The 144,179-nt window shown below is 45.4% G+C and overlaps 1 protein-coding gene and 1 non-coding gene across 2 annotated transcripts; one reads left to right on the top strand and one right to left on the bottom strand.

Annotated features, from left to right (window-relative positions):
• Window positions 1-23,537: 23,537 nt before the first annotated feature.
• On the bottom strand, window positions 23,538-140,685 carry GFOD1 (Gfo/Idh/MocA-like oxidoreductase domain containing 1). Its single transcript, XM_054591887.1, has 2 exons — window positions 139,726-140,685; window positions 23,538-28,275 (listed from the first exon to the last, which is right to left on the bottom strand). The coding sequence occupies exons 1-2, from the start codon at window positions 139,976-139,978 to the stop codon at window positions 27,356-27,358; spliced, it is 1,173 nt and encodes a 390-aa protein (XP_054447862.1). The 5' UTR covers window positions 139,979-140,685; the 3' UTR covers window positions 23,538-27,355.
• On the top strand, window positions 81,553-81,615 carry LOC129085825 (U7 small nuclear RNA). The gene has a single exon (XR_008530760.1). It is a non-coding gene; the product is annotated as a U7 small nuclear RNA (small nuclear RNA).
• Window positions 140,686-144,179: the final 3,494 nt, after the last annotated feature.

The following is a 144,179-nucleotide window of genomic DNA, read 5'->3' as shown; positions in this document are numbered from 1 at the left end:
ATAAATTCACAACTATTAACAACTGAATCTAAAAAACTAAGTGAACAACCAGAACAGAAACAGAGTCATAGATATGGAGATCATTTGGAGGGTTATCAACTGGGAAGGGGAAAGAGGAACGGGGGAAAAGGTGCAGGGATTAAGAGGTGTAAATTGGTAGGTACAGAATAGACAGGGGGATGTTAAGAACAGTATAGGAAATGGAGAAGGCAAAGAACTTACATGCATGACCCATGGACATGAACTAAAGGGGGATTGCTGGAGAGAATGGGGGGTACCAGATGGAAGGGGGTAAAAGGAGAAAAGTTGGGACAACTGTAATAGCATAATCAATAAAATATATTTTTAAAAATTTCCAAGAGGGTGGAGATCAAGCAGGGTACATGTGAGAGAAAGAGTGAGGCTCCAAAGCTGCAGATCTCAGAAAGAACCAGAAAAGCACACCTCTGCAAGGTGTTTTCGTTTAAATCAGGAACAGATGTTGGAATTTGCCAAGTGATTTTTCTACACATGTGGAGAAAAATCACATTGTATTTCATATGTACTTGTTAATATGCTGAATTATATTGATTTTCAAATGTTAAACTGCGCATTCTTGGGATAAACGCTACTTAATCATGATATATTGTTTTTATATATTGTTGGATTTGATTTACAAAATTTTTCTTTATAAATTTTGTGTCATTTTCCTGAGGAATAATGTTCTGTGGTTTTTTTTTAATTTGTAAAGTCTTTATTTGGTTTTAATATCAGTTTAATGCTGGAACAAGTTGGGAAGTGTTCCCTTTTTTCCTATTTTGTGGAACGGTCTGTGTAGAATTAGTATTATTTCTTCCTTGAATGTGTGGTAGACTATATCAGGGAAACTTATTTGGGACTAGAGTTTTCTTTCTGTGAAGGTTTTAAACTATATATGCATATCTTTTTTCAGATTTTTTTAGAATTTTATTTTTAAATCATGTTTATTCTATTACAGTTGTCTCAATTTTCCCCCTTTGCCCTCCTCCACCCATCCCCCCTCCCCACAGTCAGTTCCCACTCTGTTGTCCATGTCCATGGGTCATTCATACATGTTCTTTTTTTTACTCCCTTCTTCTTTCCAGCATTGTCCTCCTTCCCCATCCCCTCTGGTCACTTTCAATCTGCTCCATGTTTCCTTGCCTGTGGTTTATTTTGTCCATTAGTTTAGTTTGTTGAATAAATTCCACTTACAGGTGAGATCATATGGTATTTGTCTTTTGCCGACTGGCTTATTTCACTTAGCATAATATTCTCCAGTTCCATCCATGATGTCGCAAAAGGTAGGAGTTCTTTCTTTGTTTCTTTTTTTTTAAAGTGCAGATTGATTTTATTTATTTTTTTAAATACCAAAATTCATTATAAAATATTAAAAAATTTTAAATCCATTATAAAGTCTGAGCAATCATGACACCTGCACAGAAATAATCAAGTAGATCAATGAAATGAAATGAGCATTCTAGAAATAAATGTATATATCTTTCTAACAAAGTAATATATGATTAAATCGGTATTTCAAATCAATGGGGAAAATAAGGCTTATTCAACATATAAGGTGCATGGATCACTATTACTTGAAAGAAAACAGTTATAGAGTCCTATTTTACATATTATACAACAAATGTTCAGGTGAGGTAAAAATCAATATGTAAAATCTAAGGAGTTTTAGGAGAAAATACAAAATAATATTTTCCTTACCCTGAAGTAACATATTCAAACCCAGAAGCTATATTGTAAAATATTGACAATATGACTATATTAAACATTTAAGACTATACAATAATATTCATGTAAAAAAAGTTAAAGGACAAGTAATAGAATAGGAAAGTATTTGCAACACATCTATAAAAGGGTTAATAGTTTTGTTTCAGGGGGAAAAAAATCTACAAACATTTAATCAAAAAATTGATAAAGAATACTAAAAAGTCATTTAAAGCTTTTAAAAAAATAATAGGAATAGGCAACAAGTATACAAAAACAGGTTTAGTTTCAACAAGTAATAAAGGAATGATTAAAATAACACATCATTGTCACAATCAGGTTAATAAGTATTAAAAATATTGGTAATATCAAGTATTGGTGACTGTGAAAGGAACAGGATATTCATAGGCTCTTTATCTTCTTAAAGCAGTCCCTTTACCATATTTTGCAATGCTGGTTTGATGGAAGTGTATTCTTTTAGCCATCTTGTGTCTGAGAAGCTCCTTATTTCACCTTCCATTTTAATTGAGTCTTGCTGGGTAGAGCCGTCTTTATCAGGACTTTTGCTTTTCATTACTTGGAATATTTCTTGCCATTCCCTTCTGGTTTGTAGTGTTTCTGTTGAGAAGTCGGCCGCTAGCTGTACCAGGGCTTCCTTATATGTTACTACCTCTTTCTCCCTTGTTTCCTTTAGGATTCTCTGTCTTTGATATTTGCCATTTTAATGATGATGTGTCTTGGAGTGGGCCTCATTGGGTTCCTCTTGAATGAGACCCTCTACGCTCCCTGGACTTCTGTGACTTTTTCTCTCCTCCAATGAGGGAAGTTTTCCATCATTACTTTTCAAACACGTTCTCTATCCCTTGCTCCTCCTCTTCTCCTTCTGGTATCCCTATTATACAGATATTATTACGTTTCAGGTTGTCTTGCACTTCCCTCAATGCCTCTTCATTCTTTTTGAGTATTTTTTCATTTTCGTGCTCTTTCTGGGAGCTTTTTTCTACCTTATCCTCCAGCTTGCTGATTCGATCCTCAGCTTCATCTAGCCTGCTTTTGATTCCTTCTCCTGTGTTCTTCAATTCAGAAATTGTATACTTCAATTCCTCTTGCCTATTATTGATAGTTTCTATGTCCTTTTCATGTTGATACAGTTTGATAAGTTCCTTGTAGTTTCCCTGTAGTTTTTTGTAATTCTCTCTGAGCTCACTGAGCTCATTGAGCTTCCTTAGAACTGTTGTTTTGAACTCAATATCTGAGAGTTTACTTTCCTCTATTTCATTTAGTTCTCTTTCTGGGGATTCTGCCTTTCCCTTCAACTGGGGAATGTTCTTTGTCTTCCCATTATTTGTGAGACTCTTCTTTTTTGCTTCTGCTTCTTAAATTGATCTGTCTTGATTTTCTGACTTTGTGGTGTGAACTTCTATGGTAGGAGACTGCTGTTTTTCTTTCTGGATCTGCCTTTGATGATGTCAGCTGTTGACCCTGTCTGTACTGAGGCAGTCCGTTCAAGACTTCCAGGAATCTGCTGTCCGCGGATGTCTCCTTCAGCTGTTAATCTAGTCACTCTGCACTCAGCAGGTTGTCTTAGAGACACCACAGGATAAGGCAGAGTCCCTCCTGGGGGGCAGGATTATTGGGCCCTCTCATGCTGCCGCTCAGAGGAGTGGTCTTCCTGAGACAGATGGCTGCTGCTTTATGGGAGGAGAAGTCAGCACTGGGATCCTTCCAGCTACTTTCTCTGTTCTCTCCCCAAAGCCTCCATCTCCAGTCTTTCCTCAAGTGTTTCTAGACCACTCTGTGCCCCCTTTAGCCAGGGATCTACTATCTGGTGCTGTCACTCTGTACTAAGGTGTCAGGTTTTAGCACTACCGGGCCTAGGCTGAGCCTCCTGGGGGCAGGGCTATTTGGTTCTCTCACACCGTTGCCGCTCAAAGGAGTGGTCTACATGAGCAATATGGCTGCTGCCATCTGGGAGATGAGTCAGCACTGAGATCCCATCTGCTACTCTCTCAGTTCTCTCCCCAAAGCCTCCTTCCCTGGCTTCTCCTCAGGTGTATCTAGCCCACTCTGCTCCCACCTTTGCCAGAGCCCAGGGTAAGCGGCTGCAAACAAAAATTTATGCTTTGGCCCTTTAAACGGCTCTTCGTGTCCCCATTTGCTCCTCTCTGGCAGAGAGCAACTTTGCTGCTTTTTGCAGCTGGCTGTTACCTGTGTACTTTTTGGGCTCTAGTGCTGCAGGCTGGAGATCCTCACTTATGGTTTAGACCCCACTCTTCTCAGGGGGATCCAACTGGCCATTTCAATATCCTTCCGGTACGCCCACTTGTGGGCGTCCTGCCTGCCTTCTCAAGTTTCTACTACACTCCTTACCAGATAGGTTGTGCTAAAGCTGATTCTTCTGTCTGTCCAAGGTTAAAAGGCTCCTCTCTCACTGTTGTTCAGTTGTTTCCTCCAGGTGATTTCTCCACAATTTAGTTGTAATTCCAAGCTGATCCTGGGAGGAGGTCAGTGTAACTTCCACTCACTCTTCTGCCATCTTGATTCTCTATATATGCATATCTTTAATATAGAGGGTTATTCAGGGTATTTATTTCTTCTTGATTAAGCTTTGGTAGTTTAGGTCTTTCAAGAGACTTTTCCAATTCATTTAAGTTTTAAAATTTATCTCCATAAAGTTCTTTATAATGTACCCTTATTATCCCTCAGTGACCATGCGGATTTGTAGTTATATATTCTATACTGATGTCACTTCTCATGCATGATACTGGTAATTTGCATCTTCTCTCTTTTTTTCCTGATCAGTCTGGCAGGAGGTTTATCAATTTAAGTGATCTACTCAAAGAACCAGCTTTTTTATTTCACTGATTTTCTCTATTATTTTTCATTGATTTCCACTCTGATCTTTATTCTTTCCTTTCTTTGGCTTTCTATAGTTTATTTTGTTCTTTTCTAGATTTTAAAGATCAGAGACTTCTCTTCTAATGTATGTGTTTAGTACTAGAAATTTTCTCCTAAGTATTATTGCATCTCACAAATTCTAATATATTGTGTTTTCATTTTCACTCAGTTCAAAATACTTTCTAATTTCCCTTTGATTTCTTTATTGACCCATGGGTTATTAAGAAGTGGGATATTTAGTTTTCAAATATTTGAGGAATTTTCCAGAGATCCTCTGTATTTGATTTTTAATTTAATTCCAATAATTCAAATATACTTTTTATCATTTGAATTATTTTGAAACTGTTGAGAACATCTTGTGAAATGTTCCATGTTTTCTTAAAGTGTGTCCTGCTATTGTCAGGGGAGGATTTTATGCATGTCAGTCAGGTCAGGTTGGTTGATTCTGTCAATTGTCTTGTACATCCTTATGGATTTTCGTCTACTTGTTCTATCAATTTTTTTCTCCACCTTTATTGAAGTATAATTGACAAATAAAATTGTATATATTTTAAGTGTGTGGCCTGTCTCAGACTAGAATTTCAATTTTGGTGTTATTTTTATCTTCTGTGCCTGTAACTTTTTAATGTAAGAAATAGTGTTATAATAACTGTCTTAACGTCCTTGTCTGGTAATTTTATCATATGTGTCATTTCTGGGTCAATTTCAGTTGATCCATTCTTTTTCTCATTATGGGTAGTATTTTCTTCCTTCTTTACATGCCTGGTAGTTTTTTAATGGATGCCAGACTTTGTGAACTTTACTTTTTGGGTGCTGAATATAATAGTATCCCTGTAAATATCCATGAGCTTTGTTCTGAAAGGCCATTCAGTTACTTGGAAACAGCTTGATTCTTTTCAGTCTTGCTTTTAAGATTTTCTAGGTAGAACCAGAGACATGTTTATCAGGGCTGATTATTCCTCACTACTGAGGCGAGACCCTCCTGAGTACTCTACCTGATGCTCTGTGACCTATGAGGCTTCTCAGTCTGGCTGGTGGGAAAAGGCACTGATTTCCTCCCAACCCAGTGGACACACTTCTCTCTAATCCTTTTGGGTGATTCTTTCCCCAGCTTCAGATTGTCTCCTCTGCTGCATGCATTAATCAGTACTCTGCTGAAAACTTGAAGGGGATCCCCTGTAGATCTCTGGAGTTCGCTCTCTGGGCAGTTCTCACAAATACTGTATCCTATGAACTCTAGCTGTTGTTTCCCTGGTCTCTCAGTTCATTCTCCTCAACTCAGGGAGAACATCGGGCTCCACACAAGCTCTACTTCCCTGCACCACAGCTTAGAGAGATTCTCCCAAGGCAGTAAGCAGGAGGAACCATAGAGCGCACACCTCATTTGTTTCTCCCTTTCATGGAATCACTGTGTTTTGTTGCCTGACATATCCAGTGTCTTGCAAACCATTGTTTCATACATTTTCTCCAATTTTTTTTGTTTGTTTTAGGTGAGAGATAAATCTGTCCTTGTTGTTGTGCATCATGGCTAGAAACAGAGGGCCAAATATTATTTTTAATCATCACTTTTTTTATTAACTCCCAAAATTTCAACAAAACATTTTGTCAGAAAAAAATTTTTAAAGGAATTTACTGAAGTAATAATGCATTTGATGAAAGCAACCTGAGAAGTATATAAATGCTTAGACATTGAGACACTGTTTCCTGGAGTGGTAAGAGGGGAGGCTATAGAGGAAACAGCATGTAAGCTGAGTAGTAAAGGGTTTTTATAGAAAAGAGGATATTTTTAGACAAACAGAACGGTAGCCGGCTTGTAGCAGCTGCATGGGTGTCATGAGAGATAAGGCTGGAGAGCAGGAAAGGTCAGACTTGGTCAAACTTGGGCCAAGTGCAGACAGTGGAGAGGTGGCTCAGGTTAGAGAGAAACTTAGAACAATGGATCTCAAGGGCCTGTAATGGGGAGAGACTTGGAGACAGAAGGGCCCCTCCGCAGGTGCTGAAAAGACCTTGCAGTGAGAGGGAGGCGTGAATTGGGGAAGCTGAGAGAACATGAGAAGTCACAGTTAACTTGGGACTCAGGTTTGAACATCTGAGATACGGAGGAAGTCATTAAGGAGCAGGTTGGGGATCTTCCCATGTTCAATGGCAAGTAGGCTGAGCTTGAGTGGCAAAGACCTGGATTTGATGCCAGTGTCCAGAAGCAGTTATAGGTTGCATGCCATATAAAAATGCAAAGCTATGACGTTAAAGGCAGTGTGAAAAACAATTTCTAGGATATTCAACCCAATCCTGAACAAAGTACCTATTGATAATTACCTCCACGTGAGGTTAGATTTTTGCCCATCTTCTGGCAGAAATTCAGCTGCATGTAATTTTCAATGGCAGCAGCAGAGGGCAGCAAAGGTAGGTGGTTGGGATCTTCCTCACACTGAACTAAGGGGAACTTCATTTCCTAATGGGCACTTAGTATTCTGCCTCCAACAAAGGATGGTAGGTATTTCCAGATGCTGGCAAGAGAAGACTGGCCCTGGCTTGCCAGGTGAACCACAGATCTGTCTTCTTCTTGCAGATGGAAATGCTGAGCAAAGCAACAGGCATTGCTATTCCCTCAAGTAAAAAAGAATAATAGTAGCTAAATTTATTGAGCGCCTACTGTTGTAAGAGCTGTGTGCCATTTACTTGTCTTAATTTGAAGAAGTTGGTATTTTTATCACCATCTTCATTTTATAGGAAATGTGTTCAAGTGGCTACAACTTGTAAATGTAGATAATCTGGCTTCAGAGTCCACATACTTAACCGTTATATTCTATTACCTCCCTGTGAAGTGTTATTGTTATTAGAGTGTGTGCGCGCGCACTTGCAGATTCGTACATGCCCATTTGCTCTTTGGTGTGTAGGGAATTTTGTAGTTTGTTTAGATTAGGGTAAAATGGAGAACTTATAGATGTTTTGATCTTTAAACAAGGATGCTTTGGTTTGCTGGAGCAGAGCTATTTAGAAGGTGGCCCCGGGACCAGTGCTGGTCAAAGTACTATCTGCCATGGGTCTGCAACAGGTTAAGTACAGAAATTTGGAGCAAGCATTTAGACACTCGTAGAGCAATTTGACAGTAATTTTATGCCTGTTGAAGCTAATAATAAAATTTGAAAAATTGGAGATTTATATGTTGTTTGGCTTTTTATTTCACTTTTCTAGTAATTCATATTTATTATATTTGAGAAAAGTTAAGTTCACAGCAAATTAGAATTTTTTTTTAAAAAAAGCTGGTTCTTTATCACAAGCTTCCTTGAAAAGCACTGCAGTAGAGTTCATGACAGAGACATAAAGGTCTATAGGATTTTAATATGTTCCTTTTAAAGAGCAAATGAACATCCAAGACGACTTTTAAAATATGGAGGAGCTACACCTTTAAATCCTCCGACAGCTCCACTGATGATCATGATTAAAATATAGTGAAGAGGGAGAAGGTGGAAGGGGAGGAGGGAGGTGGGCGTAGAGGAAATGGTAGGAGGAGACTGAACAGGGAGAAAAAGAGGATGGAGAAACTTGATTAGATTTAAGAAACAAGATCATCCTCACTCCTTGGCGTTAGGCCAAACTACTGCAATGAGTACAGGAAAAGCACAAAAGTATAAAGAACAGATGGAGTGTGGAATATTTTTTGAAACTTACTCTTAGGTATTGCAGATGCATCTTTTGCATATACATTTGATACAGCAAAGGATCCTGAGATCCAAGTCATTGATCAATCTTCCACGCTGCTTTTCTCCTCATCACTTATCATGAAAAATGCCTGGTTTTTCAGCTGAAAGACAAGCCCTTGGCCTTACTCCAGATCTGACATCAAAGAGTAGCTAATTAGGAATAAGGGGGGAAAAATTCTAGGAGAGGTAGCATTTCTCTGAGAAAAACAAAAATCAAACCAACAACAATAACAACAACAGCTTTGCAAGGCCTAAATAAAACTTAAAAATGGGGTGGGGTGGGGTGGAGTTTGTTAGAGTAAATTAGGGGGAAAAAAATGCAAGGTTCTCTCTTCACTTGCAGGTGCTTCCTTCTCTGAGGAAATAAAGGGGGAAATGCTGAGCTCCATCTTGACTCGGGAGTACCTGCTTAGCATATACATGGGGTAGACGTCCACCACACAATAGGATTTGCCAGGAGGTTTCCCCCAGTTCCCCTCAGTCTTACGTCTTCTGCCCTGTTCTGTACTGAAAAGCCATTTCTTTGGCTTAAGACCCTTTACTATTAGAAAGCAAGAGCCCTAGAAAGATCAATATATTCAACCAAATCAATCATTTGTGTCCTGGTATGTATGAGTTTATCAGATCCTCTCCAGAAAGCATGATTTGATAGAACTTGATAGAAGTGGCCACAATGAGCTGGAAGCATTCATTCTTCTTTAACAAATATTTTGAGTTGCTACTATGTACCAAGCACTGGGAATATTTATCCCTACCCTCAAAGAGCATATAGTCTACTGACAGAGACACAAATGTATCCAGAAAACCACACAGATATCTGATGCTTTAATGTGTATGCTAAGTGGTGTGTAGAGGTCAGAGTAATATTTGTTCACACTGGGAAGGATCATAAAAAATGAAGAAATGGGAGATTTGCTCTAAAAGCAATAGGAAAGCATTGAAGGGTGATGCCTAAAGGTGGCACAATTGGTACAGAAATGGGAGCCTGAGCTGCTGTTCTCGGATCTTGGGATAGCTCTGGAGGATGTCAGGCTGTTTTGGCTCCATTTGAGCCTGTTAAGACTGATTAAGGGTGGTTTACTTTGGAAAAATACATTTGACTTCCATTTCCCTATAATTCAGCTCAAACCCAATTTTTAATTCAAGTTCAAGTCAGGTTTGGCTTCATTCAAATCAGTAATTGTCATTTTCATAACACAAAACTCTCTGGCAACAGGGTACAGACATATTTTGGCTTCTCAATCTGCTAGTTAGGCAAACAACTTTTCAATGCCTCATTTGTCTCTTCTGTAAATGGGGACAATGGAACTATTAATCTCATAGGGCTATCATGAGGATTAAATAAAATAAATATGTACAGGGCTGTAATTACCATAATTACTTATGCGTGACATCCATACCCAGTAGCTTGATCAACTAAGTGTCGCTGGACAGGGACCTCTTCTCTTACTCCATGTATACGATGGGCCCAGGGTTTGGGGTGAGGGGGGTTGGAAGTAAGGAGGAGCGTGTGGACCCGGCATGAATTCACCGAGAGGCTGGAACCACTGACCGGACCAGAGATGCTCCCCAAATTAGAAGCAGGCACTTAAGAAGAGACTTTGGTACAAGCACAAGCTTTTCACAGGAAAAGAAAGTAAATTTCTGTTAGTCGTGGAATGAGTGGAAGTGTGGCCACAGGACACAACTTTTTGTTGAGGACACACACCAGATTTTCAATTTTCAACTAATGTGACTGAGCTCCTAGTATGTTCCCAGCACTTTCCTAAGTGCTTAGGATATGTCCTGTAAATTGATTGATTAATCAATTAAAATACAAAAAATATTCCTACCCTTACAGGGCATACATTCTAGTGGGAGTAAGTATACAATAAACTATATATATATATAATGAATAAGTAAATTTATTTTTTGATAAGAAGAAAACTTAGAGGAGGGTAATTGCTGGTTAGATATTTAGGGTTTAGGTTGCATGTCTCTATTTGTTTGAAGAATGACAAGAAGGCCAGTGCGTTTGGAGTGGAGCAAGAGTGCGGCAGCGCGGTAACGACCTTAGACAGAAAGGTTAAAGGGGGGATGGTGGGATCGGATTGGTGACTGAGAACTTTAGCCTTTTCCCTGAGTAAAAGGGGGAATTTGGGGCAGGAGAATGATATCTGACTCACACTTGTTGCTATGTTGACAATGGCTTTCAGAGGGACATGGGTAGAAACCAGTGTAGGGGGCCACTTTGAGTGGTATCAGGAAATGTAGCCCCGCACAAGCTGCGGTCTGGGAAAGGACCCGTAAGTCTCGGCTGGAACACCGGTGATGCTGGAGGCAGGCAAGACCCAATAATGACTCCAAGAGGTCCTGGGGAAATCCGAAGTAAGTTACACACCTTGAAGCATGTTTTGTTTCTCCCTCAAACTCATTTAATCTTATACCAAATAACCAACTCAAGGCTGGGAAAGAAATTTACAAAACTCCTGGACCCTGACCCAAATCCCACCTGGCACCATAATGTTTACTCAATCTGGACACGAAGCAGTTTGGTGTGTTTCTGCGTTGTCATTTTTAAACATCTATTCTCTGTAAACTTAAGCTACTGATGTAATAAGATTACCTATACATTCCTGCTCCCTATCCCCCACCTGAAACCCTCTCGATAAAAGCCGTTGAGCACGGGGGGCTGTGGGCATTCCCCACTGGAGGGAATCACAATCCCCTTTCTTTGACAGACAACTGGTGTCTGGAACGACTCATTATTTCATCCACTGTGAATCAGAGGACTCTGGGACGGAGTCCCCCACAAACCAGGATACCTGTTAAGAGCCATTGCAGAAATTCGAGTAAGGGATTGTATTAACCACGTTTCTAGCTTCTGTAACTTTGATGTTGTAACATCTGCTTTATACATATACGCCAGGCACACCTCCTTCTGGACAACCTGAATATGCCAGAGTCAGCACATGTGTATCTCCTGTCTCCCTCATTGCCCTCTGCTCAGAAGGACTCCTCCTTCTGGGGGTAAGCTTTTCAAATACAAACCAACCAATCCAGAACCCACACCTGAACCGCCTCCCTTACTGTGTTCTCATATTCTGGGCCACCGTTCTCTGCCCTAATTATCCCAGAGCCTGGTACCAGACAACTAGGGACAGCCCCTATGCCCAGAGCCCACCGGAACTATTAGCACTAGCCAGCCGTAAGCTTGCTTACTCTACCTTGCCTGTTCTTCCCCATGGAAGCCACAATAAAGGCATTTGCCCACAATTACCCCCTCTCCCGCAGCCTCCTGCTGACCCCAGTGCTTCCGCATGCAGCCTCCTGTAAGGTCAAGTGTGGCACGCCTCCTCCTCTTGGGACCGCAAGTCTAACAAACTATCTTTTCAATGGCAGTCCTTCCTGATCCTGTTAGCCTATTACAGCTCAACTTTTCTATGAATACACTATATTTTAGAATAGGGAAAATGATGATGACTGGAACAGGGAAAGTAGCATAGATAGGGGGACAAGTGGTCAGATTATAGAGATATTTTGAGGGTAGAGCCAGGAGGTTCTCCTCAGCAACTCTGCATGGGGAATGAGAGAATGTAAATCAACAAGGACTGGGAGTGCTGGGCCTGAGCAGCTGGATACGTGGGGAGAGAGCAGGGTGGGAAGCCTGGGGACACTAGTTCAGTTTTGGACATTGTAAGTTTGAGATGTCTATCAGATATCCTAACGGAAATGACAGGTAGATGATTGATCACAAGTTGGAGTATACCAATTATCAAGTAATTGCTTCTCAGCTCCAAGCCCACCTTTCATTGCCAGATCTGTGACAATAGAACCTAACTTTATAAATAATTTTACTTTGCCCTCTGGCATGATGCCAAGTTTCTCAGCCTGTGCATGGGACGCTGCAGGAGGAAGGGGGGTCCTCTTCCTGACTCCTGTGAACTCTTTTTGGCAGGCGCCTGCAGTGTGCACAGTGTCTGCAGTGCCCAGCTCCTGCCGTGGGCACAGCCGGCGCCTGGCAGCCAGCAGCACTAACCACCTCCTCGGGGACAGCTTTCCCTGGTGCCCTCTCATGCGGCTTTGCAGCAGGTTCAAGGTGCAGCCCCAGCCAGCAGACAGCACCCCCCAGCGCCCAAGAGGGTCAGTTCTCAGGGAGTCCCACTGATGCAGCAGCTCAGCAAACTCCGCCATCCTGTGAGCCACCGCTGTACCCTCTCCAATCTCAGCCCTAGGGTATGAATGGGGGTCCCCTCTTCCAGATTTATTTCCTCCTTGGGCTCTCCATCTCAGTCCTAGGGGTAGTGGCTGTTCCCTATAGCTGCTATTCCTATGCTCTTTAGAGTTTTATTATACTAATTGCTAGCCAATCCTCCATTACTCCAGTCCCCCGTTACAATGATATTAAACTATCCATGATCAAATTACTGTGTGGTGTCTGTCTCCTGCCTGGGCCCTGATTGAGAGATGGGGTTCAGCTGAGGCCCAGGCAGGAGAGAGAAACTTGAGAGTTGCTAGCATGTAAAGGCTTCTTAGAGCCATGAGATGACCGACATAGTGGGTGGATGGAGGAGCAAAAAAAAAAAAAAAAAAAAAAAAAAAAAGATAGATGACACTCCTACATTAAAAAGACAAAAAAAAAAAAAAAAAGAAGACGGGGGGGGGGGGGGGATGAATTTGCATAAAAGACCAGGAAGGAAAAACCACTGAGATAGAATGAAAATCAAGAGATTTAACTGGAAACCAAGTTTTAAAAGTATACCAAAAAGGAAGTGATCAGCTGTGTCAAATATTGCTGATAGGTCCTGAAAATAAGACAGGGAACTGACGGGGCAAAGCGGGTGTCAGTGATGACACAATATTGATGAGGGCAAAGTGATTTTAGGAGAGAACAGGAGAAGAATTGGAGAGACAAAGCACATCAGCAGAGAAGTAAAGAAATGGGCGACAGCTGGGTGTGGAGGCAGAAAGGATAATGGTGTGGTAGCAAAGGAACAATTGCTGATTTGGTGAGAAGGGACACTACCCTTGGCAAGTTTTTTAACCCTTCTGAGTCTGGAATATGCAACAGGCGGTTAACAATAGCTTAGGGTGGTTATAAGGAATAAATGGAGGTAGCTTCACACTTCCCTGGCCAAACAGATCCCGATCTCATGCCAACTTTCTATGGACAAAGCTCTCACCCACTTCTCCCCACTCCCTAAAACTGCCCTCAGCAAGATTCCATATTGAAAAGGACCTGATAAATAAAGTATCATTCAGGCAAAGTAAAAAAGCTGATTTCTCCTAGGGTATTTGTACTTTAGGAAGTGCAAGTCACTAACCAGTAGGGTTTCAGGTACAAATAGGATAGAAGAGAGAAATTTTGGGCTCAGGCAGTTCCAGAACCCTCAAACCATATAAGCCAGGCCAGTTTTATTTCACCACAGCGAGAACAGAACCAAGGCAGTTTCTATTCATTGTAGAATTGTACGGCGAGCTTATCACCTAAGTAACCTTGAAAAGAGGCCCTGTGTCCTGACCAGTGTGGTTCAGTCGGTTGGGCATTGTCACACAAAGTGAAAGGTCTCCGGTTCCACTCCCGGTCAGAGCACATGCCTGGGCTGTGGGTTCGATCCCCAGTTGGGGTGCTTATGAGAAGCAACTGATTGATGTTTCTCTCTCATATCGTTGTTTCTCTCCCTCTCTTTCTCCCTCTCTTGCCCTCTCTCTAGAAATAAATAAATAAAATCTTAAAAAACAAAAAGATGTGACACACATATTATAAAACCAAAAGGATAGAGAAGTCTTGGAGGTGACTCTGTCTCCACAGGTTTTAACAACAAAAGTTAAAACATCCCCTCAATTAGAAAAAAAAAATGAACCAAACACCCAACCAAAAAACTAAACAGTACTTAAAAATCCCTTTTGTCATAAAGGCTGTAGGAACTCCAAGAATTCATGTGTGGACTCTATACCTCGAAACACTCACCTACCTCCCTGAGAAACTTCTGGGTGTCTTGGCGGGACTGCACACCTGGGATTCAGAATACAAGTCTCAGCAGCAGACTTGTAAGAGAATAAAAGGCACTCATCTTGATCAGAACAGCCAATAAGAAGCATGATGATTGTTCTTGGACAGCTTCACATGAGTCTCCCAAACTCAAGCTGAGAAAGCGCTAAAGGGTTTAGAACCTGTACAGCTCACTGGCTGTGAAGGGCTTTTCCCGCAAATCTCTAGAAAAGGAGGATTCTCTGATTATAGCAAGGCAGTAGGGGGTGGGCACAAGAATCGAAGGTGGAACACCAGGGTATAGAAACCAACACCATTGTGCCCACGGTGACCAGGGCCACAGCTGGCAAGGCCTGGCTGTGTTCTCTGGACAGCTTCCTGGGTTCCTTTTATAGTTTTTCTTCCTGAAGGATTCATAGATGTTACTAATTTACTTGGCTATTTACACAGTATTGTTGATACAATATCATCTTGAAACAGATTAGGATCTTCCCTCAGTCTCGTAATCTCATTACTTACTGTTGGGAGGTGGGACGTAGAGGAATGCAAAACTATTTTGTTTTCTAAGAAGAAGAAAGTGAGTATACCAATAAGAAGAAAGAAGAGGAAGGAGAAAGAAGGAGGAGAAGGAGAAAAAGGAGAAAAAGAAAGAAGGAGGAGGAGGAGAGGAAGAAGAGGAGGAAACTGACCCAACAATCAACCCATTCACTTTCACCTTCCTGGCCTACCTGACTTGTTGGCAGTCTGTATGTTGGTGGGTAGGGTGAATGAGCTCCATGAAGACTGATCATAGGCTTATTATTGTACAATTTTTTCAGAGACAGAGAGAAAAGCAAAAGAGGTGTTAGGAGGAAATGTGGATTGCAGGGTGGAAGTGAAGGTAGCGGATGTCCTGGAATGTGAAGGAGTCATCAGGTTGAACATGGAAGTGGGCTACTCCCCTGACAGAGACTGCCTGGTGCCCACAGGGACACTTTAGGGCAGAGGGAGAATACAAACCATTATACGGGCTTCCTTTTGGGCATCTGTTTGCCTGAGTACCAACTTCTTTTACACTCAACTCATACTTGTAAATACTGAAAAAACACAAAATTGACCAGCTCACCATATTTTCTGCCCATCCTTGAGGGGACAACTTTAATAGTAGCAATTATATGCTAAAGACAAGTTCCAACTCTTTAAAAGCTCTTAGAATCTACGATTTTATTTTTCTGCTAGAAAAAACCTTAAAAGACTATCAGCTGTCTCTTTGACTTGAAGAAAGGAAAAAATTATCACTATAGTTCCTGTTTTAGAGATAAGGTAACTGAGGCCTAGAAAGATGAGAGGATTTACAAAGCCCTGCAGCTAGTGAGGGGCGAGGAGGTAGAACTCCAACTCTCCCCTCCAGCAAGGCTCTGTCCTACATCCTGTGTCTCTCTGGCTGACGCCTGATCATGATGAACTCCAGGGAATAAATTACTTCTGCCCTGCAAGGAGGCAACGGGGAACAAACATGTGGTTACTTACGAGGCTGCCAAAATCTGCAAAGAGAAAAGCATGAGTGGTTTTGAACCCCAAAGGTCCATTAGAGTCGCCTGAACAGCTGCGATTGGGCCCCTGGCGGAGGAGTGAAACCAGAACCTCTAGGACTGGAGCCAGGGTGTCCGAGGTTTGTGAACGCCACCCCTCCCCCACCAACCCAGGTGATTCTAAGATGTAGCCAGGGCCTGGAGCCACTGTTCCAGAACAGTGATTCTTAAAGGGTGATGGATGGAAGACAAAGCCTCAGCCTAGAGCGTGTGGCAGTGAGCCTGCTCATCCTCACCAGGAAAGCATCCTGGGCCACCCCAGAATTCCTGAGTTGGTCGGTCTGGGCTGGGAATGAGGGTTTGCATTTCTAACAAGCTTCGGAGGTTGTGCTGATGCTGCCTAGCCAGGGCCACACTCTGAGAACTGCTGATCTAGAGACAACTCTTCAAACAAACTATGCTTGCCTGGTCCCCAGCCTACAAATCTGTTAACCACCTGAGAATGGACTTGAGGTGCACAGGTGGGGAAGAGGGAGATCTGATTAAGGATCCAAGCAAAAGCGATTGCAGAGCATGTGACTCCCACTGTAGCTGGTGCCATCCCTCAGGCGTCCTGGAACAGGAAAACGTTGCCAGCTAGCAACTCAGAATATAAAACCATAATTGAAAGTTGATTATATTTCTTTTGTTACCTGAAAGTAAAATCTCTTGAAACTGGTACTAGAACTAGTTAATATTTGGAAAACAGCTTTACAAAGACTAGAAACAGTCCAATATCAAGCACCCTGGCAAGCCAGCAACTGAGAGCAAGAGCTTTATCTTAAAACAACCAACTTGCCAGGAATTTGGGGCCTGTTTTGACCTCCATAAGGCTTGTCCTGACTGCTTTACTTTACCTTATAGGGTAATTGCCAGGAAGTCAGGCACAGAATGAGGTCTGAGAACAACCTGATGATCTCACAGGAAAGGCAGCAGGGAATTAAAAATACAGCTGGGCCCTGGCCAGGTGGTTCAGTTGGTTGGAGCTTGGCCCCATAGACCAAAAGGATGCGACATCAATACCCGATCAGGGCACACACAGAGGCAGCCAACCGATTTCTCTCTCCCCCTCCCCTACCCCCAACTTTCTCTCTTCCTTTCTCTCTAAAATCAATGACCATATCCTCAGGTAAGGATTTAAATAACAACAACAGCAGCAGCAGGAGGTGTGGGAGCCCCTCAGTTCTCTGAATGCAACAGCCAGGGCTCTGCTGCCCCCTGGATTCCATGTCCTGACATGTCCTGAGGATGAACCATGCCTGGGCCAGGCCAGGTCAGGCCATAATGACTCAAAGGAATGATGTGCGAGCACATAAACATCCGCTGGAGGGGACAGTGAAATGGAGTTCACGAATGCAAGACAGGCAGTGCCAGCAGGGCAGGGGGAGAGGGGTACACAATGAGACAGAGAAGTGGCTATTAGGACTATGCAGGAATTAGAGTATTGGGAACACTCTCCAATGAACTTAGGAGATAAGTTCAGAGCCATGTGTCCCCACACCAAAGCCTCCTCCCTGAAATGCTGAAACGTCAATGTCTGCAATGACAGGGCGTAACACTCTAGGGACAAAACATGCGGAAAATTCTAATCTCCAACAGAGTGTCCTCACCTGCAGGACCCTCCTGAGAAAACACAAACAAACCCAGGAAGTCAAGCCACTTGAAAAGAGGAGGTATTGAGACTTAAAATTGTGATTATAAGTGATTCGTTAATAGAATCTGGAGATAAGAATTTGGGTACCACAGAACTTTCCCAAGTCACTAAAGCGACTCAGTGCCCTCAGGCTGCCCAGAGCCAAGGGCATCATTTCCCATGGACTTCTCTATGAGCCGCAGGTGGACAAGACGCTGGGAAAATCCGCCTGGGGCTGAAGGTTTTATGATACTGTACTCTGGACCAGCGTTTGTTCCCTCAGATCTGAACTCCTTCAGAGTCTGTGGATCAATGGAGTACATCAAACCGTACAGAGGCACCACCTAGTACTGAATTTCAGGGGATTTAACTTATCTGTACATGTCACTTGTGAAAAGGTTTTTTTCCAAGCCTTTTAGCTGAGTCAAGGACACCAAAACACCGGTTAAAAGAAGTATAATACAAAGAGGCTTTAGCACAGACTTTCGGGTGTTTGTGACCAGGCTTGAATTGTTTCACAAGCCCTGGCCTAATTTCCACAAAGCTTTCAACACTGAGGATGAAAGGCATTCCAGAGCCCAAAAGGAGTCTATCCTTTCCCAGTGCTGGACTCTTGGTGGTAATGCCAGCTGTCTGCCGACTGCTGACAGGCTTAGGGGAGAGCCCTTTTAGGCCATTAACACTCTGTTAACAGCCACCCATGGAAAAGAGATCAGTTGTTTCCATAAAGAAATACAAATCATCATTTTGCTTTTAGATCCCCCAGAATAAGAGGGCTTGAATGGTGGCAAAGAGGCACAAGGCAGTAGATGTCCCCAAATGTCAGGCTGGCTGGTCTGAGCAGAATACAGGGGTTGGGGTGGGGAACTGCAACTTAATTACCTGGGGAGCTTCACAAAGAGGGAAGAAACAGGACCGATCTGAGGACTGAGCCAGGACCAGATAGCGGAGGCCAGGGCTAGAGGCAGCCGATGGGCATCCAATCCTGCTGGGCCTGGCCTGGGCCTCCTGGGATTTCCTTCAAAAATGCTCAGTGAAAGAGGAGAAGAGAGATTGTAGTGATGGCCTGGAGAACAAGGTCTCTGATAGCCAAGGAGCGGTAAGAGACCCTGTGTATAGGCGGGGGGAGTGGGGAGCGGAGAGGAGGCTCCGTGGCAGATTCCTAAGTGAGAATGAAGACTTTGTACAATGGGCCCAGGAACAGACTAATGGGCAGAATGAAATGGCAGATGTTGAATCCTCGAAGACTTCAGGCTTGAGGGCACTGCAAATAAGAGAAGCAGCAAGAAAGAAAGATGGGGTCCCAGGTGCCCTTGGAGTCCGGTGCTCATTTAGCACAGTGTTTGGTATTGAAAGTTTTCTAGCAAAAGCCAACAGTTTGATACCTTTGAACAGCTTTACAAGTGAATCAGTCAGACTTTTTGAAGTTCCTGTAAGAACTCCTCCCTCATCCCTTCTCATCTGTCCTCCTCCTCCTCATACAAGCAGTTCTCAGCACACAGATTGGGCCTGCCAGCCACAGAGGAACCGTATTTCAGATATCTTATGTAACATTTACTTATCTTCTGAATCCTCCATATCTTAAATGCGTAATTCTGACCTTTCGTGTTTTTCCCCCTTCATTTATATTTACCCTTGGCATGTTGCTTCTCAGCCTTTTGGCTAAGATCAAGTGTATATTTACCCTTGGCATAAACTACCACTTTTGCTCCTGCCCTCTATCCCCTTCCTGCCCCACCTTTTACCCCCAGCTTCCTTTTTGTCCCCATATCTTCTCTCCTTCTTGCTCTCTTGGTGATATATATATATAGTGTTCGCACTTCATAGCCCATTGGTACACAGCTGTTCCTTTCAGGCTACCTCTCTTTCCTTCGTGGTGGGACCCGAAGGTCGGGCCCAGACCCCTTAGCCTGGCCCAGTGAAGGACACTGGCTTTTCCAGGCTCACCTGTTGGCCCCTATATCCCAGACAAACAGCCTCAGAGGCCTAAAAAGACAGTGGGGGCTCTGGCCTTGCACCCTCCCTGTAGTCCTCCATGTCTGGATGCCTTCTTGGTCGTGGAGTTGGAGGAGTCTGGAGTGACTCATCACTCCAAGTGAGCCTCAAGCAGTCCTGGTCTGACTTCAGCCTGATTTAGACCCCTCTGTGCAGCCCAAAAGGGAGTTTGTGACCTGTGGGAGTTCAGGACTAAGGACTGCCTGAAACCTTGTGGGCTTTGTGGACATGCACTGCAGCCACTGAAGGCATCTTAGAGTTCCTCCTCCCCATGTGGCCATCAAAGGAGGTTACACACATATATGTTCCAGATTGTAATTCAGGGATTGAGCCCCAGCAATGTACAAATCATTGGTCAAGAAATGTAGTTACTCTATAATTGTCCAGGAAGCATACCTAAAAAACACTTAGCCTTTCATATTCACTCATGGCTAAAGAGGGAGAGTTTGGTTTGATCCAAGGTGATCAGAATCTGGGTAACAGGAGGAGAGAAAGGTGTTCCCGTAATTAGGATATTTTAGAGGAAGTCCAAAAACCAACTTAGATACGGTGAGTTCATCTTGCAGAGCTGTGGCTGAACTCCAGCCGTCCTCGTAGCTCAAGTCATCTCAGGAATTTACCCAGTGGGTATAGACTGAGATAGGATTCAAGAGGAAGCCAGAACTTGAAGGAACAAGGCAAAGTATTTTGAATGTTTGGCATCAGCATTTTTGTAAAAATTTTGGCTCAAGTAGACTGTGATGTGATTTACCTGGTTGTGACTTGGTCCAACCTCTGTGAAGAGGTTTTTTGTTTTTTGATTTGTTCTTTTCATTTCTGTTGTGTACACTTTTTGGACAGTCTGCCAGCAGGGGGCACTGCTACTGCTGAGTGCATGTAGGGGCTGCCTAAGAATACCAAGCACTGGTATCTTTCCTGCTTGGGCAAGGTGAAGGTAAGTAAGTGTGGGTTAACAAAATGGGACCCTATTACTTTGAGGTGAAATTATATATATTTTCATCTTTATAAAATTCTGCATACTCTATATATGTGTGATTCATTCTCATAACAATGGTAGCAGTCATTTTATTTTTCAGATTAAACCACCCAGGCTTGTCACAACAGAATCTACAAATGCACAAGATAACAGGAGCAGGAGATAAAAGAAACTGGAAAATGATTCTGTGAACTTGTGGTGGGGTGTAGGGGGAAAATGTAGTGGGCACAGGACACAGGTTTTTCTTCGTTTGACTAGTAAACAACCTGAATGACTTGATTGCCTATGTTCTATTTAAACAACACTTCAGAGACTAAGAAAGCAAGGCTGATCATATCCTGTGATTTAGCAGGAAGCAGTATAACCCCTGGTTTACAAAACAAGAAATGGTTTCAACCTGAGAGAAACCAGCATTGCAAAGAGATTCCAAATCTGTGAAGGAACAACTAGCTTCTGGATGAAAAATGTACATATATGCTTAGGAAATGGTCTATCACCAGGGGCTGGTTCCTGAGCCACCGTGCGGAGAAAAACTCAGAGAACTGAGTTCCTTGTACTTAACGCAGATAGCACTTTTGGCTTTGACACTCTCTCCCCCTTGCTGCCTTCTTCAGCACTACTCTGAGGTTCATGACAGTAACACAAGGTGGATAATGTTACGTGTGCACTGTAATAATCCATGTGAACATAGCAGCTGGCTGCAATTTACTGCCTCAATGAATGGGCTGTGTTCTGAATGCATTAACATCAGAACCTGCTTGTGAAGTAATGAATAACAAGATCATCTTTTGTATTATTCCTTCTCATTCTTAACTGTTTTTAAATGAAGGGAAAGCATGACCAGAATTACTTGTGTGCGTTCTCTAAGACAGCACAGGGTGGAAATGAAAAGCCCCCCCTTCCTTGAGACCTCATGTCATGCAGATTTGAAATTAAGCTGAGCTGGATTCAGGATGGTGACCGTTAAACACTGCTAAGAACAAAGCAATAATGTTCTTGTAAACAGTCAACCAAACCTGTAAGAAAATGTCTTTCACAGCTTGGTGTGAGGTATTATGTTAAGGTGGTAAATTAATAGGGAATTCTCAAGTTTGCTCCCCAAGCTAAAATCTATGTTGTCCTCTTATCTTGGCTAGACGTGCTTTCTCTCTCTCTCTCTCTCTCTCACACACACACACACACACACACTCACACACACATACAGCACCGCTATCATTCCAATCCCCTTTCTTGCTTCAGATTCCACAAACTGGCCAGGTATCTAACTTATGAGCTAGAGCACCTGGATCTAATAAACAGATAAACAGCTGGAATTGTTCTTCTTTTCAATCTTTATTTGCTACTTTCATTCCTTTATCCTACCAATGCAAATTGTGGAGGACAGCAGGAAGCCACGCGTGAGGTGGCACGTGCCAGCAGGCTGAGTGATGCTAACCCGGGCACCACAGAAGTGACAGTGGGCATAGTGCCTGGGCCTGGGGAGCAGGCTGGGAGCCCCGGGAGCCGGGGGCGTGGGAGGAGTGGGGGTGGGGAAGGGCCGAGAAGCAGGGGAAGGCCACCTCCCACAGTTTGGCTTTTAAAACATGAAGCAAAGTTGTATTCTTTGTCCTTTTGTTTCTTTAATAACAAAAAAACAAAAAACAAAAAAACCCCAAAACCTTCTATAACTTATAAGCTATTTTTTGCTATCTACATTATATAGAAAATATAGACTCTGTTTATTTTATAACACGCATCTTTCCCTTGATAAATAATTCTTTAAAATATCTGGTATACATGCCTTGACTCTTTATACATAAGTTTGGTTTTATACATATACATACATATATACTCAGCTTCTTTTAAAATCAACTTTCTAAGTTGATTTTGATTGTAGGTGATGCAGCAAGCCACAGAGTTGGGGATTTTCAAAATGTCATTGGCCAATTATCATAGACGGCCTTGGACTTTTCTCTTGGTAGTCTGAGTAGAACATTGGAAAATGTCCTTCTTCTCTTTGCTCAAGGACTTGGGCTTTTTAAGTTCATTTCTTTGTGACTCAAAACTTAGTGATACATTACATTTCTACCTTTACACCCTTTTAGCTCTCGTCTTGTCTCATAGCCGCAGCTGGTGAATTTGACCTGTGGTTGTAAATTAGGTTTCTGATTCCATAGCCTTGATTCTGGTGGCATGGGTGGGGGAGGTGGGATTCAGAATTGCTAACGGTGTCCTGGGAGGAGAGTAAATCCAGTTGCATCTGAAGGGACTTCAGAGCCCAATATATTTAGTTCCTTTATTTTGTATCCCCCCTCTCCAGAGGTTAAGTCACCTCTTAAGGTCACACCAAGTTTTAGTGGCAGACCCGGACTAGAAGCCCAGTTTTCTTTCTCTAAGTCACATCCTGCTTCACACAGCACCTTCATAGCTCTCAGATGGGAAGAGGGAGGCTCAGAGAGGTGAGGCAACCTGCCCGAGGCCCCAGGGTTAGGTTCTGGAAGAGTTGCAATTAGAACTCAGACATGCAAATAGACTGTATTCCCTGAGTTGTTGCAGCTGAATCAATTTTCTAGAAACTCATTTGTCTTGAATGTACTCATAAAAACTAGCTGTTTAAAATCTCCCATTGCGATTGTAATGTGAACAGCTCTAATTTGTATGGTCTCTGGCAAGGATGGGCACATAAATTCAGATGTGGGCCTTTGGGATCTCCCGGGGCCAGTTCTACTTACACCCGCCACCCCACCTCTTCTAGCCGCAGCTCCAGCTTAGGGCTCCTGCTCCGTCCACCGCTGACTTTTTTTTTTGTCCATCAAAACCCTGAAATTTATGGGACAAAGTCTGTGACATTGGAGAGTTCGTTTAAAAAAACTTTCAATGCCATACATTTCAATATCCTTTTGAGAACAGGGAGGGCAACGAAAGAAGAGCTGTGTGCATCTGCAGCGTGGCTTTGCCTCTTTCCCAGCCGTTGGCATTCCCACCCTTGCGGAGAAATGGGCAGATGGGGAACACTGGTTTCAGGGGACATCCCTAACTGACTGAGTCAGGCTTCCGAGACTTTTCACAAGACAAGACCCCCATGCCCCCCCGCTTCCCACCCCTCCGTGCTGCTCTAAGAGGTGATGGGCTCAAGTGCTCTCCCTGTAGTCAGGGCTGCAGCCAGTGCCACATCGGGGTAACCATGTCAGTTAACAGTGGAAACTGGTGGCCGACCGACCTTTTTGGCCCTCACATCACAGTCCCTATTTGCTGGAGCCCTTGGGAGGACCACTAAAGCGTCTGCTCTCGGACTACCGAGTGCTCTTGAATCCACCGTGCCCCGTTCTGTTTACACCAGCAGTGAGTACAGGAATAACAAGACCGTGTCCTACACAGTGGGTCTGCGCTCAGTGTGGCAATCAAAAGCTTGCCAGGGCAGGTGGCCAGGGCGTCCAGAAAAACCGCAGTGTCACCCTGTCTCTGCTTAATAGTGGTATGACTCTGGGCAAGTTACTCTTCCTTTCAGAGACTTGATGATCTCATGTGTAAAATGGGAATAACAATACCCAATACTAAAGGGGTGTTTCTATGGATTAAATGAGATGATGTACTTAAAACACCCTGCACACCACGGCTATCAAGAAATGTTGGAGCACACAGAGTACTCAGACGGCTCTCTGCAAAGTGAAAAGGGCCCTGGGAGAAGCTCACCTTGTGTTGGAGCTGACCAAGACTGCTGCTGGGGTCTAGATTCACAAAGGTATTTGCTGCCAGGTAAGCTAACAAGTGACTGTGGTTCCGTGCTGCGCCTCTCCCATTAAAGGGTGAAATCGTGGAGAAGCTGATGGCGGTCAAGGACTCTCTCCAGAAGAAAACACAGAGAATCCAAATAAGCCCAGAGCATGTCCACACACTGTGGATGCCCTGGAAGAGCACCTGGGCGACCTTCTCTAACAGAATCTGGAATTCGGGACACCTGCAGAAGCAACCAGTGGCATGAGCCAGAATTTCTAGTAGCAGAGGCATCCGCACAAGGATGGGAACTAATCAGGGACAGGAGACTAAATGTGATGGCCCTAAAGTGGAGCCTCCATTACACTGGCTCCTAAGACACATTAAATAAAGCAGAAAGAGCAGGATTACTGCTGGGACTTAGTGAGGGCAAAGTCAGCTGATGGTCCCCAGACCCCTGAGGGCACCATTAGGGGCTGGACTTTGCCTCAGCAAGCTCTCCTGAACGCTTGAGATTTTAGCTTTGTATTGCAATTAAATCTTTGCAAGTGGTAGAACAGGAGCAAAAAGATCACTGCAGAAGTATCTTAAATCCATGTACTATTATTTTTGTATAAAAAAACATGAACTACCTTGGTCTTCTCTCATTGCTGCATCTACCAGCTACATGCATGTCAATAGATAACAACTGAATACACGTAACTATTTCTCATGCTTTTTAAAAGAATATATATTTTTCCTACATACCCTAGCCTCAAATAAGAATTTTTCTTTAAGATACTGAATATTTATCACAGAGCTCAAATGCCTTTGGAGCAGGGGGCGGAAAACCTCCCAAGTGTTTTGGTTAAGTACAGAAACTTAAAATTGAAACCCCAGGAAAATCCCTACTTAGATTATAAAAGACTTAGAAAAATGAGACCCATAGAGTCATCTAGTTTCCTTTTCCTTCACTCTTAATCACAACCTTTCAGGCTAGCAAAGGAAAAAAAAAAAAAATTCATTCCAGTTTCCACAAAAGCTCTCCAAAGGGCAATTAGGAGAGCCTGAACTGAAACAGTGCAGGGCATGACCCTCTGCTCAAATTATTACTGGGAGACTTCCATTCTATCAAATCTCTAGTTTTGAACGGATAGTTACAAAAGCTTGGCATGTCATCATGAAGTCTGAAGAACAGATCAGGGACTAGAATGTAGCATGCAGAGTTTCAGCTGACTAACCTTACCGTGTTGCAGGAAGGCCCCCGAAGTAGGGTCATTGTTTCCGGGAAGGCAATCCTTACTCCTCCGTGCTAGTAAATGACCACCATTCCCATGATGTTTGGACACCCACACTGCGCCTATGGGCAGCCTGGGCTTCATAGTATATTGCCCCTGGGACAATGGAGGATGAAATTGATTGTACTGTTTGTTTTCAGATTCTGCCTACTTGGAGCCTAGGGGTGAACTCTCAGCCCCTTAAATTACCCTCTATTTCTAACTGCCAGTCACCTGAAAAGAAGTCTAAGCCTCAGTTGTGTGGGCTGTGAACAGAAGTTGTATAGATTTATAAGTGCTAGTCTCTATATCCAACCTTGATAAATGTCTTCTGTAGGATGAAGGATTAAGAAAGATAAAAGGATAATTCCCCATTTCAAAATGTATTTGACTTGGTATTTCTTTCAAGACCAGTCTTGAATTTTTAAGAGCAACTTTAGTGACATTTGGTGGCAACGAGCATTTGCAAGCCCGTGTGTGTGCATGCGTGGTTGTTCTTTCTGGCACTGCCTGCTCTGAGCCTGCAGTCTGCCATCTCCAATAAAAGCTCTGTAAGCAGAGGGTGACAAGACAAGAGAGACAAGAGACCAAGGAGTAGAAGAATGTGTTTTTTGCAACATTAGCTTCTCAATCCTACATGAAAATACAGCTGAGAGGACTCTAAAACCCCATTTTAGAAACACTGAAAATTATGTTCCTTGTTGTCCTTTTGTTTTGTTTTGTTTAATGCCTATTAAAATATTTTTAGATATCAGAATCATGAAAACAAAGGAAAAGAGCCTTGACATTTTTTTTTTTAAGGGAAAAGGGCTATGTCTGAGTGGAACTGAGGACTTCCCTTCCATATCCACAAAGCTGCATGAACTGCCTAGAGCCCATTCCTAGCTTGGTAGGGGCGACGGGTGTGGAGCACAAATCAAGTCCAGGGCCAGCTCTCTTTTTCCCTTGTGCTGGGGAACTCCCACTGCAACCCCGGGGCACGCAGCTGTCCCCTGTTCTTGAGGGCCACATATGAGCTTGTAGTCAGACCCACACCTCCCACAGTCTCTTGGGCTCCACCCACGGAGCCAGATGAAAGAACCACCTCAGTGCTTCAATACCGAATCCCTCTTACACTCAGTTCTACTCCTCCATAAATAGTGTTATACGATGGCTTCTTGCAGTTTTTTAATTGCTGACAAATTCAAAGGGATATGTGATTCTCTGCCTCGTCTATCTCCATGCAGGTTGTGCTCTTGCTCCCTCCTTTTGCCTTAAAGAACCCATCTCTCTGCTGGCCATTCCTGGCACTCCCTTGCCCCACCTCAGGCCAGGTGTAGGGCAGTGCGCCAATCAGGAAGACGCTCCCTCCTGCTTCCTATGAGGAAGACCAATCAATCGAGAAAGCTGTACACTTTACTACCGAGTACTTTTTCCTTCAGATACTTAAAGTGGCTTCCTGGAACTTGAATTTTCTCATTAGCCCGTTGCACCCCCACCTTTCCCCAGACTAATGGGCTTGTGTGGACATGTGAGGATGTGCCTTCTGCCAATGTGGGGGGGAAGGGAGGATGGGGAGCCTGCACCAACTAAGCTTGATCTCACAGGAGCATTTGGCTTGCAAAAGAGGCCAGGGTGAGGGGAGTGGATGAGGTGAGGAGGAAAGCCGTCCCTCCTTGCTTCCATAGTAAAGGGCAGCAGAGGCAGCCAGACCTCCTACCTCTCATACAAATGCCCAGCAGGGATGCTCTCAGACACGGCAGGCCCTCTAAACACTCTCAAGTCTCAAGCTATATACTCAGCATCCTAACAGTCTTGTTTGGGGCCCCACACCTGGGCTGGGGTTCGCCTTCCCAGAGCTCATTTATTCCCATTGCCCTTTCACCTCCCCTCATTCCTGAAGGCCACCTCTCCCCAATGGCTTTCCCCAACTCTAGGCCCCAGGCAGAAGCTCTAAGTTCCCTTAGGTCCCCAGACCACGCTAACAGTACAGGGACATCCTGCTCCTGCGCATGGCTTCGCTGATCAGGTAGGCAGGGCTCAGCTCCGGCTCCTCGGTCATAATGGCAATGTTCTGCCACTCGCCGGTCTGGCTGGACCTCTTGATGGTGTCTACAACACACAGGGCATACAGGCAGTCGTCAAAGGTGGCGGCCATGGTGAGCGGCCGCCCGTCCCACGTGCGCCGGTCGTCCTGGTCCTGGAAGGCCTGGCGCACGGCCTGCATCATCTTGATGGTGCCACGCAGGTAGGGCGAGGGGATGTCGCTGAACGCCTTCTCGGGCAGCAGGGAGTTGCTGACAGGTGTGGAGTCCTGCAGAAGCAGCTCCTGCTCCGGGGCGCTATGGCGCTGCCCGTATAGGTCCGTGCCCACCGCCAGCAGGCGCCCGGCTGAGCCCACCACGGTCACATCCTGCTTGAACTCACCGGGCACGTTGAAGTTGAGGGTGACGGTGCAGCACACCCCGCCCTCCAACACCATCTGGAAGGTGCAGAAGTCGTCGCTGGTGATCTGGCGGATGCCCTTTATGTGGTCCGTCTGCTTCACAAAGGTCTTGAGCAGCCCGTGGACCTTGACGGCCTTCTGGCCGGTGAGGAAGGTGAGCAGGTCGATAATGTAGGTGCCTACCGAGTGCAGGCCGCCTCCGCCCATCAGGTCATCACAGCTCCAGTTGTACTTCTTGCCCAGCAGGCTGCCGCTGTGCACCTGCACCTCGCACACCAGCAGCTCCCCCACGTAGCCCTCCTCAATGAGCTGCTTCATGCGCACGAAGGCCGGCAGGAAGCGCAGCACGTTGCCCATGATGCTCATAAGCTTGGGGTAGTAGTGGGCAGCAGACATCATACGGAAGGCGTCCAGCGGCGTGGCCGTGCGGTCGCAGATGACGTTCTTGCCAATGCCTGCGGGAGGGAGGAAAAACAGCTGATCAGGGCGCTGGATGGGGAGCGAGAGTAGGGCGCTGTGTCCCGTAGATGTTAAGTCTTGGAATGGGAATCAGATCAGATTGGATATCCTTGAAAATATTTTATAACATCTTTTGTTTATGCAAAAATAATATATTCCTTATATTTCAATATTCTCTTTATATCCATTTATTAAATTGCTAAAGTGATTACTTAATTTTAGTATTAAACCATCACCATTGATATAAATATTGATTTATTTTAATATGTTAAGTAGTCAATATTTTAGAAATATTTTTAAAAGGTTTAAATGTTTAAAATATAACAAAATATCTCATTTAATACTTAATGTATGTAAGTCTATAATATTTTATATACCAATGTTAGTTATAAAACATACTCAAAATATTTCAATATAAAACATGAGTTCTATTAAAGTATGCAATGTAATCTTTTTAAATATAACATAAAATATGTCTTATTAAAATTATCTTACATATGAAATGCTTTAAGTTTTATTTTTTATGTAAAATAAAATTTTATTTAAAATGTACTTTTAAAAATATCATATATAGAGAAAAGAATATTGTCTCTGTCTGGACAAAACCAGAACATATAAGCTTAAATCAAGGCCAAGGTCAGTCTGATTGAATATGAGGAAAAATTTCTTAATGATAATCCTTCAAAGGCCTATGCTTTTAGCTACTCCCCCACAATTACCAACAAAGGATTACCGTTTGAGTATTGTCTTGCTTGCTTGCTTGCTTGCTTTGCATTATGAATTAAGTCTTGTAGTGGTGTTAGTTTAATGTTTTGTAACAGATGTGTTAGTTTAATGTTTTCTGCCTCCTTACAGGAAGGGCAGGTACTATCTCAGGGGTGGACAGTGGCCAGTTTCTCCTGGACTGCCATCTGTCTCACCAGGAGGTTTCGTTAGTGCTTTTGGCCAATGCAGTTGATGCCAAATAAGAATTAGGCTTATGTGATGACCATAATGAGTGCATAAATTACAGGTAGATGCAAGCCTTTGAGGAGACTAAGTGATTCTGGGTGTGGGGAAAACAAAGGGCCAGGGGGAAGGAGACCAACGGAGAATGAGAAAGGGACTTATTCTGCAGAAGCCAAGAGTCAAGGAAGAAAAACAACTCAGCTGAATCTGGAGAAACAGTCAACTGAAATTCAAAATAACACAACAATAAGAGAATCATACGAATTTTGTTAGCAAGCCAGACTAAAGGATGCTAGGTAAAAAGACTTGGGGAGCTTCTGAGCCAAGAAACGTGCCTGCGGCAGGGCTCTGTTGTCCCATAATGCTCTCTCTGCACATAGACCCTCTACAGGGGACCTGGACACTCCAGCCACAAACACGGGAGACACCTCAAAAGCAATGGGATGAGGAGACACACCCCCCGATCCCAGTTGTCCTGGCTGTATACGCTGGACCTGACAAAACCCATGAAATCTCACAAGCTGAGCTGGGACAGGGTTCTGTGCATGTTCAGTGATTGTAGGTGTCTGCCCAGTACGGACACCTGCACAAGGCCACAGCCTGGCACATGGCACTCTCATTTTCCCTTTGGAAGAACTAGTCAACAACAGATGTGGTCAGAACAGACTGTAGAAAAGAAATACAGTTGGTGGCTATCTATTTCCACATGCACACCTAAATATGGCCCTGAGCGAAAGGCCTGGAGGCTACACGGAGACCACATCTCCTTGTCTTTCTCTTGCCTTTCTTGCATCTCCTGATCAGGTAAGCTGATGGCTTTCCTGATGACCATGAATGAGCAATAAGAAGCACTTTGAACTTTTAGCAACCAGGTTCTAACAGAGGGATGAGGAAACACTGGTGTAGATTATCAGAAGTGCCATGCACCTGCATAATCTAATATTCTGATAATATGATCCTGTAGGCATTAGGCTCATGTAACACCAGCTCAAGCAAGCAGGAGCAGATTTACATGTAAACGAAGTGGTAGGTCACTGCAGGGACAGGGGACAAATGCTGTCAAAATCTGCCTCATACCTTCTCCTGTGGCCTTTTGTATACCTACAGCTCAAGGTCCCCAAAACTGGACCCCTTGACTGCCATCTTCTTGTTACACTCTATTGGTCATATTAAAGGCACATGAACAACTTATTTTTTTTCCTGTTATAAAAACTATAAAATAAAGTAGTAAGAGAAATAAACTGGGAAATTTAATTCATGCCCACCCCCAAAACAATCAATGAATGGGTAATTCATTGCAGCTTTGTAAATGAGAAGATTCTGAAGAAAGCTACACTCCCTCTCCAGAGTATGCAATATGAACATACACGCAGAACTGCCGCATTCCGAACTCGCACATGACTCCCCCAAGTTTCTGAAAAAGGCGTCTCTTCCTTTAGGCTATTTATTCATATTGTAGTTTCACACTACATAGTAAGTTCCTCAAGGATAAAGGATAAAGGTCTTCCACTACAACCACAGCACCTGCAGGTGTGTTGTGTGTTTTGCAGGAATTCAGTGAGTATTGTTGATGCCTTCCGCTGGGCCCCACCTCTCTACTCACAGTCTTTTTTAAGTCTGCACTTTATAGACAGGTCTCAGCAACATCTTAATTTGTAATATCTTCAAAAGTCAAAAGAGACTTCTAGGAATCTATCATAAAGAAATAATCTAAAATGTAAGCATAGCTTCTTGCCCAGAGATGCTTCTCATACATTATTAAAGCAAAAAGCTGGGAATGATGCAAATGCCCAATGCTAGAAGAATAGGTAAGTACAGTGTAGTACAGCCATATAATGGAATATTGTGCAGCCACTGAAAATGATGCTTATAAAGACTTTTTAATGGCAAGCAAGATGTTTATGATGTAATGTTAAGTGAAAAGGGCTCTATTCATACACATACAATGATCTCAACTCTCTTTAATTTTTAAAAATTGATTGGAGAGAGGGAGAGAAACATCAAATTGTTGTTTCACTTTATTTATGCATTCATTGGTTGATCCTTATATGTGCCCTGACCAGGGATCGAAGCTGTGACCTTGGTGAATCTGGACAACGCTGTAACCAACTGAGCTACCTGGCCAGGACTTCAACTCTCTCTTAAAAACAAACAAAAAACAAACAAACAAACAAAAGAAAAAGAAAAAACCTGGATGGGATTACCTCAAAATGTTTACAGTGGTTAATTGATTAATAAGATTATAACTAATTTTTATTTTCTTCCTGACATTTTCCTATATTTTCTAAGTTTTTACTTTCATAGTTAGGAAAAAAACAATTTTTCTTTTTTTGCAAGCCCAAAGGGAACATGAAGACCTGTGAAGGGCAGTGTTCGCGTAATGGCAGGAGGGCGCTTCAGAGCTTAGGATGGGCAGGCATGGGAGCTCATGGGCGGGCCTGTCCCGGTACCTGTGCCCCCACGAGCGGGTGAAAGCACCACGGACGCTGAGCGTAGAATGTTTCAGAGGCTCAGGCTACGTTGCCAGGTCTTCTTGCTCCAGTTCCTCAGGACCTCTTCATGATCCTGGTGAAAGCTATCTATGGTCTCTCTCCAGAAGATGAACTCAAACATACACACAAAACTCTATCCACATGCCAAGCCCATGTACATGCCCCCTCCCCCTCCCCCCTCCAGGACCTGGGGAACAGGAATCTCCATCAAAAAGTTTGGATAACTTCTTGAGACCTAAATGATATATCGTTAAAAATGGGATAATGCTTCCAGTTTTAGAAGGAACCCCAAATGCAGAGCTAGCAGACCCTATGCAGGTGTGTAAAACAAAGTTTGTTTTCTCTCTGTTCTGGAGAGTCCTATCTCAACCCCACCTCCTGGCCAGGCTCCTGCAAAGCCCACTCTGGAACCCCCAGGATCCTTACATTCTCTCTCCCAGCTTTTCCCCACCCAAATTTGCCCTACCAAAATCCCAAGGTTTTTAGCAGTTTTAACAAGAATCAAGGGCTTAGGCTAAAAAAATGCAATTCTATTTTTGTCATTGTTGTTGTTTGCTTTGTTTATGTTTTATTTTAGCTTTATCAAGGTATAATTGACATAAAATTGTAAGACATTTAAAGTGTGCATTTTTGTGACTTGATATAAATTGTGAAGGGATTCTCCCCATCTACCTAATTAACACATCCATCGCCCCTCATATTTGTATTTTGTGTGTGAGAACATTTAAGTTCTACCTTCTTAGCCAATTTCAATTATACAGCACAGTGTCATCAACTGCAATTACCATGTTTAACCATTTAATTGCAGACTTGCAGTCATCAGACACTGTGTGTGTATGCAGGTGTGTGTGTAGGTGCACTAATGTGGTGCAGAGCATTTTCCTTACCCCTAAAATCACATGCGACTTTAACAGGAACTTACATCGTCTAGGCAGAGGGTGGACATACCCTATAACCCTGGGTATGTCAGATGCTGTTGAATATATGCTGAATTTGTCCCCAAGATGACACCTGCCTTCAAATTGTGTCTGTCAGCCTGGGATTTGGGAGTTTAGTGCTCCAGAAAAATACAAGTCTTTGGTGTCTTCATGATTCTCATGTGCCTTAGCACAATGCCTTTGTTGCCACTACCAGAGAAAGTGCTGGAATGGGCCTGTTAGAGAAAAGCACTCTTTCTATTTGTGCTGGGAAGGAAATAGTAAGAGCAACATCTTCAGTCTTCTCTCAGCACATGGGTCCCTTTGATAGGAAGGTAACGATATTCCACCACGGAGACAGAACCTGAGGAACACAGTTTCTCAGGGAGAGAAGGTCAGGAAGAGAAAGTCAGGGAGAGGCGGAAGGCCCCTTTATGATCCTGCCACTAAGACAGCCATGGCTGATTCCTAATGGGAAACCAGGAGGGAAAAACTACAACTCCGGTCTCTGCTCTGCATTCACAAAGAGGAGACTGTGCTTTCTCCTAGGCGGGCCACCTTTACCCCTTGCATTCACATACCTTTCAAAGTGTCACGGAAGACACACTCCCTTTAGGTTTTGGGTTCAGATTCCCTGGTGGTAAGACATTGTGTCCTTGTAAGGCCAAAAATCCAAAACTTTGGGACCTCAGACAATCTAAGAGAAAATCATGCCACGGAGAATCGGGCCAAGGGCTGTGAAACACATGGACTCAAGTTTCACTCCAAATAAACAGGCAGTACAAATGGAAAGCAGGAAAAAAAATACTTAATGCCTGAGAAAAAGTGTTTTGTGTTTTGCCAAGCCCCAAACATTTCCCAAACAGTTGCAGAGTTTCAGCAAAGTCCACTGGCGCTCACGATGATGTAAAGAAACAGCGGGAGCTTTGCGGGCATTTGGGGGCTGCGGTGGGTGGCAACAACCCTGCTGATGCTCTTGCAGACTGAGCCATTACGCCCTCACGCCACACTCAGCTCACTCGACCGGGGCTCTGTCCCTGCTCCCAGAAACGGATGTCTTGGAATCTGGCCACATTTGTCAAGGCTGTACGGTGTGACTACAGGCAGGTGGCAGAGAACATTGCAGGACTGGCCTGGGCGTTCTGGGAAGTCTTCAAAGTCCACCTCTAGGGAGATCGTTTACCCCTTTCATGAGAACATAACACTGGGTCTTTGAGCGGGGAGGGGGCTTTGGGCTGGACCCAATTTGATTTTCCAAGACAAGAATCCCCCATCAACAAATAAAGTGAGAGCTCCCTGCCTATAAAATGGTGGAATTCTAAACTTCTTGCCTATGCCATGGGGAGAAATGAGATTGACAGGCAACTTCTAGAGGGTAAAACTGCAATGTGCAAGCCAGTAGGCCTGCTCTTTGTCAGAAGCTTTTAAATTAAATAATTTCAGAAGGAGCTTTAGTGCCTCATGGGGAAATGGAAATTTGGCTTCCTCCAAGCCTGCTGATTGTGCTCTCTGTAACAGAGCCAGAATGTCCACGGCCCTCCTGAGGAGTTAGTGCTATCATAAGGACGTCTCAACCAAATGACTCTAACGCTACCCTCAAGCAGCTGCTCCCCTCAAACCCTCCAAGTTCAGGGTCTCCGAATTGTGGGTGAGCACTCCTCTGTATCTTTTTCCAGAGATTAGGGCATTATTCCATCCCAATAGGTCCCTCCCCGCAGGAGCTGGGAAAAGGGGCCTCCTATTGACACTTCTCAGGAAAGACACACGCTCTCCCGCTCTCCGCTGTCCTACAGAGCAGCCGCCCTCTTCTGTCCTTTATCACGGAGGTTATCCTGGGTACCTGGAGTAGTGCTGCTACAAGCCACCTAGAGTCCTTCCCTAGCATAATCAGCCTGGAACGTCAAAGCATCCCTCCCCGCCAGCACATTTCCAATGACACACTCCCTTATCTAATCAATGGTGGGAATCTGTGTGGCCAATGCTGCTTTCCCACCAGTTCTTTCCCATTATTCCACTTGTGATGACAGTCCTTTATCTTCTGAAAGCCAAATAGATCCTGGTCCCTCAGGCTGGCTTGCAGCTGTCCTGGTAGATTGGCAGAATCTCACAAGAAGTCCCATCAGATACGACTTCCTATTTTTTCCTCCCATTCACAGAAGGAAGAGGCCTTCTCTGCAATCCATGCAGGGAACTCATTATCTTCACTTACACTCTATTCCTTACATTTCTGTGCTGGCCACAGGACCAAAAAATGAGTAAGAAAGATGAATAGGGGCTCATAGTCAAGTAGAGGAGACTAACCAGAAAATGAGTGATTATGGGAGCTAATAGATTATGGGAGCTAATTAATGATGTGATGTAACAGAGGGATGAGCGATGAAAGCACGAAGGAAGGGCTGGGCAGCTGATGTGGGCACGGCAGGAAGCTTTGCTGGAGGGGCGACGTTGGAGCAGGGCTCTGAAGCACGGTTAAAAGTTTACCGATTCATTCAGTTGCTTCACGCCCCATTTTAAAAATGGCGTTTAACCCAGGGCCTGAGAAACTGCTAAACTTGGACTGTTTACAAAAATTGCACATATGTATCCTGATAATCAATTTTCTGGACTGTTACAAAAATTGCACATATGTATCCTGATAATCAATTTTCTGAGGGAGAGGTTCATTAGAGTCTTAAAAGAGTCTATGATTCAAAGAAGATCAAGCAGAATTCGAGTTTAAAGGGAAGAAAGAGTTAGGAATCTTAATAGGGCTATTTACAACAGCTCCTTCCTGAACCCTGAGGCGTAAGACATTTCATCAGTTTCACTTACTCGCTGCCACACTCCATTTAGTCCAAATGTCTCTTTCTTCCCTTACCCCTCACCCAAACCCTTTTATATCCCCTTCATTCCCACTTCTCCAACATGCGTGTTTTCTTTCAGCTTAGAAAGTGCAAGAGAAGAGGCAGCATCAGTAGGGGTGACTTGTCTGAACCCCACTCTGGGCCCTCTGGGTCTTCTTCCATATAAATTAGGAGGAAAGCCCCTTTGGGGAAACCCCTCGCCCTCAATCCCCTGAGATTTCCTGATGAACAACCTCCCAACTCAAACCATGAATCTGATTTCTTCACGATAACAATGACATAATGTAAACCAGCAACAAGCATTCATAGGACACCTTGCTTCATGCCAGAAGATGCTGAGTATTTTACATGCACTTCGATTTTTTAGTGTACACGACCCCATGAGGCAGGGACTGTCCCCAACTCACAGATGTGGAAACTGAGCCTCTGAGCAGGGAAGCAACTTGCCCACAGTTGTACAACTCAGTGAGTAATGGAGCTAAGATTTGAACTCTGACTCTGGTCAAGCCTGGTCTTAACTTCACTCTTACTGCCTTCTGGCCACCTTGTCTTAAGACTCGCTAGCTTATTCTTTGTACCCATATCTAAATTGTATACAACACTCAGAGACAACGTTCATCTCCCTGAATCTCTACCATTCTTGCCAGCTACCTGTACCTGTGCACACATATGCAATGCCTGCCACCCGTTGCACCACGGGAGGGTCAGAGGAGAAATGCCCCAGCATCAGAAACCAGGGCAGAGGGGCCCTGGCCCGAGGCTCGGTTGGCTGGAGCACTGTCTTGTATACCATAAGTCTGCAGTTTCGATCCCCAGTCAGGGTGCATATGAGAGACAACCAATCAATGTTTCTCTCTCCTCTCTCTCCCTGTCTCTCCCTTCCTCTCTCTCTCTAAAATCAATTTAAAAAGTATATTCTCAGGTGAGGCTTAAAAAAAAAAAAAGGAACCAGGGCAGTGGGGCTGGGGGTACCTCGGGCGCAGCTGCTCAACGCCAAGAGTCTCAAGCAGCTTGATTAAGATTCCATTCTACTTTCAGACCTGAGATAGAAATGGGTCAGGGTGACCCTTATTTAGCCCTTTGTCAAGGCCCCTGATGCCGTCAGTGAGCTCTGAATGGGGAACAACCAAGGAAAGGAAGCCGGCACGGCTGACGTTGGCGGGACTGGATACTGAACTGAATCAGGTTGTCAAGTGTTTTTCAATAGCCAACCTGCCCTTAAAGGCCAGCCAAGCCTTTTTATGGGCTTTCCCCACTAGTCAAGCCCGTCGTCTGAGCCCTCCTTTTGCACAGAAATCCCTCTCAGGGGTTAAATGCTCTCAGATGGTTTCATGCGCCTTAGTATTATCTAGTCATTGAGCCCATAATACTAGTAACAGGACAGTACTCCAGAAACTCTCATCACTTCCAACTTCTTCATTGATACATCCCACCCATCTCCACTTGTTAAGAATGAGAATCTGATGTTGGAATATCACTAGCCAGCTCCCCGGGAGAGAAAAGAAAGGCTTGCCACTTCTAGCCCAGGGGACACCAAGCATAGAGATTTAGAAACAGCAGGTAGGCATGTGGGAGCCAGAGACCTTCCAGACTAGTGGCCAGCTTCCCAGGCAGGTGGCCTGAGGCAGCCCTTCTCTGCCTGTGGGCGGCACGAGTAAACCCAAGTGTGAGGGGGCAGGGAGGTGGTGAGAGAGCTCATGGGAGAACAGAGGCCCGGGGTTGGATGCTGTCACTACAGTGGTCAGGGACTTGGGGACAGAGAAAAATGGCCTAGACTGTGGGCCTCTCGGCTGAGACCGGCTATGTTGGTCCCAAATAGCCAAATGACACCTTAGTGGTCATTATTCTGGGGAGTGGCCTAAAACAGCCCCTCCTGAGCCTACACCACCATTCCAGCCCTGGACAAGCTGGGGTTCAGAGGATAACACAGGGCCCAGCGAGCATAGCCAGCCACATAAGGCGCCCTTCCCCACGGAAGCAGCCACCTTCTGCAGTGAAGGGGTGCAGAGGGCAAGATGCTGAACAGCTGGGACACCGCAGTCATCTAAAAGAGACTAAGCCACTTCAAAGAAAATGACTGCGTTAGGTGAGATACCAAATTGGACTGTAATTCCATCCCCTATCCATCCACCCAAAGATGGGGGCCTAGAATGGTGATCAGACAGGCTGCAGAGAAACAAAAAAATCTGTACTTTCTCTTCCTAAGTAGAGCGTGAATTTTCGACACACATCCAAAAGGGTGGGAGCCTTGTGTCATCTCTCAAAGCCCCTACATAGTCCAACAAAACCTCAGTACCTGTTGATGGCAAGTCAACACACCTGATATAAACACTATCCTCACTGTGCAGACAGTATGAAGGACAGTGTCATTTAAACTAGGCAACTTCTCAAAAAAAAAAAAAAAAAAGTAGGAAACTCTCTGTTCAAAAAGGGCTATGCTTTAGTGTACGGATCACAGGTATATTTACCTAGCATATATTCTTTTTTAAGATTCAGGATATTTCACACGGTATGAATTTTTTTGCCTCTCTTAAAAAATGGGGAGATTCAGAAACTTTGGGTTTCTTCCCCCGAGCCTCCGCATGACCACTGTCGGTCAGAGTTGAACAGTGGCTTTCACAGTTAGGTGGCAAGTGCACCTCCAGTATACCGCAGTCTCCACCAGTCCCTACTGCAGGGCTGTATCAGACTTCCATTGCTGCCATAGAACTACCACAAACGTAGTGGCTTGACACAATACCCACTTATTATCCTGAGTTCTCTAGGTCAGAAGTGCAGGCAGGGTCTGCTGGGTCTCTGCTTACGGTTTCAAAAAGCCACTCTGGGAAAGAGTGTGCTTCTAAGTTCACAAGGTTGGTGGCTGATTCAGTTCTTTGGGGCTGTAGGCCTGAGGTCCCCTCTGGCTGTCTAGCTTCTGGAGGCACCTGTACTCCTCACAGGCCATTCCATCTTCAGGCCTGCAGCGCAGGTGGCAGTTCCTGTTGGGCGAGGAATCTCTCCAACTTCCTCTTTCGCTACCAGCTAGAGAGAACTCTGTCTTTAAAGGACTTCTGTGACTAGACTAGGCCCACCCAGATCATCTCCCTTTTGCCATATAACTTAATCAAAGGAGTGACACCAGGGGGCGAAGGTCATCTTAAAATTACTCCAGTCCAGTCCACCCACGTGGGCATGAGGCATGAGTTCCAGAAAGCCCTCTAGGAGGAAAGTTCTCACTCAAGTACTCTGCCAACGTAATGTGCCTCAGGTGTGTGTGGACTTCCCTTTCAAACCTCCCTTTGTTTCTATGTTCTTTCAGTAGTTTTTACTCCATCAAAAGGAAGAATCAGTGAGGTACTCTAGACTTTTAAAAACCTAGTACCAGTCTCCTTGTTACCATGGGGACTGTGTTCCCAATTCAGGGTTCCCTGTAGGCAGTGGTCATGGGAACAGCACTGGGCAGGGCGGAAGCCTCGGTCTCCAGGGGCAGAAAGGAGCACAAGGAAAGGCTGCAACTGTTATGTATCCACCAAGTGCCATCCAGGCTTCTCACTGTCTCTATTAAGCATCACAGCGGCACCACTATCCCCATTTGTCCCAAATAGGAAGCGGAGGCTAAGAGATTATGACTGCTCAAGATCACAGATGTGTGTCAGGTCCCAGTGGCAAGCTCAGGACTGTGACCCCAACGCCCTGTGCTTCCCACCTTCCATCCAGGCAATTGCTGGGAGCGGAAGGGTGGGAGCAGGATGACACGACCAAGCGCTTAGCGCCCCCAGCCACGTTATTTTAAAAAGCCCCAAACCATTTGGGCCCCACTGGACCCCAGCCCTGCGCTGAAAAGGACTTTGGGAAGGCAAAGGAGGGAGGACAAAGCTAGTGAGCTCTCGCAAGAGGGAAGGGCTGGAGATCAAGAAGGGCGGCAGGAGGGAGCCCCCCATCCTCCAAAGTGGGAGAACCAGAGTGGCTGTTTTCATTGAAAGGCAGGCACCCAGTTGCTCCACATCTATGGCAGCGAACTGGTCAGAGCAACTGAAGAATCTTACCAGGAGGGAGGGTGGCCAGGGAAACAGGCCATTGTGGTGCTGGGTTCCCCCTGCGAGGGCATAAAGAATGCCCTGCGAGGAGGGACCCCAGCCTCCGGCACACAGGCACCTGCATCTTGGTAAAGGGAACAGGGTGGCAATGGGCTCCCCACACACTTCACCTCTAGGAAGCAGTGTGGCAGCAGCAAAACCCCCACACGGCTTGCCCGCCTGCCACCCTTCCCCCGCTGGAGCCCCGGAAAGGAAAGCAGCCCAAGGCTCCCTGCTTCCTCACAAAGAAACAATGAAACTCCCCGCCTACTCCCCAGCCAGAAACAGAGGGGAAAAAAATAGCTGTGAGGCAATCATCAACTCAAAAGCAGAGCGTTCTTCCTGATTTGGCCAGACAACAGCAATAAACCACAGCCACAAGGCATACCAGATTCAGGGTTCCTGGATTGTTACGGTAATTCGGTAATTCGTAACAATTCACTTCCCAAAGCACTTGCACCGGCATCATCTCTGTAATTTAGGCCAAGTCTGTGATAAGGTGTAGGGAGTGGTGGGAAGGTGGTCATGGGGAGCCACTTAGAGGGAACCTAGAATTAGGTGAGTTCGGGGCGTGTAATGGAGGAGATTTGTAATTTTCAGGGGCCATGCCACACCTGAATCTCCTGGCCCTATCTGGGAAACTCCCCACCTTGTAGTTTCAGTGAGAGGGAGAGCTCCTTCCCACTGTGGAGGCCGAGCAGGTTGCTTGCTTTCCCAGTAGCCTTTGCAGCGGAAGCATGGGCACACACCTGGATCCGGCCCACCAGGGACACCCCCTGGGCCTGGTACACAAGGAAAGTGTCCAGTGGAGAACCCAGGCCAGCAGTGGGGACAGCAGCCTCCCGTTTCCCAGGGCTGTGGTGCTATGATGCCAACAATGGCACCTAGGGTCCAGTGTCAGCACCGTCGCAAGAAACAGGGCCTGTTTACGTCAGCTAGGTTTCCTGGTGGGATCTGGGCTGTGATTCCAGCTGCTAAACTGTTCTTTGTTCCTCTTGTTTTCCAAGTCCACTTCCTCAGCCTGCCTAATATTTCTGGGATGAACGAATGTCCTTTCAAAAAAAATTCCATTCTGCTAAAATAAGCCAGGTAGTTTCTGTTGCTGGCAATTAAAAGACTTCCTGAGGGCGAGAGGTTTACAAGCTTCTGGGCCCCTTTCTGAAAAGACTGACTTGGGCCCTTAGGTACTGCTGAGTGCCTATTAATAAAGCAGCCCAAGGTCCAGCAGGATTTATGGGAAAGGGAAGTGGAATGGGGGGGTGGGGCATGGACTGATGTTCTGATTCCAGCATTTGGAATGTGTGACCTAAGCCATCTGACGTGGAGGAAGCTTAGATCCCTTATGTATAAAATTGGAATAGTACTTTCAAAGGCTACTGGGGGATAAAATGACAGATAGTCACCGTCCCAACACATGAAACGTGCTCAGGAGTGTCTGCAGAAGTCAGTAACGATCCAAATAAAATCTACTCACATCAGCTCTCAGAGCTACAGAATTCAAAGCAAGTGGGGGGCCAGGGAGGTCAGCGCAAGGCAGCATGGCGAATAGGTACGGTGTCAAGACTTGAAATCAAAATGGGATCTAAGTCTGGCTTTGCCACTGATTCCATGTGCAAAATCCATCTGTGAAACAGAGCTGATTTCTGGCCCTGCCAGCTCTGTAAGGTTGCTGAGAGTATAAAGTAGTAGTATATAGAAAGGCTGCTGGAAGACAGAAGCCTATAGCAAGAACAAAGTCACTGCAAGATGCAGCAGCAGCAAAAAAAAAAAAAAACCACACACACAAAAAACAAAAAAAGCCCCAAAAAACAAAAACAAAACCTCCACCTGAAAAAAAAAGAAAGAAAGAAAGAAAACCAAACCTACTGCAGTACTCTCTTTGTGAATGAAAACAAAATGCAGAGCCTAGGAGTACCACTTGGGGTGCTGATTCACTGGACACCACACACACCCCAGGCAGGGACTTCTGCTGGCATTACTGGCTGTACAGAGTGACAACAGGGATGCCAGGCTGGGCAAATGTGAGGCAAAGGTCGGCTGAGAGGTTCTGCTTAGCACCTCATCAGTTGTGTCTAGTAAACAACTGAAGCTCAGCTAGTGACGGAGGCTGAAAACTAGAACCTGTCCTGAGAACCAAATCTCGCCCTTGGTTGCTGCTGCTATTTTGAAAGATCTGTGCAACCATCATCATTAGAATGAGGATCCTGTCAACAGAGCTCAGAGCCTCAGGAATGGGCAAGGTGCAGGGAATGGGGGGTTGCTGGGGAGGGGGCGCTGTATGTGCCGAAGGGTGAGCTTACAAAGCACCTGGCTGAACGCAGAGATCCGGGCTTCCAAGCGCAGCTCAGAACCAGCAATTTCTTCCCTCCTCCAGTCTCTTCTCTTCATGGGGCAGTGCTCAGTTTTTCGTCCTGGGACCAGATGACAACAGCCTGTCCTGAGCAAACTGAAGGCTTCAGCAAGCCCAGCTATCCAGGCTGAAGAACTGCTCACCATGGGTACAGACAGTCCTACTGCCCCAGGCTGCTAGCTAGAACGAGTCTTGAGTCTTGAAGCTTTTTTGAGGGGCTGAGGGGAGCAACAATTTGCAAACTCTTTTTAAAGGAAGAAACATAGTTGGCAGGAACTCCCAGGAAAGTGGACACACTGAGGTCCCAACTGCCCCAGCAACACCAGTTGAAAGCCTATGGACTACTTGGTGACGTCAGGGGGCAGCAGCCCCATTTTACAGGTGACGAAATGGGCTAGGGTCAAGTCCAAACACTTTTTCTTACACATTATACTGTGAGGCCCTGCAGGAGGCCAGGATACTGGTGCCCAGGAGAGGAAGGCTCTGAGGGCACCGGCTCCTGGCGAGAAAGCCCCAGCAGGGCTGTTAGGGCTCCCCGTCCACCCTCAGGGGGCTCCTGCAGGGAAGGGGCCGTCGCTCGGACTTGCAGCAGAGGGCTCCGTGCGGGCACAGCACAGGAACAAGTCTGGTCTGGGGCTCCTGAACTCCTGGTCACTCATCAGACTCACACAAGACTCGCGTGGAGCCTGGGGGGAGATGTCCAGTGTCTCCGACACAGGGGATGTCCTAAAGATGTGCCAGATACAGACGGAGCAAGGGTGAGGCCCAGGCGTGGCTTAGTCTCTTTCACAGCAGGGCGGGGGTGCTGGAGCACCCGGGACTGGCCTCCGCCCTCAGTGAGCAGTTCTGCAGCCTCTCAGGCCCTCCGAGCAGAGAGGCCGGCCTCCACCAAGGGGCCTTAGTGTAGCCTGGCCCGTTCCCTCTTGGCAGGGTGCCATCCTCCACCCTAGCCCAAACCCACGTCCCTCGAACCAACGCCCCTCCCTGGGAAGAGCTTGTCATGCTCCATCACACTCAAGTTTAAATGCCCACCCAGGAGTAAGAGTAACAGCACCAACTCTTACTGACTGAAGCACCTGGCAAAGTGCAGTTGCACTTTCTAATCCTCCCGATACCCTGCAAGCCACTGTCATTCTCATTTCACAAACCACCAAGCCAAACCCTCAGAGTCCATGCCCCATTTCGCCCCCAGCTAAGCGGTAGAGCTGGGATTCAAACCCACATATTCTGGCTCCCTGTATCTGTGGTTCACCTTGAACAATATGTTGCAATTCTAAATGCAATTCCACAGGCAGTAAAACATGACTGCAAAGGTATCAAGTTGCAATCACAGCTTTTCATGTAACCTTTGATTTGATCCACAAACACTCAAGGGACGACCTCAGAAGAAATGGGACAGGGGTGCCCCAGCCTCCTACTGATATGGGATTTTCCTCTATTAGTTTCTGTGCTTTAGAACCTTGGCCCCCAGCCTGAATGTCTGGGCACCCAAGGCGTCTGGGGGTCCCCGCAGCGAACCTCCAGGGGCACTGCAGTGTATTCCACATTTTGTGGAAACACGGTGGTACTCAGCAACTGCTGGGCACTGCAGGAACTACTAGCTGCAGGAAGTTCAGTTTCAATATTGGGCTGCACTACATTCCTTTCAATAACATCCTATCTCTGTGAAGCTTGGTTTTTGGCAGTGGATTGTGACAAACAAAACAAACAAACAAAAGTACCAGACAAAAATCAAGGTAGGCTAGGACATGAGGCTGGTTGTGTTCTAATTCCAAGGTTTGAGAAGCTCTCAATGTCCAACAGGAACACATATCCTACTACAATTTATCCTGATTACTGAAGAATGAAATACACATATTTTTATTCTTTCAATTTATGTGTTATATTTTCAAGTATCTGTTATGTTGTTAGGACCTAAATACATATTACTAAATGGAATTGCTAGATCTTTCTTTAGGCCTAGGAGCACCATGAATAGAGAATGTTGGGAAACTTCTGTTCTAGAATATTCTGTGCACTCCCTTCCCTCATCCATAATTACAAGTTCTTTAAAGGCAGGAGCCACCCTACACTGACTGGTAAATACTTCGGTTTCCCCTCAACGGAGTACTTGATTTGCTGCAGATACTTTTTAATACTTACACATAGTTTATAGTAAAAGACTGAACCTAACCGTGAAGTCCTTAAACATCGCTAGGAGTGTGAGTGATTATGGGAAAGGACTGACGCTTTGGCTCCCAGGTCCCACCCAGTGAGGGTCAGAGACATGTGTAGCACCTTCTTGACCCCAAGCTCACTGATGCAAAGTAATAAAATTAACTGCCTCTTACGGGTTTTGAATTCAAAGGAAGATACAGAATTTAGGTCTAAGTCACTTCAAACTTCTCTGGAATTAGGAGACTTCTCTGACCACGAGGTTGAGATTCTGTGTAGTTCAAGATGAATCTATTGTCACATTACAGATGCCCATCATTCTTTCCAGTCTCCAAAGGTGGACCTGCACCTCCAGGGTTCTCAGCATGCAGGGGAGGGGCAGAGCGAGGCGGGGGCCGGGGTGGGGCGAGCAGCAGCAGAGGCCAGGCTCTGGACCCTGGGTGTCTCCGGCTGGAGAGCCCCAGGAGGAGGTACAGGCGCGCCTCTGTATCTGCTGCCCAGGGAGCATTAGGCGAACTGGTTGCTTAGTAGCAGCCGTACTGCGCTGCCAGGGGAGAGCAGAGGGGTGTGGGTCCAGCGTGAGCTTGACATTGCAGTCTCAGGCACGTGAGAGTCTCCTGTGTGAGGATCTCAAGATAGGACTGGCAGGAGAAGATCCACCCAGCCACCTGCTCCCACGCAGCTCTGGTCCTAATAAACTGCAGATGCTATCAGCAACCCCAAAGTGACTTTGGAAACCATGTGCATGGAACTGTCTTTAGAACTGGCAAGTGGTCACGGTGGGAACCTTCTGTAAAGATCAACCATTCTGCAACAAGGAAAGGTCGCGCTCTTGCTCGGGGCTGGGGAAAGGGAGTTAAGGGATGTGGGATCCAGAGAAAACTCACATCCTGCATTTCTGCTAGGCCAGGAAAGGACACAGCACAATCTTTTTTCTGTTCTTCCAGTGCATTAAGATTAAGCAGTCATCGAGGTTTTACAAGTAGAACTGGCCAAATTGTGCTGTTAGCTCAATGAACAACTGAAGGCCTTTTGTATACAGGTTAATTCTGTTGGGGAGGAGGAAGAGAGGTAAGGATTGCATGCGTAATACAGATGAGGGGCGAGTGAAGCACAAACCCTAAAAACCTCTTCAAGGGCTTAAAGCCCAGAGGATGGAGTTGGTTCAACTTAAAGCCTCCTAGAGTAGAAAAACATTAAATAACAATATCTAACAATAAATAATAATGCACAAGAATAAAGTCACTAACTGTTCCCTCCTCAGTCATCTCTGATCCACAGAAAAGGACTCAGGTCTATGCAGCGCACCTCTCCTTTAGATTTCTTTTCATACCTATTTCCCCTCAAGTACCAGTTTAAAGACTTGTTATCCTTATCTTATGAGTTATGTTAGGCCCATGAGTTTGGGCAACTACCTTTCCTTTCTCCAACAGCAGCTTTGGTGTTCATGGTCCTCTGTTCTCCTTTTATTCCCAGACCCTAAACAACCATTACATTCAAAGTCCCAGGGAGTCTCCATTTTGCCTAACACCGCCCTCTTAAACCCAGGCAAATAATTCTACACTGCACTGGTGCTGGATGCTCGCCCAGTGAATCAGCAGCTCTAGAGCTACTGCCTGGAAAGCTGGCTCAAGGAGGTGCCCCTGGCCTGAGAGGAACCTTGTTCCCCTCGGAGGACACAGGAATGTCATTCACCTGGCAGAGCCTGCTCTCAGCGGCCACCATCCACTGCTCCCCCAGTAAGCATCAGCCCCCCGCCAAAGCATTCCCCCCCACATACTCTATGCGCTGCCCTCCACGGTGCTTTCCCATGGGCAGCGTTCACCTCCACACGGACCTCTACTTTTAGAGGCTGAGAGTCAGCACACGTGGGCCTGAGGAGGGGGACAAGGATTGAGACTTTCTGTGACTCCTGTTCCCACACCCTAGTCCCAACTCTGCCGTGACCCATTTTCTCACCTGCAAAGTGAGGGGACTAGGCTAGAATGGCGCATCCCAACATGCTTCTATGGAACACTAGTTCTACGGCGTGTTCACTGTTGTGCCAGACACAGACCAAGGAAGGATTCTAGCTGGGGTCAAGACTTTTGCAAAGTGCTTGTTAAAAATGTTAAGTTTCAATTCTGTGTTCCACCCATCCCCATTCCCAGCCCAGATCTCATTTCTCACAGTTCCAGGAGAGATTAGGCGTGCCAATGACCACCTTCCTCTTGCATGAGTCTGTGTTACATGGGCAACATGAACAATTAACTGGACTGGCAAGCGCCCTCTCCATAAGGAAACGGTTTCTCTAACATGATACTTCCTTGAGCTATCAGTGTTTACGTGAATCTCCAAGGAATCCAAACATAAAACAATCCCCGTCCCGTTTAGATTCCCGTTTAGATTTAAGCATGTTGAAGAGAAGAGGGAAAGCCTGGTTTGGACCAAATGTTCTACAGGGTACCTCCAACTATAACAGCCCATGATGTATGTTCTTTATGTGGTGCTTTGCTCCCTAAACAGCCAATACTCATTCTTTTTGGGAGTGTAAGGACAGGAAGTTGAGGGGCTCAGAGAGGTTCTTCTGCTAAGTCAGGGCTATTTATGGTGCTATCAGCTGGCCCTCCACGTGCCTCAAGAAAGAACTTCAGCAGTTCTAGAAGCTATAATTCACAGAAGGTGGGGATGTGAAAGCACTTGAGAACATGCTGGGGAGCACATGCTACCCACTGTCCCTTGCACGCTCACCTTCAAGTTGATGAATATAAAGGAAAGAGAGGTATGGTAAACTGCTCAGAAAAAATATCTCAGCATGTAAACAACCAGACATGTAAACAACTCATTGTGAAATTCGAAGAGGTGCTTTTGCCAACTGCAGATATGCAGTCAATAGTCTAAAGGTCCACACTGTCATACTGTCTTTAAAAAATTTCTAACATCCCTTTCCAGTCTTACTATTAATCTTTTGCCAACATCAATACACACACACACACACACACACACACACACACACACACACATATACAGACACACCCACCCACCCACCCTTCCTCTTTAGAAACTTACAGCACTTGAGACTGCCATGCCTTGGCCATGACTTACCTCTCCAAAGGGATTCTCGACTTTCCCCCTAAGTCCTCAAGTTCAAACAGGTTTGGCCTCACTGGGAACCTTTCTAACCTCATACCTTTGCTCCCTTCATTGTGCCAACACCCCTTCGAAGGTATAACTTAAGTCCCATCCCTTCTGAGATATTTTTCCTGAGAACTCTAAGCCTCAGGTGTCTCTCCTTCTCTAACACTTGCTGTCTGGGTCAATTATAACTTTCTGAGACTTTATTGTATAACATCAGGAATTCTCGGTCATATATTTTCATGTGTAATATTGAAGTTCCCAAACAACTGTGAGCTCTATAACTGTGGGCAAGTTCCTGCAAACCTCCTGGGCTTCAGTTTATTTTTGGTTTATATAAAACAGAAGTAACAATAGTATCTACCTCAAAAGGTTACAAGGATTAAATGAAGTAATGGCATGTAAGCTACTTAGCATAGTACCTGGCATAGTAAGTATATAATAAGTGTTAGGTATTATTTAAGCAGATGGTGAAGCCCTTTTGAACAACTAGGAACCATATCTATTTCTTGGTGTCCTCTAATGGCCTTGCACAATGAATGATCATCTCCAATAAATCCTTGTTGCTTAACATCTACACAACAAGGGAAAGAGAAAAGAATCAGAGAAGGGAAGGTTGAAAGGATATTTAATACGGTTTTCAAGGATATAGTTAATTTTACAAAGGACATAATCATTAGATTTTTGTTTGTTTGTTTCCCTAAGGCAGAAGATTAGAAATGGACTTAAATTTCAGTAATCTTAGCTAGAACTTTCTGATGGTGCCAACGAAGCCAAGTAGAGAACCCTAACACAGGTAGGGGAGCCAGACCAAGGACAGAGTCTATTTCAAAGCTCTACCACTTATTTGGATAAGTAACTTCACCTCTCTAAGCCTTAGTTTCTTTATCTCTCAAATGAGATCATAATGGTATGAACTTCATTGGAGAGCTGTGAGCACCATCTCAGCATGGGGTCTAGAACATAGTAAGCACTCAACAGTAGATATTCATGATATAATGATGGTCGTAATGTTATTGTACCAGTGGATGTTGTGGAGTTTGTTTCTTTAAAATGGTTAAAATAGTTTCTTTTAGTAGATTGTTGGTGAACAGTTCTTCCCATGGATCTAGGGGAATACTTTAAGTCCTAAAATTCGTTAGACCAGGGACCACACTGGTGAGGCAAAACAGCTCTGTTGACCACGGATGCTGACATGTCTCCTTGCTCATTAAGGATTGCTTCTCGACTTCCAGTTAAGAGGGAGGCGTAGATAAACACAGCTCACCTCCTCGCACAACCACATCAAAATTACAACTAATCTATAGAACAACTGTCACTCAGAACCAGAAGAAATAAAGCTGAATGGAAGTCCAACAGCTATACAATTAAAGAAACCATATCCATCCAGGCTTGTAGGAGGCGCAGAGAGGCTGAGATGCCCAACAGGGTGGTCCCACACCCACATATGGTGGATAAAAATTCAGGAGGGGAGGGATATCTCGGGAGCAAGGAGTCCTAGCTCAGCACCGGGCTCCCCAGTCCAGGGTTCCAGTGCCAGGAAGATAAGTCCTTATAACTACTGGTTATACAAAACAGCAAGGGATTGAGTCAGTGGAAGAAACTTCTGGAGCCCCAACCAGTTTCTCTCACACACGGAATTACTCAGACTCACTCTCTCTGAGCTCCAGCCCTGAGGTAGCAGCTTGAGAGGCACCAGTGGCTTATGGGGAGAAACTGAAGTCTCTGACATCAGGGTGAGAGCCAGGGGACAGCTTTCTTTCAGACAAAAGAGCAGGAAGAAGCCATTGTTCCTTTTCTGAGCCCTACCCCGACAGAGCCACAGAGCCAGCAGGCGAGTTCCATATCTAAGACTCCATCAACCTGGCTAACATGGTTTACCCTGCTCTTGTGATTCCCTGAGGCTCTGCTCTGCCTAACTTATGGGGCCACCCAAGCTGTTAACAGAAGCTTTTCCATATGAATGGTTTGCCCCGACCCATGCTTCACCTCTTCATAAACCCTCTCAAACAAGCACAGCCAGCCCCAGCAAGCCCCCAGCACCCATACTTCTTGCTAAATGGCCCCAGACCCAGCACTGGCAGCAGCCAGCCTAGGTCCACAGCTTGGCATCACCTGGGAACCTCCAAGCCCAGCACAAATAGCAGTCTTCTCAGATTCCTTTATAGCTCATGCTGGGTGGCCCCAGACAAAAAACAGGTGGTGGCTGACTTTGGCCTGCACCACCTTGGTAATCCCAGAGCCTGCAGACCCCGTGGACAGTTACAGACCAGATCAGAGCACCACTACCCTGTTCCTGAACATCTGATCCTCCACGGAGTATGGAGGTTGGTGGTCAGTGGTCACAGTCAGTCCTTACAGCTGATTGGCCTGGGTAAATCCCTCCCACTGACCTGCAAACAGCAATCAAGGATCAACTCTAAGAGTAGGCTGTACTTAGCCCACATAGAGGGCACCTCTCGAGTACCTAGCTTGGGTGATAGGGGAGGCTGTGCTACTGCAAGACACCTAGAACATTAGGCCACACTAGCAAGACAGAGTTATGGGAGTTTTACCTAACACATAGAAACAAACACTGGGAGGCTGCCAAAATGTGGAGATAAAGAAACATGGCACAAATGAAAGAACAGTTCAAAACTCCAGAAAAAAATGACTAAACAAAATGAAGATAAGCAATCTATAAGTTCCAGAGTGCAAAACATTGGTTATAAGGATACTCAAGAAACTTAGTAAGGACCTCAGCAGCATAAAAAAGATTCAGTCAGAAATGAAGAATACACTAATTGAAATAAAGAACAATTTATAGGGAATCAACAGTAGAATGGATGAAGCCAAGAATCAAATCTATGATTTGAAACATTAGGAAGCAAAAAACAACCAATCAGAAATCCTCTGCTAGGTGGGAGGGGGGTGCCGGCGAATGAGTGAAGAGGTGAGGGGATTAAGAAGTACAAACAGGTGTTACAGAATAGCCATGGAGATGTAAAAAAGAATAAAAAAAAATGTGGATAGTGTAAACAGCTTCTGGGACAACTTCAAGCATTTCAATATTCGCGTCATAGGGGTGTGAGAAGGAGAAGAGAAAGAGCAAGAAATTGGAAATCTATTTGGAAAAAAAATGAAAGGAAACTTCCCTAATTTGGTGAAGGAAATAGTCATGTAAGTCCAGGAAACACAGAAAGTCCCAAGCAAGATGGATGTAATGAGGCCCAGTCCAAGACACATCAAAGTTAAAATGCCAAAGGTTGAAGATAAAGAGAGAATCTTAAAAGCAGCAAGAGAAAAGCAGTAGTTACGTAGAGGGCAGTTCCCATAAGATTGTCAGCTGACTTCTCAAAAGAAACTTTGCAGGCTAGAAAAGACTGGCAAGAAATATTCAAAGTGATGAAAAGCAGGGACCTATAGCCAAGAATGTTCTAGCCAGGAAAGGTATCATTTAGAATCGAAGGTCAGATAATAAAGAGCTTCCTAGACAAGAAAAAACTAAAGGAGTTCATCATCACCAGGCCCTTACTACATGAAATATTAAAGGGACATATTTAAAGAAAAAGATCAAAACTATGAACAATAAAATGGCAATAAATACAGATCTATCATCAGTTGAATCTAAAAAACAAACTCAGCAAACAAGAATGGAGACAGAGTCACGGATACAGAGAGCATTTTGATGGTTGCCAGGTGGGAGGGGAATGTCAGGGAGTGGGTGAAGAGGTGAAGAGGTGAGGGGATTAAGAAGCACAAATAAGTAGTTACAGAATAGCCATGAGGATGTAATGTACAGTACAGGAAATAGAGTAGCCAAAGAACTTATATGCATGACTCATGGACATGAACAACAGTGGGGGGGATTACCTGGGAGAATGGAGGGTACTTGAGAAGGGGAGCAAAGGGAGGGAAATTGGGACAACTGTAATAGCATAATTAATAAAATATAATTTAAAAAAACTCAAAAAAAATAGAATTGCTTCTTCTGGTCAATGTGTTTTGCCCAAGTCCTCCAGATAACTGACTCTTGTCCTCGCTTACTGGGGAAAAAGGGAGAGCAGATGAGGCGGATAATAAGAGCAAAGAAGTCAGGCAGCTTTCCAGGGAAGAAAAGAGGTGAGAAGTGACAAAGGCTTTTTGTGGTAGCATTCCCAGGCTTACTCTCCTTGGGGAAATGCCCCTGGAGGCCAGTCCAGTGGTATGTAACGGCAGCACAGCTCCAGGGCTATCCATCTGAGGTGAAGCAAGGGGGTCCCATAAACATAGTCTCCCCTCTCTCTCATTTGTCTGGAATATGGTGACACCAAATAACCATGAACCTAGAAAAGAATACAAGGTATGTCCAGAAAGTATCCAGCCATGCACTGTGACAAATAGAGACATTTGTTGAGGAAGATACAAGAGACAAGAAACATCGTATATAGGTAAATGTAGGCACCTTGGGACCTCACACAGTTCTCTCAATTGCCATCAGCTAGCCCAGCCACCCTGTTGTATTTTTCTTAATCTTATTGATGGTTTGAAATCTCTTCCCATTCAAAGGTGATTTTAGTTTTGGGAAAAGCCAGAAGTCACAGGGTGCCAAATCTGGGCTGTAGTAGGGCTGGGTCACCTGGGTGATTTGAACTTTCACCAAAAAACTCTGCATGAGATGTGATGCATGAGCTGACACATTGTCATGATGAAGGTGCCTGTCACCAGCTGTCCATATCTGTGGCCTTTTGAGTCACCTGAATGATTTCCATGGAGGAATGTTCAAGCTTAACACAGTATAAGATGCAGATTTGTTGCTCTACTGACTCAGTCATTTAGACTGTGACAGCCACACAGTACATATGTTCACTCAACAGCATCTATTACCCCTACTGACTAAGTACAGTGAGGCTGTCATTGTTCACACCTGTACATTCCAGTCTACTCTCCTTGGCTGCCAGGTTATAACGATGTCATGCAAACCATTCTTGTTCTATTAATAACGGTTGGACTTTTTCCAGACAGACCTCTCATGTTGATATGCCAAGCCTTGCACTGTGTTCCTGCTGACTGAGCCAACCCTTATAAAGGAGTTCCCAGAATCATATTAAACCAATGGGCTGAGACTTGCCCTGTCCCATTGGAGCTGTGCAGCTATATCCTCATTTGCATCTTCACCAGTTACAGTGGCTCCATAATGACCAATCAAAATGTGATTCCAACCAATCAGGAGAGTGCTCTTTGACCAATCAAACATTGTAAATTTGGACTCCTCATTTCCATGAAAATGGACCAGTTAGGGACCAGAACAGGCACTTTCTTTATATGAGCAGTTCTCCCCTTTGTCTTAGAGCAGCACACTTTCAGTTTCCACAGGAGGGTATATTTGCAAACTATTGACCTAAATAAAGTTTCTCCATTTACTGCCCGCCAGATTAGGAACTCCTACTGGCACAGGATTGGGTACAGCAAAGTTATGTTGACAATTTACTGAAGTATCTCTTTTTAATAATGCCAACCAGTGCTTGAGTTTCCAAATTAAAAAAAAAAAAAGGATTCAAAATAACTTGTGGTGGGAAGTAATTATTTATTCAATTAATCTGAACTCTACAAAATAGTACATTTTTTAACTTGGGTAATTTTTTTTTTCTTGGCTAGTTTCTTAAAGAAGTAATTTACAGGTACTTTGCTAGCCAGCCAACTGATAAACATATAGCCTTTTTTTTTAAAGATTTGCTTTGTCATTAAACATTATCTTTTTTGTGATTTTATATAAATTTTATATTTCTCATCAAAAATGAGAATGCTCTTCATACCTGATGTGGAAAATTAAAAAGGGCAAGAAGTAGAATAACATGTATGGTATAGAAATAAGAGCATAAATGTTTATTTGCTTGGATTTATGTCCAGAGAATATATCTCTGGAAGGGAACACTGATAACCAATGACACTGATTATCTCTGGGAAAGAAAGTAGGTGGCTGAAGGCAAACGACAGGACAGAGCATTTTCACTGTATCTGCTTTTGTATTTTTTGAATTGTGAATTGGGTAACTGCATTACCAATTCAAAAATGAAGAGACAAAACTACACTTTTTATTCAAAAAGGACAAAATAACCCTTATAATGCCTTTGGGAGGAGGTAGGGGCCTACGTTTCGGGGCGGGGGAAGGCGGGCGTTGAGCAAGGCACGGGCCTACCCAGCAGCACAGCAGTGTGGCTCTCTGCCAGGAGATGCTGGGTCTGCAAGAGTGAGCCTATAAATCACCAGATAAAGCACATAGATCATGGTCTTGCCTCTGATAGGGGACTCTTGTTTTTCCTTTCTTGTAATACAATAGATTGATGAATTGTTCAGAAATTCAGACACTGCAATCTCATGGGCTAGTTGGCTTAGAAGTTGGACAGATGCCAGAGCTGCCCCTGAGCAGCTGTGCCAACTCAAGTAAGAGAGTTAACCTCTCGGGGCTTTAGCTTCCTCATCATTAAAATGTGGATGGCAATATCCTGAGGAACAAATCAAGATAACTTACGTAAAGTAACTGGGTGCCAGTACTCACCCATAAGTGTTAGCCCCTTCCACTTGAGATAAAGACCCCAGAAGCCATTGCAGGGGGAGGCTCCATGAGCCCCATGGTCTATTTTTCCGCAAAAAAAAGACAAGAAAATCTTCCTTGGCATAAACACCAACTGCTCCTACCTGAGTTAGTTCTCAGCCATACACAACGAAAGCTGCGGACCCTCCTGGGGGAGGTCCTGCTCAGGCGTGCGCATTTCTGGTCCAAGGGCCTGGGGCACTTCCAGGTCCAGTTTGGGGGTTGTTCATTTCAGAGAGATCTAACCTTGGCACTGAAAGCGCCAGCCACCAAGCCTGAGGAGAGTAAGGGGCAGGCAGAGGGTAATGTGGGAATGTAATCCTAGTATGTCACTACTGAGTACCCTTTCTAAATTTGCGGCAGTGGGTTTTAGAATTTGGAAGCTTAAGAAATAGCATTTATATGTTTAGTTTGTTTTTCATAACCATAGGAATACTCATGAGGCCATCTAACATGCAAACTAAGCTAAGAAATAGTGTCAGTCCTACTTCAATGTGGCTCACTAGGATCCCCACAATAATTATAGGCATCGTTCATTGAGCTCCTACTGTTTGCTGGCCACATGCTAGATGCTTCAATCTTCTCTGCCAAGTTAGATTACTGCCTCCATTTTACAAATGAGGAAACTGAGGCACATATAACCTGTGGGGTCACAGAGCAAACAACTGAGTCAGAATTTGAATTCACGTCTGAGTGCCCACAGGCTTTGAAATGCAGCTCTTAAAAGTGAGTGCCACATAGAGCAGCTGAGCGCTATGCTGGCAGCACTGTCACCTACAGGACAGGTGGGCCTTCCCAGCAGTTGGTGACAAAGATTCTGTGTCCTCTGGTGTGATAGGCTGAATGTCCACATCCTAATCCCCAGAACTGGTGAAAATTGCTGTTATATGATGGCAAAAGGGACTTTGCAGATATGATTAAATTAAGGACCTAGAGGTGGGATGAGCAGCCTGGATTATCCAGGTGGACGTGATAATAATCACAGGGTGCTGAGGAAAAGGAGGCAGGAGCTCAGCATGGTTGTTTGGAGCTGTGTCGTGTAAGCAAGAGGCTGGAGTGATGTGAGAAAACTGTCACCAAGAAATACAATCAAGGTGGTGTCAAGAAGCTGGAAAAGGTAAGGAAATGGATTCTCCCCTAAAGCTCCTAGGAGGAAGGCAACCCTACTAGCACGTGGAATTCAGACTCGTCTGCTCCAGAGCTGTTAAGAGAATAAATCTGTATTGTTTTAAGCCACTAGTACTGTGATAGTTCTTTATAGCAGCAATGGGCAATTCACATGCCTGGGATGTTTTGTGTCAGAGAGAGGTGAAGTTTCCTAAAAGGCAGCAACCGCAGGTGTGCCACGATTCACTGAAGGATCCATACCTGCAGAGCCACAGAGAGGCCTGTGTGAAGAAAAGTGTTCCGGGAAAGACAAGGACATCCACAACTGTCACTTACTGTACTCACAACCATCACTGGGGACCGCAGGGCCCCGCAAAAGCTGGCCCTTGACGGAAAACGGAATGTCATGCTTCAGGGCCCTCGCCTCTCCTTCTGAGGACAGCCAGCCCGCTGTGAGAAGTGCGTCCGCACCCCTGCCGTAGGGCTTTCCACTTCCTCTCTCCCTCCCAGGCCCTACACGGCCGCTTGGGCAGCCTCTGCCAGCCTCTGCCAGCCTCTGCCATATCCTGAAGGGGTGGAACCAGAGTTGCATCATGAAACCCAGAGGTGGACTGCAGGGGAGACTGAGGGCCCTGTCACCTCCTGGAAGGGCGAACAGTGCTTTTCTCTGCTTCCATGCTGGAGGCCAGTGCAAGACAGGAGGACGGGTGGAAACAAGAAATATACTCGGCCAGACAGCAGTGCAGCCTTAGGTGGTCGGAGAAGATGGCGGTGTCCTGCAGCAGGTATGCCAGGAATGACAGCTGGTTAACGTGGCATCTCCCTGGAGTGTCCTTTGACTTGACCATTGGGGAAGTGAATATTTTTATATTAAATATAGATTTTACTAAAATAAACAGGCCCATTTGGAACCAAATACAAATCTTACATTTATTTTTAGAAGAAATTTCTGACTATAGGCCATGTGATACTCCCTCTGTCTCCCAAAGTATGCATTCCCTTTTCTCTGTTCTTTACAAATATTTCAGAAGAGAGTGTGAGAAACCTGGCTGAGGGGAAAGTGCCAATCCTGGAGCCTTCTCCACTGGGTTGAACTAGCACAGCTGGCAAGCGATGCGCTGTGTAATATTAGTTATTATATCGTATATTATGTTATATAGTATAGATGATGTATAGTATATATAACATATGACATACTGCATAATGTTATATAATATAAAGATATATAACATAATATACAGGGTCTGGCACAAATAATGCCCCTTTTTATTATCAAATCTTTTACTACAAAATCATAAGCATGTAATTCTGTAACATAACAGTGTTACATGCAAGCACACCATATGACATTTCAGGTGAAATGTTCAAATTAAAACTATAAATTATTACACCCATATTATTACCCTACCAGCCACACTCAAGCAGGCGCTACTGCTGCCGGAAACCCTGTATCCTTTTTACACATACATTAGGTTAGTCACTTCTCCGGGCCTCAGCTCCCTCATCTCAACAGTGGCAATGAGAACTCACTCGAGGTTTGATGAGCAGGCTTCCCCGCACTCGCACTCGGAAGGAAAGGCTTTCAGAATCCCAGAGCCTGGGGGCAGAGCATGACTCTGTTGAGAAGGGCGCCCCTCTCAGCCGCCTGCTCTGCCTCCTCGAGGAGCATCTGGGGGTTCTGAGTCATTTTTGGAAGGCTCTCTATTTTTTTAAATTTCATTTTTCAATTACAGTTGATGTTCAATATTATTTTATATTAGTTCCAGATGTACAGCATAGTGCTTAGATAATTATATAATTTACAAAGTGATTTCCCCGATAATTTAAGTACCCACCTGGCAACATACATAGTTATTACAGTATTATTGACTATATTCCCTATGCTGTCCTTTACATCCCCATAACTTTCCTGTAACTAGCAATTTGTACTTCTTAATCCCTTCACCTTTTTTACCCAACCTCCCAGCGCCCCTCCCGTCTGGCAATCATCAGTCTGTTCTCTGCAGCTATAATTCTGTTTCTGGTTTGTTTATTCTTCAGATTCCACATATCAGTGAAATCATATGGCTTTTGTCTTTCTCCAACTTATTTCACTTAGCATAATACCCTTTAGGGTCCCTCATGTTGTCTCAAATGGTAAGACTGAATTTTCTCTTATGGCCAAGGTATAGTCCATTGTATATACGTACCACAGCTTTTTTATGCACTCATCTATTGTTGGGCACTTGGTTTGCTTCCATATTTCAGTTCTTGTAAATAATCCTGCAATGAACATAGGGTGCATGTATCTTTTCAAATTAGCATTTTGGGTTTCTTCAGATATACACCCACAAGCAGAATTGCTGGGTCATAGGCAGTTCCATTTTTAATTTTTTTCAGGAATCTTTACAAAATTTTCCACAGTGGCTGCACCAATCTGCATTCCCACCAACAGTACACAAGGGTTCCCTTTTCTCCACACAAGGGTTCCTTGCCAATAATTATTTGTTAATTTATTGATGATATCCATTCTGTCAGCTGTGAGGTGATATCTCATTGTGGTGTTAATTTGCATTTCTCTGAGGGTTAGTGATATTGAGCGTCTTTTCATATGTGTCTATTGGACAGCTGCATGTCCTCTTTGGAGAAGTGTCTATGCAGGTCCTCTGTCCATTTTTCAGTTAGGCCGTTCATTTTTTGGGTGTTGAGTTGTATGATTTTTATCCTTCAATTTGTTTATGTGGCGTGTCATGATAATTGATTTACAGATACTGAACCAATCTTGCTTCCCATGAATAAATCCCATTTGATCATGGTGTACGATCTCTTTAATGCATTGTTGAATTTAGTTTGCTAATATTTTGTTGAGGATTTTTGCACATATGTTCATCAGGGATATTGGCCTATTCTTTCCTTTTCTTTTTTTGAAATGTCTTTATTAGGTTTTGAAATCAGGATAATTCTGACTTTGTAAAATGAGCTTGAAAGTCTTCCCTTCTCTTGAATTTTCCTTTTATGAAAGGAAAGCTGTTAGTTGTTCTCTGAAAGTTTGGTAAAATTCACCTGTGAAGCCATCTGGTCCAGGACTTTTGTTTGTTGGGCGTTTTTTGATTATTGAATCAATTTTGTTGGTTATAATTGGATCTGTTCAGATTTTCTGTTTCCTCTTGATTCAGTCTTGGAACATTGTATATTTCTGGGAGCTGGAAGCCTCCGTATTGACTAAGATGTCACGGACACCGGTTCACCCACACCTGCTCTTTGTTTCTTCTAGCGCAAAGCACGAGATAGTTCACAGTAATGCTGGGCATTTGAAAGAGGAGGGCTGGACAAGCACTTTGGGAAACAGGCATATTTTTAATAATGTAAAACATATACCTATCCAAAGCCCAGAAATGCCATTCCTAGAAATGCACTAAAGAGAAATGAAAATATGTATCTACCAAAAGACATGAACATCAATGTTCATAGCAATTTTATGTACAATAGCCCAAACTGGAAACAACCCAATGTCCATTAGCAGCTGAATGGATAAAGAAATTATGGCATATCCATAAAATAGAACACTACTCGCAATGAAAATAAATGAACCAATCAGATATGCAGCAATATGGAGAAATCTCAAAAATACTATGATGAGTGAAAGAAGCCGGATGCAAAAGGGTACATATTGTACTATATGACTCTATTTATGGGTGAAGCTGTAAAATAGACAGAAGTAAGCTCTCATGACAAAAGGCACAACAGTATGTACCTAGACAGGAGCTGGGGCTGAGATAGTAAAATATGGACCACAAAGTCAATGCAGGAAACATTCTGGAACGATGGAGATTGTCTATATTTTGAGATTGGGTGGTGTTACACAGGCATATACACTTATCAAAACTCATTAAACTATGCACTTAAAGTGAATGAATTTTATGATGAGTAAATTATACCTCAATGAAGTAAAGGGGGAGAGAGAGAGAGACCAACCTGATGCTTTTGATGGCATGTTCCCATCAGGGGAGGCCAGCCCATTGTTTCTCCTTCTCCTAAAATCCTCCACAGTTATTCACACACACTAAGAAGCTGAGTTTTATCCTGAAGGGGTTATATCTAGGTAACCATGGCAACACTGATTTTTGTTTTAAGGACAGACCTCTGGCTTTCTGCTATATTGGAGAGACTAGCAAAGACTTGATGGAAGGTGGAGCTCTAGAATAAACACAGCTCGAGCTATTACACTGAAGTGTGCACAGTCCTTGGGCTGATACCCAGCCAGCACACAACCAGTGCAATCCCATTGGAGGTGGAAAGCAATTACAACATGCATTTTTCAGTTGGTCAGTAGGTGCTGCCCTGAGATTCCTGGGCATCCTCCCATTACCCAAGAGCCCTCCTGTCTCCCTAGGGTCCAGCACTTAAAGGGTTGGCAGCCGCACAGCCAAGACCTGACTCCAGCTCCAAGGCGGCCTCTGTGCAGACGGGTTGATGCCTGGCCGTACTGGATGGGGAAATATTTTCTATTGCTCCCATCCACCCCCGCTGCAGACAAACATAAATTAGGAGTAATACATAGCACATAGTGTTTAAAAGAACATACATTAGAATGGAGTGCTGCCAATGGGAAAAAAAAAACCCTACGAAAGTGGGATGTTTTCAGGCATGTGCCGTGTAAATCTCTTAAGAGATCGTTTTCACTTGTAAGCCCTGCTCTGACGCTAAATGCAGACGTGTGCCTCACTTCCAGTTTGACATTTTAAACAAAGGGAAGGGGGAAGACTGTTGGAAGAAGAGAGAGAAAAGGCACATCTGGTGATTGGGGAGCAGGGATGAGAAGTTGGAGCATGAAAGGCCCAGAGTGAGAATCTCTTCTGAGGGGCTGGGGGAGTCTAGTTCTCCACCCTATTAAATAAAATGAGATAAGAAGAGCTCTCTGTCACTCTTTATAACAATTAGTCATTGACACTCAAGTACTGGCGGTGGGGACAGGAAACAATGGTGTTCTGTCCAATATCTTCAGCGAAGATTATCTCTCCTCAACAGGTACCTGGAGAGCCAACAACAGCATCACATAACTTGTAAAGATCAGTGGCTCTGCTGCTGGAAGAAAGAATTTTATTTCCAAATTCATCTACGAAATGAGGTGAGAGGGATGTGAGGCTCATTTAATGAGGATTGTCTGACTCTAGATGTTAGCCTTGGATGAGGTTAGAGATGCACTGTGCCTGAATATATAAATTTAAATCCTCAACAGATGAAAAAGAGACAAGATGGGCCATTAGAAAGTCAAGAAGACTTAAGAGATACCATTGCCAGTTATAAGGGCAGGGCATTTTGCATCCTGATTTAAGAAATTCAACCATGAGAAGATATTTTACAGACAGTCAAAGATATCTGAATCTGGACTGAATAGAGATGAGAACCGGGAATTCTTATTCATTGTTATAGGTCCAGTAGTGGCACAGTGGCTAATTGGAAGGGAGGGAGAGAGGATGGATGGGAGGAGGGAGGAAAGAAAGAACTTGACAGATGCTAGGTAATTACAAATGGAATGTCATATAAGTATTTTGGATGAAAACATGAACAATCCGAAAATTAAATTAGGAAAATAAGTCTATATATAACAGCATCAAAAAAGGATAAAATACTTCAGAATAAATTTAAGAAATGTAAAATTTGTACTCTAAAAACTAAACAACATTGCTAAAAGAAATTGGAGAAGACTTACATAATTGGGAAGACATCCTTTCTTCCTGGATCAAAAGACTTAATATTGTTAAGATGCAACACTACACAAATTGATCTACAGATCCAATGTTAATGCCTATCAAAATTCCAGGTGCCTTTTTTTTTTTTTTGTACAATTGATAAGCTGATCCTAAAATTCATATGGAAATGCAAGGTATCCAGAATAGCAAAAACAGTATTGAAATGTAACTGAGCAGGAAGACTTACACTTCATGATTTCAAACTTACCACAAAGTTACTATAATCAAGATGCTGTGGTACTGAGAAAAGAATAGACAAATAGATCAATGCCATAGAGTACAGAATTCAGAAATAAGCTCCCACACTTAGGGTTAACTGATTCTCAACAAGCGTGCCAAGACCATTCAATGGGGAAAGAATAGTTTTTTTCAACAAGTCATGCTGGGACACCTGGATAGTCATGCAAAAGAATGAAGCTGGAACTTAACTTCATGCCGTAACTCAAAATGGGTCAAAGACCTAAATGTAAGAGCTAAAACTACAACACTTTTAGAAGGAAACATAGGAGTAAAATTTTGAGACCTTTTGTTGGTGGATGATGACAAGCAGCATCCAAAATACAGGGACTTGAACTTTAGTTCTGCTACTAACCTTTTTTTTTTTGAAGCAAACATATCTTCAGGATTTTATTGCCACATTATAAAACAAAATATGAAGCTTAGAACTGGATCACTTGGCCCTTTCTCTTATCTCCTTCCAGTTCAAAAATGCTTGCATCTCATAATAGCCAACATTCCCTTAGCCCTGCAGTTACGCTCAATGCATTCAAGCCTCAGCACAACCTTCTTTGTAGCTTTAGCCTCTTTGTGGAAAATGGGCTTGTCTGTCCACTGTAGCCACTCTGCTTCCTGTGATAACTCTGCTGTCCCTGTGCATACCTAGGATCCTTGCCCTTCCTGTACTGTGTTACTTTGTGGGGTTGATGCTAGCCACGCTTCTTACAGCAAGTCTGGTGGGTTTCAGTAATGTTCAAAGTTCTGCCACATTCTTGCTATGGCCAAGTGGGCGGCTTACTTTCCCTAAGCCTCCGTGAAAATGAAGATACAATCAAACTCACAGCTATAAGAGGCAATACTATTTCATCATCTCCCAGAATATGAACTCAGGCAATATGAGTTCATTTTAGCCATGTTCTTAGTAAAAAAAAATAAATAAATAAAACATATAGGCTACTGACTGGAGCCTATATGTAAATTTAGGTGCAAAATTCAAAATAGTGTCATTTCAAGATTTAAAAAAGAAATTCCAATTTACACAGCTTGGTTTGAATAGTCTGCAAAGGGTAATTTTCATGAGGTCTGTAAGTGTAAAATAATTTTTTTTAGAGATCTAAAGTTCCCAAAAGTAGCATGCTGGAGTTCTCTGGGCCAAATTCCACTGGAAAATATTGCTATGGAGCTCCCAGCATTTTAACAATTTTGAATTTGGGTGCCTTTATATGGGGTACCTCATCCCAGAGAAACACAAACCCCACCATCCCTGTTGTATAACCTCAGGCATATCTCGTTTGTTTACATCATTGTCTGATTCCTGAAGGTGATTACGTTTCTCTTGTCTGTCTCAAATTCTGTAAAATCTCTTTGTTGGCCACCCAACTTTCTTCTTACAAAAGCTTGGAAAGCCTCTTCCTTTCTCTCGAAGACTTTTCAAGTTGTACAAGGTTTTTAAAACCCTTTAAAATATTTTCAATAATTTAAAAAATACAGCTCTAAAAGACTTTAAGAGATAACACAGACCACCACTGTCCCAACAAAAAGCAAGCTACAAATGCAAACCACATATGTAATTTAAAATTTTCTAATACCCACATGTATTTAAAAAAGAGGTATAATTTATTTTAATAATACATTTTATTTAATCCACTATATTCAAAATATTATCAACACAAAGCCAGCATAAAAACTGAGATACTTTCTATTATTCTTTCAAGCTAAGTCTTTGAAATCCAGTGTGTATTTTATACTAATAGTACATGTCAGTTTGGAATGGCTACATTTCAGTGCTTAATAGTCACATGTGGCTCATGGTTCCTGAACTGGACAGTGTAGATATAGAAAAACAATGACAAGCAATGTAAGAAAAGATTTTAAGGGACCAGCGAGATTATACAGGAAAAAAAGAAAAACAAACCATCTACATTGTAAACGACTGAAGTGGCTGATTCTGAAGCTTCGCTGGTTATGGTGGTAACAAGGTCATTTTGAAGCTTGAGGCTGGGTAAAGCTGAGGTCACATTTTATCAGTGTAGACGGGATGAGTGGATATTTAGGGCTTTTACTTCTGCTGTTGTTTCTACTTCTGTTTTTCCTGTTCCACCTGTACTAGGGGTATAATAGGACAGGGTTGAAGAAAAGGGAGCAAAGAAAAGTAGAGATGGGTGGACAGGTCGCCATTCCTAATATTATCTCTGCTGCAACTGATCAGTGGCCTGAAGGGTCCTGGGGCACGAGGAGGCTGGGGAGGATTTTTCATGATGCTCCCAACTTCTGAGGCAGCCTTCTCTATCTCCAAAGAACAGGCCTTCTGCCTCTGTTATTCAGTGAATATTATGTTCCTTTTGCTGTGATATTTTGGTTCTTTTTGGCAGGAGGTGGGATGGGCAGGGGTGGAATAACTCACAAATGTTCTTTGAACAAGTAAAGTACAGACATCTGGCCCTGGGATTTTGCTGGCTCCAGGGACATCACTGTAAACCCACTAACACTAATTGCTTTCACGTCTGCTCCCATTCCTGGTGGAAATAAAATGCCTCTCTGGCTAATGGAAAATGGCATGTCCGTTTGCTGTCTGTTTACCATATTACGTAAGAGCTCTGTGTACACTATCCCTCCCCCACCCCCCACCCCCCCGAAACCCTTCAAAGGACATTTGTACAAAGCTTGCAAGGGTTCCACACGTACAGGGTAACAAGGTCCAGAAAGGATGCCTGCATCCTACCAGGACTGCAGAACTCCTCAGTCTTAGATGAAATGGTTGGGAGAAGGCAGAAAAAAGATGGGGGGAGGAGGGGCGCAGAAAAGGGAAGGAATCCTACTTGTTTTTAATACTTGCTTCCAGGAATATTTTGGATCTCCCTACTTGACATTAAGTGCAAGAATCTGAACCTTAACTTCTGAATTCAGTTTGACTGCCAAAAAAGGAAAAAAACAGGTCCAGATGAAATTGGGATTTAAGAAAATGGGACTCTCAACCCACGGGGCCTAGTACGGTTGTTTTTAAAATGATTTACAGAACTCACTGGGAAGGCTTCTTCAACAGTCCTGTTCCAGCTTGGCTGCCTGGGTTTACACCAGTGTTAGGACTTACTACACAGCGGGGTAACAAGTACCCTACCTCCCCGCGGGCCCCTGGCAGGACTGCATCTAACACGCCACTCTATCTCCAGGGCCCAGCAGAGGTCTCCGCAAGTCCTAGGTGTAGCACAGAACCCCGGCTGTCCCTCCCCTCACTCCAGTGTTTCTAGTAACTAAACCATTTATTTTTAGCTGGACCCATAGTTGCGAAGGCTAAAAACCACATTTCCCAGTATCCTCTGCAGTTAAATGTGACCATAGGACTAAGTTCTGTCCAAAAGGATATGATAAAGTGATATATACGACTAAGAAGCTTCTGCTGGCACATTTTTCATTTCCCTCCTTGTGTGAATTCTGATGGGGTGAGGCCACATGAGCCATGTAGGCAAGGACAGCACCTACGGGTGGTGGAGCAACAAGACAGAGGGTCCTGGATCCCAGACACTGTGGAGCTGCCAGGCTGCTTTCAAAGGGACTGTTACGTGAGAAATTAATTCTTATTCTGGATCCAGATTAGAGTAGGAAAATTACACGCTTAGGATCGATTTGTTGAAGAGAAGAAAGGAGGGCACCTTTAAAATAGATAACCCCACTGTGATGGTTATTTTATGTGTCACCTTGACTGGGCCACAGGGTGGGCAGACATTAGGACTAACATTATTCTAGGCCTATCTGGATGAGGTTAACGTTTGAATAAGTATACTGAATGAAGCAGACTGCCCTCCCTAATGTGAGTGGGTCTCATTGAATGAATTGAAGACCTAAAGAACAAAAAAGCTGAGTAAGAGGGAACTGCTCCTGCCTGACGGTTGAACTGGGACAGCAGTTTTTCCTGCCTTTGGATGCAAACCGAAATATCGGCACTTCTTGAGCCTCAAGCACGCTGGCTTTCAGACTAACACCATTGGCTCTTCTAGTTCTCAGGCCTTTGGACTTGGACTGGAACTATACCATTCGCTCTCCTGGGTCTCCGACTTGCCAACTGCAGGTCCTGGGACTTCTCAGCTTCCACAAATGAGTGACCCAATTCCTTATAATAACTCTCCTCTATTGTTCTTGGCAACCATAGGTCCAGCTAACAGTTAATGGTCTGTTGCTAGAGAAGTAGGGGAGAACTGATTAGGGGGAGGAGAGAAAGAGCTAGGGATCTGTGCTACCCCTATGATTTGCCAAGACCTGTGCTGGCACTGGAGGATGAATGGTGTGCAAGATGCAGTCCTGCCAACAGTCAGTGAGGATATAGACAAGGCATTGTATAAATCGCACCGTATGCATATGTATACTATCGGTTCTGTTTCTCTTGACAATCCTGTCTAATACAATTCTGGAGAGCCAGCCTCTGACTCTTCCTGCTTCTCTTGCTGAGAAAGGATCTTATATCCCTAACTAGACTATACACTCCTGGGCTGCAGAGGTTTACCTTCAACACCTTCTTTCATCTCCCCCTTCCCTCGACATGCTGCCAACTCCAGGGCTGGATGCAGAGCAGCACTCTTTGACCAGAGTGACTTAGACACTTGAATAAAAGGATCATGCTAAAAACAAAGCCCCTTGTCATGTCTCTTTGGCATGTCTCTGAAACACTCTGTCATAATGGCTGAGAAAACTTCGTAGATGGCCAAGTTCAAATCAAAACCTTCTTCAAATCAAACATTGGTTTCTGTGTAAATAGCTTCCACATAGCCATGAGGTTCTAGATAGCAAACTTTCTGGGAAATGGGAGATCAAACGGGGCTCAGAGGATCAGTTCTTACAATAGGATTGAGTCAGATGGTTTTCCTGAGTCACTCCATTTCATCTGGGGAGAACTGCAAACACAAACCCTTTGTTTAACATAGATGATGATGAAATAAATAGGGTGACTCTAATTCAACCACCTCCTGCCTCATACTCACCCAACCAACTTTCCAAGATTGCCCAAGCAAAGAGCAGAAATCTGCAGAATATCTCTTCGTGGGCCAACTCCCAATGGTTGGGAGCAGTTGGCTTTGCTCCCAGAAAAACTGTGATCTGGCAAAGGTATGTCAGAAATGTACCCCTCCCTACCAAACACTGCAGAAGAAGAGAGTGGCTAAGAGCCGTAGGAGTAGCCTATGTCCTCCATGTATAAGGTGTTTATGAACTGACATGTTCTATCAGGAAACAGCAGCCTGATCAGAACACAATTGAACATGACCTTGGGCCCCAGCTGTGGCAGGCAGAGGTTAATTTCCTCTCCTCCTTAGGGCAGGACCCAGTTCCAATTGTCTCACTTTGCCTAATTAAATTTTCTGCACAATATAGCAAGCGTCTTATCTTGGGCAGTGAGGCAAAAGTTTCCCCTGGTTCCTCCCTGTGATTTGAAGTGGAAGTTTGATAAGGGGCACATTTTGCTTCAAAAACAAAACTAAACTAAAAAAACAGCATTAATTGGGAACAGAAAGTACTTTTTCAACTGGTGGCTACTATTCCAGTAAAAATTTATATTGAAAGTACTTTTTCAACTGGTGGCTACTATTCCAGTAAAAATTTATATTTGCCTGTGAGGACCTCCCCATGTAACCTGGCAGGGAGAAACATTTAAAGCAGCCAGGTAGAGGAGCGAAGGTGAACAACTTAAGACCCAAAGGAAAGTAGGCCAGTGGGTTGAAATAAAATCCGGCCACAAGCAAACGGGAGTTTAATACACAGGAGATCATCTGAGGCAGCACAGCCCTCGGGCCCTCTACCCTCAGTGCTCCGGTGGCCAGCAGTGCTCAGCGCTCACCTGGTTAACAGCTGCGTTACAGGAATAGACGGGCGGATATATTTGTTTACTTACATATTCATTATTTTGGAATGACTTTATAGCTTTTTAGAGAAATTACACATATCACTTTTTCTTAAATTAAGCAACTCAGAAAAATCTAAAGAGGAAACTGAAACTCTAAATCCCACCCCCGATCAAGCATCCACCAAGTTAGGTGACTGTAATCCAGTTACTTCTTTACGCACATATACAGCTGGGACGATGGATAGAATTATAGGAAGAAATAATTTTAAAGGGAGTTTAACACATACTATTTTTAATAAAGAGGGTTCCATTATTTGAACTGAACAGATAGATAAGAACCTGAAATGGAATGAATCTGCTGAATTTCTGAAAAGACAAAGATTTTTAGTCTGGCAAGATTATGAAGGCAAGCTGAACATAAGTAACATCACAAAGCAGGTAACATATCTGTGTTTGAACAGACTGTTAAACTCTTAAAAAGGGACCTAGAGATGGGTAAATCTGATGACAACAATGAAGGTGGAAAGAAGGGTGTTAATCACCTAATATGGTGGCAGGGGGAATAATTTGAGAGCTCCGATTTAGTATCGGGGACTCCCTGGATGGACCAATGGAGATCTGACCAGCCTGGATCAAGGAAGAAAAAGAGAAAAGAGAGGAGGAGGAAAGTAGGAGAAAAATACATGCCTCACCTGTATCGACACTGAGAATTAAAACCTTTATCTCCATCCCCTGCCTCAGGCAACTAACGCCACATAATTATTCACAAAACAAAGCAGTTTAACTTTAAGAAGTCTGTGGGAAATGCGTTCAAAGGAACCAGGACCTCCTACGTAATTGTAGGTAAAGCCTTAAGTTTTCATTAGGATGAACCCAGGGCCCTACAAACAGCCCAGCAGTCCTATAAACAGGCTGTCATTGCCTCAGTGGTCACAGCTGGGTCAGAAGGAAGGAAGAGCAACAGAAGGAAGGCCTCAGGCAAAGGGACACCTTGAATCAGGGAAGCCGGACTCTAAGCGCTCTTTGGCCTGTTGGACATCAGCGGTCCACTGTCATCCAGTTTTCACTTGTGGCCTGTCTTCCGCAGATGCAGTGAAGAGTGTCACCCAGAGGACCTCCTTCCCACACAGACACCCTTCCCCAAGCCGCTCAATGACATAACTGCCAGGGAGAAACTTGGAGAAAGTCTTGGCCTCGCAGGCTGCGGAGAGTCTCCACACATGGACTCAGAATGCCCAGGGCAAGTTCTAGCCCCACTGCTCCCTTGCTGTAGGAGCCCAAGTCCTCAAGTTCTTGTGCCTCTGCTTCCTCATTTGGATCAGGGGGAAATACTAGTGGCTGGCCTGGAGCCAGTGCAGGGCACAGAGCGGGTGGTTCACACAGAGGGCTGAGGGCAGTTCCAGTACATAGTAAGAGCCATGATGACCATTACTAGCACGAGCCCAATAAGTGTTAAGGACTACATCATGTCCCTAAAAATTCATACGTTGAAGTCCTAACCCCCCCAGTACCTCAGAATAGGACTGCCTTTGGAGGCAGGGTCTTTAAAGAGGTAATTAAGGTAACAAGTCATGAGGGTGGGCCCTCATCCTCTCTCACTGGTGTCCTTAGAAGAAGAGATTAGGACATAAACAAGCACAGAGGGAAGACGATGTGGGGATATGATGTGGGGACACGGGGAGGAGGCAGCCACTTACAAGCCAAGGACAGAGGTCTCAGAAGAAACCAACCCTGCCAACACCTTGATCTCGGACTTCCAGCCTCCATAACTGTGAGACAGTAAATTCTGTTGCTTAAGCCCCCAGCCTGGGGTTCTCGGTTACAGCAGCCCTAGCGCACTGACAGGCACGCAGGTCTCAGGTTATTTCAGCAGAGCTTCCATTCACAGAGTGTGAACCAGTGTGGAAACAGAGCCTGTGTCATGTCTGATTAGTAATATCAGTTATAAATCATTTCAAATATTTTTGTTATCTGTCCCCTCCCTACAGTTACTAGTCTTACCCTAGCCGTGCTGACCCTTGGGGGAGAGAATCAGCCTTTGGCTACAGAAATCAGCGAGAATGTCTGCTTTCTGCCCCTCCTTATCTTGCCTTCCCTCTGGGCTCACAGGTTTGGGTGCTCTGTGTTGTCTGAGCACCTCTCCCTCCTTCCTTTGAAACATGAAAGTTGTGGCAACCAAACACAGTGAAGGCGTGAGGGGGGCTCCTCTGCACAAAGCCATCACCAGATCCTCATCTGAGAACCCCTCTGGGGGCCTGTCTGTCTCAAAGGGTGTATGCGTCTGAGTAATATGACAGGGTTGTTCTGACAATAAGCACACTCACTCTTTCTTTGCTCAGCACAGGTCAGTCTTTCAAGTGGTCTCAGTGGCATCTGCTATACACACAAGAAGCCCAGGGAAACGTGAACGGGGAAAGAAGCTGAACCAGAACCTGGAGGAGACCCAGGCCAATGGCCCGCCCCCTTGGCCCTGTCACTGAGTTAGCCTTTGCCAGCACGTTCCCCTGGAAGGTCTGCACGCGAAACTGTGTGCCACTTTTACCGGACATTCTCTCCCTTTTGCGTTTGCTAGCCACGCAATTCACCCAGGGTGCCCTGACCGTTTCACACTCTCTTGGGCAGCAGGAGGAAAAAGCAGAGGTGCCTTGTCAGTCTTAAAAACCTGCCTGAAGACAGGCACCAGGGGGGTTATGTCATAGCTTGCTAGGGGTTGTTTAGCCTGCCACTGGTTTCCATACTCTCTCCTGCCACAAAGGCACCTTAGCACGGCCAGTGGTGGCATGTACAATGACTAGTAATGAGCGTGCACCCCTCGTCCAAGGATAATAAAAAAGAAAAACAACAACAACCAGGCCTGATCCAAGAAAAACCAATGCAATCCTTTCTAGTGGAAGGTATTCACAGTGGTGTTCAGCTCCAGAAGGGCAGGGAGCTCTCCAATGGCTGTAATTTAGCTCTTTTCTCTACTCATTTAAGGTAAGCCAAGGGTAAGGCAAGCTGAAAAGAATGTCTGAGCATTCTTTGCCCAAAATGGGAAAAAATAAATAAAATAAAAAACCACTCTGAGGCATGCATTGCCCCACTTCCCTCCAGGGCTGCACCAGGTCAGCTACTACACAGGACCCATTGAGCAGCCTGCACCTCTTCTCAAACAAACACAAGTGCAAACCCACTCACAGCAAACCAAATGGAAGCAACCTCGCAGATCAGGCCCCGAGGCGCTGCTGAATAAACCAGGTTCAACCTCAGAGCTCAGTTCAGCTCTGTATTTGAACTGAGAAGAGCAGTCACCTCAAGAATTACACAGCACAAAGATGCCTAACAGAAAGAGGCCAATATAAAATGCACAAGGTGGCCACCAGAAACCCCAGAAACCAGGATCTACAATCTACAGGTGATGTTTTCCTCTGCTTGACAGTTGCGAAAGCAAACCACATTTGTTCTAGAGAGATAAGAACTTGTTAATACTGGACTACTACAAGTTTTATCTACCTGTAGAAGGCTGACACTTAAGAGGAGTAACTCTGTCCCTTAGTCATGCTAAGTGGCATTAAGCCACTTACTTCTAAGCACTTACTAACAAACATGCCAGGTGCTCTGGGGGAAACCAGAGAAAAACAGAGCCTGGGCCCTGTTCATACACATCTTGCAATCCAGACAGGGAGAAAAGAAATGCGTATTTGGAAATGACTCGAGATGGCAGTAGGGTCACCCTGGAAGGACTGCCAGGGTATGTGACATAGGCATCTGCTCTAAGAATTCAGAGAGTATCAGAGTCAGCCAAGCTCCACCGTGAACCCAACCCACTGAACAAAATTAGCCAGCAAAGACTTGAGAGACCGAGAGCTGAGCTGCTTGTCCTGAATAAGGAGGGTGGTGCATCTGGTAGCTCGGGGTTCTCACGGCTGCCTCTGGCAGGACCTGCTGCCTAGCACAGAGCTGAGGAGAGCAAGTCCGAGCGCCACGCTTCTTGGCTTCAATTCCTGGCCCCACCACTTGTTCAGTGTGTGACCTTGGGCCCCTCACATGATCTTTCTCTGCTCCCACAGCCCCATCTGTGAAACAGAGACCAATAAATAGTACTGACATCATTGGGCTGTTGTGGGAAAGGCTTCGGCACAGTGCCTGGCACACAGTAAGTGGGTGACGGATGTTAGCTTTTATTATCATGGGCCAGAACTTCTAAAGGGGGTTGCCCTTGGTGAACTGCAGCAATCAGGAAATTCAGGCTAAGCCAAAAGACAGCTCAGGTAGCAGAAAGTAACTAATTTTAAGCAAGATTTTCTTGGGCGAAGAAACCCCAAGATGCCCATGGATTTGGTGTTAATGAGAAGAGGCTGTAACTCAAAGTAAAGGCCACTGTAACCCCAGCTACTGCAGTGGCCAGAAACAGAATGAGGCCAGCTGTTTCTGCCGCTGATTAGCGGCTGCTGCATGCAGGCAGGGAACAGAAGTAGGCACTGAAGGGAAAGGGAAAGCACATCAGTGTGTGCTGCTGTCCCAGAACACCGAGCGGTGAGGGAGGAGCCAACTGCCGGCGGCAGGGAATCACCCTTCACCCTTCACTGCTTAGATTCGCTTCAGGCCACTCCCCAGCACTGTGGCCCTTTTAGGTGAGGATGTTGCCGGACAGGGGACCTGGCCCTGAGCGGGTCTGCCTAGAGCTAGCCAGTAGTGTGTGGGTCCTTGACTTCATGTAGGAAAGATTTCACTACGTGAGTCCAGGTGACCGTGAGGGTACGTTTATTAAAGCTGGGGACAGTGAAACAAGAAAGGGCTTAGGATAGAAGACGCAACAGGACAGCCTAGGCTGGGCTGCCTTAGCTCACTGGGAAGTCAGAGAAAAGGGGGCCTTGGAGACAGGTTCAGAGGGATTAGCCTGGGACAAGCTGCAGCTGGGCCCTTGGTCTCTAGAGTCTTATCCGTCTCTTAAAGGTAGGACTCTTAGGGGAGGTTGCCGCGGAGGGGTTCAGCAGAATATTCATCAGTTCTCCAGGTGGGCCCTTTCAGGGTCCTGGTCTCCACCGATTGACTGGTCAGCGACAGGGCAGAGGGTTATCAGTCACTGTAGCCGGTCCTGCTGCTTTTCTGGGTCTGGAGCTGAAATACAACTGAAGCCTAGATGTTATCTCCAGGGAGAAGAGGTCACCTTGGGGGCAAGATCCTTGTTTTCCCAGTTTTGCCCTCTGCCAGGCACCCGGAGCCTTCTGCCCTGGTGACCCTCTGTGACTGGCTGCAAACTTCCCAGCTGGTTTGTTTGGTTCTCTGTCTCAGTTTCCCTATTCCACTTGCCAAGGAACTCTCCTGGCTTCTTACTATCCTGCCTCAAGAACACTTAAACCCAAACACCCAACTTTTCTCATGTCCTCTTACAGGTGGTCCCCTCCCCTCTTCCACCTTTTCCTGAACTTGCACATATAGGTCTTCTCATGAGACATTTCCAGAACATGCTTGACTGACTGTGGGAAACAGGACCTTTCTTTGCCAGCCAGTTTGTCCTGCCCTTTCCCCACTGAATCACTTCAACCCTGACATACCCTCTGAGAGAAGACAACCCTCGCCTTGTGTTGGCCACTTAAACTCAGAGCATAAAACAAAGTTCTCAGAAAGTGGATGTTAGTGGGAGTAGGGCAGGCCTGAGGGTAGCTGCATATTTCCGATGCTTTCGACCCGTATCTTTCCTCAAGGTGAGGCATCTGTCCATGTCCTGGATGTGAGGGGGATTTGCCTTAATCTCCACAGGGCATCAACACCAGGACAACTCTCTGTGGGTTGGGATTCAATAGCAAGGCAAGTTGATGGCTCATTTTCCCATCAGATGAATATCTGTTTGGACTGTGGAGATGGCTAAATGAGACAATGAACACAAAGCACAAATTTAGATTTTGGCACACGATGGCCATTCTCTTAACCAATTATTAGCATTTTTATTCATATGGCTACTCTGATTAGTGTCCAGTTTTCTGTTCATTCATTCAACAAATACTGGCCGTGTTATTCCAGCATTAATCATGTGCCGGGCACACAGTGGTATAAGATGGCCATGGTCCGGGCCTCATGGAATGTAGGGTCCAGTGGGAGGACAGCTGATAGACAAGTAGGCAGAGAGAGAGAGAGATCCTTTCAGGTCGGGAAGGCTATGAAGGAATCAAATGGAGTGAGTGACAGAATAACAAGACGGATCTTACTTTAGATAGAGTGGTCGGGAAGTCCTCACTGAGGTGACATTTAAGCTAAAACCTAAAGGATGAGAAAAAGCTAGACAGGTGGAGAAAAGGAGCAGGGCACCCTTGGCAGAAAGAACAGCACGCACGCCCTGGGGGGGCAGGAGAGAAGCTTCATGGGTCTGAGAAATGAAAGTCAGTGTGGCTGGTGTGCCCTCGCAAAAGGGCACGTGTCATTGGGTGAGGCGGGAGGGTTGGGCAGAGGCTAGAGCTGCAGGCCTGGGAAGGAAGGTTGATTTTTATCCTAAGGGTGATGGGGAATCTTTGAAATGTTTAAATCAAGAAATGTTACCTCATAGAGATGTGTCACATTTTCTTCAGTTCACAATAAACATCTTCTGTCTACCCTTCACTGAGCACTCACTATGCGCCGGGCTCTGCACTGTGAATTTTAATGCAACACCCAGGCGTCGCATACATAGCAGCAGCGATGGGCTATGGTGATGGCGATGGGGGTCAGAGAAACGTGGGCAGAGCGGAGAAGTATATACGAGGTAAGAGGGAGATCAGGCTTTGCTGACAGAATGAATGGGGCCCAGGGGAGAACCCGGCTCAGACACTGCCACTAGCTTCACAGACTCTTCCGTCATCATTGGCATCATCATATCCAAGTCATAGTGATCATTTAACCAAAGAACAAGATGAAATCAAGTAGACAATTTCTTTTTAGGGCATCTACGACATACACACTTTACTTTGAAAGACAACGTGTTCAATGAGGAGCACATGGTAGACTGCTCTGTACTCCAGAGTATCCTAGTACTCCATGCTCAGGTACTCGTCATACTCTGGAGTACTCTAGTACTCCATACTTGGGGACTCTGTTCTTTACCTACTTCCAATGGCTGTCTAGAAATAGGTGCCAAAAGAACCTGACAACTGCTGACTGGCCCAATTGATTTAAGTTTGCTCCAAGAACAAAGCCAGAGAACTAACCTGGAAACACAAAGTACTGGTTCTGTTTACCAACGCAGCAGGGCCGCTAGGACAGGCTGCACCACCTAGCATGGAGGGTTTCCCACTGCATCACGCAGCCTGTCAGACAAAGACCCAGAACAATGTCAGGCTCAAAACGGCAACACAGCCCTGAGCTCAGGGACGGCTCTCATCAATGCAACAGGAAAAGAACTGCCGGAACATGGGTTCTTTCAGCCACAGCATGAATAAAGCTACAAGTTGCCACATGATCACTGAAACAATAATGCATGTCTGGACTGGAAACCTGCTGGGAAATGATTAAGCTGAAATAGTATAGTCCTGCCCCTCAGTACAGAACACATGCATTTGTTCTAGTAAGAATGCACTCTGGAAAACATAGACCATTTTCACCAACATAAAAGTGAATTTCTCAAGAGTATGCAGCAAGAGTACTTAGAAAAGGAAAACAAAATAAAAGCAGAAAGTAACTTTCTAAAGGTGAATCCTTGAGTCATCCATCCTCCTATGCCTGGGGGAACAGACTAACTTGTAGGTAAGAGGAGAGAAGGGTGTCAGGCTTACGTGACCTGGCTACAGCCTGGACTGAGACTGTCATGTCATTTTTGGAAGCCAGCCACTCGCTTGCTCAGTAAAACCTTACACCAGAGCCACTGCAGGGGACAGGCAAGACTATAAATCACAACAACACAGAGAATGGAGGGGAGAAAAAAAGAAGGCTGGGACTGGAGGAAACAGCCATTTCTTGGGTGGGCAATTGTCCTTCTCTCATTAATTTCTCTTCTGAGATGCAGAAATCCAAGCCAGACAGTCTGGTTGACACACGGCTGATCAAATTACATCCTTGTGCAGGATATGCAGCCATTAGAGATGATTTTCATTGCATGAAAGAAGATTTATGTTCTCTTCCTTGCCTTCAGTTTCCTTAACAGAATGAGTCAAGTAGCACAGCTTCTGATATCTTGCAAATAATGAACGCAGAGGCCCTAGAAGGGGGCACCCGGGAGCTTGCCCTCAATTCAGACATGGGCCACCACTTGAAGGAATCTCTCTCATAAAGCCCGGAGTACTGGTTTCATCAGTCACCTCTGCTCCTTATTTCTTACTCATACTCTTAGAATTGTAAGATGTTAGCACTGAGAGGCATCTTAGTATCAAGCTGCCTAGGACTCACATTAAAGATTAAGAAGCAGTTTCAGCAAGCGTGAATGCTTGCAGGCACACATCCGGCAACTGGAACAAAAACTATGGTCTCTTGGGCACTGGTCTAGCGTGGGCCTTCCTGTCACACTGGGAAATGTTTATCAGCCCTTTTTATGAATATTATCAATAATGCAAAGCCCTAGAAGGAAGTCAGACAGGTGCTGAGGCTGACAGACATTGAAATGCATCCTGATGATTGTCTGTTCAGTGTTTCCTAGTCAGACGGTGTCGTTGTGGAACTCCAGCAGGTGGTTCCTGGTTTTGTGGTTTTTTTCTTAAGTTTCCACCCAGCAGAAGGCTTGGCATAGAGGAAAAGAAACAGATGGTTGTCATATTGGACTGCCAACTGCATTTCCTGCTAAAGAAAGAACTTGAAAAGAAAGATTCGTGCCAATTTGAGAGGTATGCATCTTTCCAGAAGGAGATGGATGCTGGGATTATTAAAAGCTGTGACTGAGCCCGGGCCAGTGTGGCTCAGTTGCTTGGGCATTTGTTCCATCAACCGAAAGGTTGTGGGTTTGATTCCTGGTCAGGGCACATGGCTAGGTTGTGGGTTTGGTCCCTGGTCCAGGAGTGTATCAGGGCAAGTACAAGAGTCAACTGATTGATGTTTCTCTCTCTCTCTCTTTCTCTTATTGATGTTTCTCTCTCTCTCTCTCTCTCCCTCCCTTTCCCTCTTTTGAAAATCAATAGGCATGTCCTTGGGTGAGGATTTAAAAAACAAACAAACTGTGATTGACACCTGCAGGTCGAGATTTGAAAAAAAGAACAGACTACATTAGAAGCTCCTACTCTTCCCTGGGGAAGGGAAGAATGCCAGAGAGCTGTCCTAGCCACCAATGGCTAGAGTTCTACTCAAAGGGATGGAGCAAAGGCAAATGATAGCTGACCTCCCTACAACGTGTGCTCCCAAATGGGCCATCTCTCATTCCCACAGCTACCACCACCTTCTCCCGCCTGGACAGTGGCAGTAGCTGCCGTTCTCCCTGCTTCCACCCCTGCTGACTGCTAAACCAGGGCTAGAGCCAGCCTCTTAGAACAGGACACCAGATCACATCACTCCCCTGCTATCAACCCTCCAAGGACTTTGCAGTACCTCTGACACAGAACCTGGAGTCACTTTACTGTGACACATGGGGCCGCCCATGATGCCTCCTCCTCCACAGCCCCAAGTCACCCTCCTCTGACTTCTCCCTCTTCCTCGTTCTCTTCCTGCCCACAGGCTCCCCGCTGTCACAGAACACGCCAAACAAACTCCCGCTCCTTCTGTGCTTGCTCTTGCTTCCACCTGGAACATTCATCTGTGACTGTCCCCAAACATTGATGTCTCGCTCCCTCACTTCCTTCAAATCTCTACTGAAATGCAGAGAGCACTTCTCTGACCACCCCAGGGGAGCCAGCACCTCCCTCACCTCCCCACCCATCGCTCTCCATCCCCTCCCTGTTCCGCTCTTGGACACGGCACTTAGGGCCAACCGAGGAGCTGCAGTCATTCCTTTAGTGCTTCTCTCCCTTAGTGGAAGCTTTGTGGCGAACTCCATGGGGCAACAGCCGGCCCAGAGAAGGCACTCAGTATATGCGTATACATGTTGGCTAGCCTGGAACTACACCCGTGTATTTAAACCAGGTCTGGGCGGAGAAACCACAATTTCCAATAGAAACCCAAAGGTCAGTTGGGCCTCTGGTTTCTTTGTATATAGATTTGTTTCCAAATATATATCCTCCCATCTGTCCACATAGCCCTACTGAAAGGTGACAAGCAAGCTTCAGGGCATGCCATGTGGAGCCTGGCAGGGAGACCCAGGGAGAGGGAACAACGGCCAGCCTCCAAAGGGAGAGGGCCTTGTGCTGCTCAGGACCCGAGCATGGCCCAGACTCTCAGGCATCTCTCAGAAGATCCCATTCCACCCCATTCTGAGACACAACCAGCTTAAGACTGGACTGCTAAGGAAGTTGAGTGGAAAGAAGAGCAGAGGAATGAGGAGCTGCCATGAACCGGGACACACCCCAGACTCCTCCTGAAAACATCCCAGCTCCATGAGATAAAAAGACATGTGTTCTCCCTTCCTAATGCAATGCCTCTGACTTGCAACATGTGGAAACCCAGGAAAAGAGATGCTGTCTTTTTTCCTAAGTCTCTAGAATTAACTTTGACAGGTATTTATCATAACTTTTGGGATTTCTGTTGGGGCAGCAGTCTGACACCTCGACTTCCACAAAGGACTGCATTCTCGGAGCCTGTAGGAGGACGGAGGCACAGGCATGTTAGCCTCCTTCATGTGGGAGTATAACATGGCATGAAAGCAATACTGCGATGTTTTAATTCCATGCCCAGTCATTGTGCTTAGAGGAATCCACTCTCAACAGGATGTCACAAATCAGGCAAAAAGTTATATGCAAAGATATTCATCTAGGCACTATTTATAATAAAGGAAAAGCTAGAAACAACCTAAATATCTAAAATAAGAATAAATGCATGTAAAGTTCTTAGCCCAGTGCCTGGCTCACAGCAAATATTCAATAAGCAGTAGATATAAATTTTTATTGTGAATAATTAAAGTGTGGTACATCTATAACATGGATCATTTTTTAAGCTTTTTCTCCCCGTTGCTGTTGTCACATGCATATAAAAATCTGAGTAAAAGAAATACTTAAACAATTACTTTTTAGCAGGAGACTGTACGTCCACTTGCATTTTCAGAAAAACCCCATTAATCTTTTTCTACCGCTATAACCCCTGTATTTGCCAACTGCACAAAAGGCACACGTCGCCCATGAGATCTGTTCTCTCTACCTAACTATTGCATTATTAGTCTTTATTATTCTTGTCTCTGAGAGGCAGGTGAAAAAACCTCATTCTGTAACTCAATCAGCGTTTTCAGTATTGAGTATCGCGATCTGAGCGCCGGCTATGCTGAACGCCAGAGGAGGGACTGCTCAGACTATTGGGCTGGAAGCCTCCGCTGTTTAAGGGTCTCTTCCGAGAGTCCAAAAGGGTTTGCCGGGCAAGTGCAGCCTCCCTCCAGAGCTGTCAATCAAACAGATGCAGCAACCTATTGCAGACAGGTTAATTACTCGTTTCTTCCCCAGGGAATCACCAAGGGGCAAAAATCTGAAATTATGACCAGTAATTCCTTTGAGGAGAAATATATGCAAGCGAGGAACAAAAATAAATCAACAGGCTTTCAGAATACTAGGGATTGGCTGGGGCCCCTTCCCCTTTTCACCTATGTGTTCAGACAGATAGACTCACACACACAGACCTACTCACACACTCATATACATGCCAAACACACATGTATAAACACGCACTAAACATGTGTAAATACATAATGTGCAAACACACATTCACACACAAACATGCACAAGCACAATGTACAGGCAGGTACAAACACATATGCACAAACGCTCATGTGTTTGATTGACACATGATCTCCCTTTCCTCTAATGACTCCCTTCTCCAATTAGGGCTGCAATTCAATCCTAAATTCTGGCAACAACAAAAAAACAAGTTCACTTTTATGGTCTGTGATGCTAGGTAAAAACCCCAAGTGGAAGCGGAGGCCCATGGAACACATGTTCCCCAGCTAGATTCTCAGAAAAGAAAAGGACTTTGCAGCCACCGTATGGCTCTAAGGAACCTGGGAGAACACCAACCCTGCACAGGAAGACACTGAGGTTTACCAAGTGATGCTTAGAGTCCCCAAGATGCTAACAGTGAGTCTCCATTCCCTCCACAGCTCCAATCCCAGTCGCTACCCAGTATATACCTCCTTCATCCTCCCATTTCCCAACTTACTCAGCATTTATTTTAAATACTGCCTCCGCAAGACAGAAGCAGACACCCCAAAAAGCAGAGATGCTTACATGCTGACACTTTGACCCTTTGCAGGCAAAATCACTCATTGTTTCAAGTGAATGAGAAGGGGGAAAAAAGAGTGAAAGAAAGAAGAAACCAGCCATTCCTTGTGATTCAGATCATTTCCATCTCAGAAGGAAACATGTGTTCACCCAGATACCAGTGGGCTGGTTCCTTTGTTTAAACAAAAAGACTTTCCTGTAAGCCACAGGGAACCAGAGAACAAGGATTCTTAGGAAGAATTTTCTCTTAGTAAAAGCAGGAGATGCTTTGGTGGGAATGCCTTACCATGGTTTGACAATTCTAGAAACTCAGCTAACAGGGTAGACTTATGTGAATGTGTGTAACTAGGGATTTCACCTCAGGAACTATTTTAAATCCAGCTTGCTTTAATTGGCTATTTCTTCTATACCTAATGCCATTTTAAACATATCCTCCAGAAGGAAGAGTGTGCAGGGGAATGAACTTGGCACTCACAAAGCACCAAGTGTCCAGGGTGCCATGACATCCCTTCACAGTTGGTTTACAAATAACTAGAAAGCCAACAAAGCAAATGCTTCTAAAAGTCTATTTCACTTCCAAAAGAAAATAATGGAATGAAACCCCAGAGAGCATTACCCTTGAGAATAAATCTAAGGTGCGCAGCACAGAACCTGGTAGACAGAAAACAACGAAAATACCAGACCCCTTACCCCAGCATTCATTTGGGACCAGACTCCCAATTACAGCCGAAGTTAGTACAGGGTTCCCGTGACATGGACACTCCTGGACAGGATAGGTCCATTACTGAGCACCTGCTATGTGCAAAGCACTGAGCTGGCCACTCGCTGTAACTGTTAGACCCACTTTACCGCACAGAGGAGGATGCTGAGGGGCCCAGGTTAACGAGTGGAGGTCATTCAGCAACTAATTAGGAGAGTTGGAACTGAGCTCATTTTGATCAAGAGTGTGTGCTCTTCCGACTACATTCCACTGCCTCACCTGAAGGAGCTTCCTAAGGTATCTCAGAGATGAGTCCTTCCTCAGAAATCCTTTTTTACCTACCTCCCACCCAAAGTAGGACTGTCCCCAGCAGATGGTCATTCACTCTTTGTTGAAATAGGTATAGTGACGATGGGCTCAGAGAGTTGCACTCCATGCTTGAGCCGTGATCAATGGTCAAAAGTTCCATCTCTACTCTGGGCTGAAAGCTGCCCTTGAATAATTTTGACCACTGGTCCTCAGTATGTTCAATACCGTAACAGGTTTTGCAAACATAATGAAGATGATGTTGACAACGATGACAACAGCGGCAGCATCAATGTTCAACTTAAATCCTCTTTACATGAAGGCAGATGTGAATGGTTTCTCTTTCAAACCTAATACCCCATCAAGTATATATAGAATATATCTGGATGTAAACAAGTGAATACTTAAAATATTGCGTCATCCAAATGATGGAAAATCATGAAACTATTAAAATCAGGTTTCAAAGGATGCTCCATACCATAAGAAGATGCCCACCCCATACTGTTAATGAGAACATTGTACAAACAGCACAATTTTTAAAAATCTGTATACATAACAATAATAATAGTTACCTGTGATTGATGCAGAGGGTTTTTTTTTTAAAAATGTCCTTCTTCTATATTTCTGCATTTTAAAATTTTATAATTTTACAAACATTCTGTTAAAAATAAAATTTTTGGACTTATCTATTCAATCTAGAGAACTACCTATGAGAACATCTCATCTAAAGATTATTATAGCAATAATAATAATAATAATAATAACCACAGAAGCTCTACATCTCATGTCATACTTTCCAAGCAGTGTTCTTAGGGTTTAAATAGAACACACTGAATCCTCACCACAACCCTTTGAGTCAGGGACTATCATTGTCACCATTTTACAGATGAGAAAACTGAGGTCAGTGAAATTAAATCACTTGTCTCAAGTCCCAGAACTAGTAAGAGGCACAGCCAGGACTTAAATCCAGGCAGTCACTCCAGGAGACATGCTCTTGTCACTACTTCAGACCTGATCTAAGACAGACAGGATCTGAAAGAGTGGAAAATGGTTTAAAACCCCACCGCTCCACTTCCAAGTATCTACATAAAAGAACTGAAAGCAGGATCTTGAAGAGATATTTATACTCCCACGTTCACTGTAGCATTATTCACAACAGACAAGTGGTGGAAATGATCCATCAATAGATAAATGGATTAAAAATGTGATAGATAGATAGATAAAGTATTATTCAGTCTTAAAAAGAAATGAAATTCTGATACATGCTACAACATGAGTTGTCCTTGTGGATGAATCTCGAGGACCTTATGCTAAGTGAAATAAGCCAGTCACAAAAGGACACATACTATGTTTTTCCACTTACATTACGTACTGAGAGTAGTCAAAATCATAGAGAAAGTAGAATGGTGGCTACCAGGTGCTGGAGGAAGAGGGAAATGGGGAGCTATTGTTTACAGTTAGCGGGCTTCAGTCTGATAAGGTGAAAGGAGCTCTGGAGACAGACAGTGGAGATAGTTGCACAACATTAAGAAAGTTATTCAATCCACTGACCCACACTAGCCAGGGCTCTACAGCATTCATAAGAAAGTTATTTAATAAAACAAATAAAAAGAGAAAGTTCTTTAATACCACTGAAATGTACACTTTAAAAAGTTAACTTCTGTATGATGTGTATTTTACCATGATAAACTTGAGGGGGGGAAAAGTCTATTTCACTTTCTTATTCACTTTCTATTTCTTATAGCTCTTTCTGAATTTGTCAAGTAGGTCTTCCAGGTCTCACCAGAAGACCCCCCCATGCACACTTAAAAATTTTGGGGGGAAAAAATGTTAACGAAATCAAAAGAAGAAAATTGTGAGCTGTTCAAGCCCCTTGTGGGGTCACTCAGAGAGATAAACCAAAGCTGTAGTCCTTGTTCAGGTCGAAAGGTTTCAAGGTCTTCACTCCACACATCTTTTTTTTTTTAATGTATTAAATATAGACTTTATTTTCTTACTTGAGCCACAAATCAGCTTACTGACCTTTACAGAAATATATGCAGCATAATGAGGAGCACTTTTATCCAGGAAAAAAAAGTAAAGGAGCTGAGTGAAACATTCTTGAGGCATGACTAACTAAAAATATTAGATCAAATAAATTTTGAAACATGCACCTGAAGAGTAAATTTGTATTTAAAGGGTTAATGCCACCTAAAACTGTTGAAGCTGGCCCCTGACAAAATCTCATCTTCCTGACAAGTTCTAGAAATTAAAATTAAAGAGACAGCCACATCCATTTTCATTGAATTGCGAGCCAGAGAGATCAAAAGGCCTGGGCCATTCTGCTCACACTGCTGACAGAAGCGGTCCAGTGTGGGAAGCCGGTGAGTGAGGCGGAGACGGGGTCTCCAGCTCTGTCCCCTTCTGCCTGCCTCTCATCTGACTCCTACAAGAGAGTTCTGAGCCAAGAAGGCTGCATACAAGGCAGGCCACAGGCCCGGCCGGCCTGCACCTAAAATACAGAAGACATGAGTGCCAGGGAGCCACAGAAGCAGCCATCAGTGGGGCTTGGTGTTCTACACCCCATCCTGGGTTTATCCTGCCCTAACCCTTGCTGTGTGACAAGGTGAAGTAGAAGCTCTAACTGGGCTGAGACACAGACTTGCCCGTCTTCCAGAAAATGACCTCAACCTCTCCTCTGACCTCCTAAAGGCAGCCAAAGTACACTGCCTGCCCCTCTGAAGCCTGGGAAGTTGCCGTGGGCCCTCTGGGATGCTGAATGAATGCCCCACTGGAGTTGCGCAGGCACTCAAGGAGGGAAAGTCACACAAGAGCCCAGGGCAGCAGAAGGAGCAGCTCCCCTGGGGGCCAGGAGCAGAGGTCTGGGTAGGCTGATGAGGCAGATCCCGAGCACCAGACAACTCAGGGCTTACAGGCAGGATGAGGACTGAGAATTAAGCTAGCACAGGGGGCAGAGAGCCTAACGCTGCAGTTCTCCTCCGCTTTCTCCTGCTCTGGGAATGGTCGTAGGACCAGAAAGCTGGGGTTCCGGTTTCAGCTTCTCTCTTATTCCCTGTGTTTGGGACAGGTTATTTAACATCTGCAGGCCTCAGTTTTTTCCTCTGCAAAGCAGGAATATAGCAATATTTATCTTCTGTGGTTGTTGTGATGAGAAAAACTATGGGAAAGCACTTCTGAAAACCATGAGGAAGTTGTAAACAGCCCCGATGTCATGTGCTATGGGAGGCCATGGAACAAACTTGAGGTAAGAGGGGTTCACAACACAGTGAGTTTTTCCAATTTGAGTGAATCATCTTGAAACTACATGTTCAAGGTCATGTAGTCTGCCCAGGACCCAAAGGCCACATGTGTTCTGTACATCCCAAGCCTTTGAAGAGAGAATGTGCTTATAAGAGGGCTTGACTTTCAGAGAAGCCACTAACTGTAAAAATCCAAAATGACAAACGGAAGGCCCAAGGGAGATAATAACATGAGTAAACTGTTAAGTGTTAAAATTCGATTTTATGTTGACCAGTATCGTCCCAATAAATTCAAGAAAAAGAAAAAGAATCTCAATTTTTAGAAGTACTGCTTTTATAGCATATTTCTCTGATGTCTTTGGGATATTCAATTTCTTTAGTCTGAGATGCCCACATTTCATAAATGTCACCATCATCTTAGATACTAAAGGAAGCTCTATGCCACCATCTGCCACTCCTCGAGCTCCCCTGGACTGTGCACATATAAGATGTGTGTGCATCTCCGCACGCACCCGATGGGTACCTCTGCATTGTTAGCAGGTCCCCGGACACCAGACTGAGCCTCGTGACATCATGGCCCCCAAGCACGGGAAGGGATTTATAGGTCAACTATGCCAAAGAGAAAAACAACCAGTCCCTGACGGAAAGCTGTTGATGGCTCCCTTTCAAATGACGCCTAGCTGGGCAGCACACGGAGTCCAGACAGCATGCCAAGAGCCATCACCACAATCGACATTCAAAGACACACAGGCCTGGAGCGCTGGACACCACACAGATAGAAAAGTGCTAGTGGAAATCAGCTGCATTCTCTATCAACCATCTTAGGATGCTGAATTCTCTTCTTCTTAGCATTAGAAAGGGAAAGGAAAATCAGCCCACTTCTGGAGTCTGTGGAAGCTGGGTCCTTTCCATGGCTCTCCAGCCCATGTGGTCCTAGCACTTCTTTCAACAAAATGTGAGCCTTACTCAGCTCAGGGTGTCACTAGTCACTGAGCAGTGTGAACGCTGGGGGCTGAAGAGGAAGTGGGGAGGGTGTGTGAGCAGAGAGGGGAGGTGGTGCCTCCAAAGCCCTGCGGCCAGCAGTGGGAACCGCAAACTTGGTGTTTTCATTTTCCTGTCGCCGCCGTCTGATCTCCGGCACCCAGGGTGGCTGTGCCAGCATTTCTCTTCCACTACCTTTTTACACTCAGCACATTAAAGACCGCTACAAAAAAAAAAAAAAAAGAGAGAGAGAGAGAGAGAGGCTCAGGATTTGTATCATGAAGCCCAAGGACATCCAGCAGAGTTTCTGCAGCCCTTCCCACTAAAGCCCTGCAGGGCCCCCAGGCCACTCCCAGGGCAGGGGACAGGGAGTACTGTCTGCATCTCGAGGGGGCATTTTTCTCTCCCAACACCTCAGCCCAGTGGCCCGGCATTCCCATTGGCCCTCCCTCAGAAGCAGAGCACTCTCTGATTATTCAGTTATTCTAATAACAAGGTCTCCTATGCATCACACAATGTACAGCTTCCTGCCTGCTTTTCTCTGGACTGGTTAAAAAGCACCATGTTGGACAAGAAGATTCTTGACCACCCAAAAAGTAGGAATAAATATCTTAATTAGTACCAAAGTCCCTGCAAGCATGAAAGCGCTTGCTAGAAACCCAGACAAGCCCCTAAGACCGTGAGCTCAGGCTGTGTGCAGTAAGATGAGCTACCTAGAGAAATCGGGGGTGGAAGGGTTGGGGGGGAATCCATCAATTCCATGAAAGACAGAAAACTAGGGGTATCTACCTGTTGAACCAGAGGCCCTGGCTGGCCACAGCACACCTCCCAGTCACCAGCCTCAGGCTCTTGCCTGGAAGCGACACAATGGGTCACAGGGAGGAGCTGGTTCCCTGGGTGGCAGGCACTGACTCTATCAAAGGGCTGTGTGGCCCCAACATGAAAGGATGGCTGTGCTCCAGAGTTCGTCCCTTTGCATATCATTAACCAGGGCATTCTACCAACTTGTTGCTGTTTCAAGAACTGCCAACTCCCTATTGAATGCAAAGGAAGAGGATGTCTGAGACTGTGGTGGGGGGGTGGGGGTGAGTGCCACAGTCCTCTCAGGCAGAAAGGTTTGCATTTCCCCCTGGCCAGGAACTCGGAATCACTCAGGTACTGCTGATATAAAAAAAACCTGGCCAGAAATTTTGTCAGGGTGTGTCCTGGCCTCTCGGCATGGCTCAGATACTGGGGTGCTTAGAAAGAGCTCCTGGCCCAGGACTTTCTGGAACACTCAGACCAGGGCACAATATAACAGAGTGCCATGAAATCGACTGAGTGGACTGGTGAAGAACATCTTTCTTCAAAGAACAGAGCAGAAAATAGAAAATATCACGTGTAATGAGGGCAGCATTATCTTGTAAAACATTTATCTGTTTTATATATTCATATATTATAAACATGTGATATATACATTATTATACAAATGTGTGTGTGTGTGTGTGTGTATCTCAGTGTGACAAATTCTGTTTTTCAAACGTGATCACCATATTTCTAGTCTTACATATTCTTCCAGAGTCTTGCCACTCCTGAAGAAGTGGAATCTATGGCCCTCCCCTTTAACTGGTACAATGAAAAAAAAAATGCAGTGGAAATTGTGCTATGTGACTTTCAAGGGTCAGTCATAAAAGGTGATACAGCTTCTAGATAGTCCTGCTCATTCTCTCTCCCCCGCCCCCCGCCACCCCTTGCTTTGGGAATCCAACCACCATGCTGTGAGGAAGCCCCAGCCACATGTAGTGTTTCTGCTGACAGCCCCAGCTGAGGTCTCAGTGAAGAGCCAATGTCAACCACCAGACAAATGAGTGAGTGACCATCTTTATAGCCACCTAACTGATGCAGCATGGAGCAGAAATGAGCTGTCCCCACCAACCTTACCCAAATTCCAGATTCAAGAACTAAGTGTACGATTGGGATTATTTCAAGCCACTAAATTTTGTGGTGAGTAATTACATAGCAACAGAGCAGCATAATCCATATAAAATTATTTCTTACTGTGAGTCATGTCAAAAAGTGTGGGCCCTGGATGGATGGCTCAGCTGGTTGGAGCGTCGTCCCCCTACACCAGAAAGGTTGCGAGTTCAGTCCCCGGATGGGGCACAAATCTAGGTTGTGGGTTTCATCCCTAGTTGGGGCACATATATTTCTCTCTCACATCAATGTTCCTCTCTCTGCCCTGCCCCTTTCTCCCTTCCCCTTTCTCTCTCTCTAAAAACAAGGAACACATCTTCAGGTGAGGATTAAAAAGAAAAAGTCTGGGAAACACTGAGCTATGTCCCCTGTATGAGCAAAATTTAAGTATATTCAATCACTTTCTACCTATTCATGCACTTATTTACTCCTCAAATACATACTGAGCCTGGTACTATGCTGGGCGTATTACATACTCTTCATTCAGTCTCCCCAGCATGCCTGAAAGAGCCTACTACTTCATTCTCATTCCTACTTTAAGGAGGAGAGAGCAAGTGAATCCCCTGATCCTGAATAACAGGTAAATTTTCAGCCTGCTCAGGGCAACAGTAAAGCAAAGGGTATGGGGGAAGAAGAGCTGACCCTTGCACGGGGAGCTCCAACAGAAAAAGGCTGCTTCCTGCAATAGCTTTTCCAGGAAGGCAAGCTTTCAAGGACTGATAAAGCTTAATGTTTAGGATGGGCCTTGAAAATCATCTAAACCAAACTCTCCTTCTACAGATGAGAAATCAGGTATCAGAAAACACAGAAGTGACTTGCCTGCCCCGGGTTACAGAGCCAATACATAGCAGAGTAAGGACCCAAATTGCAATACCCCAGTTCAGTCTATTTCTTTCTACCACACCACACTTTCCCAGCACTGTCTCTGATTTAGTTACAGACCAACATAATCTTTTTCTCAAAGAAATGACACGCACAATATGGAATGGTGACCACCAAGGATAAGCAGAGGGAAGGGACTTGCCACGTTGTTATCCAGATCCCCATGCTCCTGTTATTGGGGCCCCATAAAGATCCGCAACGTGCATGCAACGGGGGAGGACACCGGTAATAAGAAGAAAGGGAAGGAGCTCTTGGAGCCCACCTACCACAGGATTAGTGGAGGGAGAGGTCTTGTACCCACTGGCTTGCAGTCCCCAGCAAGACCTCCAGACAATGGAAATCAGGGGTGCTTGTGTGTATAGGGAGTGCTGGCCCCCCCCACCTCCTCCTTCCAGGATGGCTACCGAACTGCATCTCCCACCCCCTGCCCCCCACCGCACCTTCTCCTGACCCTCCAAGCAGGACCCCTCCCTGTCATTAGGACCTCACCCTGAGGATTCTCAACTGCTAACTTTTCAAGTAACCCTCACTTGGCTGGCCTTTTCTACTACCTAGTCACTAAAACCCTGTATGTGCTTTATTTTGTTTAATATTCAAAACGCATCTATACTTAAGGAAACTGAAGCAAAGAGTAAAAGGTTAAGACATTTACCTTAGCTAATGAGTGCCGGGACCGGGACTGAATCAGGGTTGTTGGGTTTTGCACTGCTCGTCTGGAATCACGGTGCTGTAATCCATGAAGGAAGGCGAGTTGGAGAAGGGAAGCTGAACTCTGTGGTGTCTAGGGGTGGTGACCGTGGTGACACTGGCGATGGTGGTGGTAGGACTTGCTCTGCTACAGTGTATGCTGGGTGCTATTTGGCCATGGTTTCTAATCTTCGCCAGTCTTGCTAAGTAGGGATTATTATTGTTGCTCATTTTGCAGACAAGGAAACTGAGGCTCAGAAACACTAAGCAGTGGTTCCAAGGTCACTTAGCCAGAGCCAGGATTGAATCCCAGACCTCCTATCCCTTGCACTCGGCCTGTCATATCTTCTCATCATCCAAAGACAGCATAGTCCAACCCCACCTCACGAGCTACACTTGCACAATACTTGTTCAGACTATATATTATATATGTAAATACACACACACATATACACACATACATACATACTTTACTCGTTCGCAATACTTGTTTCACAAGAAATACATATTACTTGTTCAGACTTTATATATGTGTGTATATATGTGACCTTTATATATGTACACACATATACATACATACGTATACGTGCGTGTGTGTATGTGTGTGTGTGTGTGTTTATGTATTTCTTCCCCCATTACTAGCACAGAGATTCTAAAACCTTTGTCATCTTCTGGGTGATAGGAGTATCTTTGGTTCTAATGAGGCGACTCTGGGTAGGTTCCCGGATGAGGGCTGGTCACAGGAGAGACCAAGCCATGGTTACAAGCTTGGAATTTCCAGCCCTGCCCAACATTTTCATGAGAAGGGGGAAGGGCTGGAAATGAAGTTAATTATCAATCATCCCTACGTTACAAAGTCTCCACAAAAATCCCAAAAGTATGGTTTCTGAGAGCTTCCAAGGAGGCAAACACATCCATACCCAGAGCATGACACACCCCAACTCCAAGAACACTCTGGCTGTTCATTTGCATCCTTTATCATATCATTTAATAAACTATAAACCTAAGTAAGCATTTCCCCGAGTTCTGTGAGTCTCTGTAGCAAGTTAACTGAACCCAAGGAGGGGGTCCTTGGGACCTCCAGTCTGTACGTAGCCTGTTGGTCAGAAGCACAGGTGACTGGCTGGCGACTGGCACCTGAAGTATGTGGGAGGACTGGGGTTGGGGAGAGAAGAGTCTTGTGGGACTAAGCCCTTAATCTGTGAGATCTGATGTTATCTCTGGGAAGAGAGTGTCAGAATTGAGTTTAACTGTAGGTTACCCAGATGGTGTCACACAGAATTGCTTGGTGTGAAGGGAAAAAAACTTTCACACATTTGGTGAGCAGAAGTAAAGTGGTTTTTTTTTGTTGTTCGTTTGTTGGTTGTTTTTTTTTTTTTTGTATGAACAGTAAAGGAGACTTGCAGGGAAGAAAGACACAGGAGAGAGGGACTGGGTTTCTCCCTACAAAGGAAGGAAACTTTAGGAGAGACAGGGTCAAAAAATCAAGTTTCCCTATCCAGTCCTTTGTCTCGTCAGTTCAGGATGCTGTATAAAGACACCACAGACAAAGTGGCTTAAACAACAAACATTCCTTACAGTTTTGGAGACTGATGTCTGACAGCAGTGTGGTCGCGTTCTTGGTGAGGGCCCTCTTCCTGGTTTGCCGATGGTCACCTTCTCCCTCCCCCTTCCAGGGCAGAGAGAGTCTCTCTCTGATGTCATGGGGGCTTCCCTCTTCTCGCCTCTCATAAATCTAATCCTCTTCCGCAGTTCCCACCACCAAATACTATCATAACAGCAGCGGGATGTGGGGGGCAGGGGAGTGAAGGCTTCAACGTAAGATTTTGAGGGACGCACAACATTCAGTCCACAGCACCTTCCTCTTCACAGGACCCTCCCGCATGGTTCCCCCATGGTTCCACGCCTGGCAAAGGCCTGTGCACAATGGCACTGAGCCACTGTGACTGGTCTGGGAGTGGGCAGTACAGAGGACTTTGCAGCCTCTGCCTCCTGAGCACCTCTGTGTTCCACACCCTAACCACGTACCCCACTGACCCTGGGTCCACAAAAGAGAAGCCAAAAGGCTTCAGTGAACAAAGCAACAATCTGCCCACAAATCCACTGCCTCTCAGGACCTCTGCTCATAAAACATCCTGTAGAATGTCAATGGTTATATGTTCAAGTTAATTAGAAACATTTATCATTTACTTATCCAGCCTTGTCTATGTAATCAACACGTGGCTAAGCTGGGGTCCACTCCCCTGGGTTTCTCAACAGCAGCCTGACTGACATTTTGTGCAGAATGCTTCTTTGCTGTGGGTTGAACTGGCCTGTGTACTATAGGGTATTCGGCAGCATCCCTGGCCTCTACTTCCCAGAGGTTCGTAGCACCCCCAGTTGATGCTGAGGCAACCAAAAATGTCTCCAGACTTTGCCAAATGTTCCTTCAGGGGCAAAATTTCCCAGTTGACCCCTGGGTTGGGACCTACAGGAGGGCTTCCACATGGGAAAGCCTGCACGGGAGTTTTCAGGGGGTGTTCTCCCTTTCTCTCCACCTCTACTTCACCCTACATCATCACCACGTTCTCCCTCTCTTCAGTGTGTTTCTACCACTGTTACCCAGAGCCTACGGCTTTCTCCCTGCTCTCTCATGAGGGTCAGCAGAGAACAGACCCTTCATTAAAGCTTGGTGGGTTCTTCCAGTCTACACAGCATTGTGTGCTCTGGTTCCTAAAGGCGCTTGCCTGAAGACCATTCGTTCAACAAACATTTCCTGAGCCTTCTTGTACCGCTGTGCTAGGCCTTGAACACCAAGAGGAAACAGGTGCAGAGCTGAGAAGCACAATGTCCTGGGAGAGCATGGAAGTCAGGCAGACGGTGTCACCACACAGTGCGGAGCAAATGTGAGGCACTGTGGAAACTTGGGGGTCATGGCCAGACTCTGGGCTTGGGGGAAATGAGGAAGGAGTAGATGTCCCCCAGAAAGGTGATGTTCAACCACACCTTAAAAGACCAGTAGGAGTCAGTGAGACAGATGGAGCAAGGAGGGCACTCCTTGAAAACAGGGTGAAGGGAGGCCCGGTGTTCTCAGGAGAGCAGGCTGGAGGCCACTGTGCAGCAGAAGCACCAGGAACAAACAGCAAGGAAAGTGTGGTTGGAAAGTCAGAGGCCTAGAGAATTTACCACGTGCTCAGCTGACATCTGATTCACCTCAACAGCCGACTTGCTGCAGCTAAATGTCACCATACTAGCCCACACATCCTGAGGGGCGCATGTCTCCAAACAAACACTCCCCTTTCTAGAGCTTTCTCATTTGGGCACCTCCAAGCGCATGCTGCACTGCATTCCTGACCAACCAAACCCCTGCCTCTAGGTGAGGGGTGAGGGGCCTATAGCCTAGGCTACAACTGCTGTCTGTAGTTATCTACCTGGGGGGAGCATACTCCTGAAGAAAAACCAAGCACATGAACTCAAACACAGAGGAAGAGAGAGCCCTTGAAAACTGTACCTTTGATCTGTAAAATGATGATTACGGTAAGGGCGCCCAAAACCTCTGCTTGCATCATGACAAAACTACCATGGAAAGCCTTTGCACATGCTGTTCCCTCTGCTTGGAATACTGTTTGCTCCCCCAACCCCACCTCTGTCCTCACTGCCTCTCCAAGTTACTTTTCTCCTCATCCTTTCCTTTCAAACAAGGCTTCTTTGCTGATGACCTACTTCAGATCTCTGGTAGATGCTCTTGCTTTTCCTTCAGTTCTCTTACAATAATTGTAGTAAAATAATCAATTGTTTTCCTCAATTAGGCTGTACCCTCCTCCAAAGGAACAAGTCTACAAAGAAGCAGTCTTGGGCACCACATCTCCAGGTGGGTCTGTCCAGGTATGACCTTCAGTACACCCAAGCAGGTTATTATATTGTTGAGATACTTCTGTACTAGCTGGTAAACAACTACCATGCCGAATCTACTGCATGCCTTCCCTAGGGCATAGACAGAGTCCAAACTTTACAATGACTTTTCATCAAAGGGTTTCACTATACTTCCTAAGGACACAATGCAGGACCTAAGTAATGGGCTAGCCTGGCATTTTGAACTGCTGTCTTTTATCCATGGCTAATAGACTTGGAAAAGTTGGGTTTCTTCCCCAACTAGCTTTCTTTTTGAAAAACCTACTGTTATAAATACAGAAACGGGGAGAGGGCCCTGGCTGGTGTGACTGAGTTGGTTGGAGCGTTGTCCCAGAGATCTAAAGGTCTCAGGTTTGATTCCCAGTTAGGGCACATATGGGATGGCAACCAATCGATGTCTGTGTGTGTGTATGCATGTGTGTGTGTGTGTGTGTGTGAGTGTGTGTGTGTGTGTGTCTCCCTTTCCCCCTTTCTCTCTCCCTAAAAGCAATGAAAAAATGTCCCCAGGTGAAGATTAAAAAAATTGAGGGAGGCAGCAGAAAGGAAGAAGGAACTCCTACCCTTTGCGGCAGCATGGTTAGAGCTGGAGAATATTATGCTAAGTGAGATAAGCCAGGTGGTGAAAGACAAACACCGTATGATCTCACCTATAAGTGGAACCTAATCAACAAAACAAACAAATGAGCAAAATAGAACCAGAGGCATGGAAATAAAGAACAAACTGACAGTGACCAGAGGGGAGGAGGGATGGGTAAGGGGGAGAAAGGGAGAAAGAAGGGGAAGGGTCGAGTCAAGGAACACGTATGGATGACCCCTGGACATGGACAACAGGGCAGGGATTGACTGTGGAAAGGGGTGGTGGGCAAGGCAGGGGAGAACAATGGGTGCGGGGGGGGAATTGGGACAACTGTAATAGAACAACAGTAAAGTTTTAAAAAATGGGGGGGAAGGGAAGCGATGGTCAGAGGGGATTTTAGCATGCATTCATGTTTACATGTGTGATTAGAAAGCTACTTTAAAAAACTTCTTTTGTACATGCATAGACTATGCCTGGAAAAATAGAAACAACATGGGTAACAGGAGGTGCTCCGGGAAGCGGAGTTAGAGGACTAACGGATGGACAAAGTGGGGGAGATGTGCACTTCACAGTTAACTCTTTTGTACCTTTGAACTTTGAATCACATGCATGGACCATTCCCTGTGCAAATGAAACAAATTTTTAAAATATAAATTTTGAAAGTATGTAAATAAAATTAAATTGTAAAATGAAAGCAAAATGTAGACATGTTCTTTTTAAAAAAAAAACTAATACTACAGTAGGATATAAAGTGAAAATAAATTTTTCTCTCCCCAACCCCCATCCATTCCCAAAATACAATGACCGTAAACAGATTCTTGTATATCTCCCCGGACCATCTATCGTTTTAAAATAACCCAAACGGGATCATTCTATACATTCCATTTCACATCTAAAGTTTTCACTTAAAATATCTTGGATATATTTCCGTATCAGAGCATGCAAATCTAAGTTACGGTGTTATAGGTTGCATATTACATTGTGTTACCACGGCACAATTCACACAGCCCTCTCCCCTATATATAGACACTTAGTGTGTTCCCAGTTATTCAATATTATAACTAATGCTGCAATAAACAGTTGTGCTACTACAGCTAAATAAATTCCCAGTTGTGGAACTACAGGGGTGAAGGGTGGGTGTGATATTCACTTTAATTGCTATTGTTGAATTGCTGGGCACATATTCAATCATTCTGTGGCTTTATTCTCTCCATTTGTAAATCAGAAAATATTGATGGGCTATCAGGTTACTTTCATAAAAGGCTTGACTAGCCTGAGAAATACAAAGCAGGATCATCTTACATGACGTCCGGTCAAAGGCACTGTGTTCACTCAAAGTTCCCGCCCAGAATTGTGCCTGGGGACAGGAATCAGGTCCAGCTTCTAGTCCAGCGGCCTTTTAACAAGCCTGCTATATCCAGGGGGGTCTTGTATTTTCCTCCTAAAGTTACTTGCAGAGTAAAAAGGCTGTTATCATGAGTGGGCTGAGAGAAAGGTCAGCCCAAAGGCAGTGGGTCTCTGTGAAGGCAGTCATTAAAGTTCTAGGTGCAAAGCCCAGAGCTTCAGAAAAAGCCAGGAAGACCCAAGAAAGCTGGGCTTTCTGATGCTTTGACCCTTACTCTGCTCCACCATCAGTTCCCACAAAAACATGCCACGCTTCAATGAAGTTTTATCGTTGAAAACTTCCTTCCTCTCACCCTGGCAAATGCAGGAGACAGGCTTGAAAAGGGCCCTCTCACCTCTAAAAGTCACTTTAAAAATCACTTAGCACCACCCTCTATTGCAGTGTTGGCCAAGAGAACTTCTGGCAATGAGGGCCTTGCTCTCTCTCTGTGCTGTCCGGTATGGAAGACACTAGCCACCAGTGACCACTGAGCACTAGAAACGTGTCTAGCGCAACTGAGGGACTGAAATTTTCACTTTATTTTCTTTGAATTAGTTTAAACATAAATAGTCACATGTTGCTGGTGTCCACTGTCTTAGGCAGAGCAGTTGTAATGATTTTAGCCCAAATCCCTCTCAATCAGCCCATTTAAAAAGACAAGCTATCCCATCACAGATGGATGTACAGCAATAAATACACCGTAGGCCAAAAGGCTGACCATGACCTTTGACAGTCACGGTTATGTCTGGGCTGCACATTGCTGCACGCCAGGCCCCAGACAGGAGCACATTACTGTGTGCTGGAGTTTGGGAAGAAGAGGCTCTCACACCTCCTTCACTCAACAAACATCTGTTCCATCTGTGTTGGGCTGGGCTCTGGGGTTACAGCTGCATGAGATGCTGACGGGGCATGTGCAGGGAGGAGGAAGGAAGAAAAATATATATACACGCATGTAGAGAGAGAGAGAGAAGCAAGCCACATGCTGAGCGTTCCGCAGATGCTTAGTGGAGGAGACACGGAAATGACAAATGACAATGTGACGTGATAAAGGGGTTAGTGGTCTACACACAGAGAAGTGAACCAGTGCATGTCACGGTCACATACAAAGGAGCAGAAGAGAAAATTAATTTCAACATGGAAGGCAAGGCCAATGAGAATGTTGAGGGGCTGAGGATGCAACTGCCTTCTTTACAAAGGTAACTGCTTGCAGTCCCATGTAGACTTTATCCTGTCTTGGAAACACCCGAGACCAGTTTCCAAGCCTCAGAGAAAATTCAGTGCCGTCTGTGAATATAAATTATACCTCCTCAAAATTTAAGAGAAAAAATAAATTTTAATTGTAAAACATGAAGGACTTGTCTCTTAACTGTAACATTTTAAATTGTTATAATACATAACACTGTACATGAACTATATATAATGTTACTATATTACTCTATACTACTGAGCACTTATCATGAATGAGACATATATATGATTTACATTGTTTTAATCTTTACCACATACCATCCTGGAAAACAGGCACCACTGTTACCATTCTACAAACCAGGAAACAGAAGCTCAGTGGCCAAATACTGCCTTAGGATCCTCACCCAGACCTCCTGAGGTCTGAAGTCCACGCTTTCCACACCGTCTCACGGCCTCAGAGAGATGCTATAAACTCTGCTTCACGCCAGAAGTGAGCCCTCATCATCACAGCGTCCCATACACACCCCAGCACGGTGGCAGACATCTGGTCCACGAAGGTGTCGGCGTAATGCCCTGAACCAGTGGGTCTGTGTCAGAACTGGTACTAAGGTGAAATAAGGACTGGTAATGTTCTGAGAGCAGAACTGCGAACACAGACCCGACGTATTACTTTGTTATAGTTAATATGTATGGAGATGATATAGACACAGGTTAATACTCTGTAAGTAGACATGACTTCGTACCAGTGAATGAGAACGGAATCATAGAAGCAGAGGCCAGTTTGCATTCTTGACTTCGAGAGACATCATCCCGGCGATCACAGTACTTGGGAATTACCTGGTCCAATGTGCTAAGTAGAAGATTGGAGATATACTACCAAACTCTACTGGAAACTGCCCCTTGTCAAACAACATAATAGGATCTAATTTAGGCAGCTATCACAATACCTAGGCAAAAGGAGGGGAGGATCAGAGAATAAAAACAAAAATTGAAAATAAAAATTGTGCATCTCTGTGATTGCAAATGGATGTGGGTGTGCCTGCGTCTGAGAAAGTCAGACACCAGCAGCACAGCTGCCCCGAGCAGGCCTCACCCAGAAGGGGCTGCGGCTCTGAGCCCGCCTCTGAAAGGTTAGAGGTTGCCAGTCTCTCTCTCTGTCTCAAAAAAGGCAAAACTGCCACATAGAGCCTTTTTTCATAAATGTGCGGAATATCACATCTGCATTTCAGGAGGTTTCTTTGCTTACAGGGAAGCTGAGCTAGGGATTATGGAGCACTTGCTATGTGCTGGGCACGGGACTAATCACGTGGAATTTAGTATCTCTTTATCTTCACAAGAACCATGTATGTCAGATAATATTATCCTCACTTTATAGGTGAGGAAGCACAGCTACTGAGCTAGTAAATGCTCCCATTGTCTCACTTGACCAGTAGTTCTTAACAGGTTATCCATTTTGCGGGGTTGGGGGAGGGTGGAGGAGGAAAAGAGGAATACTTTTTAAAAATACCCACATCTGTGTTCCACTCCCAGAGATTTTACATACTTGCTCTAGGATGCAGCCTGGGCCCCCGGAGTTTAAAGAGTTCCCTGGGTGATTGTAATGTACAGTCAAGATCAAGATCTACTGCACTGAGACAAGTAGGTGGAGGAGGTTGGGATTGGAACCCAGGTCTCTCTAATTCCAAGGTTGTGATCTTAACTGCTTATCTATAGTGCCCTCTGTACTGAAATTAAGAACATTAGGGGCTGGCAAGCAATAGTAATTATCGTAGGAAATCCAAGCTAGGCCAATTCTTCCATTCCAGGCTGCCCAGGACTTCCTGCAGTTCCAGTCTTTCAACTTACGGGTTAACATGAGTTCTCTGTGAACCATGCCGACCTCCTGGACTATAATCAATCAATCTTCAGAAGACTGCTCTCAGAGACCTGCCCTTGGGCAGCACTCCTCATTTCTAGAAAACCAAGAGGTCAGACTCCCTCGCATTCCAGGACTGGCTTGGTCTGGCACCAGTTTTGTTAACAAGTGTTTCGAGAAATCAAAACCAGATATGTTTCCCATTAAATCCGAGAACAGCTTTCAATGTAAACAGTACTTGGGTTCTTACCCAAACATCCCTAGTTCATTTTAAGAAATGCAGAACCCTTTAAATACTTTACTTTGAAATAAGTGCTTACGTTGTTATCTTCAATGCTTTATTCGGCTTTGCCAAAACGGCCCTGATGTGCCCCTGGCCTGCTCTCAGCGCACTCTGCTCTCACCTCTTCCCTCCTGCCTCCCAGGGACCGAGGGGCGCGCTGCCAATTATCTGGGTAGGCAGGTGGACAGGAATAAAAAGACTAGGGGTGTGGCCTGTCACACTGATTACTTCATCTGCTAATCTAAAAGTAAACAGACCATTTCAAAGGAGTCATTCCACGATCCACATCTGCCAGGTTGGGATAGTTTTATTATGTTATAAGCCTTTAACATTAAGCTCTCTCCACCCCTATCCCTCCCTACAGAAGCTAGGACAATGCTGTGCCCAGTGGTGCCATCAACAATGAAGAGCAAAATGGGTTACAATCATGTTTGCTGCAGGTCACAGGTGAAAGGGGCTGCACGTGCAGCCCAGAGCCGATACTAACCGCCCGGATTCAAACGGTTTGTCCCTATTCACGGAGACCAGCCACATCTGTGCTGTCATGGAAACCACTGAGCTGAGAAACCAATAGGCTTATCTCACTGACGACAGCTGGCCCTTGAACAACACAAGTTGGAACTGCGTGGGTACACTGATACATGGATTTTTTTTCAATAAATACTGTAAATGTATTTTCTCTTCCTTACGATACACTTAACATTTTCTTTAGCTTACTTTATTGTAAGAATACGGTATATAATATATGTAACATACAAAATATGTGTTCACCAGCTGTTTATGTTCTCAGTAAGGCTTCTGGTCAACAGCAGGCTGGTAGTTTTCTGAGGAGTCCTAAGTTACATGACAGTTTTTGACTACATGGGGGTTCATTAGGTTCCCCAGATCCCGTGTTGCTCAAGGGTCAACTGTCTTTCTAACTCTCTGTGGCCTCAGGCAAGACCTCCGGTCCGGGGCTGGCCTGAGGGCGCAGCTCTGCAGGCCCATAATGGCCAACGTGGCCGTCCCCTCTGCGCCGCCGTCCTCTGACACCCAGGCCACCGCCACAGCCATAAGTGCTCTGGCTTCCTGTGTTTTGGGGGGTTGGGGGGAGCTTTGGGTAAAAAGCTCCCTGAAATACAACAGATCTGAGCTCGTTAGGAGCGAATGACAGATCTGTTTAAAATGAAAGGCAGCACATGAAACTGACACATCCCACAGACAGACATTTATCTAAGAGTCAAGGAAAAAATGTTGAACTGAGAGTTCTCTTCAATTTCATCACTTTGTGAAAAGAATTTATCTTGTAATCTTCTCAGCTCTACTACAAAAATCAACCTCCTCTAATTAAGTGCATACCCCGCCAAAGGCAACCTGATTAATAATACAGACACCAGTCCTCCCATAACAGCACACTTAGCGTCAATAACACAGTGACGTATCAGCTTATGCACTCAGCGGATGGGCACTAAACATGCTAAAGACACAGTCCAGCCTCCAGCACAAGGCAAAGTGGAGGAAGAGTGAGGAGGGAGTACTTAGCATTCTGGTAAAGGCGATGGCTGGCAGCCTTCCAAGCCTGCAGATTCTCCACAGCCTTTGTCTCTATGAGAACCCGATTTCCTGATGTCTGCTGAGCACCACTTCTCATATTCATATATGAAGATTGAGGAATTAATGTGTATCTCAATGAGATGTAGAGACTGCTGTGACCATAATCTATTTGATCACAGCAATCACGCTTGCACTCAAACTGGGCCCTTACTCTAAAGGGACCAAGAGCCAACCCTATGTTCCCTATCAGAATATCCACAGAATTCCAGTGATTTAGAATAACAAGCTGCTGTTTCACATTTTCCAGAGTCAAAGGCAAATGGAGCTAGTCTTTTAGCGATGCCTGGCTTTCCTCTCAGGGTTACGGTAGGAGAGAGGATTCCTACTGGCAAAGAAGCAGAGGAAATGACAGCTGCGTCTGGCATCACTGTTCTTCCTAACAAGCTTGCTTTCAAAAGAGAGGTAGCATTTTTCCCTTATTCCTGCAGAATCGAGAGATGTAATCTATAAGAAGACATCTTAATGCCGCAGCTTAGAGCAATGCACAAACATGATAAAGTGCAGGTCTAATCTTTAAGAGGCCAGAAGCCCCAGGCCACATGTCACAAAGCCCCATCCTGCTGGGCTGCGGAGTCCATACGTCCAACCCCTGGCCATCCTAAGCCTCTCCAGCTGGACACCACAGCACAGGTCCGATCTCTTAATAGAGCATCACACCAAGGAGCCAGCCAAATGTGGCAGCCTGGATTAGAAAACATGCACAGGCTAGCAGAAGGAAGGTTGGAGGATGTCTATTCAACAGCAAAAGGGGAAAAGCGATGCTGGCAGGGACCAAAACGACTAGCAGAGGGAGAGGGGTCCACAAAGCCATCATGCCGGAGTCTGGACCTACCACTTTGTCCACTTTGCTCCCAAGCACAGCCCCAGTCCTAGCAACATAACAAAGCCAAGAACTGAAAGTTAGCAGAGCTACAACTGTGGGGTCTGTCACACAACAGGGGACAGGTTTTTGAAATATCCCTATCATTAAATGAAATGTATTTCACATCACCTGAAAAAACCCCAAACGCAGGTCTATTCCCCTGCAAATTCCCAAATCAAATCCTCAAACCAGTACTTCTGGGCTGCCCCAGGAGAGCAAAGCCAAAACACACGGTGGAGACCTCTGTGTGTTAGAACTCTGGGACTACCGAGGGGTGATTTACTTGTATCATCCAGTTGCCATGATCTCTAAGCTGGAGGCTGCAGCATGCGGAGGACAACCCTTCTGGAAAATCCATTCAGCCCAGAAAGAGCCTGGGTTTGCAGCCCCAGGAGAGGGGGATGAAGCCAGAAGATTCTGGGTGACATCCTAAGAGTCAAACCAGGCCTGCTGCAGCTGCCTGCTATTCCAAGCATAACATTTTCAAGTCATGTCAGAAGACACACTCCCCAAGACTGGGGGCAAATCTCACATGCAGGCTGCACGTACTCAGCCAAACGCATCTAGGTAGGTGGCAGATGGTTAAAAGCAAAGGAAGCCCTGCAAGGAAATGGGGGTCCTAACAAAGAGGGTGAAGGCCAACAGGATCCCACTAACCCATCCTGCCGACGGTGGGAAGTGCTTTTAGAGTCCAGAAGCGTGCGCTTGAGCCTTTCCTCTTTTTACAACCTGGCAGCAACATGCCCCTTCTCTGCCCGCCTCCTAGGAGCCCAAAGCACAAGTGCCTTTCCAAAGTCTAGGCCCACCCACTCTAGGTGCCAAAGTTTTTTAGCAAAAATTTGCTAATCTGAAAGGGAGCGTTTAATAGATATTTTTCAAGCCTATGTACCCTACTAGATGTTAAAGTGAACAAATCTTTATTTTACCATCAGTACAAAAATCGAAGATTCAAGTTAGAAGGTATATCAGTCAGCCCAGGCAGCCATAACAAAGTACAAAGGACAGGGTAGCTCAAATAACAGAAATGCGTTGTCTGGGTTCTGGAGGCTGGAAGTCTGAGGCCAAGATGTAGGCAAGGCCAGTTCCTTCTGAGAGTTCTGCAGAAGAATCTGTTCCAGGCCTCTCTCCTGCTTCTGGTGGTTTGCAGGCAATCTTTGGCATTTCTTAGCTTGTATATACATCACCCCAAGCTCTGCCTTTAGAGTCACAGTGACACTCTCCCTGTACATGAGTTTGTCTCATTTCCCCTTTTTATAAGGATGCCAGTCACACTGGACTAGGGTCCACCCAATGACCTCATTTTAACTTGATGACCCTTTTCCAAATAAGGTCACAGTCTGAGCTACTGAGGGTTAGGACTCTTACCATACTTTTTTTGCAATGGTAGAGAGACACAATTCAACAGAATGGATCTTAGAGATCCTGGGATTTTTAGGCTATGTTTTATAGAACACCTTTTAAAATGCTCTCCAGAAAGAGAATCCTTCCACAGGTATACAAAGTCTGTCCAGAAAGTATCCAGCCCATACACTATGAAAAATAGAGGCATTTATCGAAGAAGACACAAGAAACATTGTACATAGGACAATGACGCCTCAGTCCCCTACAAAATAAGCATCTTCGGACCTCACGCAACTCTCCCAATCACCATCAGCTGCCCTGTCATATTTTCCTGAATCTCTTCAATGGTCTAAAATCACTTCCCTTTCAAAAGTAACTTCAGTTTTGGTAAAAGCCAGAAGTCACAAAGAGCCAAATCTGGGCTGTAGGGGGGCTGAGTCACCTGGATGATTTGATGTTTTGCCAAAAATCTCTGCACAAGACGTGATGCGTGAGCAGGCTCATTATCGTGGTGAAGCTGCCAATCACCAGTTGCCCATAGCTAAGGCCTTCTGAATTACCTGAATAGTTTCTGAGAGGAATCTTCAAGTTTAATGCAAAATCTGATGCAGATTCATTGCTCTCTTCACTCAATCATTTTGAATGCAACAGCCACACAGTACACATGCTCACTCAAAGGCATCTACCACTTCCACTGACTAGTACAAGTCATCATTGTTCATGCATGCACATTCCAGTCCACTCTCCTTGGCTGCCAGGTTACATGGACGTCACACAAACCATTCTCCTTCTATCAACAGTGGCTGGACTTTTTCTGGACAGACCCTGTATATATTTATCCCCAAACTTGTCAAGTTGTACATATTAAATAGGCGTAGCTTTTTACGTGTCAATCATCCCTGAGTACAGTGGTTTCTTAAAAAATAAAAGATGTAAAAAGTAAAAGAGAGAAGCAGAGAGAGAACATCCTTTGATCCAATAGGTTTGAGAAATGTTCCAACTTTATCCTAGAGAGTCATTATTACAGCATGAATTTATGAAGTGCTTCTCCTATGTCAGGCACTGAGCTTATCTCTGAAACTCCAAAAAATAAATAAAGCCTGGTTGCTGCTGAGAAACTAGATTTTTTGAGGACAGGAAAGAGGGTACAAAACTGTAAATTTCATTGCACTGTGGTAAGCACTATGGCAGAGGTGTGCACAGATCACTGTGAGCCCAGAGGACAGAAACTTACCTTAGCTTTGGAGAATGAGAAGGTATAAAAGAAGGCATTCTGGAAAGGAAAACTAGCTGGGTTTTAAAAAATGCACAGGAGGTTACCAGTCAAGGTCATCAGGGACAGGCATTCTAACTGAGAGAGTAAAGAGAACTGGGGTATGACACACATATATTTGAAGCAACATCACAAACTGAGTACTCCTAGGTGATAGAGAACAAGATGAGTGGGGTAGGAGGTGAAGGTAAAAAGGCAGAGAGGACTAAGGAGGGCTTAAGCTTATCCTGAGGACAAGGGGGAAAAACTGGAAGCATTTATGCATGGAGGTGACAGAATCAGAACCACATCTGCATAGATTTAGGGTGGATACCCAAGAACAGGGGCAGAGAGTCCCATCAGTAGGCTGTTTGTTCCATTGATTAAGCTCAAAAATTATGGTGAGACTGGAGCTGGAAAATCATAATTTGTAGCCATCATAGTAAAGACTGGATGAGGTACACACCATCAATGGATGCAGTCTCTAGGAGAAATGCTGACGGGGAGCCAAAGAATCTTCCCAAATATTGCTTATTAGTTGCAATTAAAAAAATAGTTAATATACAAAGGATAAATTGGGCACAGATTGACTGGTGCCCAAAACTGGTGATCAAAATTAACACCAGAGGAATACAGTGGGTAAAGGGGGTCAAAAGATACAAACTTCCAGTTATAAAATAAATAAGTCATTGGGATGTGATATATAGCTTGGTAATAGTTAATATTGTATTGCATATTTGAAAGTTGCCACTACGTGTGGAGACAGATGCTAACTAGACTTGTTATAGATGATTACTTTTAGGTGGCCATTTTGCAATATATACAAATATCAAATCATTATATTGTACTCCTGAATCAATGACACCTCAATTTAAAAAAACTACCACCACCAATTCTGGGTAGATGGACATGGTATACCTCCAGATGCGATCCTGCTGAGAATGTATAACCTGAATTTCACCATGAGGAAACTCAGACAAATCCAAAATGAGGGACATTCTATTTCTAAAAGAGAAAAAACTGTATTTGTCTAAAATGTCCTATCATTTTAAAAAGATAAAGAAAGTTTCGACGACGTTCCAGACACTGGCATTGATGCTGACTGGAGACATGATAACCAAATGCAATGCCTGGCCCTGGACTGAATCCTTCTTAGAGGGGGAAATGCTATAGAAGATACTATAGGTCAACAGACAAAACTGGAATATGGGAGGTAGATTAGAGAAAAGCATTGTATCAATGGTTCAATTCACTTAAGTTGACAACTCTATTGTGGTTACATAAGAGAACATCCTAGTTCTTAGGAAATAAAACACTGAAGTATTTAGGAGTTAAGGGCCATGAAGTAAGCAACTTAAAAGATTAGAGGAGGATGTATGTGTGTGCATGTGTGTGTGTACAGAGCAAAGAATGCATAAAAGTAATATAATATTAATAAGAGGGGAATGTGGGTAAAGAGTAGATTGCACCATTCTTATTCTTGCAATTTAGTTGTAACCTTGAAATTTTTATTTGGGCTGGTGCTGAGGGTCTGAACTGAGGTAGCACTGGCAGCAATGAAAAAAAGGGGGTAAAGTCTGAAATGACTGGCAGGATTTGGGGGGGAAAGGGTGGGGGACATCTGGAATAACTTCCAAGCCTGATGTGTGTGCTTGGCAGAGTACGGCTGGTGGTGCCCTGCATAGAGGCAGGGAAGAGAGAAGGGGAGCAAGCTGACCTCTTGGGGAGAAGGAGATGATTCTGAATAAAAGCTGGTTTTCAGGATTCCTTCAAAAACCTCTTTCTTAATCATGTCTCCAATGAGCCACATATGACTCTGGCTATGATCCATTCTATACAGGGATGCTCATGTATGAAGGTATTTTCCATTAATTTACATTTTTGCTTCGCAAGTGCCCATCAGTCTTGTCTCCCAGGGTTGGTAGGGGTTGCAGTGCTGCCCCCTCACCCAGCCCAGAGGGAAGCTCCAGAGGGAGAGTAGAAGCCTCTTCTCCCAAGTGTCTGTCCTCCAGCCCCAGAAGGCACAGGGCACAGCACAGAGTGTTATCTGCACATAGGAAGTGCTCAACCGAAGCAGCTGGCCAATGGTTTCTCTTTTGTCATTTTACCCACAAGGAATGGGTGCACTCTTATTAGTCGGTTACCAAATAGGGATCTTGTGAACAATTTTGAAAAGAAAATGAAAGTTTCCAAATGCTGCAGAAACACTCAGACCTCTTCACAAATGCCAACAAGGCAGAATATCTGCCTACTCCTTGCACATTATTGGCGGTGGCTTCCTGTGTGACTCAGTGCTTGTCTCCACTCTTCCAAGGATAAAGGAAAATATGCTTAAGCCACACAGCTAAAGCCACTAAACTGCTGTGAAATTTACAGGCCATCAAGACAGCTTCAGAGCATCACGCTTCTCGCAATCCAGCAGGTGAGTCCTGGAGCACCTCCTGAGACACGCTCTGCACTTAGAGCTGCTGACTCCAACTCTGGCTCTAGAGACAGAGCCAATGGCTCTCTAAAGCAAGGCCTAATTTTAAATTCTGGAATTATGAAACGTGATAGAGTGACCTTTCTGTTCTTGGAAAGCCAGATACTCAACCACCCGACCAACCCAGTTCAATGGGAAACAGAAAAGAGAGCTCCTTAGAGAATCAAATACTGATTTGGGTTTTCATGGTCCATAGAAGATATAGCAGCCAAACCCCAATAGTTCATGCTCCCTTCTCCTTACTTACAGACTCCCAGTTCTTGCCACTAAGGATCAAGCCTCTACCATCCCAGTGAGAACTCTGTTCTAAACAGAATGCTTTCTTAACATATTCAGAAAAAGGTATGTGTTTCTACTCAAAGCTCACAGAAACAGACTAAATATGCTAGGACTAAGACCTTGCATTTCCTCGTAAATGATCTTTCTTCCAGCAATTTTTTCCTAACTTGTATAAGACTCTCTGGCTTTCCTGGCAAGGCTCTGGAGAATCTAGAACCTCATTTAATGAAGAATCTGGAAGCCTGCTGGCAGAGCCACCCTGATGAGAGGGCATGCCAGACACGCTCTGCTTCAGAACATTCCTCCCACATCCTGGCACGCCATGCTGAACGAAGCGTTCCTTGCTGATTTTTCACACCTGGGCCACAAACGATCTGGCTTCTCAATCTGGGTTTCTTCACATGCGGCTGGGGGGGGATGTTAGTGCTCAGGACATGATGTCCACAAATTTTAACTAAGCTGAAGCTCCTCCTAGAACAGGCAGAGGAAGCAATGTCTGTACCATGAATTAGCACTAGTGGCTTGTGCAGGGGTGTGGGGCTTATCTTTACTTGCTCTCAGTCCCTTCCAAGTCCATGAGCAGGAGGACCCCCAAGACTACTCCCAGGCTTTGTAGGAGGTGAACTGGTAAGAGGATTCACAGCACTCAGCACATCATCACGCCCATGGCTGCAACTGATTATAGCAAAAGAATGCAAAGCAAAACCAGCAAAGGGAAAAGGCTCATGGAGCAAAGTCTAAGGGAACGTTTCCAAGACCTCACTCCCAGTGGAGTCACACAGGACACACTATTTCTCCAGCATCAAGCTGTGACCCCAGGCTGGAGTGCTGTCTACCAGGGAAGCCCATAGGAGACTTCGTGTCCAGGTTTTTATGAGAGGCTGATCACGTAAGCAACCTCTGCCTGGCATGTACCAAAACTGCAGCTCTCAGAAGGAAAGCAGGGGTTCAGTATAAACCGTCCTGTTTGCACAGTTTAGGCACAGAGAGCCATGCTGATCACTCAGGGAAAGTCTTCTATCGGTACAGGGAAGGCTGACACCTTGACATGTGCGTGGTTCTCACCATGGGGCTGGCCCAATTCAACATGCCCTCCTCTTTATCAGCTGTGCTGCTCATTCTTTGTACACGCTTGGCAACTCCTGCCAGAGTTCTCAGTGGATATCACAGAATTTCTCAAAACTTGACAGGCCCTGAAAGAATATCTGGTCCATTGCCCTCAGGATACAGATGAGGAAAGAGACCCGCAGGGAGGTTAAGTGACTTGCCCGGGGTAAGTCTGGATTGGAAAGCCTCTGTTCCTACACCAGACTCCCCTGACCTCTGACACTGTCCAGGCCCTAATTCATGGCCCTGAGCTACGACTCACAGGCCAGAGAGAAGGGGAACAAACCAGCAACATGAACGCCTGCCCGGCCATGTGACCATTCAGGCATGACAGACAAGAGGTCAGGGAGCACGCAGGGTCAAGCCCGGCCTATCTTCATAAACACAGGGTCACTCTGCAGGCATGCTGGGGATTCACCAGCAAAGCCCTCCCTGTACTTGTCCAGTAGGTAGGGGTGTGGTGGCTCCAGAGGGCCCAAAATTTGAAGCCAGTAGCTTGAAGGACGGGGACAGTCAAAGGCCAAACAGCTTATCATGACCCTGAGCAAACAGGCTGCACAGTCATCCCAGGGCAGCAGGAATTCCAGTCAGCAACGGGAACAGAAGGCATCAGACCCGTGCAGTGAGAACCAAGGTCAGGGGAACATCTGCCCCAAGGCCAGAAAGACTCAACATCCTGGATCAAGTCCAATACCGGAGGGAGGGTGCCTACAAGGCATGTTTTCTTTAACCACGTCCCTGCCCCCACCCCAATTCTTCATTCGCACACACAGAAGGGAAGCAGACCTGTGAGATTTGGATTGGACTGAAGACTCTAAGGCTGGCTACTACCTTAAACTGAGTAGGTGAAACCAGGTTTTTGTGGTAGTCACCCGTTTTCTACTGCATGAACTAGGAAGCAGGAACAGTCAGTGATCAAAGAATGAAGCCCAGCTGGTAGAGGAAGGGAGGGCTCTCTCTGGTTCCCTATGTCCCTGGTTCCAAACCTTGCTGAGGTCAAGCCACAGCTCTGTCGGGAGCTCTGGGAGACCCTGTTCTCTAATCATACTCACCTGTCCCATCCCCATCCCCTTATGTCTACTCCTGGAGCTGGTTTCTGTGACTTGCAAGCAAAACAGGCTTAACGAACATCAACAGGACTGGCTGACCCCTGCTTCCGGAGTTACCCTCTTCACTCTTTCTGACAAAGACAGACTGTGGAAATGTTTCAGATTAGAGTGTAAAGAGACAAAGGCCAGGGTGGCAGGGCCCAACAGGTAAGATGTTTGCACGTCCCATTAGCACGTCCCCAGTCCTGATCCTCAGAATCATGTAGAGACTAGGCTGGGGCCTTCGAAGCTTTCAGAGCTGAACTTGTGACTTGATTCCTGTGGACCTCAGTGTTCCTTGTCTGTAAAATATCTAGCTATGCAGGCCTATCGTCCCTTTTCCAAAATCTCTGGGCCGGATGTGGGTCAGAATTTCCCAGATGTTAGAAAGGTAATATGGTACATTTACACCAGCATTTTTCTGCAGAGAAATGTGTGAGCAATCCCATGATGTGGAGGAAAAAAACTATAAATTGCCTCACATCAGTGCAGTTCAGTTTCCATAATCAAATGAGTTTGCACTGAATCAAAGAAAAAATTCCATTTTTAGAGTTGGGCTTTCTGTTTGTTTTTGTTTATTTGGGGGGGGGGTTCAGAGTTGAGGACTAGGGACCACAGTCCTGCACCGGCCTCTCCTCGGATCATTGTGAGGGTTGCTGGGTTTAATGCAGGGGCCGCATCCTGCACAAGACCTGCGTTGCCTGTGATTGCACCACTTTTTGGCTGCCTCTCACCAGTCTGCAAGCTCCTTAAATCCCACAGATATTCATTTTTTTTTTAATCCACCTTAGCACCTAGGGAAGTGTTTTGTGCACAAATAGGCTTAAATAAATATTTTGTTAAAAGGAATACATCTAGTTTCAAAGATACATTTTTTAATTACAATATGCCAAGTGCCATTTAAAGAACCTTGTATGTGTTAACTTATTTGACCCTGTCAGCCATTTTTTTTTTTAAATTTCACCAACTGATATGGAAGTAAGGCAGGCAACCTGCTCAAAGACGCACAGCTAGTAAGTGGCAGCTTTCAATCCCAGGCCATCAGACCCCATCAATTACATTCCCATGGCCTCTCGCACAACGTGAGCACAAAAAATCCTTTAACCTCCTTTATAGGCTGAATGTGTCACCCCTCCACCACATGAGACGTTAAAAGTCCTAACCCCTACGTAGTACCTGTGAGTATGACTTTATTTGGAAATGAGGACTTAGCAAATGATAACATTAAAATGAGGTCATTGGGTGGGCCTAATCCAATATGATTGGTATCTTTATGAAAAGGGGACATTTAGACCCAGAGACAGACATGCAGATAATTAGAACACTATCAAACATGAAAGCAGAAATGGAGCGATGCTTCCACAAGCCAAGGAATGACAGCAAAATCAGCAGACACTAGGAAGGAGGTCTGGAACAGATTCTCCCTCACAGCCTCAGAAGTGACAAGCCCTCCGACGTCTTGATCTCTGCCTTCTGGTCTCCAAAACTGTGAGAAAATTCATTTCTGTTGTTTAAGCCAGCCAGTTTGTGGTGCTTCGTTATGGCGGCCCTGGCAGCCTACTACAAGTCCATCAAGCTTTTAAAAGAAATGGGCTGGAACAAGCAAGGCCAATGTCTCCTCCTCACGGATCGCCCTGCAGAGGTGGCCATGCACATAGCACAATAACGCACCCTCGCTGGACTGAGGAGCAAGAGATACAGAACACTAATGGGGCTTCTTGCTCACTGGCATGTCCCCAAAATCCTACTTTCTGACCTTTCAATGACTTCTTCTTTTAAAACCACCCAAAAAGAAACCAAGAAAACAAGAAACCAATAGAAGACACATTTCCACGCTACCCACCAATGCCTTAGCCATGAGCAATAGCACAACTCCCCTCCAGGAGCACACGCATCCTCACAGTCACATGTCACCCACAAAGCACAAACTTCCCTCTTCACTGCATGAGCCCACTGCCGCCGTCCTCCACCTCCCACCGACCGAGGGCTGGTCACGACTCAGAGATGACAGCTGACAGCCTGAGGCTGATGACAACCTCCCCAGTCCTCCCGCGGGCTCCAAGCGGGAGACAGGGGTGGCCCCACGCGGGAGACCAGAGCAGGAGTCAGGGAGGTGGCGGTGGGGGGTTCTTCACAGCCCACGACCTTGGCTTCATCCTCTGGCTTTCACTCATAGCAAATGTCTGGCTGCTGCGAAATGAGAAACCACAAATAGATTATAAATGCATTTGGATGAGATTTTATACCATCGGATACTGTGGCTCCTGCTAGAGTTTAGGATTTAGTCATCTGAGGCCCTCTGATCTAAATCTCTCTGCACGACGTGTGGCTGTCGCACTGGAGCCCTGCACACACGCCCCGCCACCCGACTCCCGTCCCTGCAGGCGTCGAAGTAGAAGTACGCACCTCCTTAAAAATTCTGAGAGCTGGGCAGTGAGCAGAGAGGTACACAGGGGGTCAGGTTTCTGACCCGATCCGAACTAAGTTTTATGCTCAGGGTTAGTTCTTTCAGAAGTCCCTATCACTCAATCACCTTAGTAATTCCAGACGCCTGTCTGGGTTTTGTTTCCTGAGAGGAAGGCCAGCCCAGCTCACAGAAGCTGTGGAGAACTGTCCGAACAGCGAGGCTACCCTGAATGAGAAAGTCCCATCGCCCTGTCTCTGCTCTGAAACACCAGAGATGTGAACACAAGTTTTTTGGGGGGGGTTTAAAAATATATCCTCATCTGAGGACATTTTTTCATTGCTTTTAGAGAGGGAGAGAAATATCCTTTGGTTGCCTTCAGTATGTGCCCTGACCAGTGAGATGGACCCTACAACCTAGACATGTGCCCGGGATCAAACCCACAACCTTTCACTTTACAGGACAATGCTCCAACCAACTGGGCCACACCAACCAGGGAGAACATGTTATTCTAAGGTGAAAATCCTCATGATATCTCACCAGAGATTGACAGATTGACAGGAAATGTCTGAAACTGCAGGCAAAGGGGATCACTGAACCAAAACAGTAGTTAACCTGAAGTCCTGCCGCTGACCGTAGGCAGCACCCTGCACAAGCCACCTGACATTCTGTTTGAATCAAGGAAGCCCAGGCGGAAGAGCAATAAATGTCTAAGCCACACTCAGCACAGACACCCACACAAAGAGCCTCATTAGATCAGGAAGAGCACAAAAGGTCAAATTGCCTGTATCCTTCCTGTACGTCTGTATTCATACACCCACCTGCCAACACCTGGTAAGGGAAGGGAGACTGACTGACTGACTCACCCTCTCTTGAACACCCAGTTAAAGTTTAACATCTGCCTGGTCAGGCCTTTGTGGGCAGCATTTTCCATAGGGAGGTTAGCAGAACCATCCCTCTCGTTTGACTATTGCTAATTACTCTTAGCACATTGCCAGGCATGGTTTAGATACAGCAGGCCTGACAGGCTGGGGACTCTCTGCTTGGGCCCAGCTCAGTCCCAGGGAAGCTCTCATCCCATGACGGACACGGGTCTCAGAGGCGGCCCAAAGCACAACCAGCCCACCTCACAGCAAGATCCCAAATGGTCGAGAGGAAGTGAGGTTTCTTATAGATTGTTTTAGCTTTTTAAAACTTTTAATAAATATTGTCTTCTGTCCATTTAAATACAGGTTAATTTTAAACTACCCATTGTAGCCACCTCTAATCCCTTCTAGAATAAAGCAAGAATCTAAATAAGTATATGGACAGATCTTGATGGCTCTCTTGCTGCAGATGATTAATCCCGAACAGGAGCTTAGGTCCTGATGTCTAATATCCCAGAGCCGTGCTTCACAGACTGGGGCACTGCCCATCCCTGCACACAGTCCTAGGAATAAAAGCGTTCATAATATTGAGAAAATCAAACTCACAACCTAGGTATGTGCCCTGACCAGGAATTGAATCGGCAAACCTTTGGCGCACAACGTGACATTCCAATCAACCGAGTCACCCAGCCAGGGCATCACATGAATTACTGCATAAGACCAAGAGATCTCAACGAGACTTTATTGTCCTGCAGAAGGGGCTGAGCTATGCCCCTGCCCCGCTCTGGGGTACCTGAACAGAGGAGTTCAGGGGAAAATTGCAAGGGCACTCACTCTGCTGATATATGAGAGAACATTCCCACTCCTCCTTGTTCTCATGACAAGTAGGTGACTTTAACAGCCCACATGGGAAAAGCAAAGATGGGGCTTTCTCTCGCAAACATGAGGCAAGGGGTCAGACTGCAGAGCTTTGCAGATCAAAGCTGTGTCTGCCTGACACTGAACGTGCAAAACCGCAAGGGGAGTTTAACTTTCCCAGACACGCTCCCTCCTGTGGATCCTGAGTCAGAACTGCCAGGAGCAAATGGGCACCTGCCAGGCATTTGAGAGGTGACCTGGACTTGCTGTAATTTTCCAGAGTTTAATATGAAAGAATGGCCTCTAAAATATTCCACAGCATGTAAAACTGTGCCCTACAGATAGCAGGTACTCAATAAGTGTTTGGGGATGATGATTAATAACTCGGCTACCAGCAGAGGACCAATCAAGGAACTTGGCTCTCCCATCCACCAGTTGCACTCAATATTGCAAAGTAGTACCCAAGAGTCTCCACTTTTAACAGGTCCCTTGTCCACCCCCACCACAGGGACTTCAGAAACTCTTAGAGAAAATGATGCAGAACAAAAGGCACATGCCCAGGCAATGACGGAGCTGGGACTAGAGCCAGGGTCTGGATAATGTCACACTTGATACTTCTCCTGTGCCAGCAGCTGTATTGATTATTGATGGAGATCAGATATTCTCCTCTAAGTGTTAGCAACCATCTATAACAAATTCCTGCACTGAATATGATTAAGAGGAAGCAAGGCATTCTCAGTGTAGTTCTAAACTAGACTCTAACGTGTTCTTCGGAAGTGGCTGTCTGCCTATTCTAGCAAAAAAATAAATAAACATGGAGCTTCCATTGGCTTAGTCTTCAGAGGTCTTAAATCATTCTCTTGGGCTACTTCAGGAACAGCCTTCAGTTGAAACCAAGAAGCATTTTCTATCCGGACAACAGCAGAAGTTCCAGATATGACTCCTGGAGCTCAGAGAGGGGTCAGATCATTTCACTCCTTCCCATCAGCCTATCCCATCCTGCGAGCCTAGAGGCTTCAACTTATCCATAAGGATGTCTGAACTCAGGACAAATAAAGCCAAATCTAATTGATTGTTTCCTAGTCCCATGGCCCTGTTTTCCTTTTCCACGTATTTAAAAACACTCTTTGTATTATATATCACCTTATAAACCATTTCCAAACTCCTTGTTTGGAACACGTTCCCCACTGAACACGTAAAGCGATCTGTTATGATAGAGAAGTTGAACTGACCTTGACTCCAGTCCCAGACCCTCCTGATTGGCTGTATGACCTTCAAGAAGTGATCTACACACTCTGAGCCCCACGTTCCACCTCCATAGAAAGGTGGGGACCCCTGCCCTACAGGAGTGTTGCAAGGATAAAAGTGAGATGACATGAAACTGCTTTGTGGGGGTGGCACTGTGCTCGTTGTTACTACGGAGGCAGCCAGGAAAGATCCCACTGCCCTTCCGGCAAAAGAAGTGAACTGAGAGGGAGATGAGGGAGCGTTTCTGATGCGTCTTCTTGTAAAAGGAGATGTGGGGTAGTGAGAAGAAAAGCCCAAAAGACAGACATGAAGGTAACCAAGAGGTTAGACCAGTGTTTCGTTCATCAAAGCCAAGATGGGCAGGAGGGAGAAAGGGACATGCTGGAAAGACCCAGAGACTTCTGTCCCATCTTTGCCGACTGTCATGGGTTGAATTGTGTCCCCTCAAAAGATGTTGAGATCCTAGCCCCCAGTACCTCACAACATGACCTTATTTGAAAATAGGGTCTCTGCTGATGATCGAGTTAAGATGAGGTCGTTAGGTCTGGGCCCTAATCCAATATGACTAGTATCTTTATAAAAAAAAAAAGGAACATTTGGAGACAGGCACACGCCCAGGGAGAAGGTCATGTGGGGATGAAGACGCCGATCTGAGCGATGCCTCCACAAGCTAAAGACCTCCAAGATGGCCAGCGAAACATGAAGTGAGAGGGACAACAGATTCCCCCTCACAGCCCTCAGAGGGACCCACCCTGGTGGCGTCCCACCCTCTAGGACTGTGAGGCAACAACTTCTGTTGTTTAAGCCACCTGTTTTGTGGTACTTTGTTACAGCAGCCCACGAAACTAATACACCAACCGAGAGGAGACCGTTGTTATTATACAATATATTACTGCTGTTGTTATATTTTAACACTTCTGGCCACTCGAGCAATGCCCCCTCACCTTCATCACTGCCATCCTGACGTCGTTGTCTAGATGCCTATAGCTCTCTTTTATTATCAGTGCCCTTCTCCTAACACTGCAGCTCACATTTTGTACCAGGTTAACAGGCCCAGATGCATCCTTGCCGGTCACAGACTCGGTTCTGAAATGGCCTCCACTCCATCCTATGCTCAACTCTCTGAAGCACTGCCTGGTCTGCCGGTTCCTGTTTGCCTCCCTCAGGGCCCCAGGACAATCCCATCCTGGTGCTACCTCTGTCAGCAACAGCTGCACGGCTCCTGTTCCCTCTGAACTCAGATGTGGAATCCAGACAACATGCTCCTCTAAGGGAAAAAATCAAGTTCAGATAACAATTGATTCTGGCAGTGACCCTCATGTCTCCAAAGAACAAGCCTACAGCCACAGCAGGTGTGGCTCAGTTGGTTGGGCGTCGTCCCATACACCAAAAGGTCATGGTTTCAGTTTCCAGTCTGGGCACATACCTAGGTTGTGGGTTCAATCCCCAGTCAGGGCGTGTACAGGGGGCAGCCAATTGTTGTTCCTCGCATCAATGTTTCTCTCTCTCTCTCCCTCCTTCCCTTCTTCTGTCTCTAAAATCAATAAAGGTATCCTCAAGTGAGGATTAAAAAGAATATGCCTAGATCTCTAATTGAGAGGTCCTCTCTTCACTTCTTTCTGTGGTAGATGAGGATTCAGTTCACTTGTATATTCAGTGCTATCAATGTTTATACCACTATTTTATCCCTTCTAAAAAAATTCCTTGAAAAGTTTAATTATATACTTGCAAGGGGAGCTTGAAAACACATCCAGCATTCCTTGACGTTCCTCTCATCTAGAGGGACGATATATTCCCCTTTCCCTGAGTCTGGGGTCCTTCATAATCACATCAACACATAAAATGAGGCAGGAGTGCCTGCACAACTTCAGATCCTCAGTTAGAAAAAGCCACGGAGCAGCATCTCCTTTGGGAATACTCGCTCTGGGAGCCTCCAGCCACTGTGTAAAAAGTCCAGCTACCCCTAAAATCCCTCGTTTTGATGAGAGAGAAAGTGGTGGAGAGCTGAGGAACCCCAGCTGTTTCAGCCCCCAGTGGATCTCATCTTCCCAGCTCGCGTACCAGAGAGATGTGTAAGGAACCTTCAAGAAGATGCCAGGCTCAGCCACCCTGACTGCAACGGCGAGCCTACTCAACCTCCAGGGTCGTGGGTCAAATAAATGGTTGGAATTGTTTGAAAGCCACAGTTTTGGGGAGGTGTGTCAGCAGCTCCAGATCATCAGAACTGCTGGTATGTTTACTTCTCATCCGTCAGCAGCACACACAGCGGTCCCCACGGGAAGGACACTCTTTCCTCCTTCAGCCACTCTGCTCTCCTTCCCCTCCCTAATTCTGCCACCCGCGTGTCTACTTTTCCAATGTCCACGTTTATCATGTCTCATTCTGCTCAGGCACCACAGTGAGTCCCACCATGTCCGCCACCTCCAGGCTCCTGTGCACTGGCCCCTGAGGGGCCTTCTAAACACAGGTCTGATTGGGTCAGTCCTCGCTGCCCAGAGGAGAACGTTCTGCTCCTCAGGTTGGTGTGAAGGTCCTATGCCGTTCCGCCTCTCCCACTGTGTTCTCGACGAGCCGCCTGAGCTCAAGCGCATGGAGCCCTTCCCTGGACACACCACGCCCCATCCGGCTGCTGCCCATCAGCTCACACAGCGTTCTCGCCAGGAAAGCCCTCCCCACTAAAGCCCCACTCAAACATCGCCTGGCCCCTCCTCTGAGACCCTGTGGTGGTTATCCCACGGTGGCACAGCCTGGCACTCTGTATCATAGCATCTCCCCAAGAGACGTAAGCCCCTTGAAGTCAGGGACCCCAGGTCACCCTGCTTCTAACAGATTCAAAGTAAACAACCTGTTGAACCCCTGCTGAACCCAGCCTCAGTATTCCCAGTGGGCCTTCCAGAGGCCAAAATTAGTCATGATGATGGAAAGTGTTCAAAGGAGAAAAAAAGGGAATTGAATCAATCCTAAGGCTGGCACCAGAATCTGCCATGGTTTTCATTTCCCATGTCGTATGGTGATGTGGTGATGGGCACCAATGACGCCCATGTCTATGGGCACCCAAACATCAATGGCACACAGAGAGTCACGAATACCCTGGGGCACAGGGTAACCTTGAGCTGGTCTTGCCTGGAGTCAGGAGGCAGCGCAGCAGAGCAGCGCTAGCCACCAATGGCACATTCACGTTTGACTCAGGCAGTCTCTGTTTTGTTGTGTTTTCATATAATATCTACTTTCGATCTTCTAATTTGACCCTTTGGAAGCAGGACCTCTATCTCATCATGTTTTGAATCTCCTTTACAGCCCCAGCCGAGTGCCTTGTCCATGGTGAGCCCTCCATCGCTGCTGCTCTGGCGATGACCCTCAGGCCCCCAGACTCGCCCTTCGTGGTGTCACTGAGCCGGAGCCCCACCCAGGCCTCTGCCCTCCCCAGCCCAGCCCTGCGCAGACCCTTGCCACGCTGCCATCAGGAACGCCTTGGGTCTCCCGAGTCAGCTACCACAGCTGCGATTGTTCCAGCACAGCCTCACGCAGCTAATCAGCCATGGCAGCTTTCCCCCTTGTTTTTCCATCCACAGGCAGCTCACACCCGCCAGGGCAGGGCGGTACCACTCTGCCCTCACACTGCCCATGCCTCCTTCCACAGCTGTTTCCTGTCCGCTGAATATGCAAATGGTGCGTTGTTGGTGCTTTACCTTTATCAGGTCCGTATGGGGTACACCCTCTCCCTCACCATGAATTCCTCCCTCTGACTTCAGAGATAAGGAGACTCCTTCTCCGTCATTCCACCTCACCCCAGACTCACCTCTTTCCAGAAAACACACAGTTTTTACCAAGAAACCCAGCAAGGAGAGGACCTGCATCCCACCTCTCAGCTTGATGAGCTCTGAGGATGCCAATGCATTTCTCATGTACCAGCTGTGAGTACCAAGGATCAGGCAGTGATTCATCAATATCCTGGGCACCACAGGCCACCTTCTGCTTGTGAGGCCTGAAATTGAGTAGCAGTACAACAGCTTAACAGCCGAGATGGCAGGTACAGGTTCTGATGCTGTGTAACACTGGGGGAGTTACTTAACCTCTCTGTTTCTCCATGTGTAAATGAAGCTAATCACTTCCGCAGAGTGTCCTGGTAAGAATTAAAGGAGATTCCTGGTGCATGACACATACTGTACTTTTAACAAAAGGGGCTGCCTTTATGTGTAGGGGAGCTGACATAGCTCATCTTGAATGCTATCATTGCACAGGTTTTAAAACTCCTCTCATTACCTAGTTATAGAGAAAACAAGATAAACAAGATAAATGCTCCCAGCAGCCTGGAGCCATTTAATTCCAACGGAAGCTGGTGATATTGTTCCCAATTTCTGAATGTCAGGAATTAGGGCTCTCTCCGGGATTTCTGTCCCTTTTTATTCCTCCCATCAGAGCCAAAATAAATGGGCAGAACACCTCAGATCACTTCTGGGCTCAGCATAAATCAGCGGGCTGTGAGCTTCACATGCATCTCACCTTCCATCCTCGCAACTGTGAGAGCCTGGAGGAAGAAATCATTTTCTGAAAAGTAAAATAGTCTGAGGTATGTGCCCTGCCAAAGCCTACCTCAGTCAAGATTGACCAGAACTTTCTGGAAAGTGAAAAAGACATCACCTCCCCCATTCCATCCTTTTCCTGTGTCCCTTAATTTTTCCAGCAGGGCCCTGAAGTCAGTAAAATAATGGGTCTTTTCCAGTTCCAACTCCTAGAATTTAAACAGTCTGTCCTCCGAACCTCAACTGTACTCACTAGCTTTGCAAACCATAAACAACAAAAACAAACCAAACCTGCCCTGAAGGTAACCTATGCACCCAAATTCACACTGCCACCTTCCTTTTGACCATTACACCTGCCTAGAGAGAGGCCTCCTCTACTCAAGGCTGATGATGAAAGCAAAGCACCTCACGTTCAGGTTGCAAATGCCATCCAAGGAGAACAGCAAGTCAGTGAAGATGGGCTGCTAAGATTTCATTAAGCAGAAAGCATCTCTCTTTTCAAACTGTGAAGTCACACAGGTGAGCAATTAAGCCACTGAAAGGGAAGAAGGGAAAGGTTTCTTAAGGATCATTTAAAAATGCAAAGCACTGTTATCTGTAATACCGCCCAAGGCACTTAATTAACTATATGCCCCTTGTAAGAATTAAGCATGGTTTTCCTAACCCCCAGAACCCAGAAAGGTGAGGCTGAGTCCAGCTTCCCAGTTAACAGATGCTGCACCAGAGGCCTGGGGTGTGAGGCAGGGGGTGTGGTGGGGGCGGGGGCAGGGGACTCGCTGCCACACAGTTAGAGGCGGAAGAAAGGCAGTACCCCAGATCTGTGCTTCCGCCATGGGAGCCACTAGCCATCTGCAGCTACTTATTTGTAAATTAATTAAAACAGAACAAAATTTATCATACAATTCCTCATTAGCTGTATGTGGCTACTTAAATTTAAATTAATTAAAATGGAATAAAATTTAAAATTCAGTTCTTCACTTGCGCTGGCCACACTTCACAGGCTCCATAGCTACATGGGGCTGGCACCTCCCACACTGGACAGCACAAAACGGACCATCTCCTTCACCACAGGAAGTCCTACTGGGCCTGCCGCTTCAGGTCACAAGACTCTCCAAGTTCTTTCCTCTGTACCAGGCTTCGGGCCTCACTTGTATGGCACGTATCTGTCTATTAAACATTGTGAAATCAGTTCAGTGGGACAGGACCAGCTTTCCTTCTTCTTGAGGAAACAAGAGGAAACATCATAGTGCATCATGTGCCAATGAAGTAAAAGTTTCAGGTCATAAAACTTTCCCAATTTTATTTATACACACACACCTTTATGTTATCTATATCTGCACATTTATAGTTAGATATCTACTGGGCCACGACATAGAATGTATTTCCTCCTATGGCTCGGGGTCAGAAAAAGTTAGACCCCCTGCACTACAGCGGGCTCCTTATCTACAGATATTTGGGTGCCTCCGTCCCCGCTCATCTTCCCCTTTTCGGGATGACTCAAATCACGAGGGAGTGAGGCAGAGTGTTCGCTGCACAGCACCACGCAGGTTTTCCTCCAGACCTGATTTTCCAGACCTGAGTGCTCTTCCTTTGGCACAGAGCCAGGCAAGTGGAAGGATCCAGGCACTCCTCTGGGCTCCAGTGCCCACACGGGCAGGGGCTGAGGAGAGGTGGGCAGAGAGACCCACAGCTTAGCTCACACCAATTCTGCGGCTTGTAAAGTCCGGCCCTTCTACACTTACAGCAGGACAAAGACTTGTTAGAACATCACCAGTGAAAACTGAGAAGTCATCCTTGCCCCCTTGAACCACAGCTCCTTCCTCCCCAGCTATAGTTCTAGAGTTCACAAAGGCCAAAAAAAACCTGGAAAACCTTTTCCTTCATGGTGATGGCTCATTCTGTGTGCCCACATGGCTACGCCATGGCAGCCGAGTATCTGGTCAAGTGATATCCTGGATGTTACCATGAAAGCATTTTTTTGAGTCCATAATGAGGGATGGGCTTCATCTGATCAGTTGAAGACCTTAATAGAAAAAAGAGCGATCTCCCCTAAAGAGGGAATTCTGCCAGCAAGCCAACTGTCTTCAGACCTGAATTGCAACATCGACCTTCCTGGGTCTCCAGCCTGCTGTGCTGTCCTGCCCTGCGGATCTCAGACTTGCCAGTGTCCACAACTGCATAAACTGGTTTCTTAAAATTAATATGTCTATACACACACACACACACACACACACACACACACACACACACATCCTATTGGTTGTGTTTCTCTGGAGAGCCAGATGTTTCCCTGACTAATATACCATCAGGTTCTACCCAAAGAAAGCCTTCTTATTTTATTGTTCAAGAGTCTCCCCAGTGCCACCTCCCCTGTGTGGCGAGCCCTGATTTCCTCTCCTAGGGTAACTGCTCGTGCTGTGTTCATTTCTGTAGTACAGTGTTTGTGCCACATTTTTGCAAATGTAATCATTATACCTTGTACCATGGTTCACATTTTGACTCTAAACCTTATTACTCAAAGCTTGGTCTGTGAACCAGGAGCATCAGCACCCCCGGAAACTTGTTAGAAATGCAGAAATCGCAGGCTCCACCCAGACCTGTGGACTCCAAATTTGCGTTTTAACAAGGTGTTCAGGTGATTCAGATCACATTGAAGTTTGAGAAGCACCCTTTTAAACAAAGCTCCTTAACTTTGAGGAGCTTTTAAAAATACCAACGCCTAGTTCCTACCCTCAGACAGTCTTCTGTGATTGCTCTGTGGTGCAGCCTGGATCTCAGGGCGTTCAAAATCTTCCCAGGGTTTCCTAATGTGCCACCAAGCTTGAGAGCTGTTGTAAATGAACCCCTCGTTTGTAAAGAGTAATTGAGGCCAGAGAAGTTAAGAGACTGTGTCAGGCCACAGAGTGCGTGAGTATCAAGAGACAGGACCCCGCAAAGGCTTCCTGTCTCCCTAAAAAATGTGAAGGAGAGAGAAAAAGACCCATACACACTATCAGCAGATGTAAAACAAAACCTGGGCCATTCAACACCCATCTGATGCAGGACATTTCATCACATCAAGTGTCTGTAAAGAACCCACAGAATTCTCTATGAACACAAAGAAACACTGAATTTAGACTGGATCTCAGGAACCCTGCCCATTTATAACAACTGTCAAACACTGAAACCAAGTATAAATTAGTTCTGGGAAAGACAGGAGCCCATCTCAGTCTAAGGTGACCCAAAAATGTCCCACATGGACACAGATACTGCCTCCATCACCTTCTTCATTCTCTGCTGATCCCCAATTCTTTGCTCGTGTAACTCTGTGGAAGGTACAAGATGATATTATTGTGCCTTCTTAGTGTTGCCAGGTAGTGTGGATTTTCCATTTGAGTTTGGAAATAACAGAGGGAAAAAAATGGTTGAAGTAAACAGCCATTTTCCTTTCAAGACTCTCTCTGGTTTCGTCTTTATGCCAACTTGTGAGGTCCACTCGCTCCTCTGCTGGGTGGTGATCAGTAACCACAAGCTTCCCATCCGCAGTTTATTCATGTCATGTGCTCTGCCTTTTAGGAAGGGTGAGTATATGCAGAGGGACCCATCTTGGGCAGGCACCTGCACGATAAGTGGCTGCACCCCACCAATATCTCAAGGGTAACAGGGCAATGTTCTCTATTGTCTCCTTCCCTTGGGCCTCCCATCAGCTGTGCCCCCCTACAATTCTTGGCCTGGAGTTGCTTTGAATGAATATCTCTTTTAATCTGCTGCTGACAGTGCAGCATCTTCTTGGGCAAAACTACACCTTTCCTTAGAGCAATGGAGCGCCATCTGCTTAATGGGGCATCTGCAGAAAAAGCTAACCCCAAACACCCACTGTGCTGATAAGTTTGTGCCCAGAAATTATACCAGGCACCACTGAATTCCTAGCTCGACAGCTGGTAGTGGCAGATACCCGTACAGATGTCTTCTCAGTAGTGACAGTAATGAGGAAAACAACCCACACCATTAGGGCATGACACATGTAGGCGGGCACACACACCCATATACACATGTATACACACATTCACACACAGGTGCACACACTTGCACACACTCTGCTGGCAAGCAGCCTTCCATCCCACTTTGTCACACCATCTATGCCGTTTTGCCCCAGAATGCATGGATTGCCTCCCTTGTAAATAAAGGGAAGACTTTCCTGTTATAAAGGAGAGCTGTGTGTGTTTGTGCAACAGATTAAAAAAAAAATACACCCTGGCTGGGTGCTCAATTAGTTGGAGCATCATCCCATGCACCAAAAGGCTGTGAGTTCGATTCCCAGCCAGTACACATACCTACGTTGAGGTTTGATCCCCAGTCAGGGCCCATATAGGAGGCAACTAATCAGTGTTTTTCTCTCTCTCTCCCTTTCACTCTCTCTAAATCAATGAAAACATATCCTCAAATGAGGATTAAAAAAACAAATAAATGAACAACAAAAAAAAGGTGATCAGACCTGGCTAGTATGGCTCAGTTGGTCGGGCATGATCCATGACTACTAAAAGGTCACGGGTTTGGTCCCCAGTCAGGGCACATGTAAGAGGTAATGGATTGATGTTTCTCTCTCACATCAATGTTTCTCTGTTTCTCTCCCTCTCCTAACTCCTTCCCTTCCTTTCCCTTTGGAATCAATAAAAGGAAAAAAAAATTTTTAAACAAGCTGATTAACCAGTTGACAGCAATGAATGGTAACAAAACAGCACTTCAAAATATTTACCAAACCCAGTAATTTTGCCCAGTCAGTGTGAAGCTTATAAGTGGGTTATTGGAGTAGACAGGTGAGGTGGGAACTAGCAGGGACTCATAAACCCACTCTGGTGCCTGCATTTTACGGGTAAGGAAATGAAAGTCTAGAGAGATGAGGTCACTTGCCCAAGGCCACACAGCTAATTAGTTGTGGTGTTGGGAGAAGAACCGCCTGCTCAGGCTCCCAGGCTAACACCCTGTGGCAGCCCCGTGTCACCATCCCCACAGCCAGAAAGCAACTCCAGCAGACGCTGATGACTTTCCTCAGAACAAGGATTCTGAAGCTCCTCACCAGCTACACCAGCACAGGCTTGGCTAGAAAGAAAACTCCCTGCAAAGAAAAGCAGAAATGAAAGCTGGAAATGTTGCAGAAGCACCACCATTGCCATATTTCTCTGGAAGGCTGAAGCCAACCAGAGTGCCTCTTCCCACTGCGGGGCAAGTTCAGGCAGCAGCGGGGAAGATGGGACCTCACCAGTCCCACCCAGCAGCATTTGGGTTCTGGCCACACAAGGTTAGAATGACAAATAAAGTACCCTACAACCAAGAACTTACAGTTTCTCCCCGAGTTCACAGTCACATCTAATTTTCCTCCTGAACAACAGTAGAGTTTTTGGACCTTTATACACCCACTTCCACTTCCTGGAAGAACACCTTTTCCCTTCAGTAAATGCTGGGCTAACTTTTGCTTCACCTTTAAGTGCCTGCACGGGTCTGGGGACAGTTGTCCCAGATGTAAAGCATCACAGGGTGTATGAACTGGAGAACCACCCCAACCAAACTATTTTTCCCACATTATTGTTTCTTTCTTTTGAAAATTAAATGTATTCCCATTATGATATTTTTAAACATTGAAAATTTAGAGATGAAAAATTCCAAATCCTACAATCCCATAATAGCCATCATTAGTATCTGATTACCTATCATATTTTAATATTCTAGGCATGTGTGCTTGCTTTAAACAAGGCTATCATAATATATAAATATGCCTGTATCCTTTTCCTTTACCTATAATTATATCATTAAAAATCTCTATATTGCTATAGTCTTCCTATGTACAATTCCAATGGCTATTTAGTATTTAGTCAATGGTATTTACCATATTTAACTAAACATTTCCCTACCGTGGATGGACAATTTGTGTTTGTTTCTAGTGCTATGGAAATATAAATAATATTTCACTGAACAGTGTCGTGTATGCTGGTATTTTCACAATTATTATTTGAGGTTATTTCCAAAGGACAGCTTGTTGATTAAATATCTGAGGACAGCCCTAAGTGATTAAATAATCTGAGATGGGAAAAAGGTACACACTCCAGAGCCCTGAGTTTGGTTCTGACTCAGTTTTCAAGGAGCGGCTGCGTGAATACTGACAGGCCACTCAACTCCTCTGAGAGTTGGTTTCCCTTGGGCATTAGGGGACAGGTCCCTCCAAGGCCTGTCATGATGTTCTTATCACCAGGAGTGTTCTCTTTCCACTGCTCGCATACCCTTCCACGAGATCCCGAATCATTCAACCTTCTACTTCTCTGTTTTTCACATCATCTGCTTTCCAGCTCAGGAAAATAACTTAGTCAAAGCCTGCTGTGGGGCCAGATTTGTTTAAGCACGTGGGGACTGTGTAGATCAAGTCCAGGGTATGCAAACCATGGCAGCGGTCTCTAGTCCTGGGCACTGCTTTCTGAATCCACGTCGGGCATGGAATTCAACAGACCTTGCCTCATACCTGGGAGTGTTGACCAGCGCACACTGTGACAATGATAAACACCCAGGCCTACGCTTGGGGACTTCCCAGAATTCAGTCATGCAGGGGAGGCAGCTGGCCTATGTCTCCTGTCATCGTTCTCCGGGACAGTAAAGCAGCCACTGTCACATCCCTAATAGATTGCTGCAGGTAAAAACGCTGCACTCAGCCCAGAGCATGTCAGAACCAATGAAGGGATGCAGCTTTACTCTTGTTTCTATCTTAAACATACTAGAGTTTGCCATTTACTGTTGGCCTTTAAAAAATGAGTTATGATCGGCAAAGAAGGGAAGATAATGACATTTTCTCAATCTTTCAACATCCTGTTTGACACGTGCAGTTCCCTGTACTGCCTCCTCAGTTAAGGAATTCGATGATGTGAGTGCCAGCTCAGTCATTTTCCCCTTTTCATATGTTGTCTGTGAAAATCATACAGGCTTTGCACAGTTGTAAAGGAGAACAAAACTGGACCACGGATTTGGCAGCATGTTGTGAGGACAAACACACAGGCTTTACAGTCGGGCACACACAGTCTTTACTCTCAGGCAAACCAATGTTGAATTCAAATCCCACTTCTTTTCAGCTGGGCGAACCTGACAAAATACCCCATTTTGCACAATCTACGACACCACTGCAAAGAGCTACGATTATTTTACTTACTGCCAAGAAAGAAAAGTCTCTTCCAATTAAACTATGAAATGACACTGACCGTAAGAAATAGCCCTATTTTAGATTATAAAGTATATGAAAACAAGTCTTAGAATCAATGACATGTGATATTTAACCTCTCTACAGTTACATTTCTCAGTTGTAAGACAGAGATGCTAGTAGACCCCCACCCCCCGAAGGGTGGTTGCGAGGCAGGAACGAGTGACATGGAACCCCGCCTGGCCCTGGGCCTGGTCCACAGTAAGCAGTTCATAAAATATTAGTTCTTCTCCTCTCCCAAGGATGGGTAGGTTCTGGATAGATTATAAGGCCTTTCAGAGTAGATACCAGATTTTATGCATCTTTGACCTCTTCTCACCTCCCATGACCTAAAATATTGCCGTACATATGGAAGGTACTCAATAAAAGAATGATGAATATAAATGAACTAGTTCCAACCTGACAAATATCCAGCAGGGACCCCTTGTTGGAGGATGTGGCCCATGCAACCCTGCTGGCTTCCCCAGCCCTGGAAGTGACGTGCGCAGCTATTAGCACCATCCGGGGTCATGGGGGATGCAAAGGAGAAAAGCAAGTGTCAGCTGCTCAGTGCACGTCCCCCGTGGAATCCCCAGTGCACGCAGGCTGTGGACGGCGGCCCACCGCACTTTGATAAGCACAAGTAGCTCCGTCTCAGTCTCAGTTCCACAGACAAGCACAGCATTGTGGTATGCGCCTGGGCCTCCTGGGGAAAGCCAGGCTGCCTCTGTGCCCTAGATATGAAAGGCTGTGCATATCAAGTCAGACCAGCTGCATCCCCACGGGCTCTAAACCTATCCCCCAGGACTCTCTGCGAGTATTATTGTGTGGCCTAGACAAATGTCCCACGTGGGTGGTGCTGAAAGGAGCAGAAGTCCAGGCAAACGGAACCATGAGGCAGTTTTCCCGGTCAGTGTTTCTACCTGCCGCTCTGTTCCCCTCTGGTGCCCCAACTCTACTGGAAAAGGGGAAGAGACAAAGCAGAGGAAAGAATCTCGTTTTCCACCGCCCACTTTTGACTATTCATGTTCAAGTAGGAGATGAGAGGAGAAGCCAATGACAAATTTAAATAACAAGTAATCTAAGATCCTTACTTTGCCCTTGATTTCAGTCGAGAGACATTGTGGCAGAGACACACACAGGCTGTGTGCCGCACCCTCACGAACGCACGCTCACCTCTCCCTCCAAGCCCCCACCGGCTGGAATTGCACAGTCCCGGTTCCCTAAGGAGTGCTCACACAAATGGATATGCTTTTGCAACGCGAATGAGACTTGAAGGGAAAAAAAGCAGTAGTAATTAAGAACATAGTAATTACCTATTCGTTGAGCCTTTCCCCTCGGATGAAGGGAAGGGCGGGGGACTGCAGGAGGACTTCAGTCAGAAACCTCCCTTCCCCGAGTCACGCAGCGTGTGGCAATGGGGTAGAAAGAAACCTTCCTGGGAAGTCAGTCTTCCCTCAAGAACTGGCCTGCGAGTGTTCCCTCCATTCGCAAGGGATTAAGAGGCCTGCATCGGGTCCCTTCCCACCTCTGCTCTTCTTTGCTTCTCTGCTTTAGGCAAATGGAAGTGAAGCCTGGCAGCTTTGCTGAGAGGGTGGAAGAACAGTCTCCTAGAGAGAAGGCTGCATTCTCGCTCCGGAATCGCTCGGCCTCAGAGGTACCTTCTGCAACCTAAGGTGCCCGTGAGGATCCCAACGTGGGCAGGGGTGTCATTCATCTGGCTGTTCATTCAACATCTAATGGGGATTTTAGGGAACTTTCCACAACACATCTCTTTCTTAAAATAATAAATAAAGTCATGACCACACCTCCTTAAACCTCTCCTAATTACTTCTGACACACCAATAACCCACTGTGTAGACAGATGCTCTATCATCCTATACCTGGGAGATAATGAAACACACCCAAAAATTCTCAAAACTCCACATTTAGGTTAAGCATAAGCAACGGCTGTGTTCACTGTTGAATCCCCAGCCTCGAGATGAGCGCCATCTGATAGAACTTTTTGCAACAATGGACATGTTCTGTGCTGCTCTGTCCAATATGCAGGTACCAGCTAACCACGAGTGGCCTTGGAGCACTTGAAATGTGACTAGGGCAACTGAGAACCGGGATTATTTACTTTTTTCAGTTTTAATTTATGTAAATTTAAAGAAGCACGTAGGGCTAAAGGCTATTGCATTGCAAAGCACAGATCTAGAGAGTACCTGATATATAGCTGGTGCTCAGTAAATATCTGTTCAAGGGAAGAATGAATGGATAGTAGCTATTCACCATTAATAAGCTCTGATTAAGCAGGACCGTTGTGCTTATTGAGCACTCACTTAAAACAAATCTCTGTTTAAGGCAACAACCTTCTGAGCTAAATACTTTTATTACCTCTGTTTTAAAGACAAAGAAACTGTGGCTCTGAAGAACCAAGCAGAGAACCCACAGCCACACAGAACATGGCAAAGGCAGGATACAACCCCAGGCAGTGTGATGAGGCAGCCTCTTACAGCTGCTCAGCTTTTCCATGGATGAAAAAAGTGTCTCGCTTTATTTTCTGCAGGGTGACACCAAATTCAACAAGGAAATTTTCCTTTTAAATACAGCAGTAAAGATACCAGTAGGTCATGTTTGGAAGATTCTGGAAGGCTAGCCAGTGTACTCACTCATCTAGCAAGGCTGTTGACTGACCACTGGATCCCAAGTCAAGAACTAATTATTTATCCCACCACTGCAGCCCCTTCCTGAAACCATCTCCAGGACAGCAGGGTACCCAGCAGCAGCCCCCCATTTCCATGAGCCATTGCCTCTTAAATGCTGACTAGCATGTCCCCATGTGATGCACTGAATGTCCCTGTCCAAGGGGATTCTTTCGTCCAGCATTGACCTTTAGACCATTAGGGACTTGACTGTATAACAAAGGGACATGAGTTTCCACCACCATCCGGCACAAATACAAAACCAGGAACTGAGCGAGGCCAGCTCACCCTCTCCTCAGCTGACCCCGCTCTCCACCGTAGCCTGCCCCTGCCTCCATCACACAGGGAGCTGTGGCCTTTACAGTGCTTCTTGCTGACTCAAATTTTGCAGCTCTTTTCACACATTTAAGGCGGCCATTTGGGCTCCTCTCAACAGGGTTCTTTCCAACAGTCCTGCAAGCTGTTTGCTTCGCCTACCCCAAAGCTGTGTCCTCTGTGACAGTCACCATGGGGATCTGAGGGGGAGAAAGATGCAAGTGGAATTATGGCTGATGAAGGAGATGGGGAAGGGATTGCTGGGAAAAGAATTTCTAAAATTTTCAGTAAGAAAAGACTATTGATACTTTTAGACATTCTTAAAGCACTCTAACTTTCTCCTAGGTGATCAACAATAGGAAGCACAATTTTCTTCAGTGTTGCTACAGAACCAGGTGGTTCCTTAAAGAGGATTTTTCATCATAGAGCCTTCTGCGTCTTGTTTCTTAATTATGAAATCCTATCCCCTCTGCATCCAGTTTAAGCCCCACCGCCTCCAAAATGTCTTCGTGGGCCATTCTAGCTCTCGGGAATTCCTCTGTCCTCAGATTTCAGGCAGCATCCATTATCTGCAGGGCCACCTCCGCAGGGACCTGTGCTGAGGGCATTGGGGACCAGCGTGGCCTTTCCTCACAGGCCCTGCACACTTTATCTCTAACCTCAAACTCAAGTTCCCCACTCAGCAAAACAAAAGCTCAGCAGTGAACTAGATCCAGCCCTTCTGGAAGACAATTTAGCAAGCATTCACCACCTATGAGGAAGCACTTCAGGTCTCACTCTGCGGCAAGGCCCCCATCCACATATATAGCACTTGTATGAGGCGAATTCTGTTCAAACAGTTGCTCTATTTTTTCCGTTTATTTTAGTGCCCTTTGCAGACTGGTACTGGGAAGTTACTCAGGCAGTTGACCCTTAATTTAATGCTGATATTTTTGGGTTACTCAATTGTCTTAAGCAAACACTTCCTGGCATTGCAGTATAACGATTCATTCTGTACTTAATCATATATTTTGCTGCATTGTTGTTATGTTTGTGAATGCTTATCTTTTCTCAAGGAGATAGATCATATCTTACCATCTGGGGTATTTCCCGACATAGCTAATACAGTGCTACAAGCATTCAAAGGCACTTATTAAATAAAAACAAATTTAAAAAAGAGAAACTCTCCAGGCACTGGGCCAAATAAGTGACTGAAAGGTCCTGGAGCATCTCTGATATTCTTCAAATTGGAAATGTCCCTCAAAGAACATTCAGTAGCACATTACCATGGCCCAGGGCAATGCTAGAGCCCAGTCATGAGCATCCGCTCACATGATTGTCTCACTCTTAAATAATGAGCCACTTCAGAGACTATTTGGCAAAGCTAATTCCATTTGGCTTGGGGAATTATTTCAACTGTATCTAGTTCTAAAATCAAAAATAAACGGGAGGATTTTAAAACCAAAAAGCTGCCCCTAACTTAACAACGTAACAAAATCACAAAAGCAATGCTTATAACTCAATGATGAGAAAAACAACCCAATTTAAAAATTGTCACGAGATCTGAATGGACATTTCACCAAAGATGTACAACGAGCTAATAAGCACCTGAAAAGGTATTCAACATCATTAGTCATTAGGGAAATGCAAATTGAAATCAGAATGAGATACCACTACACACTAATTATAAAGGCTACACAGTAGTCAAAAAGGCTGACAATAGCAAAGTGCTGGTAAATGATGTATAGAAATTAGAATTCTTCTACCTAGCTGATATGAATATAAAAGAGGCAGCTACTTTGGAAAACAGTTTGGCAGTTTCGTGTGTGTGTGTGTGTGTGTATGTGTGTGTGGTCTTATAACCCAGCTATTTTATCCTAGATTACTTATCCAAGAGAAGTAAACATGTGGGTCTACAAAAGGAAGACTTGTATGCAAGTGTTCATAGCAGCATTATTCAAAACAGCTAAAAACTGGAAACAATACCAATGTCCATAAAATGGTATGTCCATACAATAGACTATTACTCAGCAATAGAAAAGACATAAACTTCTGATACATGAAATAACATGGTTGAACATCAAAAACGTGCTAAGTGACAGGTGCCAGACACAAAGACTACATATCGTATGTTTCCATTTATATCAAATTTCTAGAAAAGGTAAATGACAGAAACAAAGAACGGATAGGTAGTTGCCTGGGGCTACAGGCAGGAATGGGGACTGGCTGCAACAGGCACGAGGAAACTTTTTGGAGGTTGGAGGTATACGTAGACAATTGCACAACTATATAAATTTCCTAAAAAAATCACTGAATCACTTACAATGAATGGGTAAATTTTGTGCTATATAAAGTATATCTCAATAAAACTATGTTTTAGAAAGCAGTGCTAAAGCTGAAAATGAACTTAATTTAGGGTTTCAAAACTCTGTGGTTTCACTTTTTGGATATTATGCTAACTAAAAGGGCATCTCAATACCATAAAGTCTGTCACATCTCGGAATCAGAAATTTAAACAATTCATAACATTTTAATGTAGTTATTCTTCTGCACTTCTAGTGCTCTACAGGTCATTAACAATTCTCAAGAAAAGTCTAAACCCCGAGGCATCCCAGACTTGCCCAAACCTGAGTGGCTAGTTCTCCAAAGCCCTGCTGACAGCTATAGAACTGATCAAGGTGAAGGGTCACTGTGGCTCTCAGCAGTGAGGATGTGAAAGCCTTTTTCTCAAAGTCCCCCTGGCTGGGGTCTAAACCAGAAAGAATGTTTGCCTTCACGGTCTTCCTGCTTATAGGACAATGCTCAGAGATGCTCTCCTAGGGGCCCATACCCACCGACAAGTTCTCTCCAGACTTCCGCTCGCCTGGCACATCTGCCAGGTATCACATTGCCCAGCTTGCCTGGCCAGGTGGCCTTGATCCAGCCAAAATTTGTATTCATCAGGGTTCTTCAGAGAAACAGAACCAATAGGATGTGTGCATATGTAGAGAGAAAGAGTTAATTTTTAAGGAACTGACTCATGCAATTTAGGTACTGGCAAGTCCAACATTTGCAGGGAAGGACAGCAAGCTTAAGACCTAGGAAAGAGCTACTGTTGCCCTTTCCTGTGCAAAGGCAATCTGAAGGCTAAACTCCTTCCTCCCCTAGGGAGTTCCGCCCTTTTCCTGATTCCTGACTCCTTCCAGGGCCCAGGGGGGCGGGGGGGGGGGGGCGCTCCTAGCAATCCCTTAAGCACATTCTATATCACATATCTGTGAAGCTGGTAATGGATCCTGAGCTAAAATGACCTCCCACACTTTGCTCAAGCACATTCCCTTTTAAAAATAAGAGAACTTTGTATTTTCTGAATTTAGCAGGAGGAACTCATCTGTTATGAAAATGAGAAAAAAATATCTTTGCAAGTGCTATTGTGAATACGCTAAAGAATTAATCACACTGGAAAGTAAAATTAATATATACTGAGCTTATGCAGAGAACTAAGGTGAGACATAGTCTAGGTCTCTACATACCCCCACCCATTTTAATTATAACACCAACCCTATAAAAGGTCTTTAACTCCATTTTAGTGATGAGAAAACTGAAGCTCAGGAAGGATGGTAACCTGCCAATTTTTCCTATACTTGATAAGTTTTATGATTCACAACATCTTATACAATGATGGTCTTTGCCAGGTCATAACTGTCCTGAGTCAAAATATTAATACATAACTAATTGCCTGTGTGTTTCTTTTTTGGTGAAACCCTTAAAACATGCTATTTACTTCCACTTTTTTTTGGGGGGGGGTTCTGGGGGAGGTGGCTTCTTCCCCAGCTTCAGATATCAAATGTCCAACTTCTTTATTTGGCTTCCTCTCCAATTTAAACTTCTGCACAGTTGTACATTTTCAAAGCCAGATATCCACAAAATAATCATTCAACTGCACCCAATTTCAATTAGATGCAATGAGGTTGGTGAAGCCTGACTTTTCCTAACAGTAAATAGACTCATTTCTTTCATTTACATAATGCCTCAGGGCTTCCTCCACTCTACACCAAATCAAGAGACCAAAATCATTTCACTCAGTGCTCAGGGGCAGAATTGCAACCACCTTGCTCACACAGTCTTCAGCTAGAAAGAGCTCAAGAAGAGACTTCAAGGAAGTACTAGAAATGCAGGGTATGCTGGGATTTCAAAACAGTTACTCTCAAGTCCAAATGTGATGCTTCATTATCTGCAGCCGCATCTCTCCTAGTGGGACCAGAGGGCCAGAGGGCCCTGTCTCATCTCAGTTTCTTCCCGCTCTCTCACCTGTTCCAGCAGCCCTCCTTGACCTTGAGCAACTGCTGACATTGAAATAGGACAAGAAGGGGCATGCTGCTCCAGGTCCTCAGCTAACGATGCCATAAAAGTTGGGACAAAATCAATATGCGGTCACACCGAAGCTCCAGGAAAGCCTAAGCTTTATCCTCCCTTCCAAAGGAGCCTTCTATCCCATGGAGAGACTTCCTCAAGGGCATCTGCATTACTGTCTCCAAAAATCAAAGCAGTGACCATGAAAAGAGGTGTCATCACATTACACACAAAGGCAGGAGGTATTTTAACATGGTTCCCCCTCCAGGGTAATTACTCCCAGCAGAGGACTTCTTTTCCCCAAGGTGGAGAGCCATCAAATCTGTGCGTCTGGCTGCTACACCTCCACACCACGTGGGAGCTGGAGAGAAATTCTGATTCTCAGGTCCCACCCTGGAATCTGTGTTTTGACAAGATCTCCAGGTGATGTTACTGCACATTAATGTTCGAGAGGCACCAGGCTACTTCATACAAGGCAAAAATGTTATATACTGATTGACACATCCTATTTATAACCGTCTGCCTTCCCCAAGCATTCTTTCATTCAATGAAAAGGCATTCCTCTGTCATTCAACAAATACTTACAGTGTGCCTACTAGGTGGCTGACTCAGTGTCTACCACTGTCTAGGGGATATAAGGCCTCCCTGGTGAGTAAAGAAGACAAATGCTCCACCACACAGCACTTAACATTCTAGTTTGGGGAGACAAATAGCAAATAAGAGAATGAGCAAATGAATGAAAGAGATCATCACAAACTGTGACAGTGTCACCAAGAAGATAAAGAGGATGCCAGTGGTATAATTGACAGGTGTTGGGGACAGATTTTTGATTAAAAGGGAAGGATCCAGAAGGGGCTCTCTCCCAATAGAATATTTGAGCTGAAACTTGAAAGTGAGAAAATGCTGCAGCTGGTGTGGTTCACTTGGTTGGAGCGTCCTCCCATGAATCAAAAGGTCGCGAGTTCGATTCCTCATCAAGATACATACCTGGATTGCAGGTTCAGCCCCAGTTAGGGTGCATACAAGAAGCAGCCAATCGATGTTTCCCTTGGGCAAGGATTTTTAAAAAAAAGGAAAGAGAGAATGTGTGAGGGAAGGCCCTTCAAAGAAGTGAGAAAGAACCTTCCAAGCATAAGGATGAGCCAGTTTGTGAAGGCCCAGGGCTGGGAAAGGAATGTCTGAGAGGAAAAAAAACAGGTCCAAGTACCCGGAGGGTGGTGAGCGGAGGGTAGCGAGCCTGGGAGATTGCAGAAGAGGTTGGGCAGATTACTAGCCAGGGCCATTTCGAGCAAGTAAGTCATAACAAGGAACTTGAATGCTGCTCCAAGTACCATGAGAGCCACCGAAAGGTTCTGAGCAGGGAATGACACAGCGTCCTGCATATATGTGCCACTCACCTGCTGTATAGAGGATAAACAGGTTAAGAAACAAGAGCGAACGTAAGGAAGCAGTTGGGCGGCTTACTGCGCGGTCTTGGTGGAGTGGCCCCACTGCGGAAGGGCAAATAGAGACATGTTTTTGACGGATCCCAAAAGCTGGCCGGGGGGCTGTGCTGGGCCCTGCATGCCATTCGGCTCTGAATACAAAGGTGAGGCACCTGGCAGTCAAGGGACTTGAAGGGAGAGGTACACAGGGAAATCAACAGATGGCCATGGCATCTCAGATGCCAGGAAGTATGGCACGGTCGTTGCTAAATGCAACGAGCACATACTTTTTGACCAGCAGTTCATGTGTTTATCCTACCAGTGGATTGGCATGCATGCAAAATGACATATGTTCTAGATTATTCATTATAATGTTTGTATAAGCAGAAGACTGGGAAAAACCTAAATGTCGAGTAATAAGGAACTGGTTAAATAAACATTGATTTATCCATACAATAAAATATGATATAGCCAAAAATGGAAAAAAAGGTTACCTCCACATTCTGAGTTTTTTATATACCTATATTTGTATATGTGTATGTATATATAATCTGTATATATAGTGGGATGTTACCAATTTTGTAAAAAGTATTTTAAAATTCTTCCATACATAATGCCAATATGTCCTTTGAAAATCTTAAAAAGGAGAGTCTACGGCCATACCACCCTGAACGCGCCCGATCTCGTCTGAAAATCTTAAAAAGGAGATATGAAAACTGCCTCTGGTTGAGTACAGGCACTGGGGGACACACACACCTCTCACTGTGTATTTTTATAGCATTTGAAATTTGTAGTCCCATGTGACTATATAACCTACTTAAAATGACTACATAAAATTTAAATTTTTAAAAATGCATTAAAAAAGGTGCAAAGAAAGATGGGGGTCCATGGTGCTAAGACCTCAGGAGGATATGCAGGGGACGGAACTGAGGAAAGAGGAGAATCCTGGAGCAGGTAACACAGGTGCTAAGTCTTGAAGAATGAACAAGCATCCATCACTAACATAAGGCAGAACCAGGTTCCTGACAAAGGCATGGACGTATAATCCAAAAGGGTCCATTCAAGGAAGCAGCGGTATTTTAGTTTAGCTGAAGTTCTTGGGGTTCCAGGAAAACCAGCCGCTCTTGCCTGTTATGTCAAGTTGGGGCTTCCCCCAGAAGTGATAAAAGAGAGGAAGAGCAGTGACAGGATCAGGTCTGCAGTTCTTTGAGGTAATTCTGGCCACAGGGTGGGGAGGAGTCAACTGGAACCCAACCCAGAAACTGGGTAAGGACCTAGTTCCTTTTACAGAAGAAGCCATGATGCAGAAGAGGGAACAGAGACAAGAGGAATGAAGGAGTTGACATCAACCAGATTTCGGAACTGATTCCCTGTGGGGAGGGGGCAATAAACAGGAATAAAGGAAACTCCAACAATCTCACCTGGGCTTCCATTATCTGAGAGAAGAACCTGCAGCAATGAAGCAACTTTGGAGCTAGGAGAGGAAGAAATAGTTCCAGGGGAGGCAGAATGATGGGTTCAAATCTGTAGGTGTATATACTTGAGCATTTTGACTCAAGTCTCTGTATTTTAGTTGCTTCATTTGTAAAATGGAGCTAATATCTATCTGAGAGGATTATTTTAATTGTGAAATGAAATGTTTTACATACAGGACCTACCACATTGTCTGGGCCATAGTAGGTACTTAACAAGAGGCAGCCTTGGACACGGTAGAAATTATACATTACAGAAAAGTCTCTAGAACAGAGAAATGCCTAGTTCACTAAGGTAGGGATTTCAAGGAAATTTTTAAAAATTGAATAATGTTATTGTTCAATTGATTCCAAGCTTCATTCCTCTAGGGCCCCTCACCTTGACAGTGCTGAGCCCAGTTATGAGTATGGACCGAGGGCCATGGCTCCCCCACCGCTGCCGGGCAAGCAACTCACAGCCCAGGCTTCTGCTGAAAGGAAAATTCACCAGGACTGGTCAGAATTGGCTTGTTTCAATTCCAGGCAAACACTAGCATCTATAAACCCCCCAACAGCCAGGCCAACCGGATAACTGTTTGGGGTGTTTCACTTCCTGTGTTGCATGTGTCAAACCTCTCACCCACCGTGACAGCAGAGCAAACCCAGATGACCACCCTGCCGTGTGCTCACAGGCACGACTCAAGGAAAGCGACCTCTGGGGAATTTCCAGAGAAGATGGAGTCTGCAAGGAAAGTAAACTCCAGCCCCCTCTCAGTCCAATGCCCCACGTTTTCTATAATCACAGACAACCTCAAATTGCCTGCAAAATCAGGAATTTAAAAAAAGCCCAAGACCTACCATGAAGACATGAACAAAACACTGTTCTGTAAGTCATGAGTGTTAAACTAAGTCTATTTCTTACATCTCTTACACTTGTCTCATCTTAGTCTTATCAAGGAAAAAAAATCATAGGGATTTTTGAAAATAAGAAGTATCGAGAAATATATAATGTGTGTTTCTCTCAAAGCCAGTGGCCCCAAATACTCTCACGGCTAAAGCACCAGTGATGTTCAGAAAAGAAGAAGATGCTTGTTCCCCAAATTGCCACTCTCCTGGAGACGTGCTCTAGAGTTGTTCTGTGGGTCTGACCTACAGGACTCTGCTGCCCTTGAGGGGAGAAGTGATGTCAAACAAGGTCTTTCTGATTTGACCAGTCATATGCCCTCCAGTAGACATGGGGCTCAACATGGGCATGTTTTATACAAATTGCCCTAACAGACTTATATTATAGGATGGCTATAATCTATTTGATATGCACAGATCCACAGTAACCATGAAGGTTAACTACCCAACACATACATTATATGAAACAGAAAAGAAATATGAGCCAGAATACAGTGATATTTGATTCAAGGCCAAAGGAACCAGGCAATGAAGGTCAGAAGCTTAAAAAATTAACCTGAGAACTGATGGCTTTGGGCAGCCCATTATATCAGATGTGCCATTGGAGTCAACAGCAGAATGTCCTGTCAAGAATGTTTTAGGGAGAAAGAGCTCTACATTCTGCTCACAGGTCTCTGAAGACAGAATTAAAATATATGTACATTCACCTACTCCAAATCCACACTGTTTTTAGAAATAAAACATTCTGATTGACTTCTGGTCAAGATGGCAATGTAGACACACACGGCCCACCTCTTCGCCCAACTGCATAAAAATGACAACCAAAATATAGAACAATCATCACTCAGAACAATCAGAAAAAGAGTTGTATAGAAGTCTGACAACTACAAAATTGAGTGGAATGAAAGTCCGACAACTATGGAATTAAAGAAACCACATCCATCCAGACTGGTAGGAGGGGTGCAGACACAGAACGGGCTGGGCCCACATGCACATGTGGTGGATAAAAAATTTGGGAAGGATATCTTGGGAGCAAGGAGTCCCAGCCCCATACCAGGTCCCCCAGCCCAGGGCTCCAGTGCCAGGAAGATAAGCCCCCACAACTTCTGGCTGCAAAAACCAGAGGGGACTTGAATTGGTGGAAGAAACATCTGGAGCCCCAAGCAGTTCCTCTTAAATAATCCATACACATGGATTTACTCAGACTCTCTCCCTCTGAGTTCTAGCACTGGAGTAGCAGCTTGAAAGCCACCAGTGGCATACAGGGAGAAGCTGAAGTGCCAGGCATCAAAGCAAGCAGAGGCCATTGTCCCTTTTCTAAAACCTCCCCACACAGAGCTGGCAAGCTGTTGCTTTAACTGAGACTCCATCAACCAGGCCAACACTGTTTGACCCACTTTAGAGATCCCCAGAGACTCTGCCCCACCCAACCTATGGGCCCACCCAAGCTGCCTTTCTATATGAATAGCTGGTTTTGCCTCCTTCTTCACAACTTCCTAAATCCTATCAAAGAAGCAACAGCCAGCTTCAGTGAGCCCCAGACCCAGCACTAGCAGCAGCCAGCCTAGATTCACAGCTTGGCTTTGCCTGGGAATCTCCAAGCCCAGCACAAGTAGCAGCCACCCTCAGATTGCTTTATAGCTCAGGCAGGGTGGCCCAGGCAAAATACAGGTGGGGGCTGATCTTGGCCTGCACCACCTGGGAAACCATAGAACCTGCACACCCACCGGACAGCTACAGACCACTTTGGAGCACTACTAACCTGCTCCTACACAGCTGATCTTCCACTGTTGGCAGTCAGTGGTCACAACCAGTCCTTGCAGCTGACTGGCCTGGGTAAATCCCTCCCATTGATCTGCCAACAGCAACCAAGGCTCAACTTATAAGAGGTGGGTGTACTGAGCCCACAGGAAGGATGCACCTCAAGTACACAGCTTGTGTGATAGGTGTGGCTATGTCACTGGACCCTACTGGACACCTACTCCATTAGGCCACACTATCAAGACACAGAGTCAAAGCAGCTCTACCTAATACATGGAAACAAACACAGGTAGGCTGCCAAAACAAGGAGACAAAGAAACATGGCTCAAATGAAAGAACAGATCAAAACTCCAGAGAAGAACTAAACAAAATGGAGATAAGCAATCTATAGGATGCAGAGTTACAAACACTAGTTATAAGGATGCTCAAGAAACTTAGTGAAGACCTCAACAGCATAAAAAGGATCCAGTCACAAATGAAGGATACACTAATTGAAATAAAGAGCAATTAACAGGGAATTACCAATAGAGTGGAAGAAGCCAAGAATCAAATCAATGATTTGGAACATAAGGAAGCAAAAAAACAGCCATGCAGAACAACCAGAAGAAAAAAGAATCCAAAAAAATGAGGATAGTGGTAAGCAACCTCTGGGACAACTTTCAAAATCCTCATCTTAGGGGTGCCAGAAGAAGGGAAAGAGCAAGAAACTGGAAATCTACCTGGGGGGGAAAAAAAAAATGAAAGGAAACTTCCCTCAGTTGGTGAAGCAAATAGACATGCAAGTCCAGAAAGCATATAGAGTCCCAAACAAGATGGATAGCAAACAGACCCACTCCAGGACACATCATCATTAAAAAGTCAAAGGTTAAAGATAAAGAGAGAAGCGTAAAAGCATCAAGAAAAAAGAAGTTATCTACAGGGGAGTTCCCATAAGACTGTCAGCTGATTTCTCAAAAAAAACTTTAAGGGCTAGAAGGGATTGGCAAGTAATAATTCCAAGTCATGAAAAGGAAGGAACTGCAGCCAAGATTGCTCTGCCCAGCAAAGCTGTCATTTAGAATCGAAAGGCAGATTAAGAGCTTCCCAGGCAAGAAAAAAACGAAAGAACTTCATAAGCACCAAACCATTCTTATATGAAATGTTAAAGGGACTTATTTAAGAAAAAGAAGATTAGCCCTTGCTGGTGTGGCTCAGTAGATTGAGTGCCGGCCTGAGAACCAGACGGTCGCCGGTTCAATTCCCAGTGTAGGGCACATGTCTGGGTTGCAGGCCAGGTCCCTGGTGGAGGGTACAGGATATGCAACCACACATTGATGTTTCTGTCCCTCTCCTTCACCTTCCCTTCTCTAAAAATAAATAAATAAAATCTTTAAAAAAAGATCAAAATTATGAAAAATAAAATGGCAAAAAATACATATCTATCATCAGTTGAATCTTAACAAATGAAGGAAACAAGAACAGAGACAGGATCAAGGACACAGAACATTTTGATGGTTGCCAGATGGGAGAGGGGTGGGGGAGAGTGAGCGAAGGGGTGAGGGGATTAAGAAGTATAAACAGGTAGTTACAGAATAGCCAGAAGGACTTAAAAGTACAGTACAGAAAGTGGCTGGCCGAAAAACTTTATACACATGACCCATGGACATGACCAATGGTGGGGGGATGGCGGGGGCGGGGGGAACCCAGGGGTGGGGGGGTGCTAGTTGGAGGGTGGCAAAGGGGGAAAAAATCAAGACAACCGTAATAGCATAATCAGGAAAATATCATTAAAAATAAATAAGTAAAACATTCTGTTCTGAGATTACATAAATTACCACTGGTTTCTGGGTGCTGTCCCTGATCCTTTCCAAATATTCTCTTGTAATTCTCTACTGTGGCAATCTGTGCTTTGTCTCTTTCCTCACCAATACAATTCCAGCATTTTTCTTGGGAGAGAAAGGAGTGAGCAATCTTCCTGGGATTGTCTTGGGCAGTGTGAGAACTCCCGATGGACAAAACATGCACTGCTTCTTCCTCTGGGCATGGCGAGGTGCTGGTACCACACTCTGAGGCTGTTCAGACTGCCCGGGTTAGGTGGGGGGACCGGATGATGAGGGGTGGTGAGCTCATCCCAACCCGCTTGTCAACACCAGGCCTGAGAACTATTTCTGACAGGAATTCAAGAGGGGCTACTGCTTGCTTCCACGTGAAACTGGCAGCGTTGGGCCTTTTCCCACACAAAGAATCTGTGCCTCTGGAACTCCTGCACCTATGCCCTAAAAACTGAAGATCTACGACTCCGCAGCTGAGCAGAGGACAATTCCCGGGCTGCCGCAGGAGAAAGTTAAAACCCTCTGGTTTTTGTCCAACCAGTCTTCGCTAACATTTGAACCTCTCAGAAGCCTGAAGACGTTCCAGTAGATTCCCCCCAACTCCAGGAATCCAACCACTCCAGCTATCTCTGCTTTCAGCGAAGACAAGATAATTACGGCTGAATGTCACATGTTTAATTTCACACTAAACTAACTCATAGCGGAAAGTAACAAACTATCCTAGCAGGGCGCCACAGAAACCAAACGTCAGGTGGTCTATCGCCCCCAGGAAAACCAGAGACGTTTGTGGAGCCCTTTACTCAGGCGTTTCTGGGCGCGCACTCGCCTCTCACAGGCGCGCACGCACACACTCAGGCACTACAGACACAGCAGGGGACTTAGTTTTCTCTCCCTCAGAGCAGCCGTCCACAGTCCCCAACGTCGGATCCGCCTCATCCTCATCCCCGGAGCACACGCCTCCTCTAGCCTCCGCACCACACACGTGGGGGAAGCGCATCCAGGTGGAGCCAGACGGAAGAAGGGAAGCTCAGAGTTGGGGAGGGCCGCGGATGAGGGAACACGGCGCTCCGAGTGGGATGTGGTATCTCGGGTCCCCAGGTCCGTGTAGATGTCATGTAAACCGCTGGGAGGACGGTTAGGAGAGAGGAGACCAGCAGAGGGAAAAACAAGGACAGGAGGCGGAGTGGCGCGGGGCTGGGGGGGGAAGGTGGGGGAGGGGCCACTCACCCAGGGTTTTGACAGCGATCTGCCTGGTGAGAGGCGGAGGCAGGTTGATGCACACCAAGTCCACGTCCTGATGCAGCAGCACCTCGTCAATGCGACTCGTATAGAAGGGAACGCTCATCTCCTTGGCCAGCTCCTCTGCTTCCTCCGGTGTGCGGCCCCACAGCGCCTTCACCGCGAAGCCCTCGTCTTTCAGCAGCGGGATGATGACTCGGGCGGTGAGGCTGGTGCCGAACACGCCCACCCCGGGAAGCATGGCTGCTCGGGCCCACCTGGTTCTGCTTTAGCTCGGCTCTCCAGTCCAACACGCGCGCCCACACCCCTCTAGCCAGTCCTACACCCGGCTCGCCGCTGTGCGCCAGCCGCCGTGCCCTGGGCAAGGCGCCCGGGTGCCGAGAGCGCACCCAGCCGCAGGCAGAGCAGTCTCGGGGAGGCTCAGTACAGTGACTGCTGCAGTGTCCGCCACGCGGGGCTCCAGTCCTTCCCAGAGGCGGCAGCAGAGACCCCCCCAGGGCGCCTGAAGCACCGAAGAACCGCGGGAGCTCGGCTCAGGCGGCACACCGGCCGCAGCGCCAGCCGGCTCGGTGCACCCCGCGGAGGCCGCTCCATGGCTGGCTCATCCCCGCACCCGCGCCACTGCAGCCCGGGACTGACTCTCTCCCGCGTCTTTTCCGCAGCCAGCCAGTGTCGCACGCACAAGCCTCTACAGGCTGCCAGAGCCTGGAACGGCTCTGCTGCGGGGTCCCTTTTCTCCCCCGCTCTCCGCCCGGAATGAAATAATTCAACGGCCACCAGGAGGCCAGCTAAGCAAGAGGCTCCGAGGGCGCCGCGCGCGGATCTTAAACTGCGGCGTGGCGGCGGCGACCGCAGAGGCCACGACCCGGCGCCAGCCTTCTCATTCTGCTGCCATCTTCGCTGGCAGCGCGGCTCGGGCAGCCTCGGCCCGGGCCGGCTCGGCTCCGGGATCCCGCGGGGACGAGGGCGGAGTTGGGGAGTTTGGCTGTCAGCGGCGGGGTGTTCCTGCACCGCCCCTGCCGCTGCGCCGCGCGCCATTGGCCGCCGCGCACCGCCCCCGCCCAGCCGCGGCGGCGGGCTCTGGGTGCGCGCTGCGCGAGGCCCAGGAACCCAGGCCGACTCCTCCCAGGCGCCGCCTCACTCGCCTCCTGCCCCTCTGCTTCTTTCCTTTCTTCGCCCTCCACCACCTCCTTCTCCGCGCGTCTTTCCAAATCCCGCCCCAAGCAAGCTAATAAATCTCTCAAGGCTAGGCGCGCCGTCACCGACGAGCCGGCAGTTCCTGGGAAGACAGTAGTCGGTGCTTGGCCGCAGGGCCCGGGGTCCCAATGAGGTGTGAGCAGCGGGTAGCTACAGCTTCTGCTCCGGGAGCTTTTTCTGCGTGCGGGAAATCGTGTTAGGGAGGCTTTCCAGGCATTCTCTCTTTTAATCCTCTGACCACCCCTAAGGTTTTTGGGAACCCTTATGATGTAACAGACCTGGGAAGGTTTAGTGACTAGGGCAAGATCACACAACAGGTAAGCAGCTGGTCTGGGATTAGAAACCAGATAACAGAGGAGCGGTGAACTGTAGAGTTCTCTCTCCTAAATTTAAAAAAAAAAAAAAAAAAAAGTGCCTTCAGTCGTGTGCCACCCCTCCGTTCGCTCTCTCTTGGCCTAGCGCCTTCCTCCCAATCTTATCTCGACAAGCACTGCTTTCCCCCTCGAAGGTGAGGTCTGCGTAGACGCTGTTGTATTTGGTGGATGCAAAGGAGCAGGCGTCCCGGAAGGGACTGCAGGACACGTGTGTCGCTTCTCTGTTTAGAGTCGGAGGGGTAGCCCTGACTAGATGCCACACCAGCCTCTCGGCCTGGCGCAATAAATTCCTTTCACCGCCGCTTCACGCGGCCTCCAATATCTTCCTTGTACCCTGTTTCCTTCCTAAGACTTGACAAGTACACCAGCAGGAAGGAAGGCTCGAGCTGTGGGGACCCTGAGCTTGTCTGGATTCCCGCCATTGCCTCAGCACCTATCTCACTGACTGCCTGGCATGTAGTAGGCATCCAAGAAACATTTGCTAAATAAATGCGTGAATATTCATTGAATGCCTGCTTTGCGCCCACTTGGTGGTGGGAAGGGAGACCCAAAACTGAGAAAAGGGACCTGGCCTCTAGCTCAAAATCCCTGGAGAGGTCAGCGAGGGGTTGTGTCTTGTTTATCTCTTGTCTTCATCACTCAACTCAGTGTGGCACATCGTCTGCCTCAAATGATGAGTGGAGAACGTGGTAAGTACAGGGTCCAGCGGAAGTATGGCCTGCTCGAGTGTAGTTGGTAGGGTAATAATATGAGTGTAATATTTATAGTTTTAATTTGAACATTTCACCTAAAATGTCACATGGTGTGCTTGAGTGTGATATTATGTTACAGAATTACATGCTTATGATTTTGTAATAAAAGATTTTGTAATAAAAAAAGGGGTGTTATTTGTGCAGGACCCTATACTTGCAAGCCAAAAACAACTTGTAACGGCTTGCAATGAAACAGGGCACAGTGGAGAGAGCAAGACACCAAAAAAGTTCGTGTGTGGCAATATGGGGAGGAGGCTGACCTCAAGGCATTAGAAGAAAGGCACAGAGATACTGAGTGCTCTAGATGGCTGCCAGAGACTTAGGAAGCTGTGAGACTAAAGGAGGTATTGCCATCAATATTGACAGGCTTGTTTTGAGCAATCTGCAAAAACCGAGGCAGGAATGCCTACTAGGGCAAGGGTGCAGGCAGTGGTGTTGGACGCGAGGCACCCTCTCAGTACACAAGCGACCAGATCACATGTCAGAGATGACACTGCTCACAGGGAGCAGGGGATGTGGAGCTTGGCATTGAGGTTGGAAGCAGAGCCAGAGCACCAGTGGTTGACTCCTGGCTCTTCCATTTATTAGCTGTAGGACCTTAAGTAAGTTATTTCACCTCTCTATGCCACAGTTTCATCTGCAAAAATCAGATAATAAAGGTATATATTCCAAAGGATTTTAGAGAATTATGTGGGTTAATTTTTATAAAGTCCTTAGAAGAGTGAGTGGCACATAATAAGCTCTGTATAAATGTTAAAAAAGCATGGAGAATAGGTCCGTACCAACATCATCTCTTGATAGGAGGACAGTTAAGTGCAGCATTATTTAGCCAATAAGAGGGAGTTTTGTGTTCTTTTAAAGGGAACTCTACTCCTAGCATCAGTATGAATAAAATAAGCCTTCCAATGGGTATACACACTTTTGGCATCTCTAGGCCACACTAGAAGAAGAGTTGTCTTGGACCACACATTAAATACACAAACACTAATGAAAACTGATAAGCAAAAAACAGGCTTTAAGTAAATTTACAATTTTGCATTGGGCCACATTTTTAGCCATCCTGGGCCTTCATGAGACCCACAGGCTGTTGGTTGGACAGCCCTGAATATCAAAAGAAATCACATTTGATTCTCATTAGAAATGTATTAAACAAACATCTCCATTTCATAGACGATAAAACTGAATCCTGGTAGTAACTCAGACATATGGATCCAAAACAATGCTTCATTCCCAGCCCTTCGGGCTGTTTCTCCTACTGTTGTCCCCATCTCGATAAATGCCACTGCCAGCCCACCAACAGGCCAAAGCCTTGGAGCCATGCAGGACTTCTCTCTGTCGACACTCTGTAGCCACACATCAACAGATCGTGTCTGCTCTGCTTTTAAAGTGTGTCCAGAGTCCATGGTGGGGATTCTGAGTCACCATCATCGCTGTTTGGACCACAGCATTCGCCTTTTCACTGGTCTGTTTGCTTCTATTCACTCCCTACAGTCCGTGTTCTCTATTCAGCAGCCATTGATCCTTTACAAGATTAAGTCAGATCAGGTGCCACCAGGCTCCACACCTCCCAGTGAATAAAGTCCTCAGGATGGCCTGAAAGGCTGTATTTGACCTAAAGCCTCCACCTCAAATATCTTATCACCGACCACTTTCCACCCACATGCCCTCTGCAGGTAGAGCCTGTTCTTGTCTCAGGGCTTTTGCACTTGCTCTTTCCTCGCCTGACCCCACCCCTCCAGCCTTACCCACCTATCCATGTGGTTCACTTTCTCACTTTACTCAAGTCTCTGCTCAGATGTCCCCTCCCCACATAGTCTTGCCTGCCCATCCCATCTAAAATTATACATCTGTCATATTTCACCCTTTTTGCTTTATTTTCCTAATTCTCACAGTACCACACACTGTATTATATATATACCTATTTATTTATCATCTATTTGCCTCAACAGATAAACTCACTGAGATCAGAAGTTTGTGTGTCTAGTTCACCTCTGAATCCCCGGTGCCTAAAATTGTATCCAACACCTGATGGACACTCGATCTATATGTGCTCTTCTAATAACCATATATTACTATAAGAATTGTATGAGTTAATATTTATAAATTCCTTAAAACTCTG

This window comes from Pteronotus mesoamericanus, unplaced genomic scaffold (assembly GCF_021234165.1).
Source record: "Pteronotus mesoamericanus isolate MK-2021 breed Mesoamerican mustached bat unplaced genomic scaffold, CSHL_Meso_final scaffold_31, whole genome shotgun sequence".
In the NCBI taxonomy this organism is placed as follows: Eukaryota; Metazoa; Chordata; class Mammalia; order Chiroptera; family Mormoopidae; genus Pteronotus; species Pteronotus mesoamericanus.
Note: the sequence above shows the minus strand (reverse complement) of the source record. Positions and strands in the feature narration are given on the sequence as shown.

Excerpts from the sequence above, each read along its gene's own strand:
- GFOD1 (XM_054591887.1), bottom strand. The coding sequence starts at position 139,978 with ATGCTTCCCGGGGTGGGCGTGTTCGGCACCAGCCTCACCGCCCGAGTC. Across the intron at positions 28,276-139,725 it reads GATCGCTGTCAAAACCCTGG|GCATTGGCAAGAACGTCATC; the intron begins GTGAGTGGCCCC and ends TCCCTCCCGCAG.